The sequence below is a fragment of the Pezoporus occidentalis genome, unplaced genomic scaffold (assembly GCF_034315485.1).
Source record: "Pezoporus occidentalis ecotype Australia unplaced genomic scaffold, CSIRO_AGI_Poc_V1 ctg129, whole genome shotgun sequence".
NCBI lineage: Eukaryota > Metazoa > Chordata > Aves > Psittaciformes > Psittacidae > Pezoporus > Pezoporus occidentalis.
The window spans coordinates 14,370-157,762 of record NW_026913092.1 but is presented as its reverse complement, the minus strand read 5'-3'; the positions used below and the strand labels follow the sequence as shown (position 1 = coordinate 157,762).

The window sequence follows — 143,393 nt, the reverse complement described above, 5'->3', positions numbered from 1 at the left end:
TTCAATGAAGTGTTGTGTTTTGGGGTTTTTCAGCCAGTTGAGGAACTGGGTGTGATTTTTACAGGTGGGCTACAACACAGATGGAGTCTCCTTTCCCACAGAACTGTAGGATTTATAAATTACTTCAAAGCCACAGATAAAAGATGCATGAGACATGCAAAGTGTGTCATATGTAGTATATTTCTGAAAGATAAATGGTATACCTAGAGACAAAGGATCAGATGGATGCCAAGTAAAGGAACTCGTTCTTACAGACTGTCTGGAGGAAGGTAAGACTGTAAATCAGAGTAATAGAATCATAGAATCATAGAATAGTTAGGGTTGGAAAGGACCTTAAGATCATCAAGTTCCAACCCCCCTGCCATGGGCAGGGACACCTCACACTAAACCATGTCACCCAAGGCTTCATCCAACCTGGCCTTGAACACCGCCAGGGATGGAGCATTCACAACCTCCCTGGGCAGCCCATTCCAGTGCCTCACCACCCTCACAGTAAAGAACTTCTTCCTTATAATTAAAAAAATATAAAGGACTTCATCCTTTAGGAGCACGGTGAGTGTCTTTTCATGGGTATCTATCTGTTGAGAAATGACAGCTTTTGCTTATACAGCACTGCCTGTGTTTGTCATGAACAAAAGAGATTTTCAAAGGCTGCTGGACTCGTTTGGCACATCACTCCTTTAAGTGTCCTACAATAACAATGCAAACTGTCACACAGCCTGGAAAAAAAAAACCAACCTGTATTAGGTATTATTCTTCACTAGAAAGCTATACTGTAGTTTAAATTAGCAAGGTGCTTCATAACCCTTATTTAAAATGTGTTTGCACTGACATCCTGAGAAAAGAGTTTATTTAATTGCACTGTCAGTGCCGATGCTTTCAGCTAAAACCATTCGGAGCTAGACCTTTTAATTGAAAGTGACAATTTAAATTGCTGCAATAGCTGCATAAATGGTGCTTAAAGTCATTATTAATCTGATGCTACAGTTGGCTCCAGACCAGTTTATTAAAGCGAAGGAAAGGTGGAGGGAGTAGGGAAAAAGGAAATTAAGTGGTGAATCATTAATTCCTTTGGTACTCGCTGTAACAACAATAGCTGTGATGAACGTATTTGCCTGTATGGTGGAGACAACATATAATCCCATCCTCGCTTTGCATTAATGAACATCCCTTGCTCCAGAATCAGAAGCACTGATTTGAGCTTGCTTTCCCATGGGATGGTGTTCCGGTCTCCTTCCTCACTGCCATGGCCCACAGGGTGGGCATCTGGGGTTTATCCTGCTCTTGGGGGCTCAGCAGGGCACCAGGTACACTGAGCCCGAGCAAGAGCTCTGGGATAAGGCTCCCTTCATTGAAATCTGCAGACAACACCAAGCTGGGCAAGAGTGTTGGTCTGCTGGAGGGTAGGAAGGCTCTGCAGAGGGATATGGACAGACCTTTAAGATCATGAAGTCCAACCGTTACCCCAGCACTGCCAAGACCACCACTAAACCATGTCACTAAAGGGCCACATCTACATGGTTTGTGAACACTTCCAGGGATGGTGATTCTGCCACTGCCCTGGGCAGCCTGTTCCATTGCCTGAACACCCTTCCTGTGAAGAATTTTTCCTAATATTCAGCCTAAACCTCCCCTGGTGCAGCTTGAGGCCATTACCTCTTGTCCTATCTCTTGTTACTTGGGAGAAGAGACCACAGAATCACAGAATCCTAAGGGTTGGAAGGGACCTCAAAAGATCCTCTAGTCCAACCCCCCTGCAAGAGCAGGGTAACCTAGAGTACATCACACAGGAACTTGTCCAGGCGGGCCTTGAATCTCTCCAACGTAGGAGACCCCACAACCCCCCTGGGCAACCTGTTCCAGTGCTCTGTCACTCTCACAGTAAAGAAATTTTTCCTGATGTTCACATGGAACCTCCTATGCTCCAGTTTACACCCATTGCCCCTTGTCCTATCACTGGACATCACTGAAAAAAACCCAGCTCCATCATCCTGACACTCACCCTTTACATATTTGTAAACATTGATGAGGTCACCCCTCAGTCTCCTCTTCTCCAAGCTAAAGAGTCCCAGCTCCCTCAGCCTCTCCTCATAAGAGAGATGTTCCACTCCCTTAATCATCTTTGTAGCTCTGCGCTGGACTCTTTCAAGCAATTAAAGATCAGCCACCTCCTCACCCCATCCTCCTTTCAGGCAGTTGCAGACGATGATAAGGTCCCCCTTGATCCTTCCCTAGTCTAAACAACTCCAGTTCCCACAACTGTTTCTCATAAGTGTTGTGGTCCAGACCCTTCCACGGCCCCAAACAGAAATGCTCCCAGCAGTGGGAGCCTGGCAGGTCAGGAGCATCACAAGCTTCCTGAATACACATCAGCCAGGAGAGCTGTCCCAAGAGGTAGCAGGACTCCTACAGGTTCCTACTGTTGATCCCACGAACAGAATCACTGATTTAAGGCTTTCAAGCCTCTCAGTGCGAAGGAGCTACGCACCAACAGGGCTGATAGGACTTTGGATACAAGAATTTACTAATCCTGTGGTGGGGAAGAAACACTTGCCTGCAGGGAAGCAACAAGCTTGGCCTGGCAAAGGGCGCACCGTGCAGCTCAGGGGTTGAAATGGTGTCCCCAGTACTGCAGGGGTGAGCCCAGGGGCAGTCCTGAGCATCCAAACCATACAAAACCCACCAAGGTGACTAAAGGATGGACATGGTGCCCTCAGCATTGACCCTTTTCCTTTACAGGTCCTCTTCTAGTGATCGAGACTGCTGGTTAATATAGGCAGAGGCTTCAGGACTTAGTTGTATGTTACGTACCATTTGCACTACAGCTTGTTGCTGTATGTTGTTCCAACAAATAGGTAGTTTAGATTTAAGTAAGACCTGTGACGTACTGAAGAGACATCACTTGCAAATACTTTTACCTCTCAAGCACTGATGTATTTCAGGGGTAGGTGTATGTTCTGAGGCACATCTCTTACTTCCTCCCACCTGTATTTATTTGAACAGAGATGGTAAATCAAGTCTTCCTCCCTGAGAAGCTGGGGATGGTCCTTCAAGTACAGTATCACCACCCTGGCTTGCTGGTGTGTTTTTGCAAGGTGTATGTAGTACTGTAGAAAGTTCTGTCATATGGCAATATAGGGATATTTTAGGGTTTGTTTTTTCCTGCACCTGTGTTAGGATTATTGTGATACTGGTCAACTGTCCAGTGAAGTGACAGCTTTGGATACTACTGCAAAGGAACTCAGTGGGTCTGGTCAAGTGTTCGAATTGCTCCAATTGCCCATGGGGAGTTCACACGGCTCCCTGGCAGAGGCTTCCTAGCAAAAAGCATGTGTTGAAAGCCTAACAAGTAAGGAAACTAAAGTATTCTCTTAGTAGGTCCATGACAGATAGGCAAAACGGTATTAATGATACCAAAACTACATTAAGAATATAGTGTATAAGTATACTATAAAGTGTACATTAATTTTCCTAAGTTCCAAGTACTTAGAGCTCTCTGCTTCTGCAAGTCATTTGACCTGCTGTAACATCCCAGCTCCTGTACCTGTGTGTGCTTGTTAGTTATGATTCATCCTTTCAAATGGATGCAATCCTGACATTCCTTGTTTTCCTGGGCTGTGTCAGACAAAACACATCCCAGTCTCTTAAAGCTAACTTTATAGCACCATCCTTAACAAACTCCTTGATTCATGCCAACGTAAGGGAAAAAGCAGGTCCGTATGATCACCCTTCTTGCTCGTCACAAAAGTGTCTTTTCAAATGCATTTGTTTCAAAGAACTCACCTCGTCCATTGGATGCAAGCAGGAAACACTTGGTTCCCCAAAACAGACTCCAGGATGTTTGGTCAGCTCCCTCAGCCCCTGGCCAGCACATGTGCACTGGTATGGCAGAATGGCATCCCCCAGCCAGGAGGCAAGCGGGAGACAAGCACCACAACGGGAGTCACCTGAAGCTGGTGACACCCCCCCTTGGCTCCACGGTGGAGCTAGCTGAAGTCAGCATCAATCAAGGGATAAACCACAGCAGAAAGTAAGGCGAGAAGCAGAGCAGGGGCAAGCACAAGTGGTGGATACACAGGGCTTGGGTGCTGGGGTTGTGCTTTCACAGCAGCAATAACTCAGCATATGGGCTCTGCACTAGCAAGGTGTGCAATGAGCTTGATTAACAGTAGGACACATATATATGCCCTGTATCTATAACAGAGGATGCATTTGTTGTGTTTATCACAGAGGATGCATTTGTTGTGTTTATCTTTCTCTGTTCCCTTCAGGTTCTTTACTTAGTCCTAATTGCAGCAATTCTTTATTCCCACCGTTTTGCCTGCGCTTGTGCCGAGATGACACACTAAGTCTTTGTCTTCCATAGAACAGTAACATTCTTCCAGATTTGTGGAGGTTGTGTGGGATTCCAGTAAATGTTACAGAAGTTTGTATACCACAAGGGCTCCGAACCACCTGTGCTTGCAGCTTTTAACGTGCTCATTGCCTACAGAAATTAATAGCATTCTCAATTGCCACAGGTCTGGAAAAAAACACCCCCAGCCTCATTTGATACTTTTGGTACTTTCTGAGAAGAATATATATATAAAAATAAAAAATAAATCAAAACTTGCCTTTTCTGCGTCAGTGTATCAAGGAAACCAAAACAACCTACCCTCCCTTCAAACTTCTCCACCTAATGAAAGGTTTTTGGCATGCCTGCCCTTTATGCATATTAACAACTACTTCTTTGCTCTCGACCACTCTGCTGACCTGCCTATAGGTTCCAGCCAGCCACTCACTGGTCAGTTTTCTACCTGTCATAATTCTTAACATATTGTGTTTCCTATTACTGATATATTATGTGATTTTAATTACTACCTTTAATAAACCAGAGAACTGCAGCCAGCTGCTGCTTCTCCCAGTTAGTGACACAGCCTTTTGGCTTGCAAATAAGGTGCCTTTGCTGCTGTATCCCCAGCAACGGGAACATTACCGGTGTGGGCTACAGGCACCTGGGCAAGCCAAAGGGCGTTCAGCAGACCCTGGCAGCAAAGCAGTAAGGTTTTCACAGCTAAGGACATTCAAAAGGAAGTGGGAGTAGAGCAGAGGGGAGGGCGGGATTTGCTAGTCTGCTGAACTGCTCCTGGCTCTTCCTCACAGCAACCAGGAATGGGTGTATTTACCCTCCAGTACCCCAAATGTCTCTGGTACTCAGTATAGTTTCATGATGCTGAGGAACAAACATCAGGTAGATGGAGAAAACAAGAAAACACATCAAATCAAAAGCAGATGCTGGCAATGTGGCCTGACAGCTTCTTACTACCAAGCATGGCCCAGTGCCAGCCTGGCTGCGGGATGAACTAAAATGAGGAATGAAAGAGTCAACATTTCCTGAAGGTATCTAGTGAAAGTGAACTGGATTGAATACCCTGAAGGCACCTTGGCCAGCAGACAGCCACCTCCTCCTTCCACCGCCTCCCTTCTCCAGCAGGTACAGAGGGCAGCAGCACCCAACCAACAGTGCTTCTACCACCAGGTTAGGTGGGGGCCATGGGTTGATGTCAGATCACACAGAGGCTGTGTTGAATGAACCAACATGGCTCCTGCACGTGCAGTTTAATTCAGCTAGTTCGAAGCACTCATAGAGCAGTGGAAAACCAGCCACAAGCCCACTCCACCCCCACTTCTTGCCAGTGCCAGCCCTCCAGCACGTGGAGGAGCTGGTGCAGGGCGTGAAGATGGGCAGAGACCCATCCCGGCAGGAGCCGAGCCCAAGAGCAATGGCATTACCAGCTGGGGCTCACACACCAGAAAAGGCACCAAGAAACACATTTTATTCAGTTACAAGGACAGCGGTACACCTCCTCTGACTCGAGGCCAGGTGTGGACATTTGGGGACAGCATAGTAGCTCTTAGCAGGTAACCACCTTGTTGAAAATCATGAAAAGTATTATACTGACATGAATCCTTTAATACAAAAACAGGCATTAAAACAGATTCTGAAGACCTTCTGCAGGTTCTCTTGTACAGGTACATTTCAACCAAATGAGGGACTGAATAACCTGCACCCCAGTACTAGACAAAATGAGCTGGGAAAAGAGGAGCAGGAAAACAAGCTGAGGTGCGCTAGAGCTGCAGCCGGCTGTCCCCCTCAGAACAATGCTTGGTCTCGGAACTGGCATCAAATAGACTGAACGTCCATTAAAAGGAAAATACTTTGAATTTTATTTTTTCACGTTATTATCAAGTACACAATTACAATAATGTCACACATCCCTATATGATTCTATGTATTTTGTTTTTTCCTTTTGTCTTTTTTACAAAGTGTACAGAGGGCAGGACGTATACAATATTTAACAGGGTATTTTCTACAGAACAATAATTTATATTATGTCCTTGTAAAAATCTGTACCTTCTTTAAACATTAAACTGAAACATCCATTTTATAGCATTTGCTAAGCAAATTTTTTAGGAATTAAAACTAACCTGTAACTAATGTCAGTACATTAACAATAACTATAGTTCATTTTCTCTTTATACAGACAAATACATTGTACAAAAACCACTTGACCAAACCCTTAATTAAAAAAAAAAAAAAAAGGTAAAATGTTCCAACATTGTGCTTTAAGAAACAAAAAAAAAAGTGTGTATGATTCCAGGCTATGCAAGAGAAAGCAAATGTGTAAAATTGTGTTCTTTGTCTTTCAGCTTACTTAAAAAAATAAAGTTCAAAATGGCTAAAATCCTCGGCGACCTATGCGAATTTACACAGATTTGCACACTTTTCAGGTTTCCAGTTAGAAAAACTCTTGAACTTAAGGGGTTGGAGAGGAGGAAGGAGTCGCAGGAGGGTGCTTTGCAAAGAGGTGAATGGAAAATCTCTACTGGGTTTTACACCATCTAGTTTGGCATCAGTAGGCAAGAGAGAGCTACAGCCACGTGTGAAACCCACTGACTCCACCGGGATTTCAAGGAAGGCACAGTGCAGCACACTCGGGTACTACACACGGAAGACTCACAGCCCGCTAGTAGCAGTGTTACACAAGAGCACGTTGGACAAGTCTGGGGGCATTGCCAAGCAGGCATCAGAATTAAAAAACCCACATTACACAGTAAAGGTAATAACATGGCATTCGACTCTCCTGACTGCAAAGTAAACACAAGTATTTCGGCTTACAGTGAAACAGAAGGGGGCTGAGCAATAGGAGCAGGGCTTGGTACCAAGACAAAGTATGAAAGGCTGACAAGACACACATTGGAAAAGAAAGCCTTGTCCCTTTATCACCCTAAACATAGAATAGTCATTAAAATTCATTTGATTTCTATAGATTTACCTGCCTAGGAAAAAGAGTCAGCACTGGGCTGGGCTTTGAACCCTCTCCATTACTGAATTGTTGGTTACAAATTTACCCTAATCTGGCAGGCAGCAGGGTCCGAATTCTGCCATCCACCCTCAGCCAGTGGCTTCAGCGGAAATTAGATCGAGAGGAGCAGGGCTGGCCCCTAAAACCTGGCATGTAAGTAAACTGGGCTTTTCGCTCCGCTGTTGTTTTTAAGGTACATGACTTCATGCCTGGTACACTTATGCTGCAATTAGCAAATGATACGGCGTTACTTTATAATAGTCTTCAGGTGGTAAAACTGCATATAATAATTGTAATGTTCTCCAAGCTGTTTATAAACAGATTAAAAGAACTGGGTTAATTCTGGATACTGTAGCAATTAATAATCAGCAGCTTAACACTGCTGCTAATGGCTCAGGAAAAACATTCAATTTACAAACAGTTCTATTACTATCCTAAGTTACTTATTAAGGATATCTACGTTAAAACATCTCTACTCCTTCTGAACGTATCTGCTCCGCTCCACCCCTCTCTGAAGCTCGCACTGTAAGTATCTCATTTCCAAAACTGAGGCATCTCTTGGTCTTAAATTTTATTCTAAACCAATTCACAACAAAAATGTGACTTGAACCACAAACAGATCTTTCAAAGAAATACCAGAATACAGAAAAGCATTAAGTTTGAAGTACGTTTACCGGCACGTACAGACAGTTGCAATCTATTAACTCTGCAAACGGAACAATGGTATTTTACCTTTCCAACATCAAGACAGCAGTAAAGTGAAAGAAACGCAACTCATTTGTAACACATAAAACCTTCCAAAGACAAAGAAGCACAGAACAATAATGTAATATTTGATCACACTTTTAAATTCGGCAAAAACAGGTAACAAATGCCCCGAATAATTTTTAAAAAAGTTTTCTCTCTGAAACCTGAATTAAAATGCAGAGTGGTTTTCTGCAGTAAAGTGAGATGTGTAACTCCTCAAATGCAAAACAGTTAACCTGCCACAGAGTCTGTACAGTCGAGACAGAACAATCAGGTTGGACCCTAGTGACTCTGACATCACAATTCCCCATTTTATACACACCTCTGACAATTTCATCTTTCTAAAATTCATGACAACACTGCATTAACATGGACACTGTGAGTATCAACGAGGTCAGTAAGATAAATAGACTTAAATAAACTATTATGGTTGAAAAATTCAGTAAGAGACAGGGTTTACTTTATTAAATGCAACTTTTATTGTTGCCATCTTTTCTTCATTTATTAAACAAACTGAATAGAATTCAGAACACGCTATTGAACAAAAGGTATAAAAGTCAACTAGAAGCAATAATCCTATTTTTATACAGCAACAAATCAAATGCACAGTATGTTTTTTTTTTTATTGTTTTTTTGTGTGTGATCATAGGTGATTGGCTTTAAAATAAGCTAAACTGCCTGAAAGGCAAAAATTCCTTTATAATTCGAGCCGGAAGTCTGTGGAAGAGACTTTAAGGCAGCCCAACATCTTTATGATGCCGCATAATGTGCTGGTTCTTCTCTGAAGGCCTTCGGAAACCTTTCTTGCAATACTCACACCGGTGAGGGTAGTCTTTTGTGTGAATGGAAATAACATGCCGTTTGAAGCCTGAGGCATCTGTAGTGCTATACTCACAGTACTCACATTGATAAACTTTCCTACCACTATGTGTTTTCATGTGTTTTTTAAGCTCATTTTGTTGCCTAAAGCCCTTCCTACATCTCTTGCACCTGAATGGAAGATCTTTTGTGTGAACTGAGAGTATGTGGCGACTCAGAATGAACGGATCTGCAATCTTAAAGTCACAATGTCTGCATTGGTGCAATTTTTTACCTTTGTGAGCCGCCACATGTTTTTTCAGTTCCGAAGGCCTATGAAAACCTTTGTCACACATATCACACTTGTGAGGATAGTCTTTCGTGTGGACTGAAATGATGTGTCGTTTAAGATCACTTGAGTTTGAGCTCTTATGGTCACAATGCAAACACTGATGTGTTTTACTTTCTTGATGCATAAGCGTATGTTGCTGTAGCTCTTTGGTATCTGAAAAAGTCTGGAAACAAATATCGCACTTTAACGGCGTTTCCTTACTGTGTTTAGTCTTTACGTGAGTTTTCAAGTTAGAAGAGTCGGCAGATCGGTATTCACAATATTGGCACTGGTACGGCTTCTCACCAGTGTGGATCCGCATGTGCTTCTTGAGCTCCGACGGGTGGCGAAATCCTTTGCCACACTCCACACAAATGTGAGGAAAGTTCTTGCTGTGGACAGCTAAAAGGTGGTGACTCAGCAACCCTTGTTCTGCTGTCTCATAATCGCAGAATTTGCACTTGTGCATTTTATTAACTCCTTTGTCCCTGTGCACCATCTTGTGAGTAAATAAAGTTCCTGCATGGGAGAAGCTTTTCCCACACTCATCGCACTCAATAAGCTTCTCTGTTTTGTTGGTCAGCTTATGGCTCTCCAAGTGGTTATGTAAACTTATTTTTTTATTCGTAGTGTAATCACAGTCTGTGCATCTGTATTTCTTCTTAGTAAGAAGGTGCTCTGGGTGGTTTTTCATGTGCCTTTTCAAGAAACCTCTCGATTTAAATTTCTTGCCACAAATCATGCAGGGGTAGACCGTCAGTGGGTGACCATCAGGGCCAATGATTATTGCTGAAAAACAACAAAAAACCTTTGAGTAATATTATACAACAATATTACCCTTCAATACATATCGTATTTCAACCTTTACAACAAGCTGAACTGTTAAGTAAGGTCAGACACATAAACTTTATAACAAACCAGCTTGTTACTGCGTTAGGTGTAAGAAATTGAGGGAATTACTACTTTAATTTGGTTTTATTATTGGGAGAAAAGAAATAATGCTTTTTTTTTTGATTGAGACAACCAAAGCATCACCTAGCTGTCCCTCACCTCAAGAAATTCAACTTTAAAGAATTCTGACCCAGTTCACACAGTAAATACATGCAGAAACCGATGCTGGTACACAGAACAGAGGCCAACTTGTTAAACTATTACATAGTAGGCACAGCACACGATCTTCTTTGACGTTCCACGAATCTGTAGATAAAGTTTAATCTGGCAGCTTAATCACCTACCACTGACTACAGCTCACATGTCCCCACACTGACACCTCCTTCTTGTGCCATCTGTCACAGTTACAATCTGAAGTGGTATCAAGTAGCAATCAATGAGAACACATTTCACATACGGATGCCTCAGAGCTTTGGAACTTATTTGCACTCATCCATCAGCCTGATTTGTTTACCCTGAATTTGTCTAGGCAGGCTATAAAGCTCTCTTTTCCAAAAATGTTTCAGGAGAACTGACTAGGTAGCTGGAAATAGAAAAAGCAAACTTTAAGATTAAAATTTGCCCGGTTTATTGATTCAGTGCTAAAAAAAACAGAACTCCTACAGTTAAGTCACACTCTGGAAAGAAACTTTTAGTATCACTTAAGGCAAGGCTACTAAAGAAAACAGTCACGTGCTTTTTCAACTTTATCAACCAAATAAATCATTCAGACAGTAACACAGTAACAGCAGACACAAAATAATGCCAAAGCAGCGCATCTGTTCTTACAGATGAAAGTAAGAACACTGGCATGAACACCAAGGCAAGTTATTTCACAACTGACAGAGGAAACTGTACAGAAGTATACTACCAAACTTAATATATAATGTTGAGATCTTCCAGTTACTTATTCAGCTGATATAAAGAAATGCATTGTTCAATGTGCTTTCAATAAAGACAAAAAGGGTTTTTAAAAAGCACTACCACAAAACACCATTTATCTAATATGATCTTTGAAAAAGTTACATTAAACATTAAAACTGGTGTGGCAAGTTAAGTATACAGGTTTTTAACCTTTTGCTACAATACTGATGCTCTCCTATGTCAGAGATTGTTCTTTAAAGCACCCCACAATCCAAACCAACCACGTATTTAAAACCTTCAAGATAAAATACACGCTCATTTATGATGCAGAGGTGATGTCAACCAAATAATTCATAGAATCACAGAATCATGGAATTCCCCAAATATCACTGGTTTTTACAAGATGCTGCACATACCATCAGTAAAGTACATCTGTTTACGGATAAGTGCCTAGAGGAATAAGAGTTCAGCCATCCACCCGCTACTCACCTGTTTGATACTGCCTAGACTCAGGTCTCCTTTTTTTCTTTGGTTTTTGCTTAGCCAGTCTCCCAAGTCCGGCAGACTCATCTATGTGCAAAAGAGCACTTGCAGTGCCATTCCGACTTTCAATGCCATCATTATTATTGCCTAATGAGATAAGTTAAAAAGTTACCTATCATCATCACTCTACAAATTTTATAAGCAACAAACTCTACAGTGGTAATAAAAGAAATTACAAACCATTATCTGGACATTTAAACAAACCATAATAACGTACAGGATGAGCTGCAAAACGTTTCAGCATGTAACTTACAAATTACCATCGGTATTATGAACCTGGAAGCACTGGCTTTGTTAACCTGATTTTACAGGAGTACACAACTTACAGGAATTCATGGGTTTCCATTTCACAAGAAATCCTCCTTTAAATTAAACATTTCTGCATTTCGCTGGTTGCTAATTATGCCCCAAATATTTAACACCAGTGAATAACATCATGTCACAATATTTACTGTGCCAAATTTCCCTCTCAGTCCTGACGTATGTTCACATGTGAGCTCCCATTCACTTCTGTAATTTAAATCTGAATTTACCTGACTGAAGTTTCTCACACACTAAGTTCCATAACTGGAACAGGGATCAAAGAACTGTTCTGAACAGTCCATAAACTTGCCCACAAAACACACTATTTACTATTTGCACACCTGAAGCTCTAACACAATTTTTTTCTACTTAGAACAAAGAACATGCTCAGTTTTGTGTAATAGAAAGAAGGAAACAATTTTTGCCTCACAGAGCTTCCTGTTTAATGCACATATGGTATCACTGGATGTAAAACAAACATGAAAATCACAAGTAAACATATAAATATTCAGGAAGGTATTTATTGGTAATCAGTTTAACACTGGTGATTTAAGGGCATAAGTAAATTTTAACAGATTTTGTGGTTAAGTATTTACTTCATCTACAGAAGGGAACAGTTCCTAGCGAAAGTAAAGCACACAAATGAGACAGGAAGACTGAAGTGGAAGCCAGGGCAAAAAGCTTAACAGCTGTTCCCTCTGCAGAGTGCTGAGAATTAATATTCATGATTAATGTAAGAAGACTCACAGCCAGGAAAAGGCACATGCAGACCCTAAGGATTCTGATCTATATGCTAGCTCAAGTGTTGGAACAGCAAATGCACCAAGTGACAAACACTGAAAAGCAAATACCCATTTCATATGTAGAAAGTTCAGTTTGCAACAGGTGCATGAAAAGTCCCTCTAGAGCACAATACAAAACAGGCCCCAAACATTTTCTAATACGAGAATAAAATCACAAAAACTTGCTGGAATATAAAGCACAGTGGCACTGGGCTTTGCTACAAGACGGGGACAGAACAAATTTAACACTTTAAGATGCCACTGTTATCAGCTCTTAAACACTCTTAAACTGAAGAAGAGTTCTGAGAACCCTTCATGCTTCATTGTTTCTCCCTTTCCCACCACTTCTCACCTTGCTAACTGCTGACAATTCACTCTTTCCTACATTCTTAAATTGTCCTTTCCATTCCATCTCTCTGCTTTTAACACACTCTGCTCAGTCTACCGCTGTTGTTTCAAATTCAGTTAATTTTTAATTCCCACTCTACCTGGCTTCTGTCCTTTCCTCTCCACTGAAACTGTGCTCAGCAGTGTATGGCCAAAGGTAAGGCTCTGGGTGCACTACCATCCATCTCCTAAACAACTTTTAACATACACTGCCCCCTGAAATCTTGCCCTCCCTTCCCTTGTCCCTGTTTCCAGCCCCCATCACGTTTTCAGCACTTCCCCGTCATGTGGCTGCTGGCACCATCACCACAATACACACTGTGCAAATGTACAACCCAAGTTCTGTCCTCTACTCCACTATTTCTTCTACTTTGTTTAGAAGGAGAAAGGGGCACAATGGAAACATTTCTAGCATGAAATTTCATTCTACCAGCTTACGTAAGTTTTGGAAATCAGGTTTGTGCACCACTTCATGCTCAGATCGTAACAATCAAAAGTGGTTCTGCAGGCCGGAAATATTATCAAGGTTCCGTTATAATTTTAAGATGTCGCTCTCCAGTTTACTTTTTAATCAATTAATTATTTCTATTAGTGAAGTCACATATGTTCCTTCTAGTAAACACTTAAATCAAGCCAGAGGTCAGTGTTGCTTTTCACTGTTACATGTGGTTCTTACATACTTCCATCTGTGCTTTTTTTTTCCCCCAAATAAAATACTCAGCTCTATTCCCAAGCCAGCTCTTACTCTGTCTTAAAACTGTGAAAGACAGATGTACTTGAGATGCAATTTTTCCACTGAAAGCTCATGTACTCCCCCCCCAATGAAAATATTAAGGGAAATGCCTGTTAAAATAGGAGTAAAAAGAAGCCTGCCTCGTAACTTCTTTCCCCTGCTCTTAAGGCTCATTATGCCAAGAAACCATTCGTCAACTAAAATTTTAAAAACAAATACAAAAGCACAAATACTCCACTAGCCTCCAAAAAACAATTCTCAACATTTTGACACAGACAATGTCACCAAGAAGAATTCTTTGAGTGTTACCTACCATAAGCTGCTGCCCAAGCTATAGGCATGAAAGTTTTAATTTCAGTGTCATCAATTTGCTGTTCATGAGCCGCTGCTGCATCCTCCTCTCCTACAATCACTTCCATATAAACCTCATCAGCTATTTCTGCAACATCTAAGAGAAAAAGAAGTCAAGAAAAAATTAACACTGCACTGCTGAAAGTGAAAATCCCTGCTCCCAGATGAAAGCCACCTACTTACTTAGGTCTTCATCTTCATGCTGAGAATCATTTACAGTCATGTAAACCATCTTCTCCCTTGGAATTCGAATACTGCTATTTTGATCAAGTAATCCAACTGCGTGGTCATTCTCTGGCTCACTCTCCACAATGTCTACTGTGCCCCCTAATTAGGAAGACCAGAGCAAAATATTTTAAAGACACTCTGCTCAAATTCTATACTAAACCACAGAAAAATTAAAGTTTGCCACTCTTTAACATTAGATCTACAGCTCTTTATAAATTGAGAGAAACCACAGCCTCTAATTATGCAAAATTTAAAATGTCAGTTGGAGTATTCCAAAATGAGCGTATTTTACCTAAATCATCTTCTCCAGGGTCTGCCTTGAATATATAGACCTTGATGACTTCTGGACAAATGCCATCCACTTTACAAGAGCCACTTTCTGACTCTGCTTCCATGGTAATTTCACCAGAACCTTCGTGTTCTATCTTACCAGCATCATCCACTAAAAAAACAAGTTATTACAATTATCTAGTCATATACAGACAGAGATATACTTTATTACTTTATTAGTCAAATTTGGAAGCAGTTTAAGAGTAAAAGGTTGAGATAAAGAACCTACCCATAAATATTTTTTCATATCCTTGAAAACAATGACAATAAATACAAAAATAAATGCAAGCTGTATCTTCTACTTAAGGGGGAAGTACAAGAGTGCTGCAGTGATATGACTAGGAGGATGAACACCACATCAGGCAAAGCTAATAGGGAAACAGTGATCTGTAGCAAGGTGACGGTAGGAAGAAACTGCATGTTTGTACTTACTCTGTGGCATAATTTTACTTAATTTTCAGTTTTAACTGCTTTCTCCTTCACAGTAAGCTATTAACTGATTTGGGTTTTTTTCCAAAAGCATTAACTGTTGATCAACCCTGTCTAATGCCAGCACTACTACCGCTGCCAGTCAGACCTGGTTCCTTGCAAAGTGGTGTTACTGATGCTTCTTCAGCTAACTAGAGAAGACACCTAAATGAATACTACAGGAAGAAACTCCTCCACTTTTCTTACCTGCTCAACACAGAGGGGTCAAGCACAGTGTGGAAGTGCTGCCCTGATGCTACAACTCTGGTGAACCTACTCAACTGATTGCTCAAGATGCCCTCAATGAAAGGGGCTGCACTGGATTTTATGCTGTAGACCCATATACTCTCTTTACTATCATCTCCCATTTTATTCTCTTTGCTTTCAGAAATGCCCCAACATCATGCTTCAGTTTGAATTGCAGTAACTTGCCCAGGCCTTCCACATAAACATGGCTAACAGCCAGCTTTATGAGAACCCACTTCTGCTTTTTAAGACAGACCCTACAGAGACACATGCACACACTTGCCATCTTACTCTACCAAGCATGGGTTTTAAAGAAAAGAATACTAAATATGCATTCACAAAAATAAAATCCAGCATCTCAAGACCTTCAGAGAGTCTCCCAATTTCAGAAGCCCCAGAAGTTTTTTAAGTGTTGAGATTATTTAAGAATTTTAACAAGATGACATACTTCTGTAATTTGTGACTTTTTTGTGCATAAAGTCACTTTTGAAGGCTGACATGGCTCCCCCAGAGCCATGCATAACTTCAATTCATGGCAAGACATGACATTTATACTAAAGGAAGTGTAAGATCTGTCCCATAAATACTTTAGAATTTTTAACTACTATATTTAGAACATACAAAATAAGTTATTGTAAACATGCTCATTTTACTGGCACTCATTACCCTTGAAACTATATCATAGCCTTACTACTCAGTAACTGCACTCCTTCCATTTACTTTAAAATCTAGTTAAATCAAAGAAGCTCAAAATGTTATTACTGTTCTTTTCCTGCATTAAGTCAATAAATTAACCTTTAAATTAGATCAACTAGCATGTGTTCTGTCTCATACCAAACACAACAGTATTTATGTACAATTTCTCAACTGGGCATCATTACCCACAAAAAAATATGAATAATGTTAAATTATGAAGTACTGAAATAAATTAGTCTCTCTCTCTCTCTCCCCACCAAAAGAGCAGCAGAAAAAACACCAAAATCTCTTATGCCAAGTTCATTACCAATGGCTACTGTACAGAACATTTAAAGCAGTAAGATGTCTAAAAAATTATTTTGTGTCATGGGACAATGTAGTATCTTGTAGCTGAAACTTCAAAGCATTTCAAAAGTAAAAACCTTAAGATATTCTTTTGAATCATGCTAACATCGCTCCGCTCCACAGTATGTATATTCAGTTACTGAGTAGACTCTCAAATTCTCAGGCATATGCATGAAAAAACCAAACGTCACTGGAACACTGACAAAAAGGAAGTTTGCTTTTGTTCCTACACTACATTTATGTAGTTGTTCTCCTTTAACTTGGCTGTTGCCAGTGTCACACACATGTACTTGCAAGGCTTTCAAATCAGTGCAGGCTGATTTTATGCTGCTGAAGGGGAAGTCTGCCGCCAAGCTCAACTGATGCTGGAACATACTCTACGAAGGAAAACTATAGCTGAAGCAGCCAGACAGAAAACAAACCTACATGCACCATGTGAAACAGGCTGGGTTCTTTTACCCAAAACAGCGATTTTTACTTCCATACATATATGGAAGTATCCACTGATAACATTCACACAACATAATTCTAATCTTAAAAATCTGCTCCATTTACTCCTTGAAATAATTTCTCCAAGGTTCAAAGGCACCTTCTAAACAATATTACAAAAGAAAAAAATTAAAAAAAAAAAAATCATTACACACTTTAGTTTATTTATTCCCAATTTCCCTATTCAATAGTGGTTTAAAAATGTAGTGACTGGTTTAAATAGTCTTTAACAGCACCGTTAAATTGTAAGGAAAATGCTGTACAGGAATATTAGGTCAACTTTTCTTTTTTCCTTTTCCAAAAGGAAAAAAAAAAATCACTTAAAAAGCTAAAGTCTCTGAAGTGTTTGAAAAGTAATAGTATTTGCAGTGTAGTAGTAAACAGGTAACAGGAAGAAAGATAGGGTGGAAACAAAAAGGTAGGAAAAAAGGTGAACATCAGAAGAGACAAACAAGGTGAAAGAGAATGGGTATCTATTGCACAAAGTACCATTTCTATGGTATTTTGTCCTATGGCTACATGAGTTTTTATCTACACTGATTCACTGATGATGCTCTGGCAGCATTTATGAAATCTGATTTCTATTTAACACTTTCCCCGTGTTTCTGCATTCTCCGCATATCTCAGTCTCACAATCAAAGAAAATGACATTCATGAATACTTGACTATTCAATGTTTGAAGTTGGAACTCTGATGATGTTTGAATTTTTCATTTGCATTCAGCCCATCACGGGATCCCACAAATACCATGCATGACTGATCTTCTCTCACATCATTCCTCTCCGGAATTACAAAAACAAACACAAAAATACTTAAGTGTATTAGTTAAGCTTACTTAACAGTATTGGTTAAGCTTGTAAGAGACCATTTCCTTTCAAGTAGACACGCTGGGCAGGTACTAAACTAATCACAAATCACATGCTAGAAAAAAGTTCAAGCTAGCATTATTCCAGTGCTGTCATACCTTGTGCCTCCATTTAATTAGACACAAACCGAACACTCAGAGCTTTAAGTGTATGGTATTTTTCCCATCTACTAGCTGGCAGCTTTATTGCAGTAAACTAGTGCGACTAATTCTCTGAGTTAAAGCAAAAAGAGAAAAAAATTATTAGACACAATTTTATTTTATGTAAATTCCAAGCATGCATTCTATGGTTAGTTTGCTACCGTTCTGCACAGACTTCACTGATTAGTGCAGCTTTCTCTTTACATACTATGAGCTGCAGTAAACAACTAAAAACCGTATGTGCTTTTCCAACGTTGCAGTAATTGCTTCCATATAAAGATAATGCTTGAATTTTATTAAAAGCACAGATGAGAAAGGTGTCACACAACACGAAAGACATGGCATACTTAAAGTCTGTCTAGTTATCATTTATATTACAGGGAAATCAACAAAAAGAGGCCAACAGATAAAAAAAAAAGAGGAACAAAGAGTAAAGCAAAGACATAAAAGATGCAGGCAACATTAGCAACAGAGTAAGATGGGTTCTATCATGATGACAGCATTTGTCTCCTAGAAAACATTACACATTTTAAAAAATGGTGTAATTTCATAAACTATAATGCCCAATGAATCTCCTGTATCTTTACCCTCCTATTAAAATATGTCCAATGGCATTTCTGGGACAGAAACAAGCACCTGTGCATTGATACTCAAAACCATGTTTAAAACCCAGCTGAGGCCAGTTTCCCCATACAGAAGCACAAAGGCCAGCCCAAGATCCTGCATACTGCATTTGCTTAAATGGTAAACCTTTTGTTTAATCACGATACATTCACTTAAGCAGTGAGAAATTTCCAATCTTTTGCAAGTAGAGGCTGTTCACTGCAAAATAACACACTGAAACAGTTCTTACAAACACTGTAAGAAAAAGTCTGTCTCTCCATCAGTTTAACAGATCTTAAAATCTGTCTATGGAGCAATCAGATGGGAATCATCTATTTTGTCAGCCTTTACATTCCCAAGTGATTCTCTCTGCTGCTAAAAAATTGCATGTCATAGGATTCTTGCCTGCTTACAAAATAAACAACCCTATTTAACCATTCTTAATAAAAAAGTCACTGCTAACTATTCTGTTTCCTCCAAAACAGATTAAAAGCATGCTGTATTCCCCAGACAGACTTTGGTCAGTCATCTGTGACAGAAACATTTTACTTGTACTTCACTTGATAGCAAGAATTCCTAGTCTACTAAAGAAGTTTTACCATCCAGTTATTTCTTCAAAGAGAAGCAGATTTCCTAACCTGTGTGAAAAAAGAAACCTGTTCTGTTTTGATTTCAATGTCATTGCCATTACACATGAGCAACAGTATACCCTATGCCTCTGAAGCTCCCCTCAGGGCAGAAATCTAGGAGAGGTGAACTTCCTGAGTACCTAATGCTTGTCCTTCCCTTCCTGCACGCAAATCAGACTAAGCTGTGAGGCATCACTCAGCCCAAGGGCACTCTCATCTCCATCACTTCTGACAGTGACCTTCTGAGCAGCCTCGGCTATGACAACTGTTGGTACCATTCCAGTGGCCAGGCAGAAACCTGGCAGCAAGTTCTACCTCACATAAAGAAAAATGTGATTTCCTGAATCTTTAAGAACCTCTGGAGAAAAAGAGGGAGGTACTTATTTATGCTAAAAAAGCAAATAAAAGCATTTTGCTTTCTTGAATAGAAATCCTAATGAAGGCATGAACTTTGTGGCTTTGCTGATCAGATCCACTGCTTTCAAACTGAACATCCAACAATGATGAGATGCCATGGATTTCACCTAGACCTATGAAGAGATGCAATCATTGTTCTCCGAGTACCCTGGGTTCCAACTCCTGTAATCAGAAGTGTTAATTCAGATACAACAAACAAAAGACACTTCTAAGTCAGAGCAAAGTAAGAATATATGGATGGACCTAACAGAGCCCCTATATTTGCAAACATCATATAATATCCAAACCTGCAAGCCTTTGTTAGGCTACCCTTCCTTCTTTCCAGACTCCCCTTGTCCAACCGCCTTTGTGCCTCATTATTTTTATTCTAATTGAGTATATAAGAGTACAACTTTCAGTCTTACAGAACACGTTTTTGCCACATTGAATAAAATCAGAAAAGCAAAAATCTTCATTTCCATTTTATGGCCAGGTTTCATGAACTACTCTAGTCGCTTCGTAAATGCAGGTTTGGGTGTTTTTCCTACTGTTTTGACAAACACTAAGTTACTTCGTGGTCTCACAGAGAAAGGATTTTCCAAGCCTTACAATTTTCTGCCAAGTAATTAGTTCCAGTGCAGGCCAGAGTAAAATCTACTCTTTTCAAACTCATGATCTGGCTTGTTATAGCATATGTGGAAGAAAACCTAATTTATCAAACCTCCTCATATTCTTTTCAAGCTACTAAGTAGTGGCAGTTTGCATTCTTTGTTGAATGACTGTCTGATTCTACCCTGCAGGAGTGCCTCAAGTCTACTATGGACCACAAATGAAGCTTGAGTGCAAAGACTAAGTATCTAAGAAAAACGGTGAGCATATCAAAAGGCAAGTGATAATACGAGCTGTGCCAAGAAACATCATCTTGGAAATGAAAAAAAAACCCAACAACAAAGGCATATCAATGCAGAAGCTAAATTAAAGCTCAACTGGAAAAGAAATATTAAAATACTGAGTTTAATAAGCAAAGTCGCAGAATGAAACCCACAGGGATTGTACTCTTTGAAAAGACAAACCAGTCTGAACCAAGAAAGAAGGCAGAAACAGAACGTTAAAAAAGTACATATATATTAGTCATTTCAAAACAGCTATTTTCAGGATAAAGCTAAGAAAATTATTTTAAGAAAATCTGTGTAGACTCAGTTCCTCAGGAACAAAAATAGAAATGCATGAACAGAGCCACAAGATAAGATAGCAAAAAGATTTTGCCAGTTAACTTTCATTGAAAAATACAGACTGTGAAACCTACAACAGAGAGCACAAAATGTCACTCCCTGCTTTGCAAGTGACTAGGCTAAAAGAAGACAGGCAAAAGCATCCTGAAGAAAGAAGTCTAGCTCCCAGATCTGGAAAGCAGCTACATTTGACTACTGTAATGGGAGACAAGATTACATTCCAACATCTGCCCCAGCAGTTCTGGGAGGTTTGCCAGAATCAAGAATTTACAGGTTAGGATAAAAAAATTCAAAAACTTGGCTGATGTTATTACCTTTTAAAAACCACCTACTACTAAGTTCAACTGAAGAACTGAGACAGTCAACAGATCAATAAACACATCTAATACGGATGCAAAAAACCCCACGGAAATTAATTCAAATAATGTTTTCCATACATATTTGCCAAGATAGTCTTGAGGGAAAAGCACTAGACTCTGACTTTACAACCAGAAGAACTTGTTATGTAGGCTTTAAACACAGTAGGTGGTAATAGGGAACTTCCCTTTAAAATGAATTGTAGAACATAGTATTTTAAACACAAATAGAAGAGATGCATGTTTTATAGCTTAACAACTGCTTTAAATACTGCCTTATGTTTGAGGTTCTGGATCTAAACAAAGTACACTGCAGGACTATCAAGAGCCGTTTAATATTAAATAAAGTATGAAATTGCAGAAATACGTGACTGAAAACAGAGAATATTCCAGCACAACTGAACAATCAAGTTTCTGTATTTTCTGCTAGTTACTACCTGTTGACAACTAGTACTTCTAAGAAGACTTCCCAGATGGGAATTTTAAGGCTCGTGCAAGATGGCATCTACCAAGACATCCTGCCCTCATTCAGCCACTGGTAATGGCTGAATGGGACACATATTTACCCAACCCTCTCACTTGAATTTACACAGACAGTACTTGCAAGGTCTCCCTATGACAGCAGCCCTAGAAGGCTGCCCATGCTGCAGGATGACAGCCTGCAGGGAGAGGGTGAGCAGAGAGACAGGAGCAACAGCACCTTTCAGAGCTACAGTTAGGGACAAGACATAGACAGGTAAGGATCCCCACCAGAGCCTTTACAGTCTGGCCTCAATTATGCATAGGTGGATTATCCACTTTGCTGCCTAACTATGCTGCAGAAGCATTTGAGCTGCTTTTATCTGATCTAACTCGAATCCAGAATGAGAAAGCTGCATCTGAAGTATACTGTACAGAGCACACTTACTAGTTTGGATAAATACTATTTCAGAGAGCGGCATCCCTGACCTATTTCACCTCAGTATGATCTCACAGCTTAATTCTACAATATTTTGTGTTATCCATATTTTGCATTATCCCATTTAATTGTTTTCCCAGATAATAGAGAATTAACTGTACCTCATATAAACTCAAAACATGGCTGCACAAGGTTACTCAAGGAACTCAAGAGATGATAAATTAAGAAATGCAGTGATCCTAGGTAAGGAGAAGCAACGTTAAAATCCATAAGTACAGAATATAAAACAAGTTATTATACATTTCAAAAAAGTGTCCAAAGGTAAAAAAAAAAAAAAAAAAAAAAAAAGTGGTGGGGAAACGAGAAACAAAAAAGTAACTGAAGCAGAGCATGACGGATACCTCATCAGTGGAGTCACTCAACACTAGACAAAACTGAAGTGCCTGAAATCACAAATTAAACAAACCAGCCTAACAAAGCTTTCCTACTTCTATGACAAATTTTCAGCAGTGACACTTTCATGTTCCTAAGTACTACACTGAGCAATCATTGTAAGTAACATACTTAAAGTAAGCTCTAGTTCACACAAATGAATATCCTTAGTAGAAAAAGGACTGATGATATGCTCTATTTTTCTCCACTCTCTAGTTTAACTCTTTTGAAATATGATTCAAATGGATTGTGCCACGGTTCCTAAGGGAGATTAAGATATTCTCAGTTGCTTTACAGCTATGAGCAGCAACAGCTACTCTTTTTGTTAGCAGTGTACCTCCCTCCTTTGTTTAATCAAGAGAACAAAACACATCCTAACAGCAAAGAAAACCATACTGTTGCCTGTATCTAACTCTAAAAGGGGTGAAAGGGGTGGGGGCCTAGAAAAAACAGGACAAACATAAGAAATTATCGCTTGCACTTCCAAAACATAGGGGGTTTTACTTTCCCTTTGCCATGATTTTTCTCTTTGTTTTCTCAATGTTTTGGAAGTAATCTTAGTAACCTGTATTCCCATGAGTTTTCAAACATTGCCACATTTATTCTCTTTCAGTACTTACTAAGTATATGGCATTTAGTTTACTGAAATTCTTACTCTTTTGTTCATACATTATAAAACGCTACAGAAACAACTTATAATCAGACATACATTTGCCTGTATTCCTCTCCATTAGCTTCAGAACATTTCTAGTTGGCATATGTTCCTAAAAATACCCTCATCTGAGATCTGCATTTCATTAAGCAATACAGAAAATCTGTTGTAAGCCCTCCCTCAGATATTTCAAGGACTACCCAATGCCCACATCATAAGAATCTTGATGGCTTTACACAGACACTTACAGGAAATCATAAGGTAATCTTCACAGTTGCCCTTCTCATCTTGATGTTCCACAGGGATTCCATTGGCATCAATCACTGCCTCTGATGCACAGTCTGCCACCAAAACTTCCTCAGAAACAACATCTGTACCCAGAGTATCGGTGACAATATCTGCTTCTTCAACATTATCATGAACTACATGTTCTACATGTCCAACTTCAGGTACATGCATTGACTCACTTGTCAGTACATGTTCTGGTATAGACATTGTTTCTGCCGTTATGTCAGAAGCTAAAACATCGTCTGGAACAGTGCAATGAGCCAAAGAAACCTCTTCAGCTACGTCTGTGTCCAGCACTTGTTCAGGAATAATGACAGTTTCAGATACGTCTGGCTCTTCCATAATATCTGGGCACTGAACATCCTCGATAACAACATCCTCAATGACATCCTGGATTACTACAGAATCTGGATCATCAGGAACAAAATTATGCACGGTTATATCTGAGTCGACTACATCTGAAACAAATACTGTTTCCTGTACTTCCACAACAATCTGATCTCCATCCATATGTGCTGCATCAGCTCCTGAAAAACATAATTATAATAGCAGTTAAATTGTAAACCTAACTCAGATGAAGTGGTTAATAATCGAAATCCCTTCTATTTTACACTATGTTGTCATTTAGTAAAACAGGCGTAATAGCCTTTGCACAATTAAGGTAAGCTTTGCACAATTAAGGTAAGCTTTGCACAATTACGGGGAGCTGATAAAGTCAGTCCTCAGTAGATGCTAACATAACTAAGGTCAACATTTTTTTCTCCTGGTAAAGATTAGAATTTTTAGACTCTTCCCCAACACCCAAACAACTATTACTTGACAGAACAGTAGCTCATTCATATTGCTCTGAGTAATAAAAGCAACCAAAAAAATCTAAAGCAACTACTCTATACAAAATCACTGATGCAGCACAGCACTTCCAAGCAAAGACAAAATAAATGACAGTCAATTGCATCTAATGTCAGCACTTATCTACATATTATCTCCTGACAGACCTGTTGGATCAAAAAATGCGTTTGGCTCATGCGGCTGCAATTCAAGCCCATCTTCATCCATGGCCTTTAACTCTCATCAGTCACAGTTTCTGCAGAAGGTAAAGAAGAAAGGTTATTTAACTTGTTCTATGCTTTGAAGGTTGCTTCTCCCTGTGCACTGAAAAGCAGAAATTTCGGGCGCACAGAAGTGAACAGATAACAGCTCTTGACTTTAGGATACTTCTGTTCGGGATTCCAGAAATAATAACTCTAGAACACCATAGGTCGACTTCTCAAAACCCCACAAACAGAGAAGCAGTTGATAAAGAGGTATGAAAAAATTATTTCCTTACAATCTTAGAAGGAAAAAAAATTAACCAAAACCTAGACAAGTTCACACACAAGTCTTTTGGATGGTGAGGAATACACTGCTGTCAAATCAATAAGGCTTAATGATGTAAGTTAAAAGCAGACAGCTAATAATCTGAAATGTATGGTGCTTCTGATGTCCATTGTGCTCACACTTGGGTGGCCAGGAGGAGGTTACTCTTATGTCACCTCAAGAATTGAAATAACTAATGTAAACTGCTTCCAGAACAAAACATCACGTTTTCAACCCCCTAATGTGTGAATACTTTAAAAACTCCTGCCCCAAGACAAAGCACCTACTTGTTTTTGTATTAAAAAGTATCACCGGTTCTCAAAAACTATTGAATGTCATATTCTACCAAATGTCAACATTTCTGCAATACATAATAACAACTTAAGATTTCCATCTTCTTAACAAAAGAAACAAACACAACTACAAAGTTAAAATACTTACAAAAATCTGAAAGTGCAATCTAAATTTTGCCGTTCACATATGTGCATTATAATTAGGATCAGGCAAACCTAAGGGGGTAAAATGTGATCTAACACCAACTTGTACTACTCTCTTGCACTTAGTCCAACTAGTTTCCTAGGTGCAGAACCAGCAAGAAGTAACAGAAGATATACAAGTGGAAGATGCAATTTTCTTTCCTCCAAACATTTTTGACAGTGATAGGCACAAAATCTCCCATTCTTGTGAAACTTATACAAAAGACATGGAAACCTTGGGCAGAATCTGCAAGATTTCTCTCCAAGAGTCTTAACTGTTCCAAATGATCTCAACTAACATTTACATAATTAAGCCTTAAAACTACCATACAAAAGGAAAAAAAAAAAAAGCAACCACTCAAAGCCACAAACCTACAACCATAATCTGTACCAAGTATTTTTTAGACTTTACCATTTTTCTAGCTCAAACTCTCTGCACCTAATCACATAATTTATGTATCAGAAAACTCATTTTTACAAGTTGAGGGAGAAATACAGCCAGAAATTGAACTGGAGGAAAAGCAGCGTCAATGTAATAACTATCTAAGGGGTCGCGTTATTTGTGCGATGCTCAGTCGGATGGCCTCCGTTTTAAAGACAGCTGTGTCAACAGATCATTGTTGTGTCCAGATGGACATAAATCACCTCACAATTATTCTGTCAAACATTTCTATCAGAAGCACCCACTATTAACAGGAGCAGCTCTTCACCCAGATGCCCCTTCAGAATCAAGAGCAGAAGAAAATTATTTCTCAGCCTCAGATACACGATGCAGCTTGACTGACTGATCAACTTCTGCCATGGCACAGAAACAAAAAGAGAGTAACAAGGTTTCCTACAAAGTCATTTAAGCAAGAATTATTCATACCCAAATTGGTTTATTTCCATCTATTCAGTTCATACCTAGCCAGTCTATTACAAACGTCTTTCCTATTCATCTTCCCATCTTGCCAGCATTGTCTTCCGTGCTTAGTTTCTTCTTTTCTGTTGCTTCTTTTACAACTTCTTGTGTGCCTATACCTACATTATATCCATTACCTCCTGACCCGCTCATTTCAGCTCTCCAACTTGTAACTCCAGCACACACTCATCATTCATACAAAACCTTGCTACTCCTCAATTTGTAGCAAAGATTGTATCAGCAATCCTGAGATTTTCTTCTGGGAGGAGGCAGGGAGGATCAACAGTTAGCAGAAATAAACTGCCTTTTTCCTCAGGCAACACACATGTAAGAAGATGGCACTCGCTGTCCGGCTTGTTGGGAAAAGTCAAGATGCTCTTTCTGCCTATGCTTTTGAGGACTGTATTATCACACATAATAGCCCCTGATCAGCTGGCACTCAACTAGCTTGAAGTGTTAGTTTACCACTAGCTACTGGATGAACTGGCATTTGTTTTCTCCACTTCCTGCTTTCATCACTCACCTGACCATCACTCCACCACAAATTCCTACTTCTTATGATTCATGCATACACTTTCTCTATCCTCTCCCTGGATTCCTGTCTGTCTCTCTGACTGAGGCTGTCTCCTTCATCATCCTTCTATCTTCTTCACCCTTGAGACCCAAAGGCTGCAATCACTACTCCCCAGCTTCCATGCACACTGACACCATCTCATTGCTGCCCAGATTCCAGGCAACAGATGCTAAAACCAAGAAGACTCTGCAGCGTTCACAGCAGTGCAGTTTCATAAAGATACTGCCACCAGCAGTGACAGCCCAGGAGACCTTTAACTACCTTCTCTGTGCAAGTGTGGCCTTATCTAAATTGGCGAGGTCTTTACACTTACAGGGACAAAACAAGAGCTCAGGTTCCCCACAAACTGAAGAAATTTCCTGAGCACATGGGGTTTCAAGACAAGAGTCTTAAAAAAGCCACATATTTAAACGTTGGCACTTCTTCCAAAGAAAAAAAAACCAACCCTTTCACTGAATGGGTTTATTCCTAAATAAGGTTTCCCACAATGCACTTTTGCACCCAGACCCAGCCAACAAATTAATGCGCAAAAATTCTTACCCCTGTGCAGGACCATAAAGACTTTCAAAGTGCTCCACTAGGGCACAGACTCCACTCTCCACAGAAGTTTGCTGCAGAAAGAGAGCCAGAAGAGGATGCAGACATTTAAAACAGGATTTAACTATCTATAGTAATAAGGGTGTCTAAATCAAAATCTGCAGTCCAAAAAGACATCAAGGCATTCACTATGGATAGGGAAAAAAAAAAAAAAATCCCTAAAAACGTCCTGAAATCATTTCAGGGTTTCAGCATTCTACCCAGTAGATGAGAAACCACCATTTCTTCCTGCTTGCTCTTCTGAGCAGTGGGCCAGCACTGAGGCCCAAGATTCAGCCACACAAAGGGAGGTACAGCCACATGGTTCTGTACCAACCGGCAGTTCCATGATGAGGGCACTGTTCTGCAACACAAGAAATACCAGAGCTTCTTGTTGCAAGCACCACACTGAACACCTTCAAATTCCTTAGCAAGCCCCCTGAACTCTGTGGTACCACAAGTCTAAGAAGAAATTCCAGCAGCTCATTTTCCTGCAAGATTCCAAGAAAGGCAGAAATACTCATCTGTCCTTTCAGAATATTTCAGCTGAGACTTACTTCAGGAACAGGTTCTGGCACTGAAGTGGACAGAATCGAATCAATTTTCACTTCCACAACCTAACTTTCAACAGAGGTAGTGCCCAGAGAAGAAGCAGGTGCCCAGCCATGCCCCTACTCTTAGTTCTTCTCAGTGCCCAAATCTACATGGCTCATTGTTCAGATCTCAGTAATGTGGGAACTGCTTTTTTACCACTACATCAGAAAAAGACCAAGCACCTAAATCCAGGTTTTATACCTCAGAAAAAACTAAGTATCTACATCTCTCCTCTGGTGGGGTCTAAGCCAGCTTCACCTGGATCAAGAGTTAACACAAGCCTGAAATACACCCAATTCTGTCTGTAAAGTTAGTTCTTACAAATATATTTTTACCTATTTCTCCAGAGACTTCACTGGGTTTGGTTTTATGAAAGTCAACGCAGTATTTTCAAGTGAAAGGACATATAAAAAATGAAATGGAAGAAACAGTGTTAAGCTATTAGTAATAAAATAACCTTCAAAAATAAAAATGGGTATTTTCTGTAAATCTTGAGTACAATCAGTCAAGAGAAGCAACAGATGCAGTGCATTAGTTTTGCCATGTTACAGATCCTGGACTCAATAGGCCTAGCAAGGTAATAGAAACAAAAAGAAAGGAGCCGTCACATGTTAGAGAGGAGTAACTTTAAAAATAGGCTTCCTTAGAAGAAAGAGCTTTATTATGCTACAGAAACTGACAGTTTCCCTGCTCTCACACACAACTCCCCCCCCCCGCAAAAAAAAAAAAAAGAGATAAAATAGGGAAAACTTCAGAAAAACCACCTTTATGAAAAAAGAGATACATAGAATAGACCTTTGCCTACTTTGTTTACTCTTAAAGAACGAACAGTACATCTCTTTCATTTGCGGTAAGGGCACAAACCAAATTCCAACACAGCAAAACTTCCCAGAAAAATCAAGGCAAAACCAGCAAAATTTGCTCATGTCCAAGCCCCAATCCCTACGTACGCTGGGATGACTTAGTGTGCAACCATAACCAAATTCCCATCCTGCCTTGCTACATCCCATTAAAAATTGCAGCACGCCTTGCATGTCCCAATTGGGTTAGAGCCCCAAGCTACCTGAAGCTTCGCTGTGGTTATGAGACAACTGTGGGTTCAGTCTACACTACTGCTGCAGCGTCACAACTCTCCCTACATGACCCACTTACGTAGAATGCAATGGACACACACACGCTTTCAATCACACACACATGAAAGGTTAAACGAATTATACCCCTGTATTACCTAATTCTGGTCTTGGAAATAACCCCCTTATTATTAGGTGAATAAATGGAAGAATAAAAACGATGTTACAAATGTGACAATGTAATCATTTAGCTGTTTATTTCTTGATGCATCTCCCTCAGTTTTGGCAGAAGAATCAATACTGCTTTCACTGCGATTTTGTAATAAAAATCTCAAGTCTCTTCCTCTTTGTTGCAGTTCAGTGGTGTGGGTATTTGCACAAGCTGGTTAAAGAAATACATTTTCTCCAAATTTCATAGGGATGTTGTGCGTCAGATGACACCTAAACTAATTCTTAACGAAATCCAGATTAGGAAAATAACCAGTCTCGGGCGTCCCTTTGAAACTACTTTCCGCTCAGCTGGGGGCCTCTGCAGGAGAGGGGATAAGCAGGAGAAGAAACCAGCACCAAAGGGGAACACAAGGGGAGCCCGCGCCTCCACACCCGGCTCCCCGCGGAGGCTGAGGACGAACCTCCGACCGATGCCCAGCCGAACTCCCTTGCGGCCGGGACGAGATCAAGAGGATGGCGTGCCGGGCGCCGCGGCAGGAGGGGCACGGCTGTCAGGCCTGGCGTGGCCGTACAGGAAGCCGCCGCGGGCCGGAAAACGCCAAGCTCCCCTGCGACTCGCTGGCTGGCAGGCGCCGAGGCGGGGAGGAGGGAGAGAGGCGGGGGAGGGGAGGAAGAAGTGGGGGTGGAGAGGCTACGGGCTCTCCCTCTCCGGAGCCTGCGGCCCGGCGCTGCGATGAGCGGGGCCAGGGGCTCCCCCCTCCGGCCCGGCCCGGCCTGCGCCGAGGCACGGGCTATGGAGAGCGATTAATTCAAGATGGCGCCCAGCGCCCTCCGCTTCCCCCCACACCCCCCCCGCGCGCCGCCATTTTGTCTCCTCCTCCAGACACTCTCCGAACCCCCCTCGGCCGGGCCCGGGGCCTGGCACCGACCTCGCCCGCCTCCCCCTGGGCCCGCAACCACCCCCCTCTGCTTCCGCTCCCCTCACGCCGCCCTTCCCGCTGCCCAGGGCCGCGCTACGAGCGCGGAACCCGCCGGCCCGGGTGCTGCGGCCCGCTCTTTTGCCGGAGCCCTGGCGCGGCCTAGCTGCGGCCTCCTCGGGGCCTGCGCTGCGGCCTGGTGCGGGCAGGGGAAGGCCCGAGCCGGGCCGGGCGTCAGGGCCCAGCCCCGGGGCTGCTTACCGTGCGGGTGGCGGGCGGCGGTGCTCGCCTCGGCGCGGCCTCTCAGCGCGACTGGGCCGAGAGCGGCGGCGGCGGCTGCGGCGGGGCGGGCGGGCGGGAGGGGAGGGAGGGGCCGAGCTCGGAGCTGAGTGGAAGCGGCCAAGCTCCCCGGGCCGGGCCCGCCGTCAGCACGTCACGTCACTGCCCGAGAGAGACCCAGGAAAAGGCGGAAGGGAGCGTGCCGCCGCCGCTGCCCGCTGCCTCGGGCCAGCCGCCCGCCGGGGCCTGGGCCATCGGACGGGCCGGGGGCCGCTGCCGGCCGAGGCGAGCCGGCGCGGGTAGGGGGGGGTGGTGGCGGTAAGGGGGGGGTGGGGAGGCGCGGTGGCGCTCGGCTCCCTGCGGCTCCTCCTGCCGCCGCCTCCGCCGCAGCTCGGCCGCGAAGCGCAGCTCGGGGCTCAGCGTGCGCCCCCGAAGTGGAGCGGCTGCCCCGGGGACCCCCCTCCCGGCCCCTCCATGCTGGCGCCGCCCGGGCGAGGCTCCCCCGCCCTCCACCTCTTGCGGCCGCCATTGTGCGGCGCCGGCCGCCAGGCCTGCGGCCCAGCCGGGCCGTGGTGCGGGGATTTGGGACGGCGGGCTCCGCGCGTCCCCCGGCTGGTGTGTTTAACGCGTGTCTGCGCTCCGGGGGGCGACGGGTGGATTTTTAGGGTGCGGAAACGCCGCACTGTGGCGGACTCGGGCCTTGGGCCTTGGTCCTTGGTCCTTGGTTTGCGTGGCCTCAGGTCACCCTTGCGTGGGCCGCGGCTATCGGTGGGAATTACTGGGAACAACGAGAACAGCTACGGAGCGGTCAGGCTGGGTGTCGGGCGGCGGCGGGCGCAGCCCCGGGTTTCCATGCAGGAGGCAGCCCTTCCACGCGTCACCGAACGACGCTCCCCACGCCATCTGGCACTCGTGTATCCCCCGGGAACAGCAGTAGTGGGGCGGGCGGGGATCGCCTTCTGTGGACCTTAAAAAACTAGAAATAATGTACTGTCAAAACCAAAGTCCTGGGTAACGGTTTGCTCTCGTCCTTGTCGTGAAATTAATTTTTTTTTTTTTACTTATTTTAAGAAGAGAATTGCTATTCGTCCATGAAAGGTGCATTCTAAAGTTTCTGAGGCATAAGAAATTATGTACCATGAGTAACCTCACAGATGAGGAGGTACACTCGTTTGGTTGGAGTTCTTGCGTAATTGTGGGGTCAGGGCTTGAGGAGGCTGCTTCGCCTCCTGTTATTGCTATTTAAGCAAACTGGGAGGAAATTGGCTGTTGCACTTATCAAAGGATGCAAATGTGACTTATCCGGACCAGAACAGCATACATGCAGTGTTTATGTTGTGAATGAGTCTTTAGATTCAGCCTTAACTCAGCTTTAATTTTAGGCACTAGACTTTTCTATCTTAACACACAGGCTTAAAACGTAATTTGGGCAGTGCTTGTTGTTTATTTCAGTATAGCATGTGGTAAACATCCACCCTGCCTGCACTATGCAGATTTTAACCATGATATGAGAATGGAAGAAAAAACATGCTGCTTGAAAAATTAATTCCTTTTATTTAATTCCGTTAAGTTTTACTTAAACTTTTGTAGGCTCAACCCAGATGTGTATTGCAGAAGGGTGTCCTAAAACATTTACCTTAAAAAGAATTGCTGAGCTTGACCCTACATGTGATATTAATGTAAAATAGGCTTAAGTAAATGTTCTTATCAGCATGGAAGAAGCCAAAGGAACAAAAGCAGAGAAAGATGATGATAGAATTGTAATCAACGGCAAGGTAGTTATAATACAGAGAAGTAAAAATATGGTTAGACTGTTCATTGATTTTATTTATACATTGATGAGATCTTTGGTTGGAACCTGTCTCTGATAGCCTGTATTATACAATGCTTTCATAGAGGCTAGGTCATTAAAATCGTTAAGGGGATGGAGCATCTGATGTACAGGGAGAGGCTGGGAGAGCTGGGACTGCTTAGTCCAGCTGGAGAAGAAAACACTCAGGGGGATTTTTCCATGTGCATAGATATGGGATGAGGGAAGTAAAGATAGCAGGGACAGGCTCTTGGTGTTGAGTGAAAGGACAAGAGGTGATGGCACAAACATGGGAAATTCAGTTTAAATGTAAGGAGGAAAAGAAGACTGCATTTGTTCAAATAATGGAACAAGCTTCGCAGAGAGATTCTGAAGTGTCTGTAAACACTCAGAACCCAACTGGACAGAGCCTTGAGCAACCTGCTGTAGATGACCCTGCTCTTAGCAGGAAGGTTGGTCTGCAGAGGTGCTGTCCAACTTAAGTGATTCTATGATTTTTTAAGCCATTTTTTCCAACAAATGTGCCCAGAAGATTATAATGAACAGTGGGATATCCTGTAAGGTCTTATGTTTGAAGGACATCTTAACCAGTCTGTCGTTCACGTAGGGAGTGGAAGTCCAGAATACAGGGCACATTACCCTCAGAGATTCAGCAATTATTTTGTCATTGCAGGGGAAGACCTCAAAAAAGCTGTGATGCCTTTGAAAACCAAATGGCTAGATAGTTTGTGAAGATGTGAATCTCAGTTTCTTGACTGTTTGGCCGCTTACCCTGTCTTCATATAACCACTTCACATTTATCCTCTTGTTCTTTACTACTCAGGAGCCAGATTCCAGCAGCTTGTGAATCATTAGAGAAACATTTTTGTCTTCATGTAGCCATCACCTAAATTTTGTCCCCAGTCTCTACCGTTTCCAGTAGGTCACAAACAACCTGGTATAATCAGGAACAGGGTAACTCCCATTGGTGGAGCTGCCAGAAGGGAACCCATGTTTACAACTGATACTCACAGCCCTTTCTGCTCTGTTGAAAACTGCAGATACAATAGGTACACTTGCACCACTTTGTAGCAGCATAGCATAACTTATTTGCACAAATGTTTTTGTAGTTTGTACTTTCTGGAGTGGTGTAGGCACATAGTAAAAATACCCTGTAAGCAGTAGTGACTGGGTTGAGTCAGAGACAGAATATACTTGTGTATACAAGTTTATAGCTCAGTTGTTCACAGTCCTGGGAACAGAGCCCCTATTTTCTGATTCTAATTTTACCTGTGATCCAGTGTTTCTTTGCATTTTTCCTTAGAGCTTGTTTTAGTGTCACCCAGCAGTAAGTACTACACCCTCACAAAAGCAAATGAAGTTGGTGGCTTTTGCTGAATATCCTCTTAAAATTATACTCATGCTTAGCATGAAGTTAGTTCTGAAGATATGTGCTGTTAATTTCTTACTTGGATGCGTAACTATCACATTGGCTATTGCACTGTTATGATCAGGTTCCATGTAGGTAATCTTAAAAACAGTTTGTCTTTGTCCTTCCAAGTCATGAAAAATTGGAATGGCTGTAAGTTTGCTGAGAATGTTTGCATCCATCTCACTAATAATTTACATGTGAATAAATTGTAAAAAATTAGTAAAGAAAGAACTATATTCCTTCCTATTTATGTCTTATTTATATCCCTTTCCAGGTGTTGGCAACATGCTTCGCAAACACCAGTGTGCCGAGTAACCCTGCCAAATTTCTCAGGCTTCTGGTCCTCTATTGCTAACAGCCCTGGGTTATAAGATGCTGAGTTGACGGTTGTCAACTTTGTGTTGACTGGTTTGAAGGCATTTAGGTAAAAATGTGTTTGCTTCTTCATCTACAAGGAAATCGAGTTACCATCCAGTTCATTATTGTGTTGCCTTTAACAGTAGCAATTTTTCAACCTTGACAAACCCATTGACTAGTGATGAGTGGTCATTTTGAGTTGAATCAAGGTTACTTCACTGTACAGTAAGAATACTGAGCCTGCTGAAGATATCTGTTCATGTTTTTGCTATGCAGCCACAGTGACAGAGAGGAATTAGAGGCTGGGTAGGCAAGGAAGTGGAGGGGTTGTGCTTATTTCTTGCAGAATAGTGTTCTGTTAATGTATTTTCATGAAAATTCTATGAATAATTTTTCAGTCTTCTAGCTTCTGTTTGAAATTTGTCTATAAAAAGAAAGTACTGTAATCTTACCCAAGGAACTAAAGTCTTACGTAACTTTTTCTATTTCAGTTGTTTCTAATATTGCCCATACACCAATACTTACCTGCAATCAATTGATTAAAAAGGAATAGCAGAATGCTTGTAACAGTGGTAAAAGTTTATTTCATAACTGTAGTAGCTGCTGACTAAGCTGAAGAAGAGTTGGGACAAAACATCTTTTAATTTTAGCTGGCTCTGGTCCACCCTTGAAACACAAGAAACAGGAGTTTGGCGTAAGCGCAAAAACTTGCATATGTGATTCTGAGGCAGTGCTTTTAATACTGCTGTGCCCTAAACTGCTTGTGATACACAGGAAAAATGAATTGCCATTACTAGTAACTTCTCAGCTATACATTGAAGACTACATGCATTTAAAAAAAAAAAAAAAAGTTAATTTCTAAAGAACCCAAACACTCGAGTATTTACTGTTCTTGTTTTCATACAGCTTGTATCACCACCAAAACTGCCCTGACAAGGATTGTAGCAGACAAAGAGCTTTGTAGGATGTTAGTAGCAACAGGTTTTAGCCAATGTATATTTCCATCAGATGAAAAACAGGGAGTGGAATGAGCAGGATGAGTCAGGTACTAATTGAGCCAGCCTGTCATGTTAAAGTCAGTCCTCATCAAAATAAGGGAAAAGGAAACACAGGATTTCTTTGAAAAAAAGGCAGGAAGATAACTAATACCAGTATGTGTGGCTTAAGGAAAAGAGATCTTGGCAAACACACTAAGCTTCATAACTTGACTAGGTGAGAATCTTCAGCACAAAATTGTGTTGATGGAGTAGACCTTGGTAAGGTGCTTCATACTACACACACCAAGTCTCACTCGGTTTCAGTACAGTATGTTAAATAGCTTAAAGTATGTTAAATATCTTAAAAGTTGATGGACTGAGAGATCCAAAGAAATAAGTAACATTATGAAAATAAACAGTCGTATTGTTCACAGAGCTGGAGCCTTAGTTACAGCCCAACATTTCCATCGTAGTTCGGAAGTCATCGTAATATTGCCACTGATTTTATTTGTGGCTGTGAGAAAGACGCTGGAGTGAGTACATGTGGATGATGAGAAAACAGAAACGCAGAACAATCACACAGACTGGATTACTTTGTAAATGGAACCATTTGATTACTTTATAAATTGAACCACCTCAGTCATATCTTTATGTGTCCAAATGCAAAATTGTGCATCTAGGATTAATGAATGCAAATTGTGTACCTAGAAGATATTAATGACTCCTGGAAAGCAGATCTGTGATCTGAGGGTATTTTCAGTATTGTCTGGGGACTGAGCAATGAATTCAGATTTAGACCTTCCAATGCTTCCCACTTACAAAGAAATTTAAAAATGTGTGCAGATATATCATGCTGACAACCAGCTGACGTGGTTTTTATGCAGGTATCATCACTTGTGTTTGAGAACTGTGTCAAATGTAAAGAACCCGCTGGCTGTTTGGACCTGGAAGAGTAGTGGGAAGGTCTTGTATTTGTTCTGCCTGTGCTGTGCTATGCAAGATAGTTGTAGATGAAGATGAGAGTCTGGATATGGTGGTGTTATAAGAAGTCAAGAGGTTTGTACTGACCCAGTAGATTTAAATGGGTGAAAATGCTGTAAGACCAATATGAAATATCTACAGCTGTGATCTCTCTCTGATAACCTCTCTATTTAAAAATATTAGCAATGTGCAGTGTAGTGTCACTCATTTTGAAGCTGTCTGACATTTCACATAATACAGGTTTTTAGTTGCTCATAAAACTTTACCAACTTTCCCAAGTCTGAAATTTTCCATAATGGGTGTTGGCCTCAAACTGATGTTTTTTGGGAAGATTCCAGTTTTGTCAGCTGCCTGAGATCAAAATGCAGATTATTTGCCCTTGTTAAAATAGCGCCCCCCCCCCCCCCCAATTTTGTTTTTTTTTTTTGTTTTTTTTAATTGAAAAAGTTAAAATTGAAAAAAAGTCTTGTATTTAAACAGCAGCGTGGTCCTTGTGTTGAGCAGGGGTCACTGGCATCCTATGGAGAATGGAGAACTGACAAGTTCTATGGCTGCGTTAAACTCCTTTAAATACTCTGGCTTACAAATACTCATTAGACTTCTTCATACTTAGTTGTTAAAAGTAGGGTTTCACAGGCCATTTTATTTCTAGTGTTTCCTTATTAACTGTAAGCTTAAAGGAATTTTTAATGGGGCATGGAGGTTAATTATTCTATGAATTCAAATAACATCATCTTAGTTTAAACTCATTGGGGTGTTTTTTTTGGGGGGGAGAGAGGAAAAAAACAACCCACCAAAAAATGCAAGATTCACCCTGTAACTCTGTAAGCTCACATTTCATTTGCCTTATTTGTCCATGAATCAAATGTAACTGCCTCCAGAGTTGTTGGTGACTACATGTAATAAAGGTAAAGAGGCTAGTAAATACTCAGCTTGATACAGTGCTGGAAGTCAGCACTGACAGATCTTGCAAAAGAAAGGCTAGAGAAGATTCAGATCATTGAAAGATACTTCTATTTTCTCCTCTTGGTTAACAAAGTTGTAGATGGCCCTGAGGGCAATCTGCTTCAGTGACTATATAAGCATTGTATTTTGAAATAGGACTGTGCCAGCCCCTCCCTGCTTCTCTAATACATAACAAGACAGCAGGACACTACAAACCCAACCATTACACTGAAGGACAAACTCTGCAATAAGACTTTAATAGAAACAAAATTTGCTGCTAGAGTAGCAGTAAAGATAACACTGATTTTTGTATTTTTAATTGTATTTTACAGAATTCTAGAATGGTTTGGATTGGAAGGGACCTTAAAGTTCCAAGCCCCTGCTATAGGCAGGGACACCTTCCACTAGACCAGGTTGCTCCAAGCCCCATCCAACTTGGCCTCGAACACTGCCAGGGATGGGGCAGCCACAGCTGCTCTGGACAGCCTGTGCCAGGGCCTTATCATCCTCACAGGGAAGAATTGTTTCCTAATATCTAATCTAAATCTAATCTAATCTACCTTCTTTCATTTTAAAGCCATTCCCCCTTGTCCTGTCACTGCATGCCCTTGTAAAAAGTTCCTCTCCAGATTTCTTGTAGGCCTCCTTCAGATACTTGAAGGTTGCTGTAAGGCCTCCCTGTAGCCTTCTCTTCTCCAGGCTGCACAAGCCCAGTTCTCTCAGCCTGTGTCCATAGAAGAGGTGCTCCAGCCCTCGGAGCATCTTCACAGCCCTCCTCTAGGCTCGCTCCAGCAGCTCCATGTCTCTCTTGTGTTGGTGGTCCCAGAGCTGGACGTAGTACTGCAGGTGGAGTCTCACAAGAACAGAATAGAGGGGCAGGATCACCTCCTTTGACCTGCTGGTCACGCTCCTTTTGATGCAGCCTAGGATACGGTTGGCTTTCTGGGCTGCGAGTGCACACTGCCGGCTCATATTGAGCTTCTCATTGACCCAACACCCACAAGTCCCTGTCCTCAAGGCTGCTCTCTATTCATTCTCCACCAGCCTGTATTTGTGCTTGGGATTGCACTTGGCTTTGTTGAACTTCATGAGGTTGGCATCAGCCCACCTTTCAAGCCTGTCAGGGTCCCTCTGAATGCCATCCCTTCAGCATGCAGACTGCACCACACAGCTTGGTGTCATCAGCAAACTTGGTGAGGTCATACTCAATCTCACTGTCCATGTCACTGACAAAGATCTTAAACAGTGCTGGTCCCAATACCAACCCTTAGTTGTTGGTTCTAAGCTGTGTTGCTTACTTTCCAGCAAAACTATTTCATAGGTGCATTAACTGCACTCTGGGTGAGCCTCAAACCTACTTTGAGACCCTCAGGTGAAAGATCCTACATAAAACTGAAAATTTAGTTCCTCTGGCACAGAATCGAGTAATCTCTTACCTTTACATGAAAATGCATATCATACAGGGTTGGCCCAACGGGACTGAAGAATGCAGCAAAAGTAAGAAGCAGAGAACAGATTAAACTTCTAAAAAGAAAGGGTTCTCTGAAGAAGCTCCTCATCTCTCCCTAGCCTCACCTGACTTGAGGTATGGAGACTTTGCTCTACTTAAATTGATAGGCATTTGTGATCTGCTTATACATGGAGCCACTTTTCAACAGTCCATAAGCTGCCAGATGCAGTGGTAAGTACCAAGCTCAAAATCCTTTCAGAGACAAATGTGAAGTTTTAACTGCAAAAATAAATTCCCAGTGTGAACATACAGATTGGTGGAATAAGGAACAGTGTGACATAGCAAATAATGTAAAGGAAGAATTGGACCTTGAGGGAAATGGGAGCCAATTAAGAACAGTTTCCAAAACACTTAAGAGCACAAACTCACCTTTAAGTGCATAGTGGTCCTGCTGGTGTTAACAGGGCAATTTGTGTGCCTGAAGTGTACAGGTACATGGTTGCAGGGCTGTGCGGGTGTTTGCTGGCTCAGCATGTTTAACTCGCATATTGTCAGACAGCTAGGCAAGAGGCAAGAAGCCAAAACCGTACGGAGAACACATGAATGCTTGATGTTGCTGTGGAAGGACTGTTTACTCTCTCATACCTATGTTTTGAGAGAAGTATGGCTCTGTGTTAGATTTATAAAGGATTAAGTTGTATACAATTACTGCCAAAGGAATAAATGGGAAACAGTTTAAAGAAAGAAAAATAGTTGTTCCTAAACTCTGTCAACAGCATTGGGCTGTAGCCAGGAAAAAGTACAAAAGAATGCCCAGTGCTAGTCAGTAAAAAAACAAAACAAAAAACTTTAAAGGAAACTTGCAAAAGCTGTGACTTAATTCTGTATGTGTAGTACTTAGGACTACATTGCAAATGAGGTATTTTGGGATCCATAATTAATAGATTACATAGTCAAATAAATGATTAAGCAAAAACAGGAAGAAAAATCAGAGAACCTTAAGGCACACTTGCAGGAGAAAATGCTTTTCAGGTTTTCATCATAAACTATATAAATGGAAACAAACATAGACTTCTGTAATGTTTGGCAGAGGAAGGGGCTTTCTAAATAACCTAAGAAATCCTGTCTAGTATGTTAGTTCTGTACAACTGTCCGCAGAGAGGCAATAAGGATAAATAAGAGGTGGTACCCCAATTCGTTTGAATCCTAAGGATTGTGGAACTTGAGACTTAATTTGTGAATCTTATTTTTTTCAAATGTACTTTTTTTAAAAAAAGTATACTAGGCTTTAGAAAACAACTGCTTGAACTGAAAAGCTGGTGGTTTATATATGCATACCATGCAATTTCTTAATGAAGCCTTCCTCCAGTAAATATCATATATATTAACATTATGCCAACTAAAATATTTCAAGTTTTCACTCCTGCTTGATCATGGTGTTCTAGTTCCTTGTATTTTATAAAAGACACTGAAGAATATGTATTTATTTAAATATTTGAGGTAATTTCTTTGACAGGATGCCTGTTCCTTGACATCAGAATTCATTGTGATTCCATCTTGGTTGCATATTGCCTTCTTAAGAGACTTGCTTAGGTTTTTGTTTCGGGTTTACTCCTTTCAAGGTAAAGAAAAGAGGAGAACTTACGTACTTGCAGCACTTCATATATAGTTTTTGACTGTCACAGCTGGTATGTTATTCGCCACATACCGAAAACTCTGTAAAAAAGTTTATCTTCCCTAGGCTTAGTCTGGAAAGGTGCAAAACAAGCACTTCTACTATGCAAATAGGATGGACTGGAGATGTACAGGAAATTGGGTATGCAGATATTGATGTAACCTTACAGAAACAGGAGCAGCAACACAAAGCCAGAGCACATTCGTAATTTCAGCATTCTAGTAAGTGAACACCAGCTATTAAGCCAGTTGTGCCAAAATAACTAGGGCAATGGAAGAACTGATGAATGACAAGTAGCGTCCTGTGATTTCAAGAAGGTGGCAACCGAATAGATCATGCATGCACAGGCGCCATCATATGGTCAGGAGGTGTCAGGGTCTGGAAACCAGCAGTCTGTGCTATGCATCATTACTGCGGTGTTATTATTGTTGTTGTTGTTATTAAGGATGTTTGGAACTTTGTAAGTGTTGAGCCCCAGCCTTGCAGCAAGAAGTGACCCAGAACAGCAGGGACACTGCTCTGGCAGAAGCGTGGACAGAGGCCAGCATGTGAACAGGGCGGGAGCAGAAGCTTAAACCTTTCACATCGGCAATACTAAGGCTATCACCAAGATGACTCAGCATGGAAAACCAGCAGAAATTCATTTTCTGGCAGCGAGCTAGAAGGAAGCACTTTTGAAAGTGCTACAAAACTAATGCAGTAAAAACACATTTTTAAAATTCTTTTGTATCTTGTATGTACCAGAACAACATCATGTTAATGGAAAATTCATGCTTCACCCCTTCTGAAACAGGAAGTGAGATTTGACTAGAAATGACATTTCCCAAAGGCATACCAAAGTCTCAGAAATTATTGCTGACATGGCACCATAACTTCGTACCATTGCACAAGATACCTACTTACTTGTTTTAAAGCAGTGTGACATATGACATCATCCTGCCTTCTTACATATTGAAGAAAAGCAGCTTGGCACAGAGCATCTCCAGGCAGCACTGTATCCTGTAACAATGCTTTAGTTTAACTTGAGCCAATACCAAGTACCATATGATAGGTCAAAACCCCTTCCCTTGGTGCCTCAACCAGGAAAACAGGGTGAGACAGAAGTAATGGAATTATGGTTGAACTAACAGAAGTGCTGATTGCCCTCATTTTTCTCCCCACTACATTTTATTTTGGCTCATTTAAAGGAGTCCCCTGAGAGACACTCAGCACTCTAAAAAAATTACTATGAAAAAGTCCTGAATAGATACTTGATCCACCATTAGGTATGTGAAGTCCTACAACAACAAACATACATTAGTATATAACCACAGGTTATTTATACAGGGTGGTTATGTAGAGCTTAAACGTCTGCTTTTATGAACTAGTCCTGCATGTTAGAGCCAAGGTGGCTAAAGCAGCAATGTCTTCTTGCCTTTATAAGTCTGATTACACATCAACTTTTCCTAAAAGCTCTTCTTTTTTAAGATGTACAATGCAACAAAATAAAACAGCATCCTACATTTTTGTGAGTCTAAGCCTATCAATCCTCCTGAGCTTTTGTATCTTTCTCAGCATTCTGTGCTGAGGTGGAAGAGAGGTGTGAGTCCTTGCTGCGAGTGAGTTATGTGACCCTTGATACCTGGAATAGGGTGTTTCTGTTCTCCTAAGAAATGGTTTGCTCCATTAATAAAAGGGTTTCACACTCATCTGGGTGGAAAGCAGAAACATTTAATGAACACCCCACGAGAGTATTTTCAATGGAAGAACTGCTTTTGGATATCTCTAGCCACAAAGTCTGCCATACACAGTGTAGCGCTGGAGAGATGCTGTAGGTCTGGGTTACATGTGGACCTCTGAAGGCAACCACTCCTTCCTCCCAGTTTCTATTCAGTTTTAAACTTGAGTTCTGTCAGAAACAATGGGAAGCTAGCATCCACTTTACTTGAGAATACCCTCGTTTCCATGCCTAAAATCAAGCAATGCAACAGCCACCCCACAGGCACTTACAAAAAGCTGAAGTGAAGAACTACTTGCAGTGTTGTTCACCTTAAAAGCACCAACTTGGAATCTAATTTCTTACACATAAACTAGAGAACTAACCAGAAATGTAACTGTGGGTGGTTTGCAGGGCAGTACAGTGTTTGTGACACAGAATCATAGAATAATTAGGGTTGGAAAGGAGATGGATAAACATAATAGAAAACTCAGCTTCTCAAGTAGCTTGTTTGAGCTAAGCAGCAAGAACTCCCTGGAATGACAACCAGCCAGTCTCTCTTCCTAGTTTTAATACAGAACTAGTCACAGGTTGATAAAACCAACCAGAACTTGTCTAGCACAGTTAACATACACTGGTCTGCTAGGTTTGTTAGATATCAGAAATCTGTAAAGTATTTACTGAGGCAATAAACTTCCCTCCTCATGGGGAAGAGGTACCCCTATACTAGCACCCTCCTAAAACCAAGTTCTGACAGATTATTGGAAGAGATTCAGTCACCCAAATGAAGGTATCGGTGCCACCCTGTCATGGTTTAAACCCTAGCCAGACAGCTTGTTCACTCACTCCCAGTGAGTGGTGCCGGGGTGGAAGCAATCAAGTGCCCCACCCCCCCCCCACCCCGCTGGGTTCTCCCCATCTCCGCTCCCGGAGGGATGGGGAAGAGGATTGAAAGAGTGCAACTCCCACGGGTTGAGACAAGAACAGTCCAGCAACCAATGTACAACACAAATCACCACTGCTACCACCAACGACAACAATAAGAGAAAATAACAAGGGAAGAGAATACAATACCACCCGTCAAGAAATGAGTCCGACCCAGAAGCCTATGTCCTTCTGGGTAACTCTCAAGTTACATCCTGGGCATGATGTGTTGTGGTATGGAATACCTCTTTGGCTAGCTTGGGTCAGGTGTCCTGTCTCTGCTTCCTCCTGGCTTCCCCTCCTCCCTGGCAGAGCATGAGGCTCACAAAGTCCTTGGCCAAACCAAAACATCTTTGTTATCAGCTCTGTTCCCAAGTCGAAAGTCAAAACAGCACTGCACTAGCTATCAAGGAGAAAAATGACTGCTACTGCTGAACCCAGGACACACCCCCAGTGTCCTGCTCCATCCAACTACTGCTCCATCCAGCTACTGCTCCAGAATGTGGCAAGTGCAACAGCTGACAATTACACACGTGCGCCCTGCTGAGCCAAGTCATTTGAAATGCAACTGCGTACCTATGTTCAGGTAGCTAAATCTCACCTGTGAAGGGCTGAAAAAATCATCACTCTGAAGCAAATCCTCAGCAAAGGGAGAGAGCTCACAAGACATCTTGGTATTTTTCAAGAAAGCCAAGTGATTCTGAACTCCCTTTTACCTGGCACCTCATTTCAGTGAATGTGGCACGGGTGGATACAGACACACAGCACGTATTTACACTTTTACTGTTCATACTTGGCTCTCTGATGCTGCAGAGTGATGTGCTTCATGTATTCACTGAAGTCTCAACACATTCCCATTATACTTTATTCATGCCAGCAGAGTCAGACCTTTCCAGCTAGAGGAAATGTAACATTTTGGTGGCAAAAAAGAACTTTGCACTTCACCTGCCCCCCACTTCCTTACCCCAGTGTGATAGGATACATAGCACACTGCGTGTCATATGGAGACCACAGCTGACACCTCAGACATACTCCTAACCCCCCTTCTTTTCTTGGGAAGGATCAGGAACAGACTTTGGGCCAGACACACTTCAATTAACAACCATCCCACTCTCAGGTAACTATATGCATATATGCACAAATAACAAACGCAAGTCTACTATTGGAAGGAGAGAACAGCTGAGAATGTAAGAAACTGCCTTGGGAGAGGGCCCTACACTGGAAAAGCTGCTGTGAAAGCAGGTTGATGCAATAATGGGCCAGAGACAAAATTCACTACCTTGTCACTTCGTTGACTTTATTCTCTCTCTAGTACTTGCACAGATCATCAGGAAACCAAAATATTACTTAATATTTAGGAGGGAACAAGACATTTTCAACAGACATTAAGTTGCTGGAGCAGGTCCAGAGAAGGGCAACAAAGCTGGTGAAGCATCTAGAAAACAAGTCTTATGAGGAAGTTGAGGGAACTGGGGCTGTTTAGTCTGGAGAAGAGAAAGTTCAAGGGGAGTATCACTCTCTACAACTGCCTTAAAGGAGGATGGAGAGAGAAGGTGTCTAATTTTTTCTCCCAGGTAACAAGATAGGAAAAGAGGTAACAGCCTCAAGCTGCACTAGGAAAAGCTCAGATATTAAGAAAAATTTCCTTCAACTGAAAGGGTGGTCAGGCATTGGAACAGACTGTGCAGGGAAATGGTGGGATCACCACCCCTGGAAGTGTTCAAAAACGGTGTAGATGAGGCCCTCTGACATGGTTTAGTGGTGGACTTGGCATCCTGGGGTAATGGTTGGACTTGATAATTTGAAAGTCTTTTCCAACCTAGCTGATTCTATGATTCCATAAAGCATGTCTTAATATTACTGATAACATGTACCTAATAAACCTGGTATCAAATACAGCAGTATCAAATCACGTTTTAGACCTAAATTAAGTAATGACCTATGGCTATTTAGCTGGAAGAATGAAGGCTGGCTACTAATCCTAGCACTAAGATAATAATACTAGTACTTTGCATTTATTACCTCCCCAAGTGAAGGAGTACATGAAGTGTTTTGAATAGACTATGGCACTTCTATTTTTTAAATTGCAGATCAAGAGATCAAGGCCCAATCTCCAGATTATCTGGATGCCTAAAAATACCCGTTGGTGCTTAACCAGTTTCTCCAAAGCAGTTCAGCATTTCTGTACACTAGCCAAACACATTCAATACATTTAAGAATTCTTCGGACTAAACTTCAGCATGGTGGTGTAGTATCATCCTAGCACTCTGCAGTTAGGTGTGCTCATCCTCATGCTCCCAAACATAAGTTGGTATCCAAGTTCCTAGAATTCAGAGTTACAGAAATGAGTTTCCAAACCATGGAAGATGCAGTCTCTGAAACAGACACATTTATGACTGTTCTGGTCGAGCACTAGGAGAATTCGGAAGAACTATAGCTAACTCACTTTTAAAAAGGAGAAGCACTACACAAAAATTAATGTGTTTACTTTCAGCACCATGTGAGGTAGAAGTACTTTACAAATGGAGACACTGAATACAGGAATGTAGGTGGAATAAGGGAACACAAAATATAATGCAAAATCAGGAACAAAAGTCAAGCTGCTTCATCAAAGTACTTTTTGATGAAACAGTATTTACCGTTAGAGTGCCCTTGATGATATTAAATATGTCTAAAACCAGGCTTTGAGAATAAACACTGTGCTTTGTATAAATATATAGAAAAGAACATGACTTGTTAAATAGCCTAGTATATAAAATACCTAGAACTATGTGTATTAGTACAAATGAAGAAGTTTAAATTTTAATGGATGAAAGTACTGGCACCCTAAAGTACATTCATTACGTTTTCTCCTCAGGAGTGTGATTCAGGCTAGCTAAGCAAAGTAGCTTTACACCTTTTCCTCATCTCATTCTGAATTCCACGCCTTTCCCTCCCGCAAATCATTCCCTTCTACACCTTTTCCACATATGTTATAGCTCAAGATCACAGCTAATACTTGCTCAGTATAACTTTGAAATAATCGGTTTACTCCCACTGTATAAAGAGCTCCCAGGTCACCCACACAAAGTTTCACAATGACAAACAGCCATATTTCAAATTAACCACATTTTTTTCATAAATCCCTTTTAAGATAAGGTCAAAACCAGTACTGCCAGTTCAGATCCAATTTATGTGTTGTTTTTCCTCAGGGGTTTATCCAAAACTCCTTGTAATACTGGAAGTGACAAAGTCAGTCAACATTGCCACCCTAAGTGGCATTCTAGCTTACCCAAAGTGTAAGCTAGAATCCTAAAGTCAGAACGATAAAAACTAAGGAAATTCTTGCTGTAAACAGTTGTCTAACCAAAACAAGATGTTGTGCAAAAAGGGTACTAGTCTTCAAGAAGAGTTTGGGTTTCTGCTTTTAATGCTTGCACTGGTTGAACAATCACTGCAGTCTTTTGTTACTCAGAAAAATTGTATTAATGAAAATAAGCAATATTTTATTTCAATACCAGATTTATGGTTTGTGTGTTACACTGGGGTTGGCTTGACTGATATTAATCAGGTATGTCTGAAACACAAAATAACATAAATTAGACATTCCATGAGACATGTACAATTATTTTCTATGAAGATGTGGATAGTTAAACCCACTTCTACGCCAATTCTTTTACACTTTTTAATGGTGATAGTGACTAGTATTTTAGTAAGAGGGTAAAATTCAATAAAATTTATAAGGACAGCCATACAACTCAAAGATGACATTTGCACAGCTTCCGATTCCACTGTGAAAATATACCCCCTCCAAAATAGAAATAGGCACTTCATCTTTAAAAATGAAGCACACTCTTTTGTTCTTCAGTCATCATCAACAGTTGGCTTGATTGTCACTCCTCTTCTGATTTGACCCCAACCAATTAAACTGCAAAAAGAAAACCAGTTTATATTACTTTCAATAGTACTCAGAAATATCCTGAATAAATCAACATCCTTCTGTCATTCTTATCCCTTTAGTTCTCACAATTTGATTTTTTCCACTTGTCTCCCATTCAAAACACCCTACAAGACTTAAGACTGGTAACTGGAAATACAGCATAAAAAAGGATGAGGGACAGAGAACATTTGTATGTTTGTAACCAGCTAAGGATGTACCTTTGAACAATAAACTAAAAATCTGACAGTGCTGTAACATGATGTACTGGTGGACTGCAAATCTGTTCATAGCTTCATCTCTTTTTACCTTTACCTGAAGTGCTGCATTATGTTCAAACAGAAATGAAAACATTAAAATTCAGATAAGGTGACAGCAAAATTACAGAGCTGTAACTCTCAATGAACTTGTAACCTATAAAGGTTAACTCTTGGGTAAGTTCTACTATTTACAGTCATTAAAATTAAGGGCCCTTTTATAGACAGCCGTTACCTTAGAAAAATATGTCTTTTAAAATAAATGATGTCCATTTCCACAGCCAGCAGGCAGCCCATGTTATTGACACAATTGTCTGTAAAACATTTCCAGTTTCTGGCAAGGAGATATGCAGAAACCACATATGCATCTCCATTGAATTTGATAAACAGCAGAGCTGCTCTCTGGACACCAGAAAAGGAAATGAAGTGTATTAGCCCAACACTACCCATTTTTAGGACCATATCCATAGGTTATAACTAGCCCACCTCTGAATTTACTGTTCCTTGGAATCACTAGTGTATCCTGTTTGCTTGGCCACTTGTTTAATCTCTGTCCCTTTATATATATTTATTCTCTAATTTGTACCTAATTTTCATCTGTTGCTTTCACACTATCTTCCATTATTTCAGTACTCCATTGCCTCAGGCTAAACAGTATCAACTGTACATTATCTTTATTTCAATTGTATTTTATTATGCCGATCTTCCAAGTTTGCCTCCTTTCCCCATTTCTCAACCTTCAGTCTCCTTATGTTGTCTCTGTCCTTTTAATACAGCATAGAAGGCAACTTTTTAGTAACATAGTCTTTATAACAGGCTGCCACTACTTGTCCAACCCATAATCCAGAGACAAGTGAGTTTTTTGGCAAAATCTGGTCATGATTTTCAAGTGGAAAGTAATCTTCAGAAGGAATAAAGCCCATAATCAGATTTCCAAAGACTACCAGTCTCTAGCTTAAAAAACAAAAAAGCAAGCAAAGCATAATTTCCAATATAAAAATCGCTTCTCCTTTTCCTTCTATTTTCCCTGACTTAATTCGGGTCCTGTCTATGTTTCTTTTCTCCTGTTCAAGGCATGTTATCTTTTTCCTTGGTTTTGTCACGGAATAATCTCTTCTCTAATTTGCCAGCTAGCTCTGACAGCAAGCACTAAATTGCCATCTGTACCTTCTAGTTGATCTGAAAAAGAAATCTGCATCTCAGATATTTAAAGCTTGGTTTTTTTATACAGTGCACACTTGTTGTAAAAATGGCTATGTTCCCTTATACTATACAGGAGCTGTGCAGTGTCAACAAATCTAAATACCAGTATGTTCTTATGATACTCATGTGGTCTGATGGAACACTTAACAGGTACAGTATGCATAATCATCTAAAAAGAAGTATGGGCCTAAGATTAGAACGAATCATGAACCAATTCTGCCCACCATTTTCAGCCTCTAGATGCTTCTGTGCAGTCATTCTGTATTTGTAATGAGAATGGGCCAATCCAGTTGATACTTCTTTTTTTTCCTCTCTGCTCATAGTACATAAAATATTTAAACCTTATAATGTCCCCCCTCTGTTCCCCTGCTACTACTGCAAGACTGTGCTAGAAGTCACATACAGCTTCACAGGTAGAACACCACTGACTTAGGTGTATATAAAGACAGGCTTTGGCTTACCATTACTAGAATTTCCAAACCGCTGGACCAAGATTGCCTACTGTTAGCTCGATTTACAGCTTGGGCAACAAACCACAAACCTCAGCTGTTTCCTCATCTGTAGGTATCTACCCAATTAATAATGCTGCTTTAAAAAAGGAGGCTAATAATGCTATTAAGCATTCCACAATAATGGCATCCATATCTTAGGAGAAACCAGAGGAATTTTTGAAACAGACAATACACTTACCTATTCTAGAAGAAAATCAGATCCAGGTATTTTTTTGTTAACAATAATACAACCAGGTGCTCTACCTATTTAGCACCAACTTACCGCCAGTGTTTCTCAACTCTTCGACTCAGGGCGATTTTTTCTCCCACTTCTGTGCATACTGGGTTAGTTAGCATAATCTTCCCCAAATCAGCCTTTACTGCACTAACTCTCCCTCCAGTAGACAAGGATCCTATGTTTACCATTAAAACTTCATTCCTCGATAATTTTTGCACCTGAAGGCAGATATACAAAAGTCTGAAACATAAGCTTTAGTATTAAAAAAAAAAATATACCACGGACAATATTGAGTATCTTCTCTTACCTACTTGCCACAGGAAAAAAAAAAAAAGATACAGCTGAGAAATGTAACAACCGTAAATACACACACACACACACGCAAGCCATGCAGAGTCAGTAGATAAAGCTTACACATGAAAGCATAAATACGTAAATACACTGTGTATGTAGTACTACGAGTCCTTGGTATGATACACTTTCTTGGGATTTCTGTACATTTTCTATAAAACATCCCGATGATTGCACATACTACACCAAAGTGGAAACAGTCTCAGATATGGCTACAAATTGGAACACGATACCATTCCTTTAAATTATGTGGATATTCTCATTTCCCTTATGCCTACTTCCATCAAAATGATTTCTCAAAAAAGAATTAATTTCACAGGATAAAGGGAGTGCTGAAGCACTTACTGTTGCATGAAATGTTGCATTAAACTGTTTTAATGAAACATTAGAATCTAATTCCAGATTTCAATGCTAACAAGGAAAACTACGGTATTTTAGTTTGATTTGTGTAAAATGGACCATGGAAAAACAAGACTCTGCCATACATCAAGTTCAGTTTCTTTTCAACAACAGCATTTCAAAAATACTTAGCTTTAAAAAGTTCTTAACAGAGAGAATCTACAAAAAGCATGTAACCAGAAGTAGATCCATACCTATATAAAACAATTGCACAAATAGGCTGACAACAAAGAAAAACAATTATAGGTATGTTTTAAAGTACACCTAACTTCAGGACATAAATACTTTTTGCTACTTTAAAATACTTTGATACGAATTCCTACTCCTGTGAAAAGCACTCTTCTGTAATACTAACTAAGCAGGTGAGTTTAGTGACAAACATAAAAAGGAGACAAAATTACTGCATAAGACCAAAACAATGTATATACTAATAAAACTTAGAAGAGAAAGCATGAAAAAAAAAAACCAAACCCAGAAAAAGGGGTACAGACCTTTGCAGCTTTCTTGTCTCCTTCAGTGCGCACACCTAATAGTCGTCTCAGCAAGAAATAGGAAATCTCTAGCTCTGTAAATATTTCTGGCAGCGCTCCAACGGCACCAAGGACCTGACCTACCATTCGGTCAGCCCGACACAGTGTTGGATCAATCTTAGTTCCAACACCTACAACACAACAAAGGAGGTCACAAGGAGTAACTGAAAGGCAGTTGTCACATGGACTTAGAGAACATGTGAAAATGACAAACAGAATGTATTGGGAATTCCCTACTACTTGGAACAGCACTTTCAGAATGCCAGCCAGACTATAAGTTCTGTCTAAACAGATGAAGAAATATTCTACTGCTAAAGCTGCTATAATTAGCATTGTGAGTTAATCTGTGCTGGCCAGTGACATTCAGGAAATTTATTAAATATCTGATTTTCACACTCATGTTGTCTCTCCCTCTATACATATGAATTACTTGAAATTCTTCATAGCCTTTTTGTTTACTACGCTGGGATTTATTGTTAAATGAAACCAAATGTTTTCACTTCGTAAGCATGAAGAAATAAAACTTTTCACAAAAGAATATTCTCACCTATAAGACCTCCTGGAGCAGCATATTGTAGATCATTGTGTTCAGCAAAGAGTGACACAATTTTGGAAAAAATTGGCTTGCACATGAGTTTTCCTTCACTGTCCTTAGACACAATACCAGGCCGGACCTCAATTTCCTGGCCCACCTAATTAGGAAAGTGAAAAAGTGATTAACTAGCGGTTTCATAGGAACATAAAGCTAACTATTAGTCACAGAAAAGACCCACTTATCCCAAGATCTATTTATACAAGTCCTTGGTTCTGGGCTACTGCAGAACTCCTAAGACTTCTGTTGCGCTGCTTACTGCAAACTGAACAATACTGAAAGCTCTGTATCTCACAGCCAATATAACAATCAATTTTCTTTTCAATATAATTTGTAAAACTCCTTGAACAAAGGATCTTTATCAGCAATAATGCTGATACCATAATTTTAGATTTTTTTTCTTTTAAATAACATGTCATTTAGAAATGTTATAGCATTGAGAAAAAATAAGTTAATTTGATTGGTGTAATTGATCAGCATTGATAAAACCACAGGACAAAGAAAATACAAGTTGCATAAATGTTCCAAGATGTGGTTTGCTTTCCAGTCTAGCAAAGCGACTTTTAAAGCTTCCATCTATTGACAATATCCCACAAGCAAAGTAAAAATTTCAAAATATACAGAATACTTAAATGATGAGTGGGACCTGTGGGAACCCATACATGCTTCCAAGGTTCTTTTAAAGTTCTTTTGCTATCCCTTTCCCCCTATAATTCAGCAAGTAAAAGTGGTAGGACAGAAAAAACAAATAAATAAAAAAGGCACTCTCAATTTTTGTAAGCAATGAAATCAGTATCATGATTAGCAAAAGACTGCAGTAACAAAATATATTTGAAAAATAAAAAGCAGCGTAAAACAGGAAAGTAAAAATGAGGCACAGACAGAAAGGGTAAGTGCCATCTGACTGTACTTTTTTTTTTTTTATTAAATAAAATCATTTGTATAGATTCGGTTTGTATTAAGCACGGAAAGCAAATACTCGTTATCAATACACATCCCCAGACACAAAAGGGAAAAGGTTACCTTTAGAACACCCTTTAGAATACTGCCACCAGCTACACCTCCCTTAAGGTCATCAACTTCACAGCCAGGCTTGTTGACATCAAAAGACCTAATTACTGAAAAACACAGACCAAGTTTATACTTGAGATCAGGTTCTTGAAGAATGAGTGTCTTTAGCAACCCTTTGCTTCCCTATTCTAATGAAGGTATCCACATATTTATAAATATTACAAAAATGTAATTCAGGAAGAACACTAAAATACAATGAATATTTTACTCCAATTTTTAAGTAGATAGTTGACTTCTCAAAAAAAGCTGCTCATGTACATAAATATTTAAAATAATTGTTTCTGCATAGTAGAAGTTAAAGATCTGAAAAAGACAGCAATGATAAAGAATATTACAAAACCTCTTCAATATTGACAATGTTAAATGTGAATATTGTAACCGTGTTTCAATGTGGTTGATTTTTCTGCATTTTTAACATGATTTTTAGGTCTCCCATGTTTCATGTGGGGAAAAAAAAAGGCACACAAATTGCTTTATCGTAGTGGAACTAAATTTCATATATGCTGGACAAGAACAAAGACTGACAATTCTGAGACAGGAGATTAACACAGAAATAATAACCAGGCTACCAGTAAGTTTTCCATGGAAATAATTTAATTTTCAAATTCAACATTTTTTCAGTACTTTGTTAAATCAAATTTAAGTTCATAGCAATTTAAGGGAATGTTTTAAGACACAGAAATTTCTCATCCTTACTGCATTTTAGTGCTGTCATACACAGAAAATACAGAAAACCTAGCAGTTACCTCAAATAGATTGAGCTATAGCAGTTGACTATGAACAAACAATACAGCTCTAGGAAAATACGCAAGCTTTAAAATAAGAGCACACTAAACACTCCTTTTAAATCTACCTCTTTTTAGTGCATTCAGCTCATCCTATTTTAAGTGTACATACCTGTAGGAAATGGTTAGCCACAAAAGCCCAGACCTAAACATCTACGTACCAATAAGCCTTGGTTCAGATGTGAAGTCTCGCAGTGGGACTGGGATTTTTTTCACTATATACTCGCAAACTACCTCAATGTTGTATTTCAGCTGTGCTGAGATTGGAATTATTGGAGCTCCTTCTGCAACTGTACCTGAATCAAAATAAAATTCAACATCAAGCCTTAACATAGTGTTTACAGTAACATGACCAAGTGTTCTGTCATTGATAAAAATACTAATGAATTTCAATGCACACTTTATGTGTGTTTCCCAAAGCAGTAAGTATCAGAGCATTTACATTTCCCTCCAACATTTTAGTTCAAACCAGCCAGACGTACTTTTGGGGGCATTCTGAAACAACCCTTATGTTGCCTTTGGGTAACTATACTGAAGAATTTTACAGCTGCTCTCTAAACATTACGCAAGGTAATCTTCTGCTCCTAGAGAGAATTCACTTCCTACATTGTGATCAGAAATATTCTTCAGATAACTTCCTCAGAGAAATCAGATATCTTGCTATTTCATACAGCAGTATTAATTTTACAGATTTTATTCTGACAAACTAAAATACTTATCAATTTAATGATACATGTTTTCTAAGTTTTGCGATACAAATACAGATTTTAGAAAAATTGTAATTTTGTGGAAGGATGCATTTAGTTAGTTATCGAAGCTTGTTAAATATTATTAGTTTTAATTCTTTTTTTTTTTTGCGGTAACTCAAATTCTCAAACTCCAAATGTACCCATTAAGCCACCCTGACATAGCTGTTACGAACAGCTTACGCATGGCAACAATTCTGAACTACAAATAACAAACAAACAAAAAAAAAACTTCACAAGACCCACTGGTGACTTCTGATGCTGACAATCTAGCTCTGCAGCTTCTCACATAACTCAGCTGAAGCAGATAAGTAGGGAAAACAGTGGAAGCTTCTCGGAAACATGACACTCAGAGCACTAAAGCTGAGCAGAACACGGAACTTTACAGGGTAGGATAACACTGCAAGTGCTGGACTTACAGAAAGAAAGACCAATCTTTTGTGATTAGATAAAACACATTTATACCTACAAGGTGCCCTAACGAGTGCTGCTTCACTCTCTCTTGTACTGCAGTAAAATCACAGTACAACCTCTACCAAAGAAACAGGCCAAGAAGAAGCAATACCAAGAAACCACTGCAGATTCAGTATAAGCTACTAGATAAGAGCTACTGCTGTTAGTTTTACATAAAGAGCTCTGACCAACAGCCTTAACACTACTGTATGTAAGCAGTCTGAAAGAGGTAAGAAGCATAACTCCAGTGGTCTATTTTCAGATTAACAGACTATGTACACCATCATTATCTAAGGAACAGAACCTCTTCTGCAAACATATAGAAAAGTACTATGTCCATGTCCCAACACCGAAGAATTTCCACCACTAACTATATTTCTGCTGTTGAAAACTTACCTTGTACAAATGCAAGAATCTGTTCATACTGTTCTTTAGCCTGGCTCTCCTTCACCAAATCAATCTTATTCTGTAGAATCAAAATGTGTTTCAATTTCATGATTTCTATAGCAGCTAGATGTTCTGACGTCTGGGGTTGAGGGCACGACTCATTACCAGCTGAAAGAAAAGTGATTGCAATATAGAAACTACAAAGATAGACAAAATTCCCACAGTTAAGACATTACTTTCCATTGTATTTTTATAAAAGATGACTCTCTTACTCACCTCTCAGTAAGCTACACGTGAAGCACCCAAGTTAATAAGCACCTGCTCTTCCCCAGAACTGATGGCAATAACATCCACACAATATATGACAGAAGAGAGGTTGCCTGAGCGATTCCCTCATTCTACTTGTTCCCAGGGGAAACACACATCTAAAATTTCCAAAGATACTGACAGGCTTGTGTCTATTTGACTTATTTCACCCTTTAGGTCTTCAGACATCTTGGTACTGATTGTGGGATAATGGACAGTTTATCTTTTCTTAAAATTCTATGGTATTTTATTATCACTAAGGCCATAAAAATGCCAAGATCCCCAAACTCTGTAACACACGATAGAGTATGTGAATAGGGTAGCTGTCAGCATGGTTTGGATTTCACCCACCCAAGAAGCCAGCTTTAGCCTGATGTGCCATTGTGGTGGTTAATCTCACTTGAAGATTGGTCTAGCACACTTTCTAGATCAAAACAGGCAGAAGGAATGACAGCTCATCACCTGCCTTAGACTATTTAAACTATAATATCTGAAGCTGGTTTTCTTCTTTGTTGACATGTCCTATCCAGGTAAGATAATTACCATTTATCACTGCAGAGTACTAATACATATGTTCTATTATAGAACACTTGTACATCTACAGAACACTACGTTCCACAGACATACAAAAATCAGTTTTACACAATTCCTTTTGGTTGCAAATCAGAACAGAAAATGTCTGATCCAAGATAAATCTCCTATGCTTCAATTTTGTCTGTATTCATCTGGGTTTACTGTCTGTATGGATGGTCACAGACTCTCCTGAATGACAAAGGCTACATAAATATTTAAAACAAAGTGAACCTTCAGAGAAACTCAAAATGTACCTATAGCTAATCTATTTCAGTAAAATAATATAAATTTTACAGCACTATACAACTACAATGTTTCCTCTTATCTATCTAATCTTCCATCAGCTTGGCCAGCTACCACACAAATGAGTATGTACAGCAATGTTTTTTTAAACCCCAGTTTGTTAGGGTTCATTTTCATCATAGCATCACTTTATTTTCTTAAGCATATCTTAAAGCATTCACTTGTTTTAACTGCTCACCCACCCCACTATATTTTAAAAACCATATACTGTTGCATCATGATATTAAAAAAATAGAGCTCTGCTTTTGTGTAGCAATCATTACCTATCAACAGTAAAGCTGCATCCATTACTGCTGCACCGTTCAACATAGTAGCCATCAAAATATCATGGCCAGGACAATCCACGAAAGAGACATGCCTATTGCAGAAGGAGGTTAAAAAGAAATCCAAAAGACAATTATCAACAATTTATACAGCTGATTTATGTAAGCAGCTAGGCAGACACAAAAGTGAAAAGCATTTTTAAAATAGGTAAGTAAACATTTCAAAACACGCTGAGAAGCAATACCTTGACAGTATTTTCATAAACATTCAAAAAGAATACAAAGATTATTGAATGGCTACTGAATAGTTTTTCTAAGATTTGACATACATCCATATTAGATACTGCTTTAATATCTCACAAATTTACTTGTTAATTAGACTAGATTTAAATGCACCAGAAAAAAAAAAAACCAAACCCAACCAACCAAACCTAAAAAAACCCAAACACACCACACAGGATTTTTCTTATCTTTTAAAAAAGGACAACTCCCATTCTCCTATTTTAGAAAATTATGGAGTCTTTAATTACAGTTGTAATTACACTTCAAAGACTTATCTACAAAAACAATGTTACATCTTTTAGTATAATCTGTATGATTTTATTGTGCAGACCATAATAGTCAATTAGCTACATCCTCGTGTCCTGGTTTCAGCTGGGATAGAATTACCCTTCTTCCTATTAAGTGGTGCAGTGCTGTGTATTGGCTTTAGTCTAAGAACAACGCTGATAACACACAAATGTTCTAGTTGTTGCTCAGTAGTGCTTACCCCGATTAAGGCCTTTTCAGTCTCTCATGCTCTGCCAGTGAAGAGGGACACAGGAAGCCGGGAGGAAGCAGAGACAGAACACCTGCCACAAACTACCCAAAAGGGTATTCCATACCACAGCACGTCATGCCCAATACATAAACTAGGGGCAGACAGGCATAAACTATCCAGACAGAGCAGATCGCTGCTTGGATTGGGTTGGGTATTGGTGGGTGATGAGCAATTGTACTGGGCATCACTTGGGTTTGATGGGGTTTTGGGTTTGAGGGGGTTTTTGGTTTTTTGGGTTTTCTGCTTTGTATTCTCTTTCTCCTCCTGCTATTTCCTTTTTCATCATAATTAGTAGTAGTAGTAACATATTGTACTTTTTATTTTTAAACTCTTCTTATCCCAGCCAACAGGTTTGGTTTTTTTTTTCCAGCTGTCCTCCCTGCCCCACTGGGTGGTGGGGGCAGGGTGAGGGGTTGAGCAAGCAGCTGTGTGGTACTTATTTGCCAGCTGGGGTTAAATCACAACATCTTGCTTGAACCTATTCAGTGAAGAATCCTTGTTTTCTGGTAGCATACCACCAAAAAGCAAGTTACTAATTTGCTGCTTGTACTATAAGCAAATAAATTCAAAGCTTTTAGCAAACAATTTAACAATGGCTGGATGACTGTCACTCTGCAACAAAAGTCATTATTAGAACAAGTGCTCTACTGGGAATCTCAGGAAAGGAAGGAAATACTTGATTACGGCAGCATGTGTATTTTATACGTAAGTATAGGAACCTTGTTATACAACAGTCTTCGTGGCTACTCTCATTTGAGCAAGCACTGTAAAGACCCATGTAACAGCTGCTGTGGTTATTATGTTTGCATAGTGACCATGATATGCATTATTAGAAATGAACTAAATAGAGGCCTGATCTCACATTAGGCATCAAGATTTCATATACTCATTAAGAACTTTGATAACCTTTCTGCTTCTAGGAAGAAAAAGTTAAATTATCTTCAGTATCCTGCAGATACCTGAGGACAGAAGACACAGCTGTGCTCTACTGTGGACTATGCACTGCAACTAATAAAAACAACAGCAATTCAGGTGATACCTTAGATGAGGGGTGCCCAGCATCTAAAAACATTTGGTCTCGCATACCAACTCATTCAGCTTTCAGTGCAATCCTGCCTATTTTCAGTTAACGCAAAAGGCGGTAAACACAATTTATATCATATGTTTTACAGCAGTTACCTGACTAGTTTAAAGTTCCCTTTGGTGCCAGGAATATCTGTAGGGAACTCATCTGGGGTGCTGCTTCCACAGGATCGGTAACACTCTGGCCGGGAACAGCTTGGGTCATCCAGCTTGTAAATCTGTAAGCAATTGTTAAAAATTGAGAAAAAGTTTATTCATCAAGTTTTAGCTATCTGTAAGCTTACAGCCATTTTGAAATATATTAGCAATATATTTGCTAGATTTTAGCAATGACTCACCTTTGCATTAGCATATCCCAGCTTGATCGTGATATTTCTTTCCAATTCATTTTTAAATCTGACAGTATGAACTCCAGATATAGCTTTGACTACTGTTGACTTCCCATGGGCTACATGACCAATTGTACCTATGTAGTAAAAGCAAATGTCTGTCAACAAACCGTCATTTACTTTTGAGTACTGTTCCACTACTATCAACACATAATTACCCCAAACTCTCTGTAGCCAGAGCTCCCACTAGAAGCATGCATGGGTTTCATAATAAATTTTGTTTAAAGAAACAAAGCCCTCAGCGGACAGGTCTTTGCATTTCCATGAAACTCATTTAGTGCTTAATTTTAAGGTAAAATAAACTTTGCTTTAGCAACTATTCCCCACTTCATTCAACATGATTCTTGCTTTTCAAGTTAAAAGGGTTTGACCAAGTCTCTTCCTACACCATGGTAAAATTTATAACGAACCCACTATATTTATATTAGTCTGATTCAATAAGAATTTCTTAAAAATGTTCTCACATAGATACCATATGCTACTGCATTAGCACCAGAAAGAATCACATTAATGCAACCCTCTTTTTTTAGAAGTTTGCTTTTACCTATATTAATTGTTGCTTGCCTGCTGATGACTTCTGGTGAAAGAGGTGTCAACTTGGTAACATCCTGTGTGAGGGAGATTTTAGAATTTATTCATCTTGTATCTAAAGGTTTAGAAAGTACTCTATGTATTTTCTTAACAATTATCCAGTAGTTCTATTCAGCAAAATACAACCAGGCTCATTAAAATAATTCTATATATGCGTTTCAGTCTGTTAAGAATGTGAAATAGGAACAAAAGATGAACAAAGCGCTGACTGCAAACCAGTACGGGTTACAAATCATAACACTGACTTTAAGTTGGTATAGGCTGCAAGGTGTAGAAGATGGAAGTAAATAAGCTCTAACACTAAGAAAAGACACCCCAAAAGTTCTGCTGTCCTCAATAGCCTGTTGCTGCAAGGTATAGGCTGCAAGGTGTAGAAGATGGAAGTAAATAAGAAGCTCTAACACTAAGAAAAGACACCCCAAAAGTTCTGCTGTCCTCAATAGCCTGTTGCATGAACCTACTGGTAGCACCTGGGAAATCAAACACAAATACATTCCGTACAGTTAAAAAGACAACTCTAAAAAAGTTAGTTTAGGGCTACTTTCTAGACTGTTTGCCCAAGCATTCAAATGTTGAAATCCCCTTAAATGTTCCTCTGTACTATTTTGGAGCTCTTTGCAGTTAATTTCTATCCTGCACTGAATTCATATGGATGAGCTACTCAGTTCAAGCAAAGATTCACAATGCCAAGAGTCCTCAGTGCTGGACAGGACAGAAGTATTTGCAAGCATACAAATAACCCCACACAGAATAATTTACATTAATTCATGTATTGTCTACAATGTTATATGCAGGTCCTGTGCGTAACAATCAAACACATCTGGGTGAAAATGTAAGCTCATTCAGTCTATTCTCAAATGTTACATGAATACAACGTTCACATTCCAGACAAAAGATCTGTCCATCTAACACAGTCAATTAAATTTGTATGTCTTGTATATTTAACTTGAATGACTACCCACGTTGAAACCGGTGCTGGGAACATGACCTGCAGATGGCACCATCCAGCAGGCTGACAAGCATGTAAGCATGATGCAAAATCCTGTCATCAAGAAAATTGTTCCTGGTGCACACAATTATGCACGCATGCAGTTTTCTCCTCACGAGATGCAAGGCTAAGTTCAGCTATAAGCTCCAGTCTGCTGTACAAATTCAAAGGCCAAATGAAAAAACACAGAGTAGGCCATAAAGGTAATTCCTACTGACCTCCCAACTAGGCCTGTGTTCTTTCTTACTGTCAAATGCCATGATCAACAATGAAAAGAAGAAACATTCTGAAATTACTAACGTGCTTCACTAACGATTATCAACATGCTTAGCTATAACACAAAAAGAATTATTCTGCTCAAACACCAAGATTATCAAACAGTATTACCATAAAGACAAATAAGCTTTTCTAACTTGCTGAACACCAGGGAGACAGCAATAGGATTTTCGACTGGTTTTGTCTGCGTACATGTGTAATAAGACAGTCCAGGCAGGACCACCACAGCAAAAGACCTCTGCAAGCGATTTTCTTGACAGTCACGATAATTTCCTTGGTAGATCAACCAAGACAAGGCTAGCAACCAATCCATCTAGCGCACTGGGGAAACAGAACTCCAGTTTATGGTTCTGCTTCGGGGAGGGAAGAGCCTCTAACACTCTGCAGCACAGCCACACTCGCAAGGAGGAAACTGCACGTCTCCACTGCTGTGCCACTAAAGGCTCACTCGCAAGACCGGCACGTCAACCCGCCGAGCCTGGGGCTCACCTCACCAGCAAGCGATCGCCTTTTTCTGCCAACACAAACCCGCTGCGACCAGCCAAACCTGCTGGCAGCGCCGCCACTATGCCCAATGCCTACCCTCACCTACCCGTTCCTTCAGCCCCGCCGTACTACCACTCGCCTTCCCTGTCCCGAAGCCCGCCGCTTTCCGCTCCCCTTCAGCCCTCACCGGTCCCAGCGGGGCCCGGTGGGAGGCACGGACCCCGCCGCGTCCCAGCGCCCGCACGCCCCAAGCGGTCCGCCCTGCCGCCAAGGCCCCACCAACCGCATCCACCGCTCCCGGGAGCCCGCAGTCCCTTCCCGGTCCCCCGAGCGCCCCGCGGCCGAGTCTCACCAACGTGGCGAGGTCCTGCCGGCTGAGATGCGGCTGCCCCAAAGTCACTCCCGCCTCGTCCCCCGCCATCTTGGCACAAAGAGGAAGCTAGGCGTTCTGCGCGGCCGCCTGACCCCCGGCTCCGCGTGGCCCCGCCGCCGGCGGCGCTCAACGCGGTAGTCGCCGACCGGGGTGGGCAGACGCCCAGCTCCGGGACCGGCCACGCCGAGCGGCGTGGGGCAACCACCAGCCTCACCGCGGAGCTGCAGCGACTCAGGCGCGCCGCGGGGCAGCCCCGCGAAAGGACCCCCTTCTCTCTCGCGCCGGGTGATGCAACCAGGCCTGCCACAGGTGCTGCTCCGCGTGCGCCGGCACCGCTAGGGCCGCGCGCGCGTGCGCGGGGCCGGGGCCGGAAGGCATTATGCGCGTGCTGCCGGGTAACGGCTGTGGGCTGAGCGTGGTGGGGTACCGCTGGGGGTGGGTGGTAATTAAAACGCACCGCTAAGGATGCTAAGTGTGCTTTCAAACATAGGTTTAGCTGCTGCTGAGAAGTGTCTGGGGAATTCGCTCGTCTCCGTGTTTCCGTGGAAAAGGGGTTCTCTTTTGCCCGCAATGGGCCCGCGGTTATGCTGTGTTGGTCCTGTGCGTGCTGCGGATGTAACATACTGCCAGTGCCTCGGTAGGGTGATCGGGATGGGGACCTCGCTGGGTTAAAAGATAGGACAAAAAAAAAAGAAAAGATTCCTTATGTTGGTGCATGTCAAACAGCATGTCAGTGTAGTTTTGTTTGGGGCAGTGAGTGGGTGTGAAGCAGAAAGGAGCATGGTGGTAAAACTGAAAAAAGATATGCTTGTATATAATGGAAATGTGCGTATCTAATGTGGAATCCACTTACCTGTCTGAACAGTAAAATGTTACTGTACGTACCTTAGTGATTTCTGCTGGCTGTCAGCCTGGTAACATTTTGAATTTCAACCTTTCTCTTGTTACTGTGTCTTGGAGGCTGAGTGCTTAGTGTCAGGGAGACCACAGGGATACAAAATGGCCCCATGGTATGAACAGCTATAGTCTGCTGTACCAAACAGCTTAAACCCCAATCAAATGCATGCTGTTTTCAGCCTTGGATGCAATGAATAAATGCTTAAAAAATGGAATAAAATCCCCAATCCATTGATGAGACCCAGCTTAGAAGTTCCACAGAGACCGAAGACCAAATTTACAACCCTACCCTCAGGGAAATTGAATTGACTTCTTCATGGAAACCTCTTAAAGACATAGAGGATGTTGCTACTACTAAGATTTCTTCCATCATCAGAGAAACAGGTTTCAATGTAAGTAACCAGTTATAGGAAATAGAGGCACATTCATCAACAGTGGCTTTGCCTGCTGGAAAAAAATATGGTTCTTAGATTTTTGCCTGGCTAACTGCTTGGGTAAAAAACACAGGTTTGCAGCAGACAGCCACGTGATTAAAATGTGGTGATAGAAATCTGTGTGAAACTGGTATGCCTGGTTTAACAATGCATGTAGCCTCCCACTTTTGCAAATACTACTATTTCCATTCTTTTCTGAGACAAGAGTTAGGAGTGTGTTCTGCTGGATACAGCACATTGCCAGGGTTCTTGTTTTGAAGAAATGTGAACGTGAGGTACAAAACCTCAGTGTGTATAATGGTGCTGTCAATGACAAAATATATTTTGTCTTGAAAGCCAGTAATTTTGTGCATTGGCCTGGAAAATAAATGTTCATATCTAACCTTTCATTGGGCCATGTGATGTTTTTGATTTGTCTAAAATATCTCACTTCTAGGAAAAACAGTAGAAGCTCATGACCAAGATACACAAAATATGGTGGGAGCATGATGCAATACTTTGTTGTAGTTGCCTCGGCATCCAGGCATATGTAATCATTCGTTTATGAAAATTAACTGAAAATACTAGACTCTAGTTACTTAGCCATTTAAATTATGCAATAATGCAGTGCAGTGTAAAATTATGGAAACAGTTTTTTGTCACATTTGCAGCAGCCTTCAGAAAGGATTTAATACTTGCCAAGAACCCTGTCAGGAATCTGAAAAAAAGAAAAAAAAAAAAAAGTACACAAACTGTTGCTTCTATTTTAACAGTGAGATGATACATTTTGCATGTTCTGGGATGGTGTCATTACCTTGTTTCACTGTATTTGGAAATACTTGTAACATGAAGAAAACCCAGAAAAATCTATAAAACTGCAAATATTTAATTATTTCATAGAATCATAGAATGGTTTGGGTTGGAAGGAACCTTAAAGATCACCTAGTTCCAAACCCCCTGCCATGGGCAGGGACACCTTCCCCTAGACCAGGTTGCTCAAAGCCCTGTCCAGCCTGGCCTTGAACACTGCTTCATTGGGCAGCCTGTTCCAATGTCTCACAACTCTCACAGTAAATAATTGTTTCCTAATATGTAATCTAAATCTACCCTTTTTCAGTTTAAAGCCATCCCCTCTTGTCCTATCCTTACATGCCCTTGTCAAAAGTCCCTTTCCAGATTTCTTATAGGTGCCCTTTAGATACTGGAAGCTGCTGTAAGATCTTCCCAGAGCCTTCTCTTCTCCAGGCCAAACAACCCCAACTACAGTACAAAAAACATTTCCAGGAGTTACCAAGTATATTTCGTATATATATAAAAGAAAGATTAAAATTACTCAAACAGTAAATAGTGTATTAATTTAACTGAAAACCTTGCATCAGGATTTTTTTCCTTACAATAGTCTCAATTAAGCCAGTGGGAACTACTTAGTACAATTGCCTAAATCAGAGGGGTCAGCCCAAATCTCTATGTAAATTAATATTAATTAATATAATGTTGATACTGCTGGTCGTTGTTGAGGTCCCACATTTAACGGTCTCACATTTTTGTTTAGGAGACTATAATTGAGGCATTATTAACATATTTTGATTTTTTGGTAGAGGCAAATTGTCCAGTGTGAAGGAGAGGAGGGTGGCAGTGTTTTGTGTTTTAAAATACTAAGAATAAGGATGACAAAGCTGTTGGTTTGGGTTTTTTTGGTTTTATTTTTTGCTAGGTTTGAGCTCCTTTTCTGTGGAAGTGTGTAGGAGAGACCTGAAGATCATCTTGAGGCACAGCTTGCCGCAAACAGCAAAATGACAGTCAGGTAAAACCAGCATGGTCCTACTTAGCTTTTCCGATCCTCTCTGACCTAGGAAGGTCAAAAGTCTGAAGAGGGCAGGAGAATGCACAAAGGTTTGGTTGTATAATTTCTGTGTATGAGAAACTTGCTTTCTACTCCTTTTACTCCTTTTTTTTTTTTTTTTTTTTGCTGAAGCATGAGATGTGAGTGGGTATGTGCTTGGTGTGGCAGAAGACATACCCTATGAATAAGGGAGAGAATGTCTTTTCCTTTGAGGGTTAGGCAAGAGGAACAGTAGCTGTCTTGGCACAGTCTGTACTGAAAGGTCGGTTGTTTTACCGTAAGTGCACGAGTAACAGGTTTTAAAACAGTGACTGGGAAGATGGGGAAAACTCACTGTCTGAGTAAGCGGATGAGATGGAGTAGTATCAAGTGTGCTGAGCAGAGAGTGAACAGGCCGCCGTGATGAAGGAGTGAATGGGAGCAAGTTGATTGTAGTCTGGAGTAAGTAGGCGGTGAGGGAGCGGTAGGAGGGCAGTTGAGGAGAGTGGGAATAGCAGTGGGAAGTCTTTTGTGAAGCAGTGCGTGGGATTGCTGGTTCTTTGTGTGGAACTGTGGAGGGTGGGAAGGATACTCAGCTTGGGGGGGGGGGGGTGGCAGCTATAGGGGAGGCATGCTCTTGTTTTACAAACCGAGAATGGGGTGGGGGTGGTAATGAGAGACTGAAAATAGGCAGTGAAGGAGATGGGAACAGCAATAAACAGGGAGGAGATGGCAGCCTGTGGTCTGCTATTTAAAGCAGTGAATGACATAGGAGGTGACAGGGAGGTACATAGTAAGGTATAAAATGTTGGGGTGACAGTAGCAAACCAAAGGTCCATGTAATTTAGTTTACCTCAATAAAGTTGGAATTTGCCAGACAAAGGCAAGATAAAGCAAGGAGGTGATATTTGTGCCAAGACAAAGCCCTGTTCACCCCAGGCTGGGCTGCAGTTTCCCTGCATGCACAACCTGCATGCAGTTTGTTGCTCAAGGGCAGCTACGCTGAGCACCCATGGTGGCTGGCGGCCCTGGCCCCTTGGACTCACCCAGGGTGGCCTGGTTCCCACACCGGCTGGCAGGGCTGCCGGCCTGGAGCCAGAAGGGAGCCGGGATCTGCCGGCAGCACCTGCGGCTGACCCGGCGTCAGGGCAGGCACGCAGCAACCTGCTGGCAGGGGTGGCTGTTTCGCGGGATGGATTGCAACTCTACAGGCGAGCGGGGCTTCTGCCCTGGAAAACTGACAGTCTTGTGGAAAGGGGCCGTAGTTTGTGGCGGGAACCGGCCTAAGGGCCGAGGGGTGGAAGAAAACCACACAGTCTCGAGACACCAAAAGCAGATGGCCGTGGCTGAGCGTCCTTGTGAGCCACATGCAGGCGATGCTTGCTGGTGCCGCTTGGCCAGGCCCCCGTCAAGGGACTTCTCTCCGCGGGGCGTGCCCGCTATCCCAGCGGCGACAGGGCCGGCCCGGCGCCTGGTTGACTCTGCATGGGGCAGGGAGGTGCAGGTAGGACAGGGCACGCCGCAGGGCGGGGACCGGCCGCTAGGCCGGGCCAGGCCGCCTGAGGCGGGAGCGCGGCGTCGGCGCTTCGCCTCTCCGGGCGCGCACCCCTCTCCTCCGCCCGGGCCCGCAGGTGGCGGCGGAAGTGACGGCCGGCGAGGGGTGCCTCTCGCGGGGGAAGATGGCGGCTGCGGCCGCGCTAAGCAGCGCAGAAGGTAAACAAGTGTGAGCCGCGGGGGACGGGCGGGAGCTGCGCGGACCCCGGGGGCGAGGCCAGGCCGGAGCGACGGTGCCCAGGCGGCGCGGCGGGGGGCGGTTCCCCACCTCCCCCTGAGCGCGGACCGTAGGGAGGAGGGAGCCCAGGATCCCCCCTTCCTCCGCCTCCTCCTGGCTTTGCCTCAGCCATTGCCCCTCTCTTCAGTCCCCCGGCGCCTCCCTCCGCCGCTGCCGCCCCCGGCTTTATGTTACACAGAGGTACCCCTCTCCGCCGGTACAGCGGGAGGAGCCGCGTCTTCAGCGCCGCCGCTGCCGAGAGGTAGGTGAAGCCGCCGCCGAGGTCCTCTGGTCCCTCCCGCCACTGCGTTGCCCTACCGGGGGCGGCTCAGGCCCCTTCCTGGTCTTCAGGGACCCTCCTGCTAGGGCTGAGCCGGCCGCGGCGGGCGGAGGTGGTGGGCTAGGTGCCCGCGGGCGCCGGGAGTGGCGGAGGGAGGCAAGGTGTAGCGGGACGGCGGGCACGGTGGGGCCGCGCTGAGCGGTGTCGGACGAGCGGGCGCAGTGAAAGCGTTGCGCGCCCGCGGGACGGCCTCTGAGGGGCGGCCCCGCCCCGAGCCGGGCGCCGCGGGCTGCTGCTGCGGCATGTCTCTAACTCGGAGCCCGCCTGCCCACTTCGTTGAGGAGCTCGGCCTGCGAGCTTTCGCTCACAGCAGAGTGGTGCAAAACGTGTCAATCCGATAAGCTGAAGTAGGTCATCCGAGTTCGTCCCCCGAAAGTGGCTATTTCGCGATCAGTAGCATTGGGAGAGAAAAAAGTATCTCTGAGCTGAACGAGCAGATTGCTGCCCAGGATTGGTACTGAAGCTTTGACTTACTTGGGAAATACTTAAATGTCGCTTAAAAATATCAAGTTTTTTAGGGGGGTGGTGGGTCGTGTTGTTCGGTTGTTTTTTCCCTCCCCTTTAGAATAATAGGGGAACCGTAAAGCTGTTACTGGATAAAAGGGCAGAACTACTGAAGTCTGGCTTCCTGTTAACTTCTTTGTTGTGTATACCTGTCCCTAGGTTAATAACCCAGCTCTTCTCACCACCATTGCCCCAGTTCACACTCGGATCCCCTCAGCATACCACCACACGCCAGCAGCCTTTCTGCTATTTTCCAACACCTAACCAAGGAGTTTAATTTCTGACACATGTCCTATAAACTTTCCCACAGTCACTCCTCTTTTCACTTCTCTTAATTATACCCTGTGGCTGGTTTGAATTTACATGTGTGTTGATTTGCCTTTCAGCAAGCAAAGTAGAACAGATAACTGTTGAGCTCACATTGGAGACACTATCTAGCTGGCAATTTGTGGGGAAACCTGTAGAAATTTAGTAAGTTTGAGATTTCTGTCTTTCTGATGAGGTCAAAAGCTGTATGTCCTGAACAAAAGGCACAATCTCACTAATTTCATTTTTGCAGAAGATGCTAAAAGTATTAAGTTAGCAGTAAATGCACAGATAATAACAGGCAATTGTAAGGGGTAGTTCAATTTAGGTTAAAATTATTTTTGCTAATATAGTTTAAATACTACTTTTATCTCGTTACCTTTTTATTATGCTAAAAATTTGTGTGATGAGAGTCCAAAACTATAGGATTTGATTTTTGCTACTTAACTTGCTACTTTTATGTATAAAATACCCCATGATTTTCTTGACAAGTATCTTAATATTGAGAATATCACTCTTTATTAATATTTTTTCTTACATTTGAAAAAAATTATTATAGAAACCACAAATATATATAAAAGGAATGTTGATACTCAGAGCAGGCCTGTCCACTTCAAGAGCAGTGGCAAACATGTTTTGAACACTAATATCATTTAACTCTTGGGTATTAATGATAAAAGTTTTTCTAGTTAAAGACAATACTCTTTCTTATGGATATATTAAAAATATTTTATCCTGGGCACCTGTTCTGCTATCAGTAACTGTAACTGGAAGAGCATTGAGCATTTTTTCATGTTCTGGAACATGTTCAGGAGCATGTTTTTCTGTACGGATATAGTGATGCAATGAGCTTTTAGCCAAATGGTTTAAACTGTTTTAATGTCTGAAGTGTAGTTATATCATCTGCATAATGGGCTGATCTGATGAGAAACCAATGTGTATCTCATTGATGGTTAATTCATGAGACAGAAGCTGACTTTAAATTCAGTCAGGTGAAGTTAAACTGGCCAAGTAACTACATCTGATGCATACGTCTGGCAGTCTTAAAATGCTTGTCAAGCATGTACTTTCATCAGAATCCTTTTGATAGTCATCAAAAGCTTGATTTAAGCTGGGGAGCATATTTTATTCTCTGGAGGCTCATGTTGTAAAATGGAGCGTTCTAACTTATAATCAGTTAGTATTTGTCTAAATTGAACATATGTGAAAGCTATATTTTTTAACAGTATTTTGAAACAAAATTGTTCTGATATTTTGTGTGTGTGCTTGTAACATTTGGATCCTTCTGTGCAGAAAGGCTGAATTGGGTTATAGATTAAGTTTTTAGGAACAGAGTGTAATGTGACCTGAAAAACCTGCCCATTATGAATACCTGCATATGCGAACACCAACACATCTACTTGGGTTAGACATTTCTCAAAAAGAAAACAGAACAAAACGCTCTTCTAGTACTCTTTGTGGAGAAGAGCTAAGGACTGCTCAGCAGGGTTCTAGCATACTTAGAATGACGTGTACAGAACTGAGAGACAATCCATACAGAGTTTTGGTATGTTTGGTTATAACTAGTTCTGGTAATGCTTCTAGCCTAACCAAGATGACCTCAGAGATGGCTGGTGTATTACGGAAGTGCTGCTGTTGTTACAAACTGATGCAGATTGCTCAGAGGTAGCCACATGGGTAGAGGTTGTAAGAGGAGCTCTCATGGTCAGATGTGTGCCGCTGCAAAGTTCTTTGCAAGTATGGACAGTTTTCAGGACTGCCCAAGTTTTAATTTTGAGTTCTGGCACTCTGGCTCCTCTGGAGCAATCAGTAAGCTCCTGACTACTCGCTTCCAAAGTAATCCAGTTTTCTGAATTCTCAGCACGGATTGGGTGAAGTCCTTAGGGTGAACCTACCAATGTGTTTAAGATAAATTATTTCTTAAACATAGCATATTCGTTCTGAAGGGTTTTAGATAAAACACATACAAACTTGATGTGTGTGTTTGTTTCCTACATTTGCAATTGTTTTAGCAATGGAAAGTTTTGATGTCGACTGGTTGTTGATCTGTCTTACTTCTGCATTATTTTTTCTGCTGCTGTTAGTGGAGAATTATGATGAAAAGTTGTGGTTTGGGAAAAGTTGAATAGTTCTAGCGTCAAACTGTGTAAATAAAAGCTTCATTTGGGGGATAAATTATATATACTGTGTAAATATGTATTTTTACACTCGCTGTGTTCTCATTGCAGTGCACTGCATTCAAAGGCCCAGGTTTTAGTGATGGATATGTGCAGTTGTGAATGTTTTCCTTGTATGTTCAAATGCCTGTGCGTATTGTGTTTTCGTATGTCTGAAACACTGTGGAGAAAAGTCCTGTTTGTGCAGGAAAATGTTTGTTTTAACAAATTAGGGTTGAAGAATTCTCCTCTAAGCAGTCTTTGCTATGCACCTCACTAAATAAAGCATATGTAATGGATTTTAAATCTGCATTTAAATGCATGTTTTTGATGGATGAAAGGCATGGGATGGATGGAACAGATTACTGGATTTTAAGCTCTATTTTATTACTTTATGTAACCGGAGTATAGTTCTGTATATCTGGTGAAATATCCTTTCATGCAACTTGTAAATACAATGTTTTATTACGTGAATTCACATAATAAATTGAGTTGTGTTCACATAAGTGCTTTTTCAGAATTTCTCTAATGAAGGTAGAATGAATAAGTACTTCATGATCTGTAAACAGAGGAACTAGCTAGGTCTGTCTCAGCATTTCAAATGAGCTATTAAGGAACAGCAGTAAAGAAAAGCAGAAATCTGCCTTCCAGCTGGTGTGTTAGAGTTGGTAATGTAAATACTTTCTAGAACAAAACATTTCTATCCCTAGAAAGTGCGTATAAGCTTACATATTACATAAACAGACTTATTTAAATGGTACTTTTTCAGGCAGTACTGCATTTGGATAGATTTTTACATCTTTTTGGCATAAGCAAAAAGTGGATATTCCATAACTTCCTTCTTTGCATTTAGACTCCATTTCTTCTGCTTGTGACTGAGAGCCTCAGGCACCCTGAGGAAAGAAGGTTCTCCTTGTTTAGCAAGAAAAAGCAGTCTGGAACAGGGTTTTCAGACTTCTATTACAGCTGCAGAATAAAGATGAGAAATCAGTGTTCCAAGTAAGTGCTTTTACAGCACAGAGGAGTAGACTCTGTAATGCATTATATGCTAAAAGAGGAGAAAATCTCAGGAAAAGCCAATAAGGTTAAGCATATTTCTTTTTTTTCTTTTCTGCAGAGAATCTTACTTCCTGTGCTGCATTATACTGATCAACTCTAATATGTGCAGAACAATGCAGAACGTCAATTTAGATTCCCCCCTCTTTGTTGTTTGCACATTGGATTTTTTTGTTCCAATTTTCTTATAGACCACTGTAGGCTGTGTCTTCCTGAGGATTAAGTGTGCTATTGTATGTGTATTTGCATGTGTGAAGAAAATCTGAATTTTGCATTTTTATTGAAAATATGGAAAAAAAATCATTACGTTACTGTCCTCTGGGAAATAAGCTGCAGCATTTGAATAGTGCATAGAATTACATCTAAGATTGCAAGTGTGCGTGTGGGAGGAATGGCACAGCTATGCTTTAGAAAAATGACTTCGTTTGAGAGTATTTTGTATTGCTTTTTTAATATTTGAACTACCACATTGCTATTTGCTTTTGACTGAGGTTATTGGCTGTAGAAATGAAGATTTTTACCAGTTAATTGTAATACGCATCTGACTACCTAGTTTCCCGGTTTCTGTGTTATTTAACCCCCTTGTGTATTTGCACTGGCCAATGCGTTTTTGTGTTTTAAAGAAAAATACATCTGCTGATACTGTATATGGCTTTATGCCAGAAAAAAAAGAGTACTTACTCCTTCTATTTAATGCAGGAAGACAAGTGGTCTTTAGCTTTTCACTCAGAATTTGTTGTGTGGGTGATGTTATGAAGAAATCTTACTGGTTTTGTCTCTACTTAAATAATCCATTAAATGCTGTCTGATGTTTGGGACGAAAAATATTTGGAGATTGAAAACTGTAGATTTTCTAAAAATAATACAAGCAAGGATGTGAAAATAAGAATTAAGTGACTTAAAACTCCATGTTTTTTAAAACATTCTGGAATAATAAATTCAGTGTTGACCACTTTGTCATCATTGTAGTGTTTTGCAGCTGACTTCTGGTTTTAATTATTTTTACAGATTAATGTATTTTGGTGGTTCCTACCACTTTATTTTTTGATAATTTAAAATCTGAGGGGTGGTAGCTGCCATCTGATTTTTTTTTTTTTTTCTTTGCCTGTGTGTGTCTTATTTCTGTTTAATCAGAATTAAAAGCATGGTTGGGAAAAAAAATAACCAAACAATCAGTGCAGTTTCTATGTAAAAGCAGCTTGATCACAGAATCACAGTGTAGCTGAGGTTGGAAGAGCCCTCTGGAGGTCATCCGGTCCCCTCCCCCTGCTCAGCAGCACCACCTAAAGCCAGTTGCCCAGGACTCTCTGTCGCTGGTTTTAGGGTTTTGTGTGTTATTTATTTGATTTGATCCTTAAAAGGGACGCTGGAGGTGCTTCACTGTATTTGGTGCATTTACCCTCTACCATTTGTCCCTCCTTATTTCCACTGGCCAGCTTTTTGCTTCTTTGAGGGTGGTGAAAGAGGACTTTTAAAGCCAACCTGTATAAAAGTTAATGTCTCTCCTTTTATTTGCAGAGTACCTATAATGTAATTATCTTTCTCAAGTTAAAAGGAAAGACCCTAGTATGTGTTTGTATCTTGCTGGTATGGTTCTGTGTTGTTCATGTGCACAGTAATGTATGAACTGTTTTGAAGAAATCCCTTCCATGAGATTCCTGCCTGCATGAGCCCGTGTGATGGGATATCCTGTTATTTTCAGATTAATATATGTTGTTTCAGTCATCTGAAGAATGTTGCTTAATTTCTGATGTTTTTTCCCCTAATATATTGCTCTGTTTTTGTTAACATCTCACATTTGCAAATTCCAGTTGTCCTGTCCCATTTTTTCCCATTGATCTTGGATTTGAAGCTGAGCCATGAGTCCTAGTTCACCTCCTAAAGGAAATGTAACTTAAACGGTTGCACTGCCCTGTGAATCTTAGTCATGTTTGAACCTCTTGACTGATTACAGACAAAATTGAGAGGTGATAGTTTCAGGGTGCCATATATTTTATGAAAACGGGTGGCCCACTTAAAAGCAAGTGGCCATTAAATCTCTTAAATAGGAAAGACTGAAATATGATCTCAACTGTTATTAAACATCAGAGAACTGGGGTCAGGAGGGGAGGAGTTACAAAGAAAGAAGAAAGCTAGTGTTTACCTTTTCATTTGATACTGGAAATCCAATTAGAAAACAAAGTCCCATAAACTAGGCTTTGTGCTTACTCTTCAGTTTGTTGCTTCTTTCTGAGGTGGTCAAAAGTTAGTAAAGTAATTATTTCCTTGTCTGCTTTTGTGCAAGAATTGGCAGCAACTAAGAGGAATATTTGGTACGAACTTTTCTTTCTGGTAGGCCTGTGCTGTGTTCAGGAATAAGAGACTCAAAATATGAAGCTTCAGGACAGCTTGCATTTTCTTTTTGTCTTCAGTGACATTGGGAGTAGTGTGCTATCATGGATACTGGTTGCATTATCAGCTTTGTTCTCTTTCTGCTACTTACTTACAGGAATTTAGAATTTTAACATAAAGCCTTAATTGTTATGAACGCTCCCAGCATTTACTCTATTGTGCACAGAACCTGTCAGCAGGTCCCACAGTATGGGAGTGGTGCTGATTCCATGAGGTGTGGCTACAAACACCTACTCGCCATTTTAGTTTTACATGGACAAAAAGTATTTCCAGTTTTGTTTTCCGGCATGTGTGCTGATGAATTAAGGAGAGGAGATGATTACCCATTGATGGAGTCTAATAAATTACATTCCAGTTACAATGGCAGCAGTCCGGATGCTACTTGAGGAAGTGGGTGATAACAGCACTCTGAAGTTGTAAAACCTGGGCCAAGCTGGGTCCTGAGTCAGTTCTGGGTCCATACACTGCTGTAAAGTTCTACAACCTTGAAAATAATTTTTTTTTTTTAGATGTGTTGGTATTACTTAGTTTTTCATATAGGTTATCAGTACTAAGGCATTATTAACTTTGTTATAGGAAATTCAGGGTTAAATGCACAAATCAGTGAATGTTGTGCTGTAATTTAAGGTGAGATAAATTGAAATGGCTGAACCAATTCCTAGTAGCTGGTTAATGCCAAAAAGGAAAGATGTTACTCTTTTTCCCTGTTGCTGCTCAAATGTGATATCCTGCCCTCTGCATCGGGTTGGCTCTTGTGCCACCCTCCCTGCAGTGTCAAGTCGGAAGTCTGCTCACTGATAAGCAGAAAGCTCTCTGGTTTTGAGTTTCTGTGTGTGCTGGGGGTTGGTGGTTTGTGTACTGTATCATCATTGTCATCTCCCTCTCTTCCCCGTCCCCTGCCCTTGGTTTAGTTTTCAGTCACAATTATGGGTTGATTTGGCTTTCTAAGCAGTCAAGTAAACCCCAGAAATATCTCAAAGTAGGCTGCAGGAGCTCAGGCCCCAGGATGAGGAGAGGGTGGGAGAATGGAGTGTACCTTTGCCCTCTGACTAGTGATAAATTGTTGGACTGGTTCAAGCTGCCTTGTGCAACTTCACTGTACCTAAACCCAAGGAAGTTGAGCAACATTATGAGAAATTCGTGGATTTGGAATAGTTTGTTTATAAGGATTTTTGTTGAATATTTGTCTTCCTTTAACAGGGTAGAATCTTGCTAGCCTTTTTTGTGTTTTTTTGGTTGTTGTTTTGTTTGTTTTGTTTTTTCTTATTTACAGTTTGTAGCTTTCACATAAGTAACACTGCATCTGCAAATGTTCAAGTGCTTTAGAAGCAATTAAGTTTCAATAAACCCAGTATACAGAATATTATTTATTGTGACCTAATCTTGTCAGTGATTCCTGTTGCCATAGTATTTTGCTCTTTATAAATCTCATCCCTTAATTAATCCCTGTAGTAAGAAACAGGGGTGAGGGGGAGAACAGGGTGACGATTATGTTGTTGCAGAAGTGAAACACACAAATAGTATCTCTGAAAATGTTCAGTTTCCTAGAAATAACATTTGAGCAAATTGATATAAATTTTTAAAGATACTAAATTTATTTTTTTTTTTTAGGTTATACCTTGTACAGATCTACTGGAGTTTATTTGCAAAGTTAAGGAAGTTTGGCTTCCTTTCTGAAACCTTTGATATTCAAGAGTAGGTGTTCTATTGCACTCCTGAGATAAATTCTTCAGAAAGATTGAGGGAGAGAGAAGGAAAAACCTATATGACAACCTTTTTAACATTGCTTCTTCCTCATCTGGTCACTAAGTAGCTTGGAGTGTGGAATAATTTGGCAGGACCACATAGTTATTGTTTATTTCCCTTTCTTTAAAATGAAAGGGGGGGGAGGGGGGGAGAAATAGTTAACATTTGTGGTTTAAGTTGTTTCTTAAGTTGATTTTTTTCAGCTGAAGAGAAAACAAAAGGATGGTGAAGACTTTTAAGTCTTAATATAAACAGTCTCAGGATTTATCTGGTAAGGAAGGGCTTGTGATATGTTACGAGAAATAACAATTTATTTTTATTTTTATTTATTTATTTTTTTCTTCCCCCCAGGTGATTCATGGCAGGGGACGTGGAAGGGTTTAGCTCCTCCATCCATGACACCAGTGTCTCTGCTGGATTCAGAGCACTGTATGAGGAGGGATTGCTTCTTGATGTCACACTTGTCATTGAAGACCACCAGTTTCAGGCCCATAAAGCACTGCTTGCCACCCAGAGTGATTACTTCAGGATTATGTTCACAGCTGATATGCGAGAACGAGATCAGGACAAAATCCATTTGAAAGGTCTGACAGCTACAGGCTTCAGTCATGTCCTCCAATTCATGTACTATGGAACTATTGAACTGAGTATGAACACTGTTCATGAAATCCTTCAGGCTGCCATGTATGTCCAGCTTATAGAGGTGGTAAAATTTTGCTGCTCTTTTCTCTTAACTAAAATCTGCTTAGAAAACTGTGCAGAAATTATGAGACTTCTGGATGATTTTGGTGTAAACATCGAAGGAGTCAGGGAAAAATTGGATTCCTTCCTGCTAGAAAATTTCGTGCCACTCATGTCCAGACCTGACTTCCTTTCGTATCTGAGCTTTGAGAAGCTCATGTCTTACTTGGATAATGACCATCTGAGCAGGTTTCCAGAGATAGAGCTGTATGAAGCTGTTCAGGCCTGGCTGCGCCATGATAGAAGACGTTGGAGGCATACGGACACCATCATTCAGAACATCAGGTTTTGTTTGATGACACCATCCAGTGTTTTTGAGAAGGTTGGTGCATTTGAAAAGCAATAGACAGGATTCATCATTTAGCTAGGGCAGCATGCCATTAAATAGGTAAGATTCTCAAACCTATTAGGAGAAATAAAAAGATAGCATTTATTTTTCTAATAAAACAGTAGAAGACAAACATCTGGAAGTATTGTCATCTGATTATTAGACAATAATATGTACAGTGACTGGAGAACAGGTAGGTTTATAATACATGTTTTAAAGTGAATTCTTATGGAAAGGACATTTCAAAATAGGGTCACTTGTATTAATAGAAGTTTTATTTCAGTCATTCTTACTGTTTTCCACAAGTTGCTTCTTGCTTTCCAAAGATTTTAGAGCTACATAGAGTATGTAGGGCGAATGGCATGATAACTGTTATTAATATAATCAAAATATAGCGACTGTAGATTTTATGTGTTTTAAGTACAGTTATTTTTTATTTACAAGTGGAAACTAGAATCTGCTGTTAAGTCTGAAGGATGGTGTTAGTGTTGTATCTTCAGTGCTTTTGCTGTTGTTACACAGCAGTTGGAAGTAAGCCCTGATCCTGTATTTACACATACATTTGGCGCTACACAAGGCACATAATACAGTCAAAACTTATTGACGGTGTGAAATGTAATGATTTATTTTAAATAGCAGAAGAATTTTTGTAACAGGTGATCTGAAATTCAGTTGATCGTTGTATGTATCAAGATGTTAAAAGAGAACTTTCTTTTTCTCCTGTTCTGTAGAAGAATAGACACACACATGCACACACACAGAGTTGTTTTCTGTTCTGAGACTCTTGAGTATTTGTCAACAGTAGAGTATTACAAGACTTTGTAAGCAGCTCTCTTGCAGGCTAGTAACAGAAGGGTATTCAGGTCAGGAATTACTTAAACTGTGCTGTTTGTCTTAAAAAATGTTAATTTTGTGTGATACAACTTTTAACTTGTGTGGTTTTAACCTTTCAGTGAATTAATAGGATTTAAGACCCTGTGCTTTTGTTGGGTCTTGCAAATAAATTTCTTGTATATTTTTATTTTGGTATCTAGTAAATATACAGATAAGGTTGTGTTGTTCTTGGTGGTTTAAGGGCTACTGGATCTTTTTGGTAGTAAGGCTTATGCTTATTTGTATTTTAAATTGTAAAAGCAATTAATTCATAAACAAGTGAGGTTTTATATTTTGGGTTGGGTTTTTTGTGTGTAAATTGAGTAGAGGAAATAATAATACATGAAATATACTTCTGATTCTGTATTAGCCAATAGACATAAGAAACAGAATAAATACCTGTTTTAGAACAGTAATATTTACATTGGGTTAAGAGATTTCCAACTAGTAAGAGCTGAACTCTGCAAGATGCTGTGTAGTGTCTTGTTTTGAAAAATACTTTTACCTTATTATTACAACATTTAATCCCTTCAGTAAGAAAACTGATAGGATTCATAAAGTATCCTTAAGGTCAGTCTAACAGGGTAAGACTTGTATGAAAGAGTCTGCTTCAGCTCTTTGTGGTTTTGGGATCTAAGTTCAAGCATCAAGCTGTCTTCAATTAAATTTCTGTAAGCACAAGTGAAAAGTACATGTTGTTTTCAGCGTTATATTTTGGTGTAACTTCTGGAGTTGGTTTTGGTATCTGTGGTATAAATCCTCATGTTTTATACTGACAGCTACCAAATGGCCATAGGTACAACTTAAGGAGACAAGTAGTTTTCAACATCCTAGTTTATACACCCACATGCAAAAGCTTTATCTGTGGATACCCTTCCCATTAATTTTATGTGGGAGCAGATAGAAGCCAGTGCGGATTCTGGAGTGGGACAACTCAGCAGAGGGAAGCACAGCTAAGTATGTATGCCATTTGTTGCTGCAGCTAGAAATGCATTTATGTTTTGCCCTGGCTAGAGAGCATTGAGTAATCCAGCATGACAAGTGACAAAGGACAACTGCAGTTGGAGCCAACATCAAAATACAAACCACACTTTTTTTTTTCTTTTTTTTTTTTTAAAGTGTTCTGGATGTTACTCTTTGCTCAGTGTAGAAGGGGGGAGAATATTGGTTTTATTTTTTTTTTCTCTTTGAGATCCACAAACATAAATTATACTTTTCCTGAAGCCAGCACATACTAAATGCCTGCGTGAATGTACCAAATACAATCTGAGATTGATTCTTAACAGTTCAGCAAACTCTGTATTTGCTGTATACTGGCTGACTTGTCATATGTACTCTTACGTAATTTTTCTAATATGCATTGCTAACATGCCTGTCTGTAGTGCGTAAATAACTTACATGGAACTTTGCAAGTCACAGTAAGGATGGTCTCTTTTGGTCTCTTAAGCCGCTCTTTCTTACATCCTTTTTCTGAAGAGATTTACAATCTGAGAGGGATGACTTGTCCTCTTTGAAATGAGTGCGTAACTCTACACGTGATGTGTGTTTGAAGTACACAAGTGAAGGTGCAGCCTGTTTGTTTACTCTAAACTGTCCTTGCAAAACTGCTTTTGAAGTATGAGTAGATGCTCCTTTTGTTCCTTAGCCCTTAAAATAGCTGTAGATTTGTGCAGGAAAATGTAAATATTGATGAAGTAAGAATATGGTGAATAGTTAGGAAGTAAAGTATATGGGGAGAAGCACAGGTTCCACTATCCACTTTATTTGAAAACGTATTATTTTCCACTTTATATGAAGCATATCCCTGGCTCTGTAAGTCTTGAGAAAGGCTGGAGATAGAAGGCATTTTTCCTAGATCATTGAGTTCATCTCTCTTTTACTGGAGGCAACCATGTCATGAAAAGACATGTAGGTGTGGCATTTAGGGACATGGTTTAATGGTGGACTTGGCAGTGTTGGATTAATAGTTAGCCTCGATGATCTAATGTTTTGATCTAATGTTAATGTTTTGATAACATTTGTTGACAGGAATATGGTTGTACTTAGAATATGGTCAGAGATTAGTAGATGTGAAAATAATAAAGATCCTACTTGGTAGGATTTATGGATCTTTAATTTTGATTCAGCTTAATCTCTAGTAAAATAGAGGGATTTTTCAAGAAAAAGTGTGATCTCCAGAAGCTGGATACAGATGCCATCTTTATTCATTGAAGAGGTGTAGCATAGCTTCTGTATTCCTAATAGTTGAGTTTGAGTTTCATCACTTGCACATTCAGCACTGGCAGTTATAGAAGACTTAACTAAGCACAATTTTATAACCTTTGAAATAGTTCTTTGCTTACGTGGCTAGAAATCATGGAACCATGTTACGAGCCATACATATTTTTGTGTGGTGTTTTTTTTTTTTTTACCAGTTCTACAGAAGGAACCAAACTAATATCTACCTCATATAATAACATGTTAAGATTTAGTTACCAGGTGTACAAATAGTAGATATTTAGTTTGGGTATTTCAAAAGCAGCCTTCCATTATGGTTTTGAAAGCTTTTTCCTAAAAGCCGAACTAACAAAAATAGGGCAATAGCTGCATATAGTTGTATTAAAAAAAAAAAAAGTGCCAAATACTTAAGTCAGATTTGTATTACAGACCATTTGCCTTGCATTTCATTGTTCTTGCTGCAGCTTATTAATTTGCTTAATTATTTTTTTTGGATGATGAACATAAAAGGGTTGCATCCACTCTTTTGTGGGGATCAGTTTTCAAATTAGAAACTAATGGCATACATTTTTGGCTTTACTTTTTCATAAAATATAGATGGAAAATTCTAGAACTTGCATAGCTGCTCAGCTAGAAAAGCATGCATTGCAATACAGCAGAAAACTAGGTAATGATTAATAGCTGCATTAATTTGGAAAGCCAGCAGTTTTTACTGAGTATTTCACCGATTCAAAATGCAATCAAGCTCCAATTTACCATGGCTAGAGGGATGGTGGTGATTTTGGTGGTCTTGATGGTTTTGGTATTGACTGCCTAGTGTGTAAGTAGAGACAGGGATAAGTAGTGGATGTTTTTAATTACTTTCTTCTTTTTTTTTTAATGATACATTTGATTTTTTTTTTTTTTTCTTATGCTGTTCCCTGCCTGTGTAGCTAAAAGTCCAGCTGTGAACCATTGTAACTGGTAGGTGATGCAGTCAGGTAGATCTCATCAGAGTTCTTCTGGGAACTTTTATATTACCACTACATCCCAGCAGAACCTCTGTAAGAAGGTTTTGTCCAGAAAATGAAGAGAAAGAATTGGAAAGGATGTGAAAAAAATCACATGAGCAAAGCTTTAGCATTTGGATTAAATTCCTTTTTACTGTAAGATTGGGGTTGCCAAGGAAATCCAACTTAAATATTTTTGAGACCCTTCAGCAAGATAACAGAATAGGGTTTTTTTATACTTTGAAAATGCATTTATATTTAATCAGTTCAGAGTTGACGATGTACTCTTAAGAATGCACATTTGTTTTACTTCAAGGCTCATCACAGTTAGTGTACATTTCCATCTGTTTTGGATGCTTTGCAGAAACCTGTGAGCATTCTCTCTAATTGAGTATGTTGGTAATAAGGGCATTTTCCTTCTAGAGCTTCTCCATTTGAGCTTAACAGAAAAATAAGTCTGTTGGTAAGCACTCAGTTGTTGATCAACTGCTCCTTGCCACTTTTGGGTAATGGCAGAAGCCTAATTTTGAACGTTGGAAGAAATTCCTTCAGCCTATTTTGTATGTAAGACAGCAGTTCCCACGAAAGGCTTGCTAAAGGCCACGTTCTTTAACCTACCAAACCGAAATGTATGCACAATTCACAGTTGTGTTTTAATAGCTAAACACCTAAATGTTAATGCTTCTCTTTTTTGATTGTACTCACAAGTAATTAAAAGCATTGTAAAGTTATTCAGAAGTGTAGGTGGAGGGTTTTCCTTACGAAGGGCTGAATAGGAATTTAAAATAATTCTGGAAGATTTCACACAGACAGCATGTGAATATGTAAGCGGGCAAACTGACCTACATTCACTTTGTCTTCATTTGCATCAAGCAAGCCTGAGCAGTCTGTACTTTCATAGAGACATATTCTGACAGTTATCTTAGACCATCATTTGAGCCTTCAGAGAGGTACTGCTCCTGTATGGCAAAGGTTGTGCTATGGAAAGCTGGAAGTTTAGAAACAGTGGTATTTTTCCTCAACAGTGAAATCGAGGAATCCTTGTACTACCTTTTCTCACCAGAATTTAGGTAGTATATCAGTCTATGTTGTAATTTGTTTGTTTGGGATTTTTTTTGTCTTTTTTTTTTTCCCTGAATATTGTAAGAATTGATAGTGCTTATATATTTTTATGTTCATCTCTTCAAGATTATGCTTGTAGATAGCTTCCCCAAGAGTTGTTTATAACTGGTAGTAATACTTGCTTCTTGATGTCTTTCTGGTTTAAGGTAAGAGATTGAGGCTTTGCTTTCATTTCAGTGCTTTGTCAAGAGAAGTAGTACTGGTAGATTGATTCCCTGGTCTTGAGATTCTCTGTCTGGAATGAGAGATAGTCCTTGTTTGCTTTTGCATGCTCTCATGGGGTGAGGTTTAGGCTATGGAAAGAAGTATAGTGGTGAGGCTATATACAGCTTGATTCCAGTTTCTGGCTGGTATTTCAGTTTCTAGATCTAAAGACAATGGTAAATGTTGAGGGGGGAAGAAAATACATTTTCTATCTCTGCCAGGCTTTGCTGGCATGCTTCACATTGTTAGTGTGTTGATCCTGTTGTCTTCCATAACGAGTCCAAGAAAATTTGAAATGCATATAGGTGGAACAAAAATTCTTTTATCTTTTTTCTTCAATTTTCAAAATGATAGCTCCAGTTTGGGGGTGTGTGAAATAGTCATGCTGGTTTAGAATTTGAAAGTTACTTTTAAGGGTAAAGTAACCCACCCAAGAGTCTTTGTTATTTTAATTTCCTATGTAATTTTTTTACCCTTTAAAACTTCCTGTATTTTACCATTTTTCTGTTCTGTGGTTTTCCCTGCTACCTCACCCCCAGCATATTTGCTGGAAGTTACCTTCTCAGTCAGGCTCTATGGTTTATTCAGATGCCGTATGAGCAAATTGCCTGTGTTTTTATGATATATTCTTTATATAAAGTAAGAAAATAGATGTTATTCCCCACAAAAGTTGTCCTTACGGTGGGTGTTTTATGAGCACTATGCCTAAGTAAACCTTTTTGCTCCCTAATCACCCTCATAAATACAGTAGAAAGAAGTTGGATGTTGCTCCGAGAATAATATTTGCAATCTGTGTGTGCCCATCTTCTTTTTCCAAGATAAGTTGAACTTGTCAAAATAAAGAAAAAACATAAATAAAACTGTTAAATTGCTCTAACTCTTGAGCTACAAAGTGCATCACAACAATAGGTTAGTATTCAGGAGTTTTGAAAATCGGGTATATAAAACAATTTCAGTCTGTGCAGATTCTGTCCAATAGTAACATTTCAAAAAGTTTAAAAAATATTTATCTTGGAGCAGAATGTCTTCATTACTGTACAAGGAAGAGAAAGGATTAACACAAAGTTAACATTTTAGTAGTATGTGTTATGGAAAAAGCAACTGCTGTATTCACAAGGTATAAAAACATGTATTTCCAAATTGCTTTTCAGATACATGAAAACTTGTACCACCCCCCGTTAGGTAAGTGGTGGTACAGGCTTTTATTACTTGGGGCAGGGAATAGGAGGAGGTGGGGGAACAGATACTGAAAAATAGTAAATTCTGGTGTTACTGTGTGGTTACTTTGAGCTTTCGGAGTGGCCTTACATTTTTTCCAAGCATTGCTTCTCTTTCTGAAGCTAGTAGGTACTAAAGGTATTTGGGGTGTGTGAAAGCAATCTGTTTCATGTGAAAGAAATGGGGACTTAGGATCAAATCTGATAGAGGATTTGTGGATTTGGCCATATCTAGTAGGGTTTTATTTGTTTTAGATGTGTAATTCAGAATGTTTTGTTAGACCAGACTGTACAGGAAGAATGAAACCTCTTTGAAGAGAAGCACGTGGTGGCCTGAGGGCTGTCTGAAGCTAGATTAGTTACAGTGTTCAAGACAGGGGTGTGTTTTGGAATTGTCTCAGAACCAGTCTTGGGAGCTTAAATTGACTTAGATAATAGGAAGTGTCCTAGAAAGATGAATTCTTATAATCTTCCACTCACTCCCAACTCCAGTGAAGCTGTGCAGGGGTAGCTCTTTTCGGATTGGGATGGCACTTCACTACTGTGTGGTAATTCAAAGGTGGTAGCTCTTACCTGGGAAGAGGAAGTTTAAACCTATGTCCACCAATTTCCAAATAAATGCACAACCAAAGGATTATAGGTTGAGATATTTTCCTCCTGTGTTAAATGCATTTGTTAACATGGAGACTCGCAGAGGGGACCTATAAATGTAACCATCGTGATGAGCAGTTAGTGCAGTCACATGTTCTGAAGGAGGGGTTTGATTGCCTTCCCTTCCCACCCCACTTAAATAGTTGTGTGAGGAGAGCCTACCATTCAGGAATACCTGCTTGGGCTTGGTTGCGAGAATTCAGCAAACGCTTAACAAGGATAGACCCTGGTAAACACAGAATGGGTGCATAAAATGATTTTCAACACCAAAAGAATAGTTCATTCTTCATTTAGATGCTTTGTGGATTAAGCAGAAGATGAACAGAGGCTTCTTGGGAAAGAATGAATAGTGTTTTTTAGGCTTGGGGATTTCAGTTGTGCCTAATTCCAACTTAAATTCTGTGTGTGAGTATTCTGCTGAAAATGTTAGTCATTGCTGTTGATCACTAAATTGCCTTCTGGATTTTGAATAACAATACATTAGCTTAAGCCTTCATGCACAAATACAATTACTCTCAAGATTGCCTGAATGAAACTAAGTAAAATAATCTTCCAGTGACACACAGTCATTTAAGTTTTCTGGATTGTTTCTCTTGGTCAGAATTTTAATGTCTTTTAAATGTATTCATAGGTAAAAACATCAGAGTTTTATCGATACTCCCGGCAGCTGCGACATGAGGTTGACCAAGCCATGAATTACTTTCATAGCGTTCACCAACAGCCTTTGATGGAAATGAAATCGAACAAAATACGTTCTGCCAAACCCCAGACTGCAGTATTTAGAGGAATGATAGGACACAGTATGGTAAACAGTAAAATTCTTCTCTTGCACAAACCAAGGGTCTGGTGGGAGCTAGAGGGTCCTCAAGTACCTTTACGACCAGACTGCCTTGCCATTGTGAATAACTTTGTGTTCCTGTTAGGAGGGGAAGAACTGGGGCCAGATGGCGAGTTTCATGCTTCGTCCAAAGTGTTTAGATATGACCCAAGACAGAACACTTGGTTACGAATGGCAGACATGTCCGTTCCACGTTCTGAGTTTGCTGTTGGAGTTATTGGGAGGTATGTTTATGCAGTGGCTGGGAGAACCAGGGATGAAACCTTTTACTCAACAGAACGTTATGATATTACTGAAGATAAATGGGAATTTGTGGATCCCTATCCAGTCAATAAATACGGACATGAAGGGACTGTTCTTGGTAACAAGTTGTATATCACTGGTGGAATTACATCATCTTCAACGTCTAAGCAAGTGTGTGTGTTTGATCCTAGTAAAGAAGGGACAGTAGAGCAGCGGACAAGGAGAACTCAAGTGGTCACTAACTGTTGGGAGAACAAATGCAAAATGAATTATGCAAGATGCTTTCACAAAATGATTTCTTATAATGGTAAGCTTTATGTCTTTGGTGGTGTCTGTGTGATCCTGAGAGCCTCCTTCGAATCTCAAGGTTGTCCTTCCACAGAGGTCTATGACCCAGATACCGATCAGTGGACTATATTGGCTTCTATGCCAATCGGTAGGAGTGGTCATGGTGTAGCTGTGCTGGACAAACAGATAATGGTTCTTGGAGGCCTTTGTTACAATGGTCATTACAGTGATTCAATTCTCACCTTTGATCCAGAGGAAAACAAATGGAAAGAAGATGAATATCCAAGGATGCCATGCAAGCTGGATGGCTTACAAGTCTGCAGCTTGCACTTTCCTGAATATGTGTTGGAGCATGTTAGACGTTGCAGCTAAACCAGAAAGAACAACCCAGTGAAATACAAAAGGCTGTACCTAATCTGTCAAAAAATACAAACCAGTTGAATTCCATCAGAGACATTACCTTGTGTGTAAGAAGAACTGCTAAATGCTTAAGAGCATTTAGGATGTACAGGGAGTTTACTTACCAAGTTTATTAGAACAGCTGATAGTTGGTCTGATGTTGTAAAAGCTTTGTTTTTTTAACAAACATAATTGTAAGGGGAAAGAAAAATATATTTTTGAGTGTATCCATAAAACTTTCTTTTTATTATTCTTTTTTTAAATGGCCATTACACCATTATGCTTCTGAAATCAGTTGAATTTAACAAAATATTTGTGGAAGAAAGAGGAGGAAGGCTTTATTTTAATTTTATTGAGCCTCAAAATAAAACTCATCTGTACTAGGGTACAACCAAGTATAAAATAGCAAAGCTAAACAATTTCTGTATTTTTATGTTGTCTTCTGGATGCTTTTCCCATGAATTGCAAAGTATTCTCAAATCTGTTAGGTGTTTCTGTTCTCCCTTATATCTGTTGAAGAATAATCTCAAACTCTTTGCATGACCTTTTTCCTGGTTTTGTATAGAAGTACCAATAAGTCTGCCAAAATTCAAATTACACATTTTCTACTAAATTGAAAACAAAGCATTTTTATATTCATACCACTATTTCTATGCTGCCTTCTATTGTCTACATTATGTTTGTTGATGAGTAAAGAATATATACATACATGCATACACTGTAAAAACTATATATAAATACATCTTTTTATGTGCAGTTACAATATTATATTTTAACTAGTGCACAGATTCTGCCATATTGTTGTATTTAAGGTATAGTGCTATCCTTTAATGAGCTTAATAAGTCAAATTTCTTAAGTAACCGGAGGCCTCATTTGGTTTCAGAGTATCTTGTCGTTAATATGTACTGATTGATTCAGTAACTTTAAACTCTTTATATCAATGCTCATAATGAACTGTCAGTAATTTGCTCTTTTATAAATTATTTTTTAAAAAGAAAACACACCTTACCTGATTTCTTTTATGTTTGAATGTGCTGCCCAGTTTTCTTTTTTTATGAAAATGGGAAATGTCAATAAGCAAATGCTCCGCGCTGCTTTGACCCACAGTTGTTTTCAGAACTGGATACACTACAGTTTATTCTCAGTACTTTGCTTGTAGTCATACTTCAATAGGAATACTTTGTACTCCTATTGAAGTGGTATAATTTATTTTTTTAATAATATAATTATTAATGGCTATGAACTACTGTGGTTTGTGGAGTTAGGTGGTTGGATCATTAGTACCATTTCTGTTTCTTTCACAAAAAAACCTACATAGCTATAGCTACTTACCTCAGAGTGCCTGAATCAAGATGCGTGGTCCATCCAGGAGGGCTTTGAATAAACTCGTTTATTTTTGTCAACTTGCAGATGTTACTGACTGTAGAATGGTAAGAACTGTAATTACATTCTGTTTATTTTAAAGTATGTGAAATTAGCCACTTCTAGACTCTACAGGAAAGATTTGGAGAACTTCAACTAACTTGGGCACTTAGTTCAGATGTGTATGGACAAAATGATGCTGAAACATGCACCTGCGTATGTTGTAAAATCTTATGCCACTGTGTTTCACGTGAAGCAATAAGACTTTACTTTATATGCAGCGATGAAGACCACTTTACTCAGCATCTTCCAGTCACTGTAGAAAAGGAATGTACAGTACTCAGGGGGTTCAAAAGAATGCACTTACAAAGGGACCAAAATCACCCTATATTTCTTATGTTAAATATAACACCTGCCTGCCTAAACTAAGTTTGAAATAGTCAATAGGTGTTAAAACAACATGTTAAATTCTTCATTCTTGTACTTTGATATTTTTGTAGTAATTATGTTCTGGGTTTAGATGTAAGGATTTGGAGCTATATGGCAAGTTGGCAGATAATTTTTATTTTTTAATTAGAAATGATTTATTGATACAGTATTTTCTTTCAGTATGTTTTAACAGCAAGAGAGAATGTATGCCATCATAGTTTCGTCACTAGTGACTGGACCAAATACTGATATTCAGCCTTCTGATTCAGACTAGTTTGCAGTTGTCTCTTTTAATCAAATTTCAGTTTACTGAATTAGAAATCTATTTTACTTTCTTACTTTAATAGCTTAACTTAAAGCCAGTGTGGCTTATGCAAAAACCTCAGTTTCATTGTGAGACTTTGTATGTTCATCACCTGCATGGCTGCAGAGATGAACTGACTCCAGTAGGTGCTGGCTGTGTGCAAGTGAAAATGTTCTACTGTACATAGTTGATGGAATATCGGGGCACAAGGATAAAAACAAGGTTTTAAAATTGTTTTTATTCTCTTTGTCACCAGCTCATTTCTCAATAAGTTTTATGTGGCAGCAAAATCTAATTCTGCCTGTGTAGGCTTTCATGGACATGTTATGAATAGTACGGAGTACTTAACTTTTATCTAGGGCCAGTCTGGGGAGTGGACATGGTTCTGGATATCTGGTCTTCCATAATTCAGGTGTAGTAGAGAGACGTGGCCAAGACTTTATTAAAAATAACGGTAAGGATGGGGGTGTATTAAGTTATCATTTTGAGTCTGCACTTAAGCACCTTCTGAAGTTCTGTGTGCTAGTCAACTGGCACTGAAGTCATTGGTGAGTACTGGCACTTGAAACGTGAAGAACCAGGTCATTTTGAGGTGCTCTGGTTTTAAATTCATATTTATCTTCAGGTGCTCAGCTCTGAAAGATCTTGTTCAGAATTGTAATAGTAATTATTCTGTGAAATTGTAACTTGAACTCTTGATTTCAGCTTCCCTGGAGTTGTGTTGCCATTGAGAAGCTGGCTGTAATCTTTCCAGCAATAGGAATGCTTGGAATTTTCTTAGGTTTAGAATTTGTGGAGGTATGAGAGAATTTTTTAATTTACATTTCTACCATGCTTTTATTGTTTCAAACATGAAACGGAAGTTACCTTACATTCTCTTTTCCATGGCAGTGGAACTTTTGAGGCAGTTTTGTTACTTTATATATCGGAGGGATTTTTATTTTATTTTTTTTTTTACATAAAGTTCTGTTTGTGTTTGCTTTTAGTATTTAGCTCCAGATAGTTCAGTGTTTAAATAAAAGTAAGCTAGCTAATAAGAGTGGCCTGTTACTATCAGATTTTGAGCATTATGATCGGATTACAATGGATTTTTAAAACATTTAAATGCCTCTCCTTTGTCGAGGAAAAGGTAAGTTACAATCCTTGATTATTAAGTTGGGCAGGGTTCTTCTATTCCTACCCCAATCATAATGGCATACTGGCAAATCTAATCCCCACGTATTTAATATTTAACACGTGACCTGTTTGGAAACAGGAAATGTACTTGCATTTTCGTAAAAAGATGGACATAGTGAGTTACACTCTTAAGTTTGGGGTGGGGGTTTTGTTTGTTTGTTTGGTTTTAATATTGGCAGAAAAAAATGTGTCAGCTTCCAGTTTTAATCTAGTAACGAGATCCAGGGGATATTTTGTTTTCAAATGAGCAAGAATGGACGAAAAGTGTGGTGCTCCTATAAAGGGGTTGGACACTGCCAGTTCCTGTTCCACATGCTGCTCTGCCTGCACTTAGGGGGCAGATAATTTTGTTCAGAATTCAAAAATAGTTCATTTTTCCTCACTAAGTGTTGGTACTAGTGGGATGTACTAGGTGGCAAAAAAACCCTTCTGAATTTTTTTTTCCCCATTGATTCAGCTGGAGGAAGGCAGTACTTAATTTTACAAAGACTGCTGTTTCAGAAAGCACTGCTAGCAAGGGGGGCAAGTGGTAGCATGTGATATGCTGCTTTAGTATGTTACTTTATTTTGAAAAGTGTGGATGCCCTACTTCCTGCACAGTCCTGTTACAACTAGCTGTAAGGGTTTGTGACTGTAATATTTCTCTGGTTTCTGAGATTTGCAGCCATTTTTTCTTGAGGACCTCCTGCCTTACAGACGCAAGTGATAATGTTTTTTTGTGCTGATAATATGATAACTACTTGCATCAGGAATGAAGCTTCACTTGATGCTCAGGAAGCAAAGGATAAAATTCAGCAGGTACAAATTCAAATCAGTTAAAAAAGACAAATATTGCTTAACTCATTATGTCTGTTCTTCTGCAAAACCATTATGGGGAGATGCTAACAGCTTTTTAAAAGTGAACTTCAAGCTGTGTCAGCATTTATATGACAAAGTCTTTTTAGAAGTCACATTTGTAGAGGTATTTTGCCTTTTAAATCTATTTTTCCTTTTAAAAAATTAAATAGTGAATTGTACCCCTGATTCTTTTAACACTTCGGATGTGTACTTCACATACGTGAACAATCCAATACAAAGAGAACAGAAAACTGTAAGGTACTTACAAGAAAACTTAAAAGCACAAATGTCACTAAACCTGTGCTTAAGTGTTATGGGGCTGGGGGCATCCAAGAAAACTTCTGTCCTGCTCTTCTTCCATTAATAAACCATAGCTGGTGAAGTTACTTGACTAAGCATGGTCCATCACATGTGGTAGGGCTTGCTGAAGGAGAGTGGGAAAGAATGTAACTGGAAAACGTGTGATCTGTTTAAAACAAAGCTTGCCAGTGTCCTGTAGCTAATGTTTTAAGATTTAACATTTGTAAAACAATCTGAAGCTGCTTAAAATTATTACTAATGACTACTTTTGCATCTGTATTCTATTTTTGAAAGTTGGTGAATAACTTTAAAGTTCCAGTTTGTGTGGGTAAACTTCATAAAACGTAGTTGTATGGAGCAGGTGGCAGAAAAACTGACTTGTTTGAGCACAGCTTTCCTGGATTTCCCTCTGCTATGGGTTTGGTTTTGTTGTTTGTTGTTTTTTTTTCACTTCCCAAATTTCAAATAATGTTTATATCATATTTTTAAAATAACATTCAAAGCTCAATTTCAAGTACCTTTGGAGTAATATTAAGTTGGTGACTGAGGGAAAACCACTTCTATTTGGAGATGGTAGTTTTTATTTATGGCTCTGGTAGAAAACCTTACTGTAAGTCTAGAAAATAAAGTGTTACATAGGACTGTAAAGTTAGCTATTCTTAGGGGGCTTTTATTACCTCAGTGGGACCCACCTAACTTTTATGTCAGTTCTGGGAACAGGTGAAGGGAAGAGTGAGCTATGTTTTTATTTTAAATATTTTTCCCTATATATTGTTATTTTTGTAGGTCTTTTTAAAATAAATTATTATATGCTGGAGATTGCAATTCTGCTATAGTATCCCACATGAGTCCAGTGTACAATATCAGATTGTTTGTACTGAAAAGAATGTATTTGATAAGTATTTGATAAGTTAATGGGAAAAGTTATTTTCAAACTGTACTGTGTTTGTGTTTAGCAATTGGAAATACTTTTCCTATAGAAAATTAAAAGTATATATATGACCTCATGTACATTTGGATTAACTGTCTAATGATTACCCCAGGGCTGCTATAAACTCCTCTGAATAATTTAAGAATTGCCTCTTTTTAACAGTTTTAAAGCCTTTTTTCTTTTCTTGGCAGAAAGTTAATTTTCCCTAGCTATGGATACAGTATGCTCAGACTTGCATATACGCTCTGGTTCGGGTTTCAAACTGAAAACTGTATAAAATGTGTATAAAAGAAAGTGTAAATAAAATATTTTTAACCTTTAAATCACTCTCGTGTAAGCTTTTGTAATACTGAAAGTGTAGTAGGCCTGGATTACTTTCTGCAGGACTTCAGCATTTACTCAGTTAAGCAACTCTTCAAAAATGTTGTGTCACTATAATTCATAGTGTTACATTAAAGTTATCCCAACAAGAAAAGTTGGATGTCCTTATATAGCATCAAGCCTATATGTTGGCCTGTATTTTACAATCTTCCCAGTTTTAATTACTGTATTGCATTCATGTGTCTACTCTGCGTTTCAAGCTTGAAATAATGTTTGGAGTTGGCTTCATTGTTCCGTTTATATCTGGGTGTCAAGACATAAATTTAAACTGTAAGACTGAAAACCAAATCCAGCCTTTGGTGTTAGCCAGCAGCCAGGAGAAGAGACTCTTCCCTGCTGACAAGTGCATGGAATTGAAGGCTCTAAGATGCCCTGCATGGACCTCGGAGTGCCAGAAGTTCCAAGTTGTACTGCCTAATGTTTCTGATGACAGGAAGGGGAAACTTCATTTCAGGATTGAAGTGTCAGATTAGAACAACATTCAATATCAAGAAGAAGTGGGTGGGGGAAGCAGATAAAATAGGAAGTAACAATCTCATTTTCTCTGCCTCATGGAAGCCTTCCTTGTCAGTCCCTTGCCACGCTTTCCTCTGCCACTGATTTTCGGCCACTCTCTTGCTGTCAGACCAAAGTCCTGAGTTCTAAAATAGCATTTAAATTGTATTCTAATACTCCAAATGACTGAAAACTTTATTTGCATGAAGTAGCTTTTACCCCCTTCCTCTTTGGTAACTTGACTTTATCCTACAATAGTACTGTTCAGTGGATGAATGCTGCGAACGAATTTGTGCTGGTCTCAGTGGGATGTGTCATGGGAGGAAGGTCCTCTTTAACTGTGACGTGTTGCCAGTTTTTGATTCAAAAGGAAACAAAATGTATTAGAAGGATCCAGTGAAAGAGATGACGTGTCTTTTCATGCTGTGAATGTTATTTACAATTATTTTTGTTTACCTTTTTAATTTCACTTTTCTGTGAGCTGGGTTGTATTTTTGCCAATACCATTCTTCCACAATGCTACACTGTCCAACCTTTGTAGCTGATTAGGAATCTCTAGTAATAGTTCCATTATTTCACTAAGAAGAGCTCTCACATTATGGTTCATAGTTGCTCATACCAAATTCTTCACTTTTTTTTTTAATATGTGTCTTTATTTTTTGGCAGTTGTTCAGTCATCTGTTTTCACTTGTTTTGTGTGATGTGAAATTAATGTTAGTTTGACAAAGGATTTTTCTTCTTTTTTTTTTTTTTTTCAGTTAATTCTTTCCAGATTCTTTCCTGTAAGTTATCCACCCTTGTTGACTTGAAATTCTTTGTTTCAATAGATGTTCCCCCTTTGAAACAGATTGGGTAGATTGCATTTGGGGGGTTTTGGGTTTGGTGATTTTTGTTTTGTTTTTCCTCTGATTCCATCAGCTTCATAATATGTAAAGGAAAACAGTTGGTTTGAGTATTGCACAGATTTTGTCTTCATTTTGTACCTTTTGGGTTCATGCCATACTTACAGACGTGATCTTCCCCCACCCAGCCTTCAGCCCTGCCACCTCTTTCTGATGTTTCAATGTCATTGTTTAATCAGAGTGCTGCCTTGTCCAAGGCAACTTTCTTGCATGTGTAGAACTGTCGTTCTTTCAAGAAAGAGGGTAAAGGTCTGTGTGTAAAGAAAGAGGTCTGTGTGTAAAGACAGCTTTAATTTTTTGTTTACATTAAAGTTTCCACTTTTACAGTTGATGCTTTACTTGCACTGACAGGTGCTTTAAGTAATGTTTACAGGTAAAAATAAACTGCATCATGATCTCTGTTTAAGTACCCAGTGACTCTTCTTCACTCATCTGTCCATTGGAGTGAATGCCAAGATAAAATGTCACATGCTGAGTGCCAAGCCTCCTAGACTGTAGGACTTCTAGAACTAAAATACTTTTTGCCATGTAACTGATGTCTGTCAAATGCGTCTCCTGGCAATGTTGCTCTTGGTATTGCATTGTCACTCTATTATGGATAAATGTTGCTCAGTAAGTGGTGCTGAAAAAAAACTCACTTGTTTTCTAATGAGATGGATGGCTTTAATGATTAGCAGTTTTTATCACACTGATTTTACCAGACAGATCTGTCTTTAGCCCAGGCTGGCAGCCTCCTTTCCCAAACAAATTTCAGTATGTCCTGAGCACTGGTTTGTTCCTTTTTTCTTTTTCTTTTCCCCCTGTCATGCGGCTCATCCTACAAGTTTGAATTAACACCAACCTTTTTTTTGCTGCGTGGGAAACTTCACCTCCTATAGTGAATCATGCATATTATGGGTCTGTTTATATGTGTTTCAGTACTGCTCATGAGACTTTCTGACTTTACCAGCCCTTCTCTGTCAAAAGAATTGCATTGTACTGACTGAAAACAAGTATTTCCCCCATGTTTAACTTCCACGGTCGCAATTCCAAGGTGTTTTCCTCTTGTAATTACCTCCCTGGATTACTAAATACATACAAAATGCATGGGATTCTGCTTGTGCTGATGACACTGGTGTCAATGTAAGGCATGGCCTAAGCATTGTCCCCTATCTTGATGTAGTGACAGCCTTCATTTTCACTCCTGGAATTCAAGAAATTGCTGTCACCTTGCACCTCTCTGAAAGCCCTCTTGACTAATTTATTCACAGGATGGAGATCTAGTCACTTGGGTGTCCTTGGTCGGCTGAGGATGTTCCATGTGATTTTGCCTGATAGAATCATAGAATAGTTAAGGTTGGAAAGGACCTTAAGATCATCTATTTCCACCACCCCCCCCCCGCCATGGGCAGGGACACCTCACACTAAACCATGTCATCCAAGGCTTCGTCCAACCTGGCCTTGAACGCTGCCAGGGATGGAGCATTCACAACATCCTTGGGCAACCCATTCCAGTGCCTCACCACCCTAATGGGAAAGAATTTCCTTCTTATAACCAATCTAAACTTCCCCTGTTTTAAGTTTTAATCCTTGTCCTATCACTACAGTCCCTAATGAAGAGGCCCTCCCCATCATCCCTATAGGCCCTCTTCAGATACTGGAAGGCTGCTATGAGGTCTCCATGCAGCCTTCTCTTCTCCAGGCTGAACAACCCCAACTTTCTCAGCCTGTCTTCATACGGGAGGTGCTCCAGTCCCCTGATCATCCTCGTGGCCCTCCTCTGGACTTGTTCCAAGAGTTCCATGTCCTTTTTATGTTGAGGACATGAGAACTGCACACAATACTCCAGGTGAGGTCTCACGAGAGCAGAGTAGAGGGGCAGTTTCACCTCCTTCGACCTGCTGGTCACGCTCCTTTTGATGCAGCCCAGGATACGGTTGGCTTTCGGGGCTGCGAGCGCACACCGAAGCCAGCTCATGTTCATTTTCTCATCGACCAGCACCCCCAAGTCCTTCTCAGCAGGGCTGCTCTGAATCTCTTCTCTGCCCAACCTGTAGCTGTGCCTGGGATTGCTCCCACCCAGGTGTAGGACCTTGCACTTGTCATGGTTAAACTTCATGAGGTTGGCATCAGCCCACCTCACAAGCGTGTCGAGGTCCCTCTGGATGGCATTCCTTCCCTCCAGGGTATCAACCGAACCACACAGCTTGGTGTCATCAGCAAACTTGCTAAGGGTGCACTCAATCCCACTGTCCACGTCAGCGACAAAGATGTTAAACAAGACCAGTCCCAACACTGATCCCTGAGGGACGCCACTCGTTACTGGTCTCCAGCTGGAAACTGAGCCATTGACCACAACTCTTTGTGTGCGGCCATCCAGCCAGTTCTTTATCCATCGAGTGGTCCACCTATCAAATTGATGTCTCTCCAATTTAGAGACAAGGATGTCGTGTGGGACAGTGTCGAACGCTTTGCACAAGTCCTGGTAGATGACTTCAACTGCTCTGCCCTTGTCCATCAGTTCTGTAGCCCCATCATAGAAGGCCACCAAATTGGTCAGGCAGGATTTCCCCTTAGTGAAGCCATGCTGGCTGTCACCAAGCACCTTGTTGATTTTCATGTGCCTTAGCATGCCTCCCAGGAGAATCTGCTCCAAGATTTTGCCAGGCACAGAGGTGAGACTGACTGGTCTGTAATTCCCCGGGTCATCCGTTTTCCCCTTCTTGAAAACAGGGGTTATATTTCCCCTTTTCCAGTCGTGGAGAACTTCACCTGACTGCCATGATTTCTCAAATATGATGGACAGTGTCTTAGCAACTTCATTTGCCAGCTCCTTCATGACCCATGGATGGATTTCATCATGGTCCCATGGTCTTGTGTACATTCAAGTTCTTAAGATGGTCTCGAATCAGATCCTCTCCTACAGTGGGCTCAAGGTCTTCATTCTCACAGTCCTTGTGTCTGCCTTCCAAGGCTTGGGTGGTGTGGTCGGAGCACTTGCTGATGAAGACCGAGGCAAAGAAGTCATTCAGAACCTCAGCCTTCTCCAAATCCTGTGTAGGTAGTTCTTCTGAGAGCTTCCTGAGGGGGCCTACATTCTCCCTGGTCTTTTATTCGCTATGTACCTATAGAATCCCTTCCTGTTATCCTCAACATCCCTAGCCAAGTTTAATTCTAACTGGGCTTTAGCTTTCCTAACTTGGTCCCTAGCTTCCCGGACCACATCCCTGTACTCCTCCCAGGCCGCCTGTCCTTGCTTCCACCTTTTGTAAGCCTCTTTTTTCATTTGAATTTTCCTCAGGAGCTCCTTATCCATCCAAGGAGGTCTCCTGGCCCTCCTGCTGCACTTCCTTCTGGTTGGGATGCAACATTCCTGAGCTTGTAGCAGGTGATCCTTGAATATCAACCAACAGTCTTGGGTCCCCCTGCCCTCTAGGGCTGTACCCCATGAAACCTTACTAAGCAGGTTCCTGAAGAGGCCAAAGTCTGCTCTCTTGACGTCCAGAGCAGTGAGCTTGCTGCACGCTCTTCTCACTGTCCTGAGGATCTCGAACTTGAGCATCTCATGATCGCTACAACCAAGGCTGCCCTGGAGCGTCACATTTCCAACGAGCCCTTCCCTGTTGGTGAGCACGAGGTCAAGCATGGCACCTCTCCTTGTTGGCTCCTCTATTACTTGAAGAAGGAAGTTGTCTTCCACACAACCGGGGAACCTCCTGGATTGCTTGTGCCAGGCTGTACCGTCGTGCCAACAGATGTCAGGGTGGTTGAAGTCACCCATGAGAGCAAGGGCCTGTGAATGTGAGGCTTTTCCTGTCTGTCTGTAGAGTGCTTCATCCGCAGGTTCTCCTTGATCAGGCGGTCTGTAACAGATCCCCACAGTAATTTCTCCCATAGCTATATTCCCTTTAACCCTGACCCACAAACTCCCTGTGGACTGCTCACCTGTCCCCAGACAGAGTTCCATGCTCTCCAGCCTATCCCTAACATAAAGGGCAACTCCCCCTCCCCGCCTGCCAGGCCTGTCTTTTCTAAAAAGCCTGTAACCTTCCATTCCAACACTCCAGTCATAGGAGCCATCCCACCATGTTTCTGTGATGCCTGTTATATCACACCCCCGTAGATGTGCACACATCTCCAATTCCTCTTGTTTGTTCCCCATGCTATGGGCATTTGTATAGAGGCATCTGAGCCGAGCTCCAACTGAAGCCGGTTCATTGGCTGGAGTGGCTGGGATATCTTTACATTGCTCCGAGCATTTGTTATAGGTGCTGGCAACTGACTGGGTGTGTTGGAATGGAATGATGCCCCCTCCCCCAACACATCTAGTTTAAAGCCTCCTTGACCAGCCTGGCAAGCCTCCTCCCAAAACAGCTCCACCAGCCCCTACTAGACCTGGCCTACAAGCTTGGGTCCCATGTTCAAGACACCCAAACCCCTGACTATGACACCACCCTTTTAACCAGTTATTAACCTGGCTGATCATCCTAGCTTTTCTTAGGTCCTCCCCTGTACCCTGGAGAATTGATGAAAAGACTGTCTGAGCTCCAGAGCCCCTAACCACCTCTCACAGGGCTCTGTAATCCTTCATGTTCCTCAGGCTACTGCTATCTATATCCCTAGCACCCACATGTATCACTAGAAGTGGTGATACTAGAAGTGGCGATGTCACACATCTCTATTCTTCTTCTGGCACTTACAAGTAGTTCTGAAAGAATTTTATTTAACTTTTTTTTAATCTAACATAGGTGGCAACTTGATACCAAGACCTTATTCTTACAATGAATCACTGAATGGTTTGGGTTGGAAAAGACCTTAATATCATCTAGTTCCAACACCCTGGCATGGGCAGGGATGCCTTACACTAGACTGTGTCACCCAGGGCCCTGTCCAACCTGGCCTTGAGCACTGTTTAAGGAAACTTAGAGTTTCAGAAGAAGATCTTTCAGAGTGCAAAACCTTCTTTTTATGTGTATTTATCTCCTGATTTGCAATTTCTTTATTGAAATTTGGAAGAGTTACTGTTAAGTGATAGGTTTTTTTTCCTTCACTGTTTCTCCTGACAGATTATCCAAAATACTGAAAAGAATTATGTAGTCAGGAAAAAGAAAAAAAAGTGATGCTGATTAGCTGAAATACAGCTTTTAATCTAATGACTTTTCATGGTCTTGAAACTGAGAGCTGATCCAATAAGCAACCATATTGGAAGTATTTTAGTGGTTTCTGAAAGAGCTGGATTTTGGCTCAGTAACATTCTCTGAAAACAGGGGGAGTGAGGCTGACCTCTACATGAGTTAAACAAACTAAATACTCCAGCCAAAGACATCTCAGTACAAAATTGCTAACACCCAAATACTCAACCAGCTGTACTCTGCAGAAGTTATGAACCTTACAAAATGATGGCAGTTGCTCAGTTTTAGTTTTGTCCTAGCTTTGCAGTGTGGATGTTTTATTTTTTTCTCATGGTAAAAACGAATTACATGAATGTCTGTTTTGCTAAACTTGTTAAACTGGTGTAGGAAGCTCTGCTTTCAGACTTGCAGCCTTGTTCAAAGCAGGGCAAAATGCGCTGAAGTGACTACAAGGGTTAGCAGCTTTCTAGTGCCTTAACTTTTGAAGATCTATGTGTTTGCTGTGGATGGAAATGGTCCAGTGTCCTCCAGATACGGGACCAGGCATACAATTTACCTGCTTCATATTCCCATTTTTGTGTAGCAGTAGAATGGTCCCTCAGGCTTTTTAGTTTATGAAAATTGCTATCACTTGATGTTCAGAGAAGTGGCTCCCATTTGTAACTTCGAGTTTCTGTACCTGTGTAATACCATGCATTGTTACACATGAACAAGACTAAGAATGTATTCAGACACACTTGAGAAATGTGACACTTTTCTGATCTATAAAACTGCCAAAGCAAGCTGGAGTATTGGTTTTGACCTATGCCAGCACGGCATTGTCCTCGTTTATGAGACTGAAGAGATAGTTTCAAATGCTGTGCCAGCGAGAAACAGCTAAAAGTAAAGAGGGTGTCAGTCGGTGTGCTACTACCCTGTGCCCCTTCAGCTCCTGCATCATGAACTGTGACAACCACTTCCCTCCTCTGTAGGGAGTAGGGGCAAAAGCATAAACACCTTTACATTATGAGAAGTCAGAGGTGGTAACACCCATTAAACATGGAAGGGATCGCTGGGGGAAGCAACAGTTTTCATTAGTGATTGTGAAAGGCTCCTGGAACCGGCTTTAGCCATATTAATTTGATAGATGGACCACTTGGACAAACAAATGGCTGGGAGGCCGCACACAAAGAGTTGTGGTCAGTGGCTCAATGTCCAGCTGGAGACGAGCAACAAGTGGTGTCCCTCAGGGATCAGTGTTGGGACCGGTCTTGTTCAACATCTTTGTCTGTGACATGGACAGTGGGATTGAGTGCACCCTCAGCAAGTTTGCTGATGACACCAAGCTGTGTGGTTCGGTTGATACCCTGGAGGGAAGGAATGCCATCCAGAGGGACCTCGACACGCTTGTGAGGTGGGCTGATGCCAACCTCATGAAGTTTAACCATGACAAGTGCTAGGTCCTACACCTGGGTGGGAGCAATCCCAGGCACAGCTACAGGTTGGGCAGAGAAGAGATTCAGAGCAGCCCTGCGGAGAAGGACTTGGGGGTGTTGGTTGATGAGAAAATGAACATGGGCCGGCTTCAGTGTGCGCTCGCAGCCCAGAAAGCCAACCATATCCTGGGCTGCATCAAAAGGAGCGTGACCAGCAGGTCGAAGGAGGTGATCATGCCCCTCTACTCTGCCCTTGTGAGACCTCACTTGGAGTATTGTGTGCAGTTCTGGTGTCCTCAACATAAAAAGGACAGGAAACTGTTGGAACAAGTCCAGAGAAGGGCCACAAGGATGATCAGGGACTGGAGCACCTCCCGTATGAAGACAGGCTGAGAAAGTTGGGGTTGTTCAGTCTGGAGAACAGAAGGCTGCGTGGAGACCTCATAGCAGCCTTCCAGTGTCTGGAGGGGGCCTATAGGGATGCTGGGGAGGGACTCTTCATTAAGGACTGTAGTGATAGGACAAGGGCTAATGGGTTAAAACTTAAACAGGGGAAGTTTAGATTGGATATAAGGAAGAAGTTCTTTACTGTAAGGGTGGTGAGGCACTGGAATGGGTTGCCCAGGGAGGTTGTGAATGCTCCATCCCTGGCAGTGTTCAAGGCCAGGTTGGACGAAGCCTTGGGTGACATGGTTTAGTGTGAGGTGTCCCTGCCCATGGCGGGGGGGTGGAGATAGATGATCTTAAGGTCCTTTCCAACCCTAACTATTCTATGATTCTATAACATGCCCTGGAGTTTCCACATAAGATTAAGCATTTGTAAGGTTGGGTGTTATTCCTTTGTGGAAAATGCTCCCACAATGGAAGCAGTAGTTGAAGGTACCAGACACGATGTTTTTTGATGAATGTGAGGCAAAGACATGGAAAGGTGCAAAACATGAACAGCATGAACATACGCCACAGTACCAAAGAGCAAGTGTAACAGACTTCCTGGCTAATGAGTGTTCTCCACAGAAACACAGGATTATATCCTGAAAAGGGCGTCATGCTTCCATTTTTGCTTCATGCCTCTTATTTTCTCTCAGTTGAATATGCCTTCTTAGTTTTTGCTAGCTTATGTTGAGCTTCAGAAGAGTAACGTGCTGGCTGCATGGATGCTGTAGTGGGCCAGTAAGAGTAAAATGAAGATCTAAAAAAGAAAAATTTTTAAAAGCCAAATACAGACTTTCCCTCTCAAAAAGGGAGTTACTCTAGACTGAACAAATAAAGCCATGAAACCAAATTGTGCCTTCTAGAAATAGAATAATAAAGGTTTTTCCCTTATGCTCTTCTCCTATTACATCAAATGATGATGGCAGCATCAGGAAGAAGAAAACTGGATGATTCTTCATGTGCTGCTCCCTTCTGTCTCCCTTCTTGTTCAAGCTGCACAAGAAACCTCTGCAGAACCATATGCTCTTCTGGTCCCTTGGATCCTGTAAGGCTTCAAGACCCAGCCTAGGGGCTTAATGAGGAAGCAAGTCAGGGCTTAAGCCAAGAATTAACTAACAAGGTAAGTGTAGGCTGCACTGCTCAAGTACACAGATCTGTGCTATTTCTCAATGGCTTGAATCATGCAAGATGTCACACAGCAAGTAGCAGTATATGCTGCATTCTCCAGCTGATCTGCGTGTGTGTGTTAAGTCCCATGGACCTCACTGTAACTCCTCTCGTCCTTTCAAGTGTGTGTGGATACTGTTAGAAACATTAAAATGAAATTTCCCAACAGCAAAAAAATTAACCACTCTCGGTAATAGACTAATAAGCATGTAATGGTGTGTATATATATATATATATATATATATATATATATATATATAGTAAGCATATAATACATTTTACTTCTCATTCGCTGGAGAGCTACATCATGTGTCCTGGTAGAAAGTAAAATAGAAATGAAAACCCTTCAAAATGATCATCCTAAAAGTGAGTTATATGTAACAAAGTAAGCTCAGCATGTCACTGTTAATTACTAAAGAGCAGGTAAAAGAAGGAATGCATGCCTTTAATTAGAAATTATTTGGTAGACCTAGAAACTGTCCTTCCGGTTAATAAGGTACTACTTGTATGTATTTGTGAAGTTACATACTTTACATACAAGTCAATACACTTATACACAAATGAGGTAAAGATACATCATCTTGCTAAGAAATTAAGGATTACTGTGAAAGTAATTTTTAAGATAAAAAGATTCAATATTCTAGTAACAGATGCAAGACCTTTATCCCCTTTTAGCCTCAGTTAATTTCCAAAGTGTATCCAGCTCAACTGAAATTTTTACAGGAGTTGCACTTTGTTGTGATGGGCTCTTAAGAGCATCAAAAAGGTGTTTAGTGTTCTCACTGCTACTCGTAGCATACGTCTGTGCTTTAGAGGGTGATTGCTACACTGCACATTAGCTGACACCTCTGTTGGTAGTATCAACAACTTGTTAATAGAAAAATCACTTGTCTGTGCTGGAAGGGAGTAATTGACAAATGTGGACCTAGAGCTACTGATGGCTGCAGTGAGAAGTCAAGGTTTTGAATTAAGGAAGGAACGTTTGTGTGTTTAACCATGGTGATATCAAAAGTAAAACTATGAGCAGTTGGATTACACTGGGTTTTTGCATGATATGTTTCTCTTTTCTACTTGTCCCTTGTCTTAGAATATAGGATCCTTATGTGGAAAGCACTGAATATATTTTGAATGCTGTCAGAACATGACAAAGCTGACGAGACAGCTGGTTTATCACAGATGTGAATGCAGTAATGCCTTTGCTGCAGTTAAAGGTAGGCAGTGGGAAAGCACAAAGAACTCTACAGTGGTATCTGTCCTTAACATTCAGTTTGTTTTCTGAATGTAAGACTTCAGATCTCATAGCTGCCAAAATAGCACCTCTGACAAATGCTGAAAAATGACCCATCTGAAATATGAAAAGCAAAAGCAGAAGGTAAGTTTCACTCCAAATAAAACAGTATTGACAAATACAAAAATCTGTTCAAACCCCTTCCCCTTCTTTGTTTTTTCAAGTTGCAAAGTGAATAAATTAGAAAGAAATAGTATTGTTATGAATGCGAACTACACTTCCTTCATAAAGGCACTGGGAAAGTTCCATCCTCATGACCCCTTTAAAAGCCAGTTAAATTAGTTGTTTAACAAATACATGCTAAAAGTGGCAGGAACATGAGATACAGATTGTGTGCTTTGGACACCAACCTAGGAAAGCTATATACCTGCCCGACATGTCTCTTCCAGCTGTGCTTTGTGCAGAGCATTTAGCAAGGCAGGCTCACAGTGGTAGATGAAGCTGCTTAACAACTGAACGTTGAGTTTTCCCAAGCCTTTGTCATTGTGTATTTTCTATTATTTCTATTGTGTATTTCTACATATTTTCAAAAGAACTTGGAGAGGTCTGCCAAACAGCATTATTTTAACTTATAACACAAAACCCTTCAAGAGGCAGAAAAGCAGTTTATTTTATAAAGACCTCAAAAATAAATTCCAAACAGGCTGACAAAACCACAGTGGCAAGTTCTGGTATTTAAAAATTAATTTATTTTAGTGAATAAAAGGTGCATGGACAAAACATGTTGGGTTTTGGTTTATTGTTTGGTTTTTGGTTTGTTTTTTTTTAATATACAGCAAGTTTATCATGAAGGAGAACATCAAAATAATCCATCCTTTCACAATTGTGTTTTCCAATGATCAGTGTGAGTGGGTAACTGCACAGATATTTAATGGGCAGATGTTACAAAGTCATGTTAACAGGTATGTGCAACAAATACCTTTTTTTCCTACTGTACTTACAAATGTGTGGCAAGTAACTGTCATTGTATTACTAGTAAAGGGCTGTTCTTGTTTTCCTGACAAAAAAAAAGCAAACCTCAACTGTAAATAAGAAATGTAATATGACATTGTGAAAGCTCAGACTGTAATGGTTAAGGCAGAGGATTAGAGATCAAGTTTCTTAAAATGTATTTCTGCCCAGGCTGGTGTAGTTTATGAACTGTGGCAACATTTTCAAGCTTCTCTGAGCTGCCTCTCTAATGGAAATATTTATTTCACAAGTGTGTAGAAAAGCCAAATACCAAGGGAAGGAAAAACACTGGCATGCAAAATGAAGCTGAAACTTGGTATAGGTTCTTACATTAGGAACAGCCAGGAGCTGATCATGCCAAAGCTCTTGATGCTCTGGCCTCAGCAGCAGAAACTTCAGCTCCTTTTTAAGCCTTTCTGACAATGTTTTGGAATGTGCATAATCCACTATGGCATGTATTATTGTTGTTCCAGGGAGATTTTGCAGAGGCAACCTTCTCCAGCAGTTATTCCTGCCACCAGGGTACACAGGGCTTTCAACCAGATTACTGGTAGGCTGTAAGAGAACAATACAACTACAGGAAAGAGAATATATTTGTGTTGTTCTTCTCTATAAAGGTTTTCCCATTCATTTTAATCAGTCAGATCAATCACTTCAAAGATTGAAGAAAAAAAATGCACTGAAGATGCTGGAGCAGATAAAATTGTTTGGTTAAAAAACCCCAAACCAACCATCTGTTCTTAAGGTATTTACATCTGTATTACATAATTGTATCAATAATTGTGCTGTCACCAAATATAAACTGATCACAAAAATATGTATTTATAATATATGCACCATTGTATGTCCATAAACAATTGGAATTTTCTTTACTGTTCTTGTACCAAACTTAAAAAGAGAATGCACTTGAAATATTCTTACATCTCTCCTCTGTAAAATTGGGTAACAACTGGCTCCAGCCACAGCCTGGGACTTCACTTTGGTTGAGAACTAGCAAGAGCAGGCAGCATTATTCACCTCAGTGCCATGACTCCTCTCATTGCTTTCCTGTCATTTTGAGCTTTGAAAATGTTCTTTCTCTAACTCCTTGAGGATGAATAAAATCTATCACAAAATGTGACTGCTTTGAAACTGTGTGGTCACTCTCCGCAATCTCACAAAACTACCATAAAATACTGCAAAATTGGCTTTCTACAACTATTTGCTGCACACTGGTTGCTTGTTTTCCACAGATACAGCTGACTGTGCAAAGCATAACGCAGTGAAGAAAGAGGCCCATTAGCATGATTCACCTATTGGTCACGTGCATTTTAGATATAAATATTCCTTCCTGAAGAGGGAATCTTCATAACCAAATCTGTCATAAAATATCGTTGTCATCTGTTATCCTGTAGTTTGGGTATTGAAGCTTGTTTGGTGCCATTTGTTCATGGTATTTCTGATATTCCATTAACTTGCAAGGATCAGCTGCTGCCTGTGAAATACAGCAGGAAAATGCAACAAAGCTTTAAAAAGGAAAGGCACAAACCTGAAGTCATCTTACTTCATCTCAAATTGATCCTGACAATAAGCCACTGTGCCAGCAAACAAGAAGGACTGTCTGCTGACTTTACAGACAGCTTGTTGAGAAGCATCGCCCAATACTGCAATGCAGTGGTTAAACATCCCCATTAGTCTAGAAAATACTTGTTCCTGTTAATGCTGGTTCTATCAGGTCTATAAAGAGACTTCAATAAAGAAATGTAGGATTTTTCTTTATGAGAGAACAGAAAAAGTCATCACAAAGAAAATTTAAGATGGTAAGAGGGTGCATACCTCGTCTGTCTTCCTACAGTACCCTTCCTGATGAACTGTTTGCTACCGTATTCCTCATGTGCTTTACCTTTTATGTAAAAATTCTCTTTTATAACATTTTCCAGCACTAATAGCATGCTATGCTTCATATTCTAAAATCAGTATTAACTGTTTTAAATTACTGTAATATTTTGGGGACTTGAAAAAAATCATAAATAGAGGATTCATGTTATTTTCTTGGTGTTCTTATGTGTCTAATCCAGGAGCGTAGGCTTCTCTCTCAGCGCTAGGGAGGAGGTGAGAGTGCACTTCAAAGCAGAATTGGGGTGCAGTGAACCCACCAGTGCAGCCTATGTCCAGTTCATCCCAAGGCAGCAGAGGCTCGGTTTCTAAAGGCTGTGAGGTTTCAGAAGTTGGGCAGCCTGAATCACCCCTTCAGCCCCACTCCTGATGGAGTGGCCCCCCAGCAGAACCGGGGTGTCTAGTGTATGGCACAGTGTATGGAGCCCACATTTTCCACACATTACAGTTAATGTGAACAGAAAATACAGACTAATGCTTTCAAGTGTTGCTGTACTAAGCATCAGGGTAATTTTTTCACTGCTACTGAAAAATGAACGTTATTCAGCAAAAGCAAGGCACTTGTTTGCATTTGAAATGCGGTGTTACATGACCAAAATTTAAGTATGAGGATAAATATCTTTAACAATGTTAAAAAGAAAGATCCCAGTAACTGATCAGAAAGTTATGACACATGAATTAATTCACTTAATTTGATGGTTTTACTGTTCTTTTTCCACATTTGCTGCATTGGCCCTGGGTGCTGAGAAAGATCTTAAAACACAACAAAAGGTGGAAATTCCTGATCAGCAAATAAAAAAAAAAAAAAAAAATAGCAGTTTATTAACTGACATCATGGGAACAGATCTCCTGGGATTTAAATCGAAATGCAGTATTACCTTGGCCTGTTTTATCTGACAGGAACTTAGTACTTGTCATTTCTGATGTTCTAATACCGCCAGGTAACAAGCTGGACAGCATGGGGATAGGCACAGCAGATGCAAGTGTAAACACTTGCTCTTGTCCAACTTGCTCCAGTGAGCTGGGAGATGCCACATCCTCAGCTGCAGAAACCAGGTAGCATTGAGACACAGAAAAAAGGGTAGTGTGGTGGGTTTTAATTGATTTTTTTGAGATTAGAAAGGCAGGGAACCCCATCTTGGTCTCCATGCTCTAGCCCCATCTGAATTCTGCTGGCACTGAGACATCTCTGAATATCTGAACATCATAGAACGGTTTGTGTTGAAAGGGACCTTAAAACTCATCCAGTTCCAATCCCCCTGCCATGGGCAGGGACACCTTTCACTAGACCAGATTGCTCAAAGCCCCGTCCAACCTGGCCTTTAACACTGACAGGGATGGGGCAGCCACAGCTTCTCTGGGTAACCTGTGCCAGTGCCTCAGCACGCTCACAATGAAGAATTTTTTCCTAACATCTAATCTAAATCTACCCTTACTCAGTTTAAAGCCGTTCTTCCTTGTTCTATCCCACTACGTGCCCTTGTCAAAAGTTCCTCCAGCTTGCTTGTAACCCCCTTTAGGTACTGGAAGCTGCTCTAAGGTCTCCCCAGAGCTTTCTCCAGGTTGAACAAGCCCAACTCTCTCAACCTGTCTCCATAGGAGAGGTCCTTTATTAAGGCCACCATTCCTCAGACCCGCGCCTACACTTTTATCCCCACTCTTTCCCCACCCGGCGCGCCTACACTTTTATCCCCAAGTGTCTGAGGGTTGTTAGCTACATCTGTGGAAAGGAGTAAGGTGGCCGCCCTGGATTTAAGTCAGGTAGTTGTCTCAAAAATCTTTGTCTCTGGTGAGAGCAGCCTGAGATGTCCCCTCAGGGTAAAAGCAAGGTGTATGTTTAAGTCATATTGAAACTGGTGATGCTTGATTCTTGGAATTAATTCCTTTTTTTTTTTTGGCGGATATTGATAATATGTCAATGTATTGATATGTTGAGCAGTCTTTTGCCACAACTTAATCTTTTTATATATATATATTAATGTTGAGACAATTGCTGAATGTACATAGGGATTTTATCTCAGAGTTGATAATTCCATAAGCAATACTGAATTGTCATTAAAGGCATTATGTGTGAACCTGTGGATTTAGGTACCGAGTATAATATTACTGCTTTTATGCAGCCATTGAGGTTAAGCAGATTTCAGTGTTTCAGGCCAACCTGTTTTTTTACCTCTAAAGCAAAAGGGGAAGGAGGTTTCTTGTCCTTGATAACTGTCCTTAAGGGAACAGGAGTGATCAAGAGTCTGAGTTCTGGGATTTTGTTATTTTAGTTGGGGTTGAGAGAAGGAAGAAAAGAAAAAGAGAAAAATGAAGCAGCTTCATACATTAGCACAAATATCAGCCTTCACAGAAGTGTGATTAGGGATTTGTTTTCCTTTTGTTCTTCCTTTCTCTGGTTTTGACAGGGTGACAGTAACAGTAACAAGTGAACTGAGAAGCCACAGGCAAGAGGGAAGAAGACAAGTTCTGGTTAATCTTTAGCTCTCCATTCCCATTTGTATTGACAATAAATATGGGATTTCTTCTTCCCAGAGGCATTTTTTAGTTAAGAATCAAGAACTTTGAGGAAGACAGTGAAGCAAAACAATAGAAGATGAAATACGATAGTCTTTTTCCCTCCAACTTTCAGATTTTGCTTACAGGTGATCTGATGTCTACAGATGAAGGTGAATTCTTCAACTAGAGAAAGGAACAAATTCCTTATCTTTATTAAAGTAAATGAAAAATATTGCCTAGAGAAAGTCAGCTCTTTTTTGGTACAGCTGCACAGCTGTAAGACGGGCAGACTCAGTCAAGGTTTTTTACTGAACCAGTGTGTTTAGTAATGCATGGTTAAGATGGAATTAAGAAATGAGATCCCAAAGTGAGTCTTGGAAATGAAAAGCAGAACAGTTAATCTTTACTACCAAATATTACCAATACTACCAAATAAATCTTTCAGTGTGTGCATTTATATAGTGCTTTTGTAGTGGTTATATCTGTCCTTAACTTAGCTGATGCAGCGGACCAGTGCAACATAGCTTAAACAGAACATTAAAGAGAGATTCATCTTGCACTTTTAGTGATTAATTTTCTTTTGTTTAAAATGTAAATACGGAACCTTGGGAAAATGTCTTTGCATCAGTATTTTGGTAGTATGAACAGTTGATGTGTTTGGTCCAAGTTGTTCTGTGATCACTGATTTGTTTGTGAAACCAAGGTGCTTCTGTTCTTCAGCTCTGCTGTTTGCATCTTTTATGTAAATATCTCAAATATTTAAAGCATTTGGATTTACTTTTTTCTGCTGGTGGCATGTAGCACTGTTTACACTGTTTGAAAATATTTTTCAGAATGAAAATGCATTTAGATTTCTGCGTTTTCAGTTTTGCACTGGAAAAAAAAGAAAGATTGAGGAAATAGATTCTACAGCTGTTAATGGTTAGTGGCGTTCATGTTTTTATCTTGGTAATAAAAGTATGTGAAAAGTCTTTGTTTAAGCAAACACTATTAAAGATCATTCATGTCTTTCTTGGCTGTGAAACAGCTGATCTTGTCATTGTGATGTTTCATTGTGGTGTTGTAATAATTAGTCCATAAATTCAAATAAGGAAAAACTTCAATTTTAAGCAAGTTTTTCTGTACCTTCTGATCCATCAGATTCCTTATGTCTTTCTGAAAAGCAACCCTATGACCTAGTTCTTGTGTGCTGTTTCACCACACATAAATGAAGATTTTCAGGAAGTTTGACAATTGTATAGTCTAATTTTGAGTTTGAGGAGTGTCTTGGTTGTGTTTAATATTCCATCTGCAAAGCAGTGGAAGAAATTAAAGCTACAAGTGCTGATCTGTACAGAATAAGCAGTCTGGATAACTTTAAAGCTATTTTGTAACAGTTCTGCAGTGGGCAGAAACAAAATTTATGAGTAATTGTCCTGTGGATAGGTCAGTAATCATCATAACAGCATGAAGGATGTATTGGTTTGACCAAGGGTTCAGTTTCACAAGCGGCTAGGTCAATGTAATGTACCCTTACTATTTCTGAAAAGGAAGAGGGCTTGCTGCCTTCTCCTTTTTCATCCCCTTTCCTGGCCACACAGTTCCTCTGGTGCTTGTCAGCCTCTTTCATGTGTGAGTTCAATTACTAAGCCCACAGAAAGCTCTCTGCTTCTCTTTCAGGATTAATCTTTTGCCAAATTGGTGAGGTGAATTGCCTCGTGGTGGAAGTGTCCAGCCACCAGAGCTAGGGCAGGATGAGCAGCAGGACTTCTGGGAAATGAGGCCACCAGCGCAGCCACACTGCTCCACTTTGGTGGCCGCAGGCTGTTAAAACTCATGCTGTATCCTGTAGACCTCATGTCGGATACTCATGCCGTAAGCTAACACAACAAAACACAGGCTGTTGTGACTCCACGCTTTGTCTGAGCGGTAACAGAAATGAGAGGTTTAAAGGTTACCCATTTGAATTGCTGTTTCTTGAGTTAAACACTGCTGTTAATAAGGATGTGTGTGTGTTGGAAGATGCTTACTGTACATTCTTGATTCACTACACAGCTAAGATTTTTATCTTTTGTTTTTTAAGTTAAAACAGTCTCTCTTGTTAAGAAATACAATTTAGCGTAAGCCCTGAATACTGGAAGAATGATATCCACCTTACTCATGCTGGCTGTGTTGTGTGACTGGATTGAATCTGTTGTGTTCAAAAGCAGTGAAGCATCTGTCACGATGAACTGTAGTTCATCTTTTTCACAGAAAAGTAGAAGACATTCCTAAAATTCCTAGAGAACAGTAATTATGTTCTGATAGTTTCAAGTGTAAGTCTCATTTATTTCCTAACTCTAGATGCTGCACTTCTGGGTTCCAACTATGGACATTCACAATGTTGCTTAAATTATGAATATAATGTTGTTAGTATCTATACAGAGAAAGCTGATGAAAATCATATTTCAAGTGAGACAAGACAGAAGATGTTTCTGTGAGATGAAAACTGATGAGATTAGCTTTCGTATCTGCTGTCTTCTTTAGCTTTAGGCTTTTACACGTACCATTCGAGCAATTTAGGTGTTATCACTTGGGTGCCCTGAAGGCATTAAGGTTGTGTACCGCAGACTCCCATTTCTCTGAACTCCTAAGCATCTTAATATATCACTTATTACCATATGTGGGAACATGAACGTTGTCTAAATTGATGTGTTCAAACATGTTGCCATTTTGTTTGAATTTAATTATTTTCATGCCTTCCTGTAATGTTTCCAGATAATTCGGCTGGGGGCTACCCCTGTTGGCCTGAGCTTGTTCTCTATCCAGGTTTATGCTGCTGCTTCAGAGAAAGAGACTTCCAAAAAGGAGTTGCTGAAAACTGAGGAGGTAAGAGCCAGGAGGTTAGAGCCCCAGTGCTCTCTTCTGTCTCTATGGAAATATCAGTGGAGTTCTGAAAGATGTTGTATTTTGATGTGTGAAAGCATTTGGGTGCAGCTCTTCACCTTTTGTACTCTTGCCTTTAAAACAGCTTCTCAGTTTTTGGTATTGGAGGTGTCTATAGAGTTTTGCTTCTTTTACCTGAGGGTTGCATTTCATGCCCTCTGTTTGATAGCATCAGGCTTGTTTGTGTGCAAGATATTTTTTCATATTTTTTTTTTTAGTGTAAAGATATTTACATTAAAGATTTCTGTTCTTCATGCCAAAATTGCCTTTTGATGTTTGTAGATTTACTTGTGGTCTTATTTCACATCCACAGGGTTTTTTTTGTTTGATTGGCTTTTTTATCCAGGTTAACACCATATATTTTTTTTTTTATTACAAGTACTGTTGGCACATTCTAATAAAACTTCATATATGTTCTCCTGTAAAACTGAAAATCACAAGGTTTTAGGTTTTATTTCTAAAAAATTTTTGTTTGGCTGTGCTTTGAATCAGATATAGTAGCCTAAGGTTTTCTTTCTTTACAGCATTCAAACCTAAGCAACAACAAATACAATAAGTAGTGATAATAAAACCCTGTTACTTTATTATTTCTCTAAGATGTTACAAATATCTTGGCTATATCGCAACTGGAACTTTATAACACCCTGTCAAACTAGAGACTCAGCATTGTTGCATAGGCTTTTAACAGTCTCCAACATTAAACAATACAATAAATATTGTAGTTCATAACTAAATACAGCTGTATATCTATGAGAGTCTGCAGTTTTTTAAAAACTTTAAGTACTTCAACCCAAGCTGAAGTGTTGTTACATGAGCAGTGAAACTGAATGTACACTCAGGTCTTTGGGATGTGTCTGAATGGTCAGTTCAGTGGCCTAATATGACAGGATCAGTAGTTGAAGCGGTCTCTTGGCTTCACCCCAGTGAAGTAAGCTTAGCTAGGGCTGTCGCGTGCCTATACCACCACTGGCATGAGTCAGTAGTGAGGCAACAGTTTCAAGTTACATATGTACTGAATAATTGGCTTGTCCATCAGCTTCAGCAAAGCAGAATGTGCAAGCCCTGGAGTTTTGGCTGCCTTTCTTACCATTCACAGACTATGTTAGTTTGGATCTCTGTCAGCGGTCTAGTTTCATAAATTATATGGGAATTTCCTTATCTCTGATGCTTCTGTCCTCATGCCAGACATGGCTATTATGTTGTGTAACAGGATCAAAGTTAAACTGATTGTGAATATAATTGCCAGGGATGACCGGATTTCCTAGGGAAGTGAGAATTAAAGTGCCTGTTGTTCAAAATAGCATGGGAAATCCAGCTGCACGAGCTATGAAATTATTTGACAGATTCTCTGTCATGTATTTTGTTATGATTAGCAGCTTTTTTAATTGTGACAGAGGTACAGATGTTTTCCAACTTACCCTGGAAAGAGGGCTAGCCACACTTTGATGCAACTATATGGGTAACCAATCAGTTTATAATAAACTACTAAATGTGGTATAAAATACAAGCTCTTTATGCTAAACATCAGTATAGCAGCCTTCAAGTACCTAAAGAGGGCCTGCAAAAACGCTGGAAAGGGCCTTTTAGTAAGGGCATGTAGGGACAGGAGAAGGGGGAATAGCTTTAAACTGACAGAGGAAATTTAGATTAGATATCAGGAAAAAATTCTTTACTATGAGGGTGGAACAAGCTGCCCAGAGAAGCTGTGGATGGGGCTTTGAGCAACCTGGTCTAGTGGAAGGTGTCCCCCTGCCCATGAGCTTTAAGGTCCCTTCCAACATAAACCATTCTGTGATAAACTGCTAGGAATTTTAACCGGTTTTGTTTTGATCCAAACTTTGCTGTTGATCTTCAACAGTATAGACTTTGGTCTATTTTTAAATGCAATACAATTTTAAATATATTTAGGTAACTGTAATAAATACGTTGTTATGCTAAACCCTAAATATGGTGGTTTAGTATTTATTATGTGAAGATGCCCATTGGTCTTCGGGTGGATGTCACAGTTCCTATTCGCTTAGCCCCGTGGAGCTATTAATGCTGTCAGTTGCTGATGTGGTTAATGACTGCAGCATTAGGATGTCCTACCATTTTCCTGCTCAGTAACAAACAGGCAGATTTATATCGGATGTTACCTTTGTTAGAAGCTACTTAGACTCCTTAATGATGGCTTGTGCAAATATAGAAAATGATCGATTGTGATTTCTAGTACATTTAGCATGTTAACTGAAAACCCAGAAGTGCTGATGAAGACCAGAAGCATTTTTCACAATTATGTTTTGTGTTCTTATTAAACTCGTTTAATATTAATTTATAACCTGTGACTTGGATCATACAGCAGCTGTGGATGAATTGCATAGCAGTTAGAAGTCATCTTCATCATAGTATATAATTAAACTTTGCTCATAATGGTTGTCTCACAGCTGTGCCCGAATTTTTATTGTGCATTGTTTATGTAGTAAGCGCTGTGTTAGGTGTTTTCTGGTTAGACTGTTTATGCCCTGAAGACCTACTTATACAATTACACCTTTGTTTTTTAACCTCTTGTTTGCTAATATTTACAGCTGTCACTCTACTCCTCTCCAGCTTGTGAGACTAAATATGTGGAGAATCCACAAACCCAATTGGAAGAGGGGGTTTCACATTTACGGCATGTTATGGAGCCATATACAGCCTGGTGTCAGGTATAATGGGTTTATATCACTTCTGGTAGTGGTTCAGTTCAGGGTAAGAGTTCAGATGGGATTTTTTTTTTTTTCTTAGCAACAGAATTAATTTTCTAAAATGCTGCATTACTTAAAAGTTTCCAGAGTTTGGGTCATAATATTTAGCCCCTCCTCACACAAACCCAGTTATCTCTTTCCACTAATTTGCTTAACTGAACCTGTGCTTTTTGTATCTTGTATCCAAAAGAATTAAAATTAACTAAAGGTTAGAACTGTTATCTGAAATAAACTTCAAGCTTAAAGATATCTAGGAATATCTGGAGTTAGGTACTGGCCTGCCACTCAGGAAGACAAGAGAGTGATTAAATTTGCATTTTCCATGGTCAAAGAGAAGGCCTTAAATTATCAGGCAGTGTGTTTTTAGCAGTAGTACTGAGTTGTCCTTGCTACAATTGTAACAAAACACAATTTTGCAGAAAATAAATCAATATTTGCTGAACTGGAATGTTGAGGGAAGGAATATGGCTCTCTGGAAGAGAGAAAATCCCAGGTCACTAGTAGTGGCAAACCTAGCTCCCAGACCTTACCCCAGAACTTTCTTACATATTTTATTAGGTACTGTGTTTATTCTCAGAAGTCACAAAATACTAAAATAATCTCTGGAGCAGAGAGGAAAATCAAGATCTTTGTAATCAGGGTCTAAATTACTGGTATTATATTGCAGACTCGTATGATGGCTTTCTTGTTTCTTTGCTGACCCAGCAGATATTGAGGCCTACTTTTGAAATAAGGGCATCCTTGCTGTTGTAAGTTGTTTTCTTCAGCTGCAAGCTGGTTTTCCAGTTCTCCGTAAAAAAACTAAGCTGTTCAGATCAGGGTGGTGTTCTGCCTAGAAAAGTAGAAAGGGTCTGTGTTGTAGTACTAACTTCTAACAGTACTGAAACATTTTATCAGAAAACCCAGGGTTACTCAGTGTAGCCATGTGTCTCTGAAGTGCCACCAGCAGGAGCAGTAACTTCAGTTTTGAAGCGGAAGGGGGATTTTTCCATAGAATAGTTAGAGCTCTCATTTCCTAAATGTGTGGGCTCTCCTTGGTCGCCTGCGGTAACCGTAACTGGGAATGAAATTTGAGTCAGTGTTAGTCGCCCAGTTGGACTGGCTGCAGGTAAGCTTTGAACAGTGCTTTGTCTCTCGCTGGCCTGTTGTCTTCTTATTTGCTTAATTTTTTGTCTGTGTGGTGATCATTTACATAAGATGTGCTCTTCTGCCTCACACACAACAAACCATTTCCTGGCAGTGGTTTACTGACTCATTTTATGAAGTGGGCATGTAAACTTTATGGGTTTGGGGTCATCTTTCTTGCTTAGCTCTAGTCAGAGGTAGTTTTGGCTTAACACCAGCCCTGCCCCCTGCTGTATTAAAGAAAATAATATTTTAGGTACATCTTGGTTATCTTTAAAATTAAAAACATAACCCAGGATAATGTGAATAAAATTGGTTATGTACGTCCATTTTATTTTTTCAAAATTGCTTTCTTAGCTGTAGTGGAAAGTCAGCTCAAAATGCAGGTGTAGAAATGAGCCAGTCATGTGTGAGCTGTGACAGATCATCAGACTCAGTCTCTGGGGTCTTTAGACCATGTTCCTTTTTTATTGCCCAGCATCCATTTAGAGTTATATTATGCCACATGCTAGCTTTTTTTTTTTTTTTTGACTCTGAGTCACTCTTGCCAGTGAAGAAATGAAAGTTCTACAGATGATATCCCCATGCAGTATTCTGAACAAATGCTTTCATTTCTCCACAGATACAGCTCAACTTGTGTAGTAAGATCATTCTCCACTTTAGCTTTGGGCATACAGCCTTATGAATTTGTTCCCTGACTGACACAGTCTTACAGTATCTTTTTGAAGGATTGTCAGCATAATGAGAATTGGCAGCATTGTTCTTGAGAACTCTTTTTTTCTACTTTTTAAAAAGGCAATGTGAATTCTGTCACCACTTCCTGCGTATTTTTAGTCTGAAATTAATCTAAAACTAGTTTGTGAGGTTGATGCAGTGCTCTTGATTTACTTTGTGCAGACATCTTGTTTACCAAGTCACTTCCAAAATGCTATTTTGTTGGCCTAAGGTCTTGATTTTAGATCTGAAATTTTGTTGGCCCAATCTCTTGCAAGTGGAATTTATCACCTTGCAGAATGAGTTGTGTACTCCTGTGAAGTGCTGTGAAGGAGTTGTACTTCCTTTCTTTGCATCAGCTGAAGTATTTTTGTGATATTTTTCTCTATACACGCTGAGAAACCTGAGATAATCCTCAGTTTTTGCTACGTGATCAGGAGCTTGATGAAATACTGAATTTGACTTCTGTGTTTTGAGGCATTGTATTTCACCTGTGTGCAAAGACTGCTTAGAGAAAAAGCTGTAAGTTATGCCAAACATAACATTGAGCAAGCATAGCGCTCTAAATGAAGGGTGGAAGTGGGAATAAAAAGAAGTTATTTTAGGGACCCAACGCTTTTTCTATTCATCAGGTCAGTTACAATCTTTAGTAAATATTTTACTCACTTGGTATCTATTTACTGTTGTTTTCTCTTTTTTTTAGGATCTTTATGCCCAAGCTATGCCCAAATTAGAAAAAGCTGTTGAGCATGGTAGAGGTAAATCAGTTTAGTTTTCTTAATTAGTAATTTAAAAATGCAGGACTGTACTGTATCTTCTGTTAAAAGGGAGTTCCAGTAAGCATCATTCTAGATATAATTTCTAATGCATTTAGGACTATTTGCACTGTATTATTGGTTTAAATTACCTTTGTAGGTCATAATAACACTATATTTCTAACAAATTAAAATCTGAGACATGCATCTCTGTTGATCAATATGCAGAAAAAGGAGGGAAAAAAACCCTCACCATTTATCCCCAGCCATTTGCTTGGCCCAGCCTAGGAACTGAAACTTCCTCAGTGTTTATTAGTTGTCAGAAGCATTAGGTCTTTCATTTGTAACGTTTAGCCCTTTTGTTTTGGTTTACTTCCTTGGATCTCTGAGGAATTTTGAATTAATCAAAAATAATTTGTATTTTTTTTTCTTGTTTTGGAAGCATATTGTCATCCTTAGGCTTGTCAGGACTAAGCCTGGATGCTATCTAGAGCTCATTCAGATACTGCACCTCTTTTCCTTAAACTTAAGAGTCTCAGTCTTTTGAACTCCTTTGTACGGAAGATTTTACCTACTGTTCCATTCACCCATCAGACTCCCATCTTGGAGTGAGCTTTGTTTATGCTGTGTCTTTTCTCTGTTCTGTGATTTGTGTTTTGTACAGTGTTTTATTGAAACTATTCTTGTTAACATGTAAATGTAAGAATCCATTTTGCAAAGCTTTTTTTTATCACTAATTTGAAAAAGACACAATTGAGATGCAAAAGAACAAAACAAAACAGATGGCCCAGGAGCAAAGGCTTCTATGAAAATTGGTAAATACAATATGATCTTCAGTTTCATTCATGTGTCACTGAGAAGATCCCAAAGGCTTTGAATTTTATGCCAGCAAATTTTAAATTTGCATAATAGTTAAAAGTGTTTTGATAACTCTTTTGTTTTGTAACAATTGCCAGCATGTATTGATGATTACTTATCAAAAACCCACTTTCACATTACATTAAAGCACTTCTTTCTGACTCCTTTTCAGAGGGCTATGAATTTCTCCAAAACCCCCCTGCTGGATTTTATCCAAGGCTTGGTGTGATAGGTTTCGCTGGAATTATTGGATTGTTTCTTGCTAGAGGTAAGTGGGAACCTTTTGAACTGCTTAGGTTTTGATTTTAGATAAGTAATTTACTTGTGGGGTTTGGGATACTAATTTTTAATTGTGAGATCTGACTTAGCTGTACAAGCATGTTTCTACAATGTTCTTCCAATTATAAAGAAACTTCAAGTAAAAGGTGTTTCATAACCATCAGACTACAAAGGAATAAATTATGGTAAAATACAGAGGTTTCTGAACTATGATACATTTACAATTAGTTGTATATTCAAGTTCCTTCAAAGTGTTGTTTATCCAGGCACAGAACTGCTGCGTGTGGTGATATTCAGCAAAAACACTTGTGAACTGATTACACTGTAAGTACATGCACATTTTGTGCTATAGAAAAGTGACACAGTTAACTTCATCACGCTACTTGAAGAAATTAATACATTCATGTTTTCATAGAAATGTTAATTGTGGAAAAGCGTTTTGTATTTGCGTTGAGATATTCTTAATACAGTGAAACAAAGTAACCCAAAAAGAAGACTTGTAGAGAATGGAACTATAAAATTCTATAATTTAAATACCAGTGGGACTTGCTTTGGGTAGAAATACACTTTTTTGGGGCCTGTACATGTTGAACAAACTTAAAAGTGTGTGCTTGGCTCTGTAGAAACAGAAAGCATTCTGTAAATACATGCCCATCTCAAAATACTCAGTTTTCCAGTGAGGATGATGAAAGCAGTATTTTTTTAAAAATTACAATCAAGGTCTCCAACTTCACACATTTGAACTTTTCAAATCTCTGCTATCTTGAGCAACGTGATCATGAACGAAAGCAACTTCCAGCCTTTACAATTGTAACAAAACAGGAGGGGGAGTGGAGTGCAGTCTTGAGTATGGATCTGAAAGATTGCAGGGTCCCAAGTTTAATAAAAATCCCTCATAATACTAATGTCTGATTTGTAAATCTTTTAGAATGAGAGCCATAATTTAAAACTTTTTGTCTGGTTATATATATATATATGTATAACAAATATAAAATATATATATTTTGTCTGGTTTCCACTACTGATATTTCCAGAGAGTATCCAAACAATAAAAGGAAGTGACCTTAAATTTTGATGCTACAGAAAACTAGAACCAAGTATCCTCTTCCCTCCTTGGTCTCACTTTAGAGAGTGTATAGATAAAATCTTCCAGGTCTGGCTATAACACTTGAAGATACAGCTGCCCACTAAGTAGAAAGTACGATAGTCAGAGTTTAATCACATTAATGTTATGTAGCCATACAGCTTGGTTTAAAGTAACATTGAAGATGGCTTGTTGTAGCCTTGTGATGCGCACTTGTAAGACAGAGGAAGCAATGTGTTTATTGGTGCCAAACGGCAATTTAACAAAGTTTGGTAGTAAATGCAACAGTGATTCAGTAAGGTTCAGTGGCAAGGTACACTTGATTACAATGTATACGGCATAGAGGACAGGGTAAATCAGATGTGTAAGGGAGACCTTGGAGTCACAAGGTTCAGAAAGGACCCTTTTGTTTTCTAAACTCCTACTCAGAGGAGTCTAGGTGCAGGTAGATCCAGTTCTAGTACCTGACTTGGTCAACAGTGTGTGCCTAAAGATTTATATGTGCAAAATCAGCCCAAAATGTAATCTTAGTGAAGCTTACAAACTTTAGCAAGCTATTAGTCACTTACCAGGGACCTGTTATGGTAAGGAATCTCTCAGTATTGAGGACTAAGGATCTCTACAGCAGGCATAACCTTGAGAAGTGTCCCTACTTGAAGGGAGATCTTGTCATGCAGCCTGCTGCTGCCCAGAACTCAGAGGGCTCTTGGACTGCTCTCTACTTGTGATTGACTTAGTCATATTTGCATACTGACTACAGAAGTTAGTTTATTCCAGATTTTTTGAGTCAGGTATTGACCAGCACTGCAGTTAAGTGAGTGCATTGCTTAAATTAGCCCTTGGCTGTTGTGTTGTTACGTCTCCCTTGATTCCACTTTGAGCGTCCATTAGAACCGCCAGTGGTTATCACTTGAGCAGGTTATGGGAAATAACAGGTCACATGGGGGGAGGAAGGAAGCACCTTGTTGAGTAGCACTGAAATAGATATGAGAGTATTCCTAAACTTCAAGTATTAAACATCCTCTAATGGGCATCTCTGGCAAGTAGCAGCCTGCTGGTAGGCATTAGTATCTCCAACTGTTACATTTACTCTGAAAGTGATACTATAGGCACACTGATAAGCTATCACTAAGGAAAATTTACTCATTCCCAGAAACTACAAAAAAATTGGAATTTTCCTGGTTGTAAAGATGCAATGAAGTTTACCTTTTCTGTGCTTTCTTATAGCTGATTGATACCAGATTCCTTCTTCACAAGACTAGCAACATCGTTTTATAGATGTCTCTTGTTTATTGTGAAATTTCTCATCTCATTATGAGCATATGTTAGTGGAAACATTTCTAATATGCATTTCCTCTTCAAAATTCTTTATTCCTTTATTAGATGTGCATATGGCTTCACATATAGAACAGGTTGTTCTGTGAGGAACAGAACCATTGCATCCTGACTCCTGATCTGTGACCTCTTTTCTCCTGTACTATTTGCTTTTCTCCTTCACCTGCTCCCTTACATGTTCCTTTCTGACTGGATAAACTGCAGCATGCCCTGTGACTGATACAGTGATGCTTGTTGTTAGTGGCCAGCCAGGATACGCAACCTGTGCCCAGCTGTAATAAGAGGATGAACTTTCCAGACAGTTAAATTATTTTAGACTTGTATGATTGAATAGAAATTCAAATTGATTAAAATGTTCAAAATTTAGTTGGGGACTGAGCAATAAGCATGCACATAATTGGAAGTACTTTAAAAGTACTTTCAAGTGCTTTGCAAATTGCCATAGTGAATCAAGACAAATTACTTATAAGAGCAGTTGTGGGAAAATCAGTATTTGTGAGTCAAGGTAACTTATAAAGTTTGTATTGGAATGTCTCTTGTTCTGCTTGATGTATCAAAAGAATGGTATCCTAACCTTTTTTTTGCCTGAGTTTTTCCTTTTAGTTTAGAAAGGAGTATCAGTATAATTCTCTTAAATATCTCTTTAAGTGTGGCTTTTATTTCATTATTCAATGTTCTACTTCAGTATGAAATAAATTATGTATTCCTACAGTAAATAGAGTTGTAAGGTACTTTTCACTATGGAAATATGTTAATAAAATTATTCTCTTATGAAGGGTAAAAGAATAATAACTCATCAGAGTAATCATGTTTCTTAAGAAACCAGTTATCACTGAGCAGAAAATATGATAAACTGTATTTAATAAAATTGTTTTGATTATAAATAAAAGGTTAGGACCATTTGGCTGTCATAGTTAACATATACTCTAACAAAGTTTTTGTTTTTTTTTTTCATGAAACAGGCTCAAAAGTAAAGAAGCTAGTGTATCCTGCGGGTCTCATGGGTATTGGTACCTCCATATATTACCCTCAGCAAGCGGTTGCTATTGCAAAGGTCAGTGATGATACCTTTTTTTGGAGAAGTGTTTTTTGCCTCCTAGCTTCAGATTAACTGGTAATCCATTTTTGAAAGCCACATCAGTGTGCTTGGCACTTTAGACAGTGGTTACTTCGTCAAAGAACACGCAGTCTAGACTGGAAAGACGGTCAGATGTTCTGTTTCTTTCAGTGACTTTTCTAACGTCTGTAGTAGTTTCTTCTTTTTGAGGAACATGATTTTCTTTCTGAATCTATAATGTCAAGTAATTATAAATTAACATAAATATACTTAGTAAGTACAGTTTGCATGTTTACTTATAGTATTAAGGCAGCTTGAAATATCTTGAAAGCAAATGACAGCAGGGTGTGAAAGAAAGGAAGAAATAAAAAAAAGGGGAGGGACACTCCAGCAAAATCATAGGAACAACTTTTTGAGATAAACGTTGATGTTTTCTGCTTTTTGTTGGGTAGAGTTTTAAGATAGCATGCACATTCTGGAATGAGATAAGGATTCTGCTGCTCATTTGATGCCTTTCCTGTTTATGCATTGTTTCAGGCACATAAGAAACAAAGTTTCTGAAGTGGATTTCCTGTGACAGAACCAAAAAGACCAGGCAATTTGCTTACAGCCCCCTCTGATCTCAGTTCATGTGCCTTGCTGTCCACACTGAGTTGTACTAGCAGTTCCTCAGTTCTCCACCGCATTCGTTTTCAAATACAACTTTTAACCACTCACAGTGCATGTAATTTGGTGTGTCAGAAATATTTTATATTTCAGGCTTTGGTAAATTGCCTATCTGGTTGTTGATGACTTGTGAATGACACAGATGTCAGGGTGTAAATACGACATTCTCAAGAACATATGATGTTCTTTGAAAACTGAAAGGTTACTGATGTAGGAAGGAGTCAAAAGCACTGTTTTTGAACTCTGCCAGCACTGAGATACCCTTGTCTTTGATGGAATGTTTTTTTAGTGCTTCCAGGATTCGGATGCTCTAAATACAGACAGTTCTGCTGACTTGTTCTCAGGGAATGAAAATTATGCAAGTAGCAGAGGAAAAAAAAACCAAAACTGAACCATCAAAAATGAAGAAGCTGAGACATTTCTCATGGAAACTGTGTATTAAAATTCTAGCTGCCTTCTAAACAATGAAGTGGAAAGTGATTGAAGGTTGTTCAAACTGATGTTATCGTTTTTATAGAAGCTTAGTTCAGTCTTAACTGTGGATTTGCTACAAACAGCTTCACAATTCTTTGTTTATTTTATGAAAACTTTGAAGTGCGTGATTGCCCTTTGATTAATTCACAGTTCTTAGTCTGACTGTAACAAAACATCTGATATGAGACCATGAGCCTGAAACTTGATTCCAATAGGTTTAGCTTTGTTGACTTGGTTAGGACACTGGATGTAAGAGTTTGGAAATTTCTGTGGAGAGAGTGATATCTTAGATACTGTTTTGGTTCCTCTAATTGCTCTCACACTTTTCTTTGAAGAAGCAAAATTTTAAGCATGTCAGGTCTTACTATTCATGATTTTTATGCTTTAATCTCAAATCGGAAGCACTTTCCTCTCTAGTAATTATTGTGTAATGTTTCATAGGCCTTTCATAAAATGAAAGCTTAGAAAGGGATGCCTACATTGCAAAGCTCACTTGCCAAATTAATAGAACCGTATAGAAAATATTCTGGAACTAAACTTGTATTATTTTTTTTTTAATTTATTCTCTGTATTATGTACTTTTTTTTCCCCACACTTGAGTATTTCATCACTGCTTCATTTTGTAATCTTTCAATTTTGAACATACTTTAGAAGACAAAGTTTTCCTGTGTTTTGGTTTTGTTTTTTGTGTGTGGTTTTTGTTTTTTACTTCTGACCTTTATTAAAGACTGTCCATTGGAGAGCTGGAAATAAACACAGTAAAATATATTTGCAGTTAAGGTACAGCACTTGATGAGTCTCTCTGGAAGAAAACCTTTTTCTTTCAATTAAAATGTATGAGTTGCTAAGTGAAGTCGCAGTAACAGAGATCATAATTGGTAATGGTTTTCAGACACTGCTCCTCTAACTAGAGATAGAAGAAATGTACAGACTATTTTTTTCTTCTTTAGTAATCATTCTTATAAATCACAAATTTGTAAGGGATTTATTTCCTTACTGCTAGTATTACTTCAATTTGTTTAACTTTGAACAAGTGGTCAGATGTTATATGTGGTAAGGGAACTGAATTTAATACTGAAATGTATTTTCTAGTGGAACTTTAAATAGTGTTCTGGAGCTGTATTGCTTTCCAGCTAATCATAATATATTTAAATATTTTTCTATCAACTGTGGCTTATCTCCCATCTGGAAAAAAACTTCATTATGAAATTACTTACATCAGTGTCTTAACTGTTAGAATTAGTTTTTGTTCTTTGTTATTAGAAATTCTGAAATTTCCTAAAGTAATGTGTGTTATGCTTACCCTTTTCTTGAAAGAAAGAAAAGCTCCCTAATACATAAGTTTATTTCTTTGTTAACAAACTAAATTACTTCTATGTCTCTGGAACCTACATCTCATCCCTTGCCCAGTTCAGTCCATGCGGCATACGTTGGTTGTACTTGCACAACTGACAGCATGATATAATTACAGGAACTGAGAGTGGGACAGAAGGAGTTGGGCTCACTTGATCCATGTTTACTGCAGAATGAAATGCTTGTTAACAGAGTAGTCATAATGCAATTTCACAATAGAAATGTAGAAAAGCCAGCAGATTCTTGGTTTCCCAGTATGCAATGTAGATAAAGAATTGCTAACTGTAGTTCGGATCCATAGGGAGCATTGAGTAGTTATAAAAATTGCCTGGCTCCGTTCCTGTTGACTTGAATTTGCAGCTTACAGTCTATCTTGAGCTGTGTTTTTCAGTACTTCAACAGACTAGTTCTCAAAGTCAGATGAGCCTATGACTCATCTGAGGAGATAGTGTGACCAGTGGTTTAAGCAGTACAAACCTACCAGGACTGAAAAATGTTTCTCATTTTATGTTGCTAGCTGTGTCCTCAGCCATATTACAGACAACCCCCCCACCCCCCTTTATTGTGGTTATTTTTCAGTCCATGTGTGCCCAGCAGTGAACTACTTGGCACAGGATGTTGTGGATCTAAAACTTTGCATGGAGTTCAAGAGGAAGTGCAGCAAGTTCTTAGGAGGGAGATTCTTCAGCATTGCTATACACATAGAAATCACCTCTGTCTCAGGAAATCTCTGAGCAGCAAATTGTTGGAGACTGAAAGAAATTGAAAAACCTCATTCAGGAGCTGTTTCAGAAACACCATTTATGCATGCTCTTTTCTCGTAGTCCTGGTTTTCCAGCTTTGCCTGCTGTGGAAAATCGGGTGATATTCTTATTTCTTGATTTTATAAGTTTTTAATTTAATAGCTCTCCAGTTGGGCACAATCTCCATTTTTGCTGTTCTTATAAATAAAGAAAACTAACAGTGATATGAAAGTGAGTACTGACCTGAGTCTGAAGTTGTAAGAGTCTAACATCTTGAGTTTTAAAGGATGCTGTGACTATTACAGTCTCGTATCATATAAGAGGTAGGAGGTACTCTTTTATTAGACTTTGGGATTCTTCTAGTCATAAAATTTCTTGTTGGTGTAATACAGCAAACACCATTTTTTCTAGCTGTCTTCTGATTTGTGAGGTGATAGCTGGTTATTTGTTACAGCCATCTATCAGCAAATTTATTCTAAATAGTAAATGAAAAGAAACAAAGGAGTACTGTCACTGTTCTCCCAAAACAGGGAAAATGTGAAGCTGCAATCTAGTGACAAAATAAGCAGGTTTGGCATTGTCTTTAAAATTAGTATGGTCAAATTAAGAAATAATTTGTGTATGTTAAGTCTGTAGAACGTTGACTGCTAAGAAAAACAGAATTGTTTCTGTGTACCATCATTCCACCCCTTTTTTATACAGCTGTATTTTCAGTTAGTCTTCAAACAGGTTTTTTAGCAAATTGGGTCATCTTATTCCTCATGTGTCATTTGTTTTCAAGATATTTATTAATGCTGTACGCCTTGAGCCTTAACAGGAGGATGTTAAAGATCTTGTATTTTGAGACTTCTACTTAAATAAGAAGCAAGATAGTATTTACCAGATTATTAAGTTTGTGCTGTCTGATACCTTTTGTTTCAAAGGTTGCTGGTACGCAGCTGTATGACTGGAGTCTTCAGGGATATATTGCTGTAGAATCTCTTTGGAAGGATAATCCTAAGAAGAAGAAATCTGTGGAAAAAAGTGGTAAGGTAAGAAGTCTCAGAAGACTGAGAAGTCTGAATTTTGTTGCATTTTCAGAAAAATAATATTGAGCAATAGTAGGGGTTTTTCCACTCTGATTCAGCCTTTATTTCAGACAGAGATTTCATTCTCTCTCTCTAAGATGTGGAAAATTATTAAGCTTATTTCAAGTTAAACATTCAGATACACTATTTGGAAGTTTTCTTTAGTATGATCTACTAAGTGTTTAATAAGAAAGTTGGGATTATTGCAGTTGTAGTGTGAAGGATCAGGCACTGAGGGTCTTGATGAATTTAAAAACCCCAAACTTTTCTTTAAAAAGTAATTTGATAACAAGATCCATAAAATCTGAAATAAATTTTTCTTTTTTCATTGCATATCTCCTATTTGAAAAAGAGAAAATAAGACTCTTGTTTGCAATTTACTCCCTTTTTGTTTTTTTTCTCTGAATATTTATGAATATTTGCTCTGGCATGATGATGCCATTGTGTGCTGCTCTGTTAAACGTTACTATCTAGTCATAAACCCAGCAGTTTATAGGGATATGCAGTTCTTGGGGATTTAGTCATAGATAACTAGCTGTGTGGTCTAATACTTACAGCTGTATTTTAGGAATCTTTGGTTTAATTGGTTCTTATCCAGAAGACTGCCAATAAAATATCGGGTTTCTTTTGAATCTGCCTTGAACCGGTCATCCTGGTGATATGCCAGGCACAGTTGCTGCTGAAAGTTTCTGCTTTCTATATTTCCAGTTGTTAAACATTATATGAGGAGTAGGGCTAACATTCACATACATGATTTTTTTGTTTGTTTTATTTTGGTCTGGCATTTCTGTTCTTTGTTACACAAAGCAGACTGATGTCTTGCCTTAGAAATGCCTGCATCTGATGACAGAACAAATGCTAACATAGTGACTTTGTTTTCCAGAGTTTGGCAAGCACTGAGGTTTCTTTAAACAGCATTTTTGAATTAACGTTGTTAACACAACTAAGTGAATGTCTGCATGCTTATTTTCAGTTTTAGAACAGGGCAGCTTTCCTTATTCCCTCTACAAAGCATCAATGATACAGCAGGATTTCCCTGCCTACTTCACTAGAGAAGGGAAGACTTTTGTTTTTTTCTGGCAGCACTCCTGTGGCCCATGCTTATACTATACCACTGTTTTAAGGCATCTGTGCCTTTAGTTACTTTAAATCTCAGTATCTCGACAGCCATGCTCTTCCATAGTTGATTTATAGTCAACAGAGTAGTTGCACTACATTTAAGTAATATTATTCAGTGTACGTTACTTGGTTTTGAGTTAGTGTCTGTATTGGTATCTAACTATTTGCTTATGTTTGTGTGTTAAAGTAGTGTATATTAAGAATTTATATTAGATTTTTAAAATATAATATACATATTCCTACATAAAACCACCGAATGGTTGAGGTTAAAAGTCTTAGTCTTTTGCTGTGGATGTCCTGATTGAGCCATAACTCACAACTGGTAATAGTTCACACTTTATTGTAATCCAGAAGTCATATCTGAGCAGAACATGGCATATTCAACCCACAGGCCTAAGATGTGAAGGGAACAGCCACTGAGATGTTTTGGGGAGGCAGTTGTGCTTGAACAGACTGAAGGTATGAGACCAAGTTCCCTAGGTAGGTCTAGGTGTGGGACTAGTTCCAAACAAACTGGGTTGGAGAAATGCTTAATTCAGTTGCCGAGTTTTATGAGAGTGGAGACTTTCATCAGTGAATGCTCATCCTGTATTGGCCCTGAGTGCTTCAGTAACTGCACTTGTATAGCTCTTTGAATAAACAAAGGCTAGTTAATTGTACTGTACTTTTCCTAAAACCTAGGCTGCCAAGAAGTATCACAAAAAATAGGCAACATTAAAATATTTCGGAAAGACAAACTGACAGCATCAGTAAAAATTAGCTGAGCTTTTTATGTTTTTGTGTCCCAGGCTTTCAAAGGGAAACACATGGTTGTTATTGGAAGGCAAAAACTTTTGAAGCTTTCATCTTATTGTAAGGCTTATGCAAGCACTTGCTACCTCAGCAAAAAAACAAACGACAGGCAAAATTGCAGAGACCACTAAGTAAACAGACTTCTTTCTCTTCCTCCTTCCAGAATCTTTAAATCACACCCCTTACTTGCCAAAATATGATACTTGTACAAAGGAGCAAAATGCCATTGAATGGTTTTCTCCTGAAGTTCAGGTATCGTTAGTGTTAACTTGCCATTTAACTTGATGGATTAGGTAAAATACAGAAATCCTGTGACTCAGATGAAGAAGCACTATGCACTTGATTAAATTGCCTGTGTTTCAGATGTTCAATGATCCTTTACAACTGGAGCATACAACCTACAGCCTCATTGGTTTTGTCCTCTGAAGCTATTAAAGAGAGGGTTTTTGTCTCCCCGGTGTCTGGAGAGGCTGAACAGCAGTTGTCAAAAGTCTCATGCTTTAGAAATCACTAGAACATGCACTGACAAATATCTCTAATAGAAAAAGTCTGCTCTGAAACTTCCTTCAATCTGCAGCAGTGAAGCAATATAAATATGTATTTGAGAATTTTTGGTAGCCTTGTGGAAGAATTGAGTTGGTTTTGTATGTATATTTCTTATTGTAGTACTAGGCAGCTAGATTCCTTAACTAGTGAAGGCAAATATAAATGTTATTCTTGACTTGTTGTTACAGCATATGTAAACCCTTCGGTGAAGCTGTGCCAGAGCAACTGTTCTTTTTTTTGTTTTGTGACATTCATATTATCATTTTCCTGTTGCTACACAAAGGATTCTTGCAAATAGTCAAGCAAGATATGGGTGGCTCTTCTTGGCTTTTGTTAATTTGTTACATTGCTCATAATTTGATAGTCATAGGTACCACAGCTGTGCATAATTTCATGTTTGTGCAGCAATATGTCATTGAAATAGATGTGGTATGTTAATTTTCTGAAGGTTTTATGAAACAAAAACCTGTGCCAAATTGAGGTCACGTCAACTGACATAGAAGTTCTGCCAAGAAAGACGAATTCCAGGACCTACATTTCAAAACACTGTGGCTGGAGCTCCTCCATGCAGCAAGTCAGTCTGATAAGGTTTTGAATATGCTGTTCACAGTATATAGCATTCTGGTATCCTGCAGCTGGCTTGTTGAAGGAGCCAGCTCTTCAGGATGTCACGATGAAAGCCCTCTGCTAAAACTACACAAGTACCATTAATAAAAATCAGTGTTCACATCTCTCATTTCCAGAAGGATGAAACATTTTCCTAATAAGGGACAACAGGAGTAGTTACTCAGCTTCTTTATACTTTATCTCAATATAAAGGACAACTTTTTCCTACCTTCTCCTCTACCTGGGGGAAGAAGTAGAAATGTAACCATCTTTTTGGGAGGCCAGGTATATTTGAAGGGTTTTATGTTCTGAAAATCTTTTGTTTGCTTGAGTGATCTTTACTCACAAGAATTAATTTCACAAAAATCAGTGGAATTAGTGTTAATGTTTCTATTATCAAGTTGTAAATCTCAGGGGAAGTGACAGTGAAATGGAAGATGTGTCCCTCAAACCTTGTTGATCTTAAACTTAGTGTGCAGAATTTTTAGAGAATCATACCAACCAGTGATTTTATGCAGTTTTTTAGAATGATGTGTTTGAAATCCTTTTGAGGAGTGTTATGTGACATCAAACTTTCATTAATGGGGTTTTGCAGTTAAGTAGGCTAATGCTCTGCACTACCTTCAAGGTAGTCTATGTGAATAACTGGTCCCTTTGCCCAATATCATCATTCATTCAAGATCTTTTTCTACGTTTCTTTTCTTCTGCGCTTGCCTCCTACTGCCTACAAAAGTGTTGAATTAGCTGAAATGTTAGGCCAGTAAATTGCAGTTTCTCCTCTTCCCCCCCCACCCCTCAGTCTGTCTTTAATACTGTCTGGGTTTGTCAGCTTTAATACCTGTCCTTAGGTCAGAGGGATGGACAAACCAAAGCAGCTTGAGGATTTTGTGCAGCAGCATAAACAGAAGGACTGTAGTTTTCTGTACAAAGGATAATAACTTATTTACAGAGAACTGCTTAAAAATAAGTATTTCAGAGCCAGTATTTCAGTGCAATACATACCACATATAAATATCTAACAAATCTGGTCCTGTTCATCAGTCAGCTCATTTGATATTTTTGCAGATTTTTTGCCCTTCCTCTTCTGATTCTGTAATTTGTGCTGTTGCATTGTTCTGTAGGGTTGTGAGCTCTTGTTATAATATGACTTTGTCTTCAAGTGGTAAGACCATGTGTTACATCACCAAATCATATAAACCCAGTTTTTGTTCCAGACAGTGAGCTAATAATGTACAGAAGCACATAGAAAAACAATTTTCTTCAGTTAGTTCTCACTTTGTCTTGTCTTTATACCACTCAAGGACTTCTGCTGTCCTTTCAGCTCTGCTGGATTCTCTCAATTCCCCTGACACTGAACTGGGTACCTGTTGTTTTTACTCAAGTGGCCAAAATGTGGAAAAGCAGAACAGCACTAGAGCTCTAAAATCGCCCTCCTTTTCAGGTCCTGTTCTTTTCTTCATGTGTGTGCTCTTTCCCACTTCAGTCCACCAATAATAATATCTTACAGAAACTGTTGGGTTTGTGTTTTGGTTTGGTTCCCCCCACCGCTGTCTGTCATTTGATTGTTTAAACAGCTCCAGAGATTGAGAGAAACTCTTGTGGCTTACTGCTTGGTTTTCATTCCTGCCTGGTCTGTTGATAGAAACCATCTGTGACTTACCAATAATAATATATTTTTATATATGTATAACCTATATATGTGCTTATCATACCCATAAGATATAAATATTAAAAATCTATGTGGCTACATCTGGGTATTTTCTTAAGTGCCAGCTGGTGGCAGAGTGCTTCCAGGCACAAAGACTGCTCAGTTTTGCGTGCTGGTTTTCTGCACTTTCTCCAAACAAGCATCAGGGGAATTGTGGACCTGAACTTTCCCACTGAAAGCTCTAGTGGAAGCTGTGGTGTCAGTGGAGCTTTACTGTCAGCATCATAGACTGTGACTGTAGCAAACTTAGATTGTGCTTCAGAGGAATATTTTTAAGTCACTTGTGTTTTGAGCGTCCTTTAAAAAAACAACATAAGCAGCTGAGAAAGCTTCTTTCCACAGCAAGTGCTTGTGGGACTTGTCTTTGGTAGCTTCTGAACAAACAAGCAAAACTTTGGTCATCATAGAATGATAGAATCAACTAGGTTGGGAGAAGGCACTTTAAGACCATCAAGTCCAATCGTTATCCCAGGACTGCCAAGATCACCACTTAATCATGTTGCTGAGGGCCTCATCTACATAGTTTTTGGATGCTTCCAGGAATAGCAATTCCACCACTTTGCTGGGCAGCCTGTTCCAGTGCCTGGTCACCCTTTCCGTGAAGAAATTTGCCCTAATATCTAGTCTAAACTTCCTCTGGCACACTGTTCCCTGTCATATGCTCTCCTTTTATTGTTTGGTAGTAAGATCAACAACAGCGTAAACCTCTTAAAAATTATTGCGCCTCTTGGATTGGATCCTTGGTCTGGGCAGTGGTGAATTGAAATGTTAGAGGTGGGAAAGACAAGTTGGACTTTTTAAGGGCAACTCTGAGTAATGTTTTTGAAAGTGCTTCGTATTTCTGAGAGAGTCAGGTTAAAGCTCAACTAAAATAAAAGGAGAATAAGTTACTGATTCACTGGGGGAGGATGAATAAGATAAACCAATGATGTTCACTTTATTCAAAGCACATATTACAAACAAAAGAGGACAGAAGAAAAAGTAAACTATTAATCTGTGAGTCTAGGCAAGCCTTTGTTTTTCTTTTGCAACTGCTGTTGTTTTCTGGTGGCCACTCTACCTTGCAAGAGTTTTCCATAAGCATGCGAGTGATGTATACCTGCCTTTGGAGTTATAATTTTTAAGGTTAGGTGCTAGTGTAAAGGGACCTGACCATCTACGAGACATTTTCAAAGGCAGCATCAGAAGCTAATTTCTGTACTTGGCTATTATGTAATGTGAGAAAAGCCACCACACATTCAGGGTTTTTGACATTAGGCTGGCTTGCTTTTAGTCATTTTTCTCTGTATGGAAGGAAAATTTTCAGAGAAATAACTGCAATATTTTTAAGTTTGTTGTTTAAAGTTTAGGTCTTTAATGTATCTGTTAGATACTGTATCTAAGTTGGGGTGTACTGAAACCTTACAGAGCAGTGTGTAGGGTCACCTTAGTTGAAATATTGTATGAAGTTTCAATTAATGATTTGATTTTGATAATTTTTAATCCTATGGAATCCCAGTGTATTGAACACTATACTAATGAATGCATTAGGGGGATTTTTTGTCAGTGACACCTGTCAGAAGCATAAGGATGCAAAATGTTTCCCCTTCTGTTATGGAGTGGAGCTTTGATGTGTGAACTGTTCTGGGCACCCAGACATGTTATGGAGCAGTTGTGTGGAGCCAGGACATAGAAAGACTGTCTTGAATATGTGCCTACTTCTAATTATGAGAGGGCATCATGGCACAGAGTAGGTCTGTTTTCTGGGTCATTGATCTAAACACATTTTTTGCTTCTGGTTCTGAGTGTGGCTAGAGGACTTTGACACTTTGTTGTAAAATTAGGTGTGTTTATTTCCTATGCTAGCTCAAAAGACATCCTTTTCTGGCTACCCATATTGCTGCTTCATCGATCTCACTGGGCTCACTCTTTACATTGTGGGCACATACAGTGGATGGCATCAAAAGAACATCTTAATTGCTTATTCAGTAAATGAGTTTGTATGAGGAATGGCAGTTTAGCAGTGGCTTCAGTTAAATGACTTGGGTTTAATACATGTAGTGAGACAAGCCCTGGATGAGATCTACTGAGCTCACAGAAACAAAGGAACTGAGCATGACCACTATTTTCCTGTAGGTTTTGTATGTGTTGTTTAGGTGTTCTTTTTCCGCTTTCCAGTCAAAAAGGCAGAGGGGAGGAGGAAGCTCACCCAGATCGTGTTTACTTTTTACAAGACAAGCAAGTGGAGAAACGGAACTCTCTGTGACCAACTTATTTTTAGCTCATTTGTTCAGGATTGAGTAATCCTTAAAATGGGGCATCATGACTCAGATTATTCACTATAAATTGTAGTAAAACGTCATAACTTACATATTCCTGTACAGGAAAATTATGGAGTGGATCATTATTGTGCAGTGGGTGTAGTTTGTGGGTGTGATTTCCTATACTATGAAATATCCAGGGTAGTGATCAGAACAAAATGGGGTTTGAAAAGAATTATCTTCTGAAGATCTTGCCAGGCATGTATTAAAATAGAAATCTAAGAATCATCTTCATAATTAAATCTTGATGTATTGAGTCTATATCCCCAGCACAGCATATGTAAGATCTCACAGACTCGGTGCTTTATTCATAGTGTTTACTTTATGCTGGGACATAAATCTCACCCATCCTGTAAAATATTTGTTTTCCATTCTCTTCTGGCTTCTTTTGTTACGTTTTCCATCACATTTAAGTCATATTGGTAAAATTATATTTTTGGATAAAAAGAAAATGCTATTTAATTTTCATGTGTAAAATTTAAGAATAATTGGAGCTGGGTGCAACCTCTGATCACTTCCTCCAACCCCCCTGTTCAAAGCAGAGACAGCTTTGAAGCTAGATCTGATGTCTTGGGCCTTGTGCAGTCAAGGGTTGAATATTTCCAAGGATGGAGGCTCAGAAAGTTCTCTGCAAAATCTCCAGTGCTCCTGCTGCAGTGTGAGACATTTACATTTTTTTGCTCCTTAGATCTCATAGAACTTTGCCATGCTCCTGTGTCCTTTGCTCCTTGTCCTTTTGGTGTGAGACCCTGGGAAGAGCCTAGCTCTTCTGAATATGTAAATGGCCATTAAGGAACTGTGGATAGCAATTAGGTTCCCCCTTTGTCTGGTCTTCACCAGGCTAAACAGACCCACATCTCTCAGCCTGTCCTTGTACATCATGTGCTTCAGTCCCTGAGCCATATGTGGCCATTTAAGTATTTTTTTATTTATATCTATTTAAAGCTATAATCAAATGCCTGTTTGTTACAGCATACTTGGCAAATAGATAGACGGATGCTCCAACAAGCCTCTTTTCATTCTTTGACTTTATCATTTATTTTGGGGAAAGTGTGAGAACACTCTCTCAAAGGATATGTACTAAAAGAGACCTATTGTATAAATCCAAACAGAATTCAGAGAATGCGAAACAGCAGTTAATCTGTGGGAATTCATCCTCTGTTATTAGTGCAGGCAAAATGAGTCAATTAAAACATTTCTGTTGAACTACTTGTTCTTTCAAATGCTTTAATTGCTCAGCTAACTACAGGAAGGCTAAAATCTAGAAACCGTTTCGTAGAAGATCATATTTGAGTGTATTATACTGAAATAGTCTCATCAGCCACTTGACTTTGCAAGGAGTTTTTGGTTCAGCTTTTGAAGAGGGTTTCTGTTCTGGCAAAAACAGTAATTGTGGGTTGCATCAATTTAAATTTCATGTGTACTTTTCCCTCAAGGGTGATGCAGATGGTGACAAGCCCCTGGAAATCCATGCTTCAAATGAAGAGCGAGCCAAGAAGTAGAACACTGGATCACTTGGTATCAAACAGGTAAAGGATAAAGAATGATAATAGTATATGGCTAAAGAAGAAAAATAACCTGAAAAGCTGAAGATTTCAGAGTTTGACCAACCTAATTTCTTAAGTTTTAAAGTATAGCAAGTAAATATTTCTCTTCCTCCAAGGGTTCAGAGTTAATTTAGCGAGGCCTTGTTCATTGCTTGGTTTTTGTTCTGTGGAGGTTTTTCATTCCTTTCTGATTTCTGCCTCCCATACTAAAACCTCTTTGCCTTCATCACACCTGTACAGGTATGAAGGAGGCGGAAGAAACCTCTCCTTGCTGGTAGGTTTTCTCTAAAGTTTCTCAGTTCCACTGTGCAGCGTTTATCTTACAGATTTTAACTGTCAGTCCACGACATGCCTGACCTTTCACGTTGATGCACCTCCCTAGTGAGATGTGCTGCATCAGTTGGGAATGAATGATGGAGAAAATGAAAGCAGCATTTCCCAGTCCTCCGAGCCAGAAACTGAAGTTGAGGCACCAGTCTCTTTCTGACTTGGACACTGGGCTGCTTTCAAACTCAAGCAAGTCCTGTGGTGCTTACAGTTTCTAGAAAAGCAAGAAAATCAGACCCAAAACCATCCTCTCGGCTTTTTTAAGATGGTTCAATTTTATAGGACAAAAATTGCTTTATACTTGAGGTTTATTATTACTAATGATAATTTAATTGGACATGATTTGGTACAAAAAAAGCAGATAATGTCTGCTCTGTAATCAGTTGATAAAGGATGTCTTTTCTGAACAGGTTTTCCAGTTGCTTGTCCTTGCCCTATATTATTTTCACATTGTGTTAAAGACTTCTTTTTCATCAGAAAGTGTTCCTAGCATTGTAGGGGCTCATTATTTTTGTATGCAGTGTTCCATTTACCAGAAAAATCCCTTTTTTTCCTAACTGCCAACAGGGTAAATAGAGTCTGGATTTAGGAAACTGCACCAATTTTTTCTCCCATGCATCATCACCAGTCACAAGTGTTTGCAGATGTGATGGAATGCACACATATGCTGAGCAACATCGTTCCACTCTTGCATGGTCAGCGTTAAAAGCAAAAGTAGTTTCTAATGTTGTTTCCCTTAATGTATTGTTAATTGCTATAGCTAATTCTCACAAGGGCAAAGGTATGCTGACTGGCTGATTTACTGAGTATGTTAGTTTTTCCTTCAGACATATGTATTTAAAGTCTTTAAGAACACCCATTTTCCAAGTATTTTACAAAATAGCCATGGAAAATAAAAAAAGAGTTTTAAAAAGGAATAACAGTGGGATTGATTGTTTTTTGTGTAAAGATGCGCAGAAGAACCAGGAGGAAGAAAAAGCTGTTTTAAATTCACTAAAATATTGTGCTTCTTGTGAATTAGGACATGGCTACTAAATGGTAAAAAGCCAAGAAAGCTGAACTTTTGTTTATGTGGGGACACTAGAAATATCAAGGTTCATTACAAACAGAAATCCGTAAATAGCTTTTCTTTTCTTTTAGCATTTCTTACTATGTAAATATAATTTCTGTTAGGTCTTTATTCACTTTTTGAAATGTTAGTGCTTTTTGTTGAAAGCAAAAGCGGGGGGCTGGTGGAAGAAAAGGAACAAAAGCTGTCAGAAAGACTTGCACTAAAGTTGGTGTCCAGATCCTTTGTCTTCAGGATTTTAATCATAGATATGCTATATAAGTAAGTTTTGAAGAAAACCTCACTAACAGCTGCTGTCACAGACCTTCAGCTGTCTGTTGGGGCACTTTTAAGAGTAAAGACTCTTAAAAAAAAAAAAGCTCAGATGCTTATACTGCTGCTGGTGTTGAAATCTGCTTGCTCCACCACATGCTGTTTCTGGAGGTGGTGCTTACATGGAACTGCTGGATTTCTGACCTAGTCAAAGGTCAGCTCAGTACCAGTTTAGAGCTGTTCTGTGGGGGTGGTAGTTTGTTACTTCTGCTTGAAATCAAATCCAGTAATTTAACTCCATACCCAAGTCCAGATGTTCTGTTGGATTCGGATGATGCCAAAAGTTGCAGAATGCTGCTGTGATCTTGGAAAGGACATATTTGTTTCTTCTGAATGAGATCAGTCCTGAAAGTCTCACTGTATTTTCACTGTTGGCAGTACTCCTTGCCAACACTCCTGAATGTGGTTACTAAAATGAAGACAATCTCATTTTCCTCAATGATTTGCCACAGCACGGGTCTCTGGGTTGTGAATGGTCAGCCAAGGACAAAATCACTGTGTTGGAGATAGTAACTTATCTCTCTATTCCAAAAACCCAGCAGCATTGCACGTCCTTTATTGTAGCATGTTTGTCATCAATAATTATATGCAAACTACAGCTCAAACCACATCCCATTGTGGGAGAAGCAAGCTTTAATTTTATCCAGCTGTTGTGCTGAAGAGTGATACGGCTTTGTGTTTTTCCATGAAGATAGCATATCTCATTCTCACTCTGTTCAAGTTCCATATTTATGTAATTCCATTTCTTTGAGTTGAAATACCCTAGGTTTACACCAGAGTAAAGTGAGATTAGGAAAAAATGCATTTGATGGGAATCAAAAAGAATTCTTTTTGAGAAAGTTGGTTTGTTACATGAGATTCCATTTGGTGTTTTGTTGCTTTGAAGTGTTTTCTCTTGTGTATTTCTGTACAGTTCAACTATAGGAATCAAATTCTTAAGAGCAGGCATAATCATTAGTGCTCTAATGTCAGTAATATGAAGAGTTAACAGTCTTAACTAGTAATAAATTGGTATTGAGAATGTTCCTCAAATATGTTTTGAACATCTTCCCACATCAAAGAAAAGAAGTTTTAACTGCGCTTCAACAATGGAAAGAAAAGGCTTATGATAGTTAACTCTGCTTTCTCCCTCCTCCACTCTCCCCTTACCCTTCTGTCTTTGGCTGTAGGTGAACAAAAAAAAATACAGAGCAACCATTTCCCAAGAAAAAGGAAAACCATCTGAATCTATTTTGATTTTGAATGTGACTAATCTGCCTTCTGCCTCAGGAAAGACTGGCGGTGTGCCGCTTGGCCTTCTGGTATGGAAACTGAAAGGACACTGTGTATTTTGGGGCAGTGTTGAGACCTTGTCCTCAGTTCTGCAGTGGAACTCATGTCTGCCCATGCTTGTCCCATTGCAGGATCAGCATTGCAAGTAGCAAGTCTCAAAATTCCCCAACCTCTTGTTGTTATTTATATATAAAATATAATTCAGTTACACAAAATGATCCTTTGTTTTTCCCTCCTCCTGTTTTCTTTAAGTTCATGTAGTTGACCTTTGCACTGTCTGTGAAAGGTTCTTGAGATGCTGTTGACAATGCCTGTATTTTTTAACAGTGAGGAAAAGCTTAAAGTAGCATGATGTTTTGGCTGACATTAGCTAATAGAATTACGAATGAGGACAATTACAATGACTCTTGTGTTTTGTCCAAGTCTCCCTCTCCTTTCTATACAAATCTTCTACCTCATCCATGCCAGCAGGAGGTATATAATGAAGCATCTGTGATTTCCTGTCTAGTAGATTGATGGGAATGCAGCTGTAAATGGTTGTTCTTGTTTCTGCTTGAAGGCACAGCTCAGTGGGAACCAGAATGTTATGGTGGTGGGAACCAGCTATAGAATAACTTGGCTGTTTCCTTATTCCCATCCAGGGAGGGGAGGAAAAGGTGAAGGGAAATACAAAGGGATTTCCAGCATTTTGAAATCATTGCACAATAAAAGCCTTTCATCATTTGTTGCCATTTCCATGAGTGTCTCTTCTGGGTCATGCTGCTTCACAAGTTTACTGTAATCCAAGTAGCTCAGAGAATTTAAAGCACTGTTGGTGAGTCTTAATGTTCCTAAATTAATCAGAATATGAGGAATGGGGGAAGGATGGAATTAAATGTGTGCTTGTTCAATACATTAACTTTCTAAAAAGAACAGGGAAGAAAATACAATGTAGATTGGATTAAAAATGCTTTTAAACATCTTCGTAAGTAGTTGGTTAGATATTCCAGATGAGTGTATCCCACACTTTTATTGGAAAAAACCCAGACCTTGGCGATGCAAATGCCAGTCTGTGTGGGCATTATAAAGTGGGCCAACTCTTTTTTAATACAGGCAGAAGGCATGTGGTTACCTCAGGCAGAAAAACAGTATCTCCCAACATGTTCAATATGTGTTTTTATGATTGCTTTAGGCTGGTTAAGATGGATGTTGATTTAGCAAAGGGAGCAGAGTTCTTGTGTGGGGTTTGGGGTATGTATTTTTGGTTTTTACTTTAAATTCACCAACATAGTTCAAACAGGCTTGGGAGGATCAAAGTAGTGTTTTTGTCAGTAGTAGAAAGGAAACTTGGGAAATACTGGTCATAGCTCTTAACTGCTCTGTTACACCATTCCTGCAGTACAAGCATAGATTTGTTTCTTCCCTTAAAAATAGTCTTTAGATGCCTGTATTTTTCTTTTCAGTAGTATTTGGCATATGCCACATTGGCATTTAAGAACATGATTACTTGGTAATTCAGGTATTTTCACCCCCAAACTCCCCCAAGGGGTGCTTTCCTCATTCTTCTTTTTAATGCAGTTGTTAGTTGGTCTGTCTCCTTTGCTGCCTGGGAGAATAAAGTGAAAATTAACATGTCCAGTCTTTTTCATTAGCTAATCCTCATGCAAAAAAAACCCATGGCTTTTAATTTTTGTTTACATCTGTTTAAAAAGTCCTGGGTTAAATAAGTATCACTTGATTTAAATGCTTTTCACTTGATCACATCTTCTTACTGCATATTTACAGTGCTGCTTGAAAATGTCCTAGGCAATTGACATCAAAACAGAATGCTTTTATCTAGCAGGAAATGACTGCCTTGGAGCACCTGCTTCCACACATGGTGAGGAGATGGTTCCAAAATGTGAGCAAGATATCCTTAACTGAAATCCTTTCCTTGTGTCTTCTATTTTTTACAAGTACAGAAAACAAAACTTTCATGCTGGTAAGAGTGCAAAGAGATCATAAATATTCAGCTTGCTTGGCACAGACTTTCTAATGAGGAACAGGAGAGTAGTTGACCACTGTTCATGTATGTATCTACATTGATGCACTGATGTGTGGAACTAATTTGTGCGTGCACATGTTCTCCTTTGCCAGTGGGTATTACAACATAAGCGAAAACCAGTATATTCTCCACCCAGGATTCATGTCAACAGTTTGGTTGTTGAGCCTTTTGTCTTGGTAACTGGAGTCTGCAGCTGAGGAAATCATGTTCTCATTGGACACCCTCAGCCATAGCGGCTGTCAGCAGATCTGTTGGGGCCAGGCTGCAGTGCTCTTTCTTAAAAACATGATCTTTAATCTCTGCAGGATGTGAAAGTTGTAGAACTTGAGATCGTCGGTTGGCCCATGCACCCCTCAGTGTTGCCATGACAGTTCCTGTGTTAGTTGTCTTAAGTGGACGGTGTAGCCTCTCCTTGTGCTAGAAGGAGCATCAACAACTTGGAGTAATCCTGTTGGCCCAGGTAAATATCCACAGTCTTGCAGCCATGAATAAAAACATGAACATTTGTGCCAAAATACCATTGCAAAAATTTTTAGATTTGGTACTCTAACTGCAGAAGGCCCTGGACACAGACTTACTAAATGTAATGTTTTGGATTGTTGTTCATTGCCTCTGTCACCTTCAAAGAGAGCTATAGCTGCAGTACAGGAAAGAGAAAGATTGAGATTGAGGGAATCATGTTTTAGACCTAGAGAACAGAATGCCCTGGGAGTTGGAGGGGCTCGCTACTGCTCTGTTTATGAGCCCGGGTGAAAAAATGTCAGTGTGAGCACATTTACCTCAGAACAAATACGAACTCCTGCTGCATGTGTTTTCTTTCCGCTTTTTCAGTTTTGTAGGAGTTGTGTACCTTCCCATGGATCCCAAGTTCCTTGTAAAGCCAATTTTGTCATAATAAACTGCTATTGATAAACAGCATTTTGGCTCTTCAGGCATGCTGGGGAAGCCTGCATTGCTTCCTGCTGGACCCTCCTGGTTGCAGCATCTTAAAGCAGTGTCAGCTATTGCACCTGGATGGCCTGGCAGCTGGCTAGGTCATCCCACTGCCGAGTGTTTATCACAGGTACAAAAGCTTCTTGTTTACAAGGAAAACCTTTGATAATAACTATAAAGGAGAAGTTGTTTTACAGAATAGAAGATGTTTCTAATTGCATAACAACCTCCTGGCCTCTTAACTCTGGACCATTAGCTGAGTCTGCTATTTTTTTACTGTGGTTGGCTCTTAAATTGAGTGGGGCTCACAGCTTTGTCAAGGACTTATTGTAAGTAACATTGATGCACTGATGCAGTGGTGGTGTTTTCTCTTGTTTGTGGTTAGTGCAGTTCATTACTGGCAATCTCTGGTTAAAGACTAAAGTCTGATCTGGACTTTCATCTTGTCTTGAAGCTTGTGGATTCCACCAGAATGCTGCTCTCACAGTCACATTGTCAAGCTGTTGGTGTTTCGAAAGCTGGAGAAATCAAAGATATGCTCAGGATATATCACAGCTCATTACCAGTCTTCTTCCTCTAGAAATATCTTCCTGCATGGGAAAGGGAGCTACAGTGCCTGGCACAGAATGAGCTGCCAGGCTCTCGTGCCTCCTTGCTTTTTATTTTTTATTTAAAGGTCTAAATCTACCAACTAGCAGCCAAAGCCAGTCAGTCAGGTGGGCTACATTCATTTCTGGCAGGCAAGTTAGATGCGATGATCCATCACTAGGCATGGTTACTGAGGCATGATGTTGTTATTGGTAAGCTTTGCTGGGTCTTCCAGAGAGAGGAAGCTGGATCCCAGGTGATTTGCTGCTGTGAGCCCAGGAATAGCCCTGAACTGTGCTCGGGTTCACAGTTGTGGAGTCTCTGCCCACTGTGAAAACAACAGTGAGGGCAATCATAGAATTGTTTGGGTTGGAAGAGATTCTGAAGCTGATCCAGTTCCAACCCCCCTGCCACAGGCAGGGACACCTTCCAGTAGTCCAGGTTGCTCAAGGCCCCATCCAACCTGGCCTTGAAACAATGGGACAGCTTGGTCAGGGAACTTCCTTATTTGTTTATAGTGTGAATGTAAACCTGCACAAGACTCAAGAACTTAATTTGATATAGACTAAAGCTAAAGGACATGCTCTGTTTATAGTCTGAGTGTCCAGATCCTGTTTAGCAATACTGGCAAGTTCATAAGACAGCCCCATGAAGGAATAAGATGGGTCATTTGCTGCACATGTTTTGGCAGAGAGGGCTGATGCTATGGCAGGAAGGCTGTTGCTGCAGTTCTTTACCCATTTGGATTCATCAGTCCTTCCACTCAAGGAAGGTGGCCTGCAGCCCTGAGCCCACTGTGCAAACGCTGGAGGGCTGCATGTGAGCCCCTCACCTCGCTGCAGGGACTTGCTCAGCAACCACACGCCTGGGTAAAAGAATAATCTGAAGAGGAGAACCTAATTTCTGCATTGTGTGGCTGTTACGATGTGAAGGCCATAGGACCATACCACCTCCCATAACAGAAACCTTGCAAATCTTCCTATGTTCTGTGTCCTACTGCATCCAGATTTTCCAGGTGTAAACCCAAAGTACCTTTAGGTACTCCAGGGCACAGCACCCGTGCCTTTGAACTGAAAATGAGCCGCATCAAGCACTTGGCCAGGAGTGCTGCAGCGCCCTGCGAGCCTGCTGTGTGACCGTGGGAAAGACAGATGCCCTGAGCAGAGGGATGTGATGATGTTCCCTCTGTCCCAATTCAGGGCTTTACCTCGGGGACATAGAAAAGCTCTACTTTTTCCAGCAGTGGGTTGGACACTGAAGCATGAAGGCAGAAGAGTCTTCATGGCTGTATGCAGGCAGCTGTGGAGACAACCCTCACCACCACAGTTTTAGCCCCCTCCCTTTTTTTTTTTTTTTTGGTGTTAAAAATCATGTAGAGAAACATGCACAGCTCTCGTATCAAACCTCAGTGAAAGAAAAGGGATTCTTCCCTTCCCCCCATCCCCTGCCCTAGATTAAGTTCACAAATGTCCTCTCTGTAAATTTAGCAAGCTTCAGACTCACTTCCTTTTGTAAGGAGACCTGAAAGAGCCATTTCCTGATTCGTAGGGTGCTCTTGTATGCACCCACTAAGTGCTCATTCATGCTGTGAATCATAAAGGTAACCTCCGTTCAAGTCACTGCTCGGTGCCATACAGAAAAAAAAGAGTTTTGTTATTCAACACAGCCACTGAAGTCATCATTCACTGAGGAGCAGCACTAGTGGGGTTTTGCTCTTCTGTCTCAAGCGCATTGTAACTGCCCGAGCTGAAACAGGCTGGCAAAGGTGCCAAAGCCAGCCCGAAGGAATATACTGGCTGTCATGTGCCAGGCTTGATGCATTTTTCATATCCTGACAGAGATGAGGAATGGCATCAGGAGCTGTGAGCAAGTCAGCCCCGGCCCAGTGCCACGCACCATGCTTACGCAGCAGCCTTGCTGGCAAGACCGGGCAGGCTCAGGGCTCTGGGCAGCCCTTTCTGTGCTAAACTGAATGAAGATGCTGGAGGAAACTCAGCTGCTGCCAACAGCAAAGGACTTCCTTTCCTGCCTGTGGTTTGGTAGGGGATCAGTGAAGCAGAGGCTGTTGTGTTTATCCCTCCTGTGCTCGCCGCCAAGTTCATCTGACAATAAAAAAGATGAGCTGTTACTGGCTGATGGAGGAAGGAAATGTGCATCTGCTCAGCACTCCTCCATCTCTGCCAAAAGAGAGTGAGCCAATTCATACATATTGCTGGAGTCCTCTGCCATTTGCAGCTTTTGTACAGCATCCAGCTGTACAAGGACGTGTCCTGGGGCCAAACAACCTTTGGCTGTACTTTTGCCTTGGTGGAGTAAGATCAGTACAATCTATCCTGGTACAAGAAAGCAAAATACACAGATGCTAAGATCAGCAGCTGTAGTTTGACCAAGAGGAAAACAGTAAAGGGGAAGAAGTCTTAGCTTGTGGAAAAAAGAGGGAACTAAACATGAATGTGAGCACATCCTCTTTTATTACTATGACCCTTCTCAAACTCTTTAAAAAGCCAAATGTTTACAGGTTACTTTTGAGCATTATTGTTTTTACATTATTCTATTTGTAGATGAGGTTAGCCTGCTAAGGAGACTCTTGTTTGAGGAATGTTAGAGGAGCAGTGGTGAAAAAAAGCCCTCACCTCTGGCCTAGCCTGTGACTCACACTCAAAAGTAGAAGAACTATGGGAGAAAAAAAAAACAAGTGATTTTTAGGTTCCTGGTGGGTAAGCTAAGGTGTAACATAGATGTGTAGAGCTTGTTACATACCTCAGGCCACAACTGTCTGAGCTAAGAACGTGCTGTGCTCAGGGCCTGGTTTTTGTCCTGGAAGGCTGTAGGGTTCACTACCATGAATAAATTTATAGCCATCAATCACAAGTAAACTGCCATAAATACAATCACAACCACTCAGGAGGTGTGGATTGGTAATTTTAATTGGCGATCCTGTGTGACTTCTCCTATGTTTGTCTTTTCCTCACTGAGTGAAAGCCATGAGGGAAGCAGCTTTCCTTGCACATGAGTTCTCTCTTCCCCTGCAGCTGACGCTGCTCAGCCTAAAGGAAGGCTGAGGAGCATTATGTGAACCACACAGCTCATCTGCCAGCCCTGGAGGGATGCTCTTAGAGCATGGAAGAGCTCAACACCATCCCTCCCAACTGGGAAAGAGGGATTCCCTTCTACCCACATCTACAGGAGCTCAATGCTGGGGTCCATAGGCAGAAGATCTTGTAATATTTCCATGCTTGATTGTTGACTTGAATCTCTGCACCATCTTATTTCCTCTCACCGTCTTTGTGACCCCTCTCTCTGGCAGACTTTCCTGGCTTTGTCCAGAGTGCTGCCCTGCTTGGGGTTCCTGCTGAGGCCTTCCCAACATTTTTCGCTCGCGTTGGTCATTTTTTGAGGAATTCCAACACCTCATCTCCTGTTTTCAAGTTTTCTCATTTATGGATTCAAGCTCCTTCTCATGTATGGTTACCACTAGCAGCTTTTATCGCTGATTTTGGGACAGTGTTTCCTTAAAACCTGGTCAGTTACTATTTTGGGAGCTGGAGAACACTCACTCTCTTTAATAAATACAGATTATTTTAAACATCAAGGATTTGAGCTAGGTTAATTTTTAGCAGTGCTAGCCCCATGCCCTCATCTGACCAAGTACAGTGGGGCCTCAGCTCTGTACCAGTATGTCTGGAGGACAACTTGTGCCCCCAGAGCCGTTATTCCTAAACATGTGGTGCATGGGGCTGTGGCACATCACCCAGTGCTGACGTGTGTGTGTGTGCAGTTTATCTCCCCACACTGGCACAGCAACAGCTTCTTCCTTGGGGGAGAGGCTGCGGATCTGGGCTGTCCCTGAAAGCCTGCCAATGGCAGATCTGCAGCCAAAACCTTCTGCAAAGGTGTTACAGCATGCCTAGCATAAAAGGGACATGTTTGAAGGATATGAGTGTTTATTTATTAAGAGATTAGGGTTGCATTTGTTTTTTTAATGCTCATTTTCCTGCTCATGTGAAGGCAATGATGGGGAAAGCTGTCCTGACTGGCAGATGTGGTGGCACCATTGGGCAGGTGAGCTTGAATCTGACCTTCCCTCTGTGCTGAGTGTGGGGATGAAGGCAATGGCAAACCAGAGGAAAAAAAAACCCTCAGGGCAAGAGATGGCAAAAGTGTACTCTGTGATCAGACAGGATGCAGAAGGAAACTATGCATGATTTTTTAATGTGTGCTTCTCATAGGCTTTCCATACCCATTAGTAAGGATTGGTTTCCTGCCTCTCCCCCCTCTCTTATTCCCAGCTCAGCAGTACAGTTGGAGGGGTGCCACACTCTTCCCCAGGCTAAAGCTTAAGGGATATTGTGGGTGACTTTTAGTCATGTAAGAGGAAAACTTGTTTCTCCCAGATACACAAGGCAGGCACACAATGACACAGCCCTCCCAGCGCTATTTCACTCAGGGTGTTGCAGTAAGTCTTGTTATAATCACTTTGTCCTGATGTACTCTTTTAGTCTCAGAGGGTCTTCATATTTATTTTGTGTTAAGGAATAGCAGAGGCTGAGTACTAATTTGTGTGCAGAGGAGAAACCCTGCCTATTAATAAATCTCATAGAGTTTTCTCCTTTCCTTAGGTAGGATTTATTTTCAACAGTATGTTTCATAACAAATGTGAGAATGAGATCATTAGGTTAGATTGAAAGGCAATGCTGAAATACATATTTTGTCATGAGTTTTCTTTGGCTTGTTCAAGGTAATCTTTAAACATTTTGACATTTAAGCATTTTGACTTCAGGAAAAGGAAATTGATACGAGGATTTTAAAAACATCATAGAAGGTAACTTATTTGTAACAAGGCATACAGAAAAGCTGCTTGCTTCTCCTGGGGTGGAGATTTAGCCAGTGATTTATTCATTTGATCTATTTAATTTGACCTAAAAAAAAAAAAAGGAAGGAGCAAGCAGAATTGAGCTTATTAGAAAGAAGCAGCTATCTGTGCCTCCTCAAGCATGCCCATGAAATTACAGTGTCCTAATTCTCTTTATAGATTAGTGAGCCTGAGCCATTGATTATCTTACTGAAAACAAAAGTAGACACTCTGAAGTAATATGATAATCCCAGTGCAGTGGTGGTTTTGGATTAACAAATGTTAAACACTTTGCTGAAAAGTGACCTAGGTGTTTTTCCTGGTGCACGCTTCAAGGCTGTGGCTGTATCTCATCACCTTTTGGCAGCCATAGCAGAGGTGATGATTTCCTGCTGAACACCGGGTTACCTGGGCATTATTTATGTTCAGATGAGTCAGTGAAATGAGGGATTATTGCAGGACAGGAAAGGACAGATAA

The 143,393-nt window shown here is 40.0% G+C and overlaps 4 protein-coding genes and 3 long non-coding RNA genes across 27 annotated transcripts; 4 read left to right on the top strand and 3 right to left on the bottom strand.

Annotated features, from left to right (window-relative positions):
* Nucleotides 1–6,183: 6,183 nt before the first annotated feature.
* ZFX (zinc finger protein X-linked) lies at nucleotides 6,184–30,453 on the bottom strand. Of its 6 annotated transcripts, none has more exons than XM_062608046.1 (8): nucleotides 30,306–30,447; nucleotides 24,405–24,493; nucleotides 23,370–23,936; nucleotides 14,636–14,785; nucleotides 14,299–14,442; nucleotides 14,078–14,212; nucleotides 11,506–11,646; nucleotides 6,184–10,011 (listed from the first exon to the last, which is right to left on the bottom strand). In XM_062608046.1, the coding sequence occupies exons 2-8, from the start codon at nucleotides 24,463–24,465 to the stop codon at nucleotides 8,825–8,827; spliced, it is 2,385 nt and encodes a 794-aa protein (XP_062464030.1). In that variant the 5' UTR covers nucleotides 24,466–24,493; nucleotides 30,306–30,447; the 3' UTR covers nucleotides 6,184–8,824. The 6 variants fall into 6 exon arrangements, with proteins under 6 accessions (XP_062464030.1, XP_062464033.1, XP_062464032.1 ...); XM_062608051.1 differs by lacking the exon at nucleotides 6,184–10,011 and adding an exon at nucleotides 10,458–10,696 and having other exon boundaries at nucleotides 30,306–30,453; XM_062608049.1 differs by lacking the exons at nucleotides 23,370–23,936; nucleotides 24,405–24,493; nucleotides 30,306–30,447 and adding an exon at nucleotides 22,199–22,258.
* An 8,046-nt stretch (nucleotides 30,454–38,499) lies between these two features.
* Nucleotides 38,500–40,649, top strand: LOC134158297 (uncharacterized). Its single transcript, XR_009962705.1, has 2 exons — nucleotides 38,500–40,150; nucleotides 40,375–40,649. It is a non-coding gene; the product is annotated as an uncharacterized LOC134158297 (long non-coding RNA).
* A 5,359-nt stretch (nucleotides 40,650–46,008) lies between these two features.
* Nucleotides 46,009–60,645, bottom strand: EIF2S3 (eukaryotic translation initiation factor 2 subunit gamma). The gene is made up of 12 exons (XM_062608039.1): nucleotides 60,399–60,645; nucleotides 58,250–58,313; nucleotides 57,655–57,782; nucleotides 57,413–57,534; nucleotides 55,414–55,508; nucleotides 53,978–54,136; nucleotides 52,544–52,678; nucleotides 51,550–51,644; nucleotides 50,482–50,626; nucleotides 49,896–50,065; nucleotides 48,700–48,872; nucleotides 46,009–46,456 (listed from the first exon to the last, which is right to left on the bottom strand). Exons 1-12 carry the CDS (start codon nucleotides 60,465–60,467, stop codon nucleotides 46,393–46,395), a joined length of 1,419 nt encoding a protein of 472 aa, XP_062464023.1. The 5' UTR covers nucleotides 60,468–60,645; the 3' UTR covers nucleotides 46,009–46,392.
* A 66-nt stretch (nucleotides 60,646–60,711) lies between these two features.
* KLHL15 (kelch like family member 15) lies at nucleotides 60,712–89,594 on the top strand. Of its 12 annotated transcripts, XM_062608031.1 has the most exons (6): nucleotides 60,928–61,708; nucleotides 63,444–63,533; nucleotides 69,482–69,627; nucleotides 73,687–73,770; nucleotides 74,173–74,884; nucleotides 82,795–89,594. In XM_062608031.1, exons 5-6 carry the CDS (start codon nucleotides 74,180–74,182, stop codon nucleotides 83,902–83,904), a joined length of 1,815 nt encoding a protein of 604 aa, XP_062464015.1. In that variant the 5' UTR covers nucleotides 60,928–61,708; nucleotides 63,444–63,533; nucleotides 69,482–69,627; nucleotides 73,687–73,770; nucleotides 74,173–74,179; the 3' UTR covers nucleotides 83,905–89,594. The 12 variants fall into 12 exon arrangements, with proteins under 12 accessions (XP_062464022.1, XP_062464018.1, XP_062464015.1 ...); XM_062608034.1 differs by lacking the exons at nucleotides 60,928–61,708; nucleotides 69,482–69,627 and adding an exon at nucleotides 60,713–60,728; XM_062608029.1 differs by lacking the exon at nucleotides 69,482–69,627.
* Nucleotides 89,595–96,245: 6,651 nt separating this feature from the next.
* LOC134158284 (uncharacterized) lies at nucleotides 96,246–104,041 on the bottom strand. 3 transcript variants are annotated; one of them, XR_009962696.1, is made up of 3 exons: nucleotides 102,431–104,041; nucleotides 101,744–101,987; nucleotides 96,246–96,839 (listed from the first exon to the last, which is right to left on the bottom strand). It is a non-coding gene; the product is annotated as an uncharacterized LOC134158284 (long non-coding RNA). The 3 variants fall into 3 exon arrangements; XR_009962698.1 differs by lacking the exon at nucleotides 96,246–96,839 and having other exon boundaries at nucleotides 101,199–101,987; nucleotides 102,431–102,887; nucleotides 103,229–104,041; XR_009962697.1 differs by lacking the exon at nucleotides 96,246–96,839 and having other exon boundaries at nucleotides 101,199–101,968.
* LOC134158285 (uncharacterized) lies at nucleotides 98,360–102,533 on the top strand. Its single transcript, XR_009962699.1, has 2 exons — nucleotides 98,360–99,127; nucleotides 100,262–102,533. It is a non-coding gene; the product is annotated as an uncharacterized LOC134158285 (long non-coding RNA).
* A 1,792-nt stretch (nucleotides 104,042–105,833) lies between the features above and the next one.
* APOO (apolipoprotein O) lies at nucleotides 105,834–135,250 on the top strand. Of its 3 annotated transcripts, none has more exons than XM_062608041.1 (9): nucleotides 105,834–105,954; nucleotides 108,521–108,631; nucleotides 111,253–111,372; nucleotides 113,954–114,008; nucleotides 115,036–115,131; nucleotides 118,524–118,615; nucleotides 122,778–122,885; nucleotides 131,429–131,544; nucleotides 134,439–135,250. In XM_062608041.1, exons 1-8 carry the CDS (start codon nucleotides 105,949–105,951, stop codon nucleotides 131,492–131,494), a joined length of 654 nt encoding a protein of 217 aa, XP_062464025.1. In that variant the 5' UTR covers nucleotides 105,834–105,948; the 3' UTR covers nucleotides 131,495–131,544; nucleotides 134,439–135,250. The 3 variants fall into 3 exon arrangements, with proteins under 3 accessions (XP_062464025.1, XP_062464026.1, XP_062464024.1); XM_062608042.1 differs by lacking the exon at nucleotides 105,834–105,954 and adding an exon at nucleotides 106,456–106,705; XM_062608040.1 differs by lacking the exon at nucleotides 105,834–105,954 and adding an exon at nucleotides 107,606–107,638.
* The last annotated feature ends 8,143 nt before the right edge of the window (nucleotides 135,251–143,393 follow it).

Excerpts from the sequence above, each read along its gene's own strand:
- KLHL15 (XM_062608038.1), top strand. The coding sequence starts at position 74,180 with ATGGCAGGGGACGTGGAAGGGTTTAGCTCCTCCATCCATGACACCAGT. Across the intron at positions 74,885-82,794 it reads CATCCAGTGTTTTTGAGAAG|GTAAAAACATCAGAGTTTTA; the intron begins GTTGGTGCATTT and ends ATGTATTCATAG.
- EIF2S3 (XM_062608039.1), bottom strand. The coding sequence starts at position 60,467 with ATGGCGGGGGACGAGGCGGGAGTGACTTTGGGGCAGCCGCATCTCAGC. Across the intron at positions 52,679-53,977 it reads GATTCTTGCATTTGTACAAG|GTACAGTTGCAGAAGGAGCT; the intron begins GTAAGTTTTCAA and ends ATTTTGATTCAG. Across the intron at positions 51,645-52,543 it reads ATCTGAACCAAGGCTTATTG|TAATTAGGTCTTTTGATGTC; the intron begins GTACGTAGATGT and ends TGTGTTTTTCAG.
- APOO (XM_062608040.1), top strand. Across the intron at positions 114,009-115,035 it reads AGCTGTTGAGCATGGTAGAG|AGGGCTATGAATTTCTCCAA; the intron begins GTAAATCAGTTT and ends ACTCCTTTTCAG. Across the intron at positions 122,886-131,428 it reads CTGTGGAAAAAAGTGGTAAG|GGTGATGCAGATGGTGACAA; the intron begins GTAAGAAGTCTC and ends TTTTCCCTCAAG.
- ZFX (XM_062608046.1), bottom strand. The coding sequence starts at position 24,465 with ATGGATGAAGATGGGCTTGAATTGCAGCCGCATGAGCCAAACGCATTT. Across the intron at positions 14,213-14,298 it reads GCATGAAGATGAAGACCTAA|ATGTTGCAGAAATAGCTGAT; the intron begins GTAAGTAGGTGG and ends TTTTTCTCTTAG. Across the intron at positions 11,647-14,077 it reads AGCTTGGGCAGCAGCTTATG|GCAATAATAATGATGGCATT; the intron begins GTAGGTAACACT and ends TTATCTCATTAG.